Source organism: Trachemys scripta, chromosome 2 (assembly GCF_013100865.1).
Source record: "Trachemys scripta elegans isolate TJP31775 chromosome 2, CAS_Tse_1.0, whole genome shotgun sequence".
Taxonomy (NCBI): Eukaryota; Metazoa; Chordata; order Testudines; family Emydidae; genus Trachemys; species Trachemys scripta.
Window position 1 is genome coordinate 22,426,661 of NC_048299.1, and position 144,179 is coordinate 22,570,839.

General features: G+C 42.5%; 3 protein-coding genes across 5 annotated transcripts in view; 1 reads left to right on the plus strand and 2 right to left on the minus strand.

Moving 5' to 3' along the window:
• Positions 1-740, minus strand: part of IDI1 (isopentenyl-diphosphate delta isomerase 1) — a 25,110-nt gene extending 24,370 nt beyond the window's left edge. The window contains exon 1 of the mRNA XM_034760055.1: positions 696-740. The gene's annotated coding sequence lies outside the window, so the exon portion shown is untranslated. The remainder of the gene's footprint in view (positions 1-695) is intronic.
• A 14,780-nt stretch (positions 741-15,520) lies between these two features.
• Positions 15,521-72,505, plus strand: WDR37 (WD repeat domain 37). 3 transcript variants are annotated; one of them, XM_034760057.1, is made up of 14 exons: positions 15,521-15,615; positions 18,853-19,030; positions 24,755-24,851; positions 28,503-28,598; positions 28,761-28,825; positions 34,282-34,417; positions 36,064-36,135; positions 38,268-38,312; positions 41,105-41,181; positions 47,303-47,540; positions 48,115-48,256; positions 65,997-66,131; positions 66,494-66,608; positions 70,111-72,505. In XM_034760057.1, exons 2-14 carry the CDS (start codon positions 18,893-18,895, stop codon positions 70,240-70,242), a joined length of 1,488 nt encoding a protein of 495 aa, XP_034615948.1. In that variant the 5' UTR covers positions 15,521-15,615; positions 18,853-18,892; the 3' UTR covers positions 70,243-72,505. The 3 variants fall into 3 exon arrangements, with proteins under 3 accessions (XP_034615948.1, XP_034615947.1, XP_034615949.1); XM_034760056.1 differs by lacking the exon at positions 15,521-15,615 and adding an exon at positions 15,814-15,912; XM_034760058.1 differs by lacking the exon at positions 15,521-15,615 and adding an exon at positions 20,031-20,179 and having other exon boundaries at positions 18,895-19,030.
• Positions 72,506-141,871: 69,366 nt separating this feature from the next.
• ADARB2 (adenosine deaminase RNA specific B2 (inactive)) overlaps positions 141,872-144,179 on the minus strand; it is a 421,252-nt gene continuing 418,944 nt past the window's right edge. Inside the window, exon 10 of the mRNA XM_034760060.1 lies at positions 141,872-144,179. This exon is cut by the window's right edge and continues 1,578 nt beyond it. The gene's annotated coding sequence lies outside the window, so the exon portion shown is untranslated.

Sequence of the window (144,179 nt, forward strand, 5' to 3'; positions counted from 1 at the left end):
GGGGTTTGGGAGGGAGTTTGGGGATAGGATGGGGTGCAGGGGTGAGGGCTGTGGGTCTGAGGATGAGGGGTTCATGATGCAGGAGGGGGCTCAGGGATGGAGCAGAGGATTAGGGTGCAGGGGGATGAGGGTTGGGTCTGAGGATGAGGGGTTCATGATGCAGGAGGGGGCTCCGGGCTGGGGCAGAGAATTAGGGTGCGGAGGGATGAGGGTTGGGGCTAAGGATGAGGGGTTTCGGGTGTTGGAGAGGCTCAGGGCTAGGGTGGAAGGGCAGGGTAAGAGCAGCCTACCTTGCCATTAGTGGATGGGGGGCACTAGGACCCTGGGGCAGCAGACAGCAGTTGCTGCCAGGAGGGCGTAGGAATGTGCTACTCTGGCAGCACAAGCAGGCACGGGAGAGGGGCACGCTGCTTTCTTTCAGCCAGGGACGGGGCGGGGGATGACCTGCGAGGGGGGACACGCGCAGAGGGGGGGTGGCAGGTGGAGGCCGGGGCCCACTCCAGGCAGGGCTGGGAGAGAGATCCAGCTCCAAATATTGCTGGAGCAGGGCCCCCGGCCCTGGATATTGCTGGAGCTCGGGCACCACAAAAGAATATAACCTGCCGCCCTCCCACCCCATATTCACACCCCCACCCCCAGACAGGCCCATCCAACCCTCCCCCTGCTCCCTGATTGCCCCCTGGGACTCCTCTTACCATGCCCATGCTGGTCAGATGCTGGCTCCACATGTAGGCAAAACATGCTGCCGTTGGGGCTGTTTGTGTCATTACACTGGGCTGCAGGCAGTAGGGGGGGAGCAGGGGAGGGGCTGTGGCTGCTGGAGGCCAATGGGAGCGGCTCAATCAGGCCCAGACGCCCAATCAGCCGCGCCGCACTCTGCATGTAAGGGAGGGTGGAAGGGGAGGGGGGAAAATCCCGGACCTTTTAACCTTGTTACCAATTCCTCCCAGACAGCTATTTAAAGACGCAAAAGCCAGACATATCTGGGGAAATATGGACGGATGGTAACCCTACCATGTGGGCTAGTGGCACTGGGAGGTTTTAGGTGAGAAATTGCTTTCAACAAGGATTTTAGCCAGTTAAAAATTAAGTTTAGACTTGAAGAAGCGTGTTACACCTTTTTGTTTTATAAGTAACCTGTTGTTCTTATCCTTGCTCACTATCTCTTAAATCTTAATCTCTGTTAATAAACTTACATTTATTTTCACTGTAATTAGTTTACAGAGTTGTGCTCTTGTGAAGGACCTGATCCTGATTTGTATTAATCAAGCTGTGTACACACTGTCCTTTGGGGACAGCTTACCTGGTAATCACCACATGAGTGTCCAGTGACAGGGGCTAGATACTGCAAGGAGTGCTCTGGTATTCATGTGTACTTAGGACTAGCTTGCACAGAGAGGGTGAGGAAGTCAGTAGCTGTGGCACCAAAGGATGTTGGTTTCAGGGAGCAGAAGCACAGCAGGCACAGACAATATTGTTTCACACTAAGGACAGCTAGTGGTGAGTTACTTCACAACTCTGAGTTCCCTTTTAAAGAATCACAGCTATTTAAACAGGAAAGGTGGTGACTAGAAGGTTGGCAGGTTATGGTCTTAGGTTACAGGGGACTCATCTGACTGGGCCCTGGGGGCTTTGTTTGATGACTCTAAGGTTGGGAGCTGTGAACCAGAGTCTTGAGGTAAGGGCCTTATGAACTTTAAGACTGTTCCTTCCCTGAGATCTTCTTAAAGGAAACATATTAGTTCTGTTTGTTTTTTAGCTTCCCCTTCCTTGAACTGTTAACACCTGGCATCCCAAACTATGTTTGTGCAGTTTACCCAGGAATGGAAATTCGTTCATATCACACCATCACCATAACACAGCCTGTCAAGTGGCAAAGCTGAACGGGCAGTTAAATTGCCAAGACTCTACTAAAGAAAGCTGAAAAAAACAAAGAAATTTTATGGCAGGCCATTCTTGAATGGAGTAACACGCCCACAGAATAATTTAATAACAATCTGGTACACAGCTCGATTTCAAGCTGCACATATATCCTGGTTCCTATTACCTCCGCATTACTACAAAGAGTAGTGGTGGAAGGAGCAACAGACAAAAAGGAAGAGAGACATGCAAAGGCCAAAGCCTACAAAGCTAAGCTAAGACCTTCCAGAATTACAGCTGGGAGACCCTTTTAGGATCACATTATTTCCTCAGAACAAATCATGCCCTTTGGAAGCAAGCTATGCTTGTTGAACAGATAAATCCTCATTTATATAATGTAGCTATGCATCGGCATGTATTGCACTGAAGTCACAAACAAATACGTTTCCCCATGACCCTGCCAGCAGGTAGGGGATCTTGGGGGACAACTACTGCACTGGTGGGGGGCCGGGGTGAAGGTGAGGTATGGGAGAACTGGACAAGTATTTGCTCGCTGACACACGCCGAATCTTATTCTCATTGAGCAGTGTCTCAATGAGCAGGACAATGTGTGGTTGACCTTCTGGGGCTGTGGGTATGGGGCTGTATTTCCAGGGTGTGGGATTAAGCAGTTCGGGTTCGTGGGGAGCACTGGTACCAGATAGGGTGACAAGCAGTGCCTCGAGTACGGCTTCGGCCAGTTTGAAACGCCGTAACTCCTTGACGCCGAGGAGGGGCATGGGCCCCACTAGGGCCCGAAATGTTACTGGTGTGTGGTTTATGTATGCATGCACCTTTACTTCTGGGCAGGGCTCTGTGCTATTGAGGCCTTGCACGTAGATAGTGTGTCCTGTGAGGGTGTGGGGGACGTGAGGGGGAATAATGGACACCTGTGCCCCCATGTCCAGCAAAAAGGGGATGACAAGACCCTTGTCAAAAACTAGCGGATAATAGGGGCGGGGGTCCCCTGGCTGGGTGCTGGCCACCGCCAAGCACCCGGCCGTTATCCGTGTTTTGGCTGGGAAGATTCTAGTCGCTCTTCCCATCCCAGAGCTATGGCCAAGGTTTTTTGCTGCTCACTGTTGAGCTTACGTACAACATCCTTAGTGAGGCCTTTATGCAACAAGAATCCAAAAATTTTCCGTTCTACGAATGAACGCTCCGGGTGCTGGGATCTGGGCTGTGGGCTGGTGTGTGGTGGGTGGGAACTAATGGGTAGGGCTTGGGCTGAAGGCCACTTCACCCTCTTGAAGGCCTCATAGAGCCGCCCAATGGGGCGTCCAGCATACCCCCTTAGCCACAGAACTGTTCCGGTGTCAGGGGTGGTACTGTTATCCATGGCTAAGTCAATGGCAGCTTCATTTATGGGTATTTCAGTGGGGTCAACAACATGCCGGAAGGCATTAACCTGGTTAATCTGAGCCTGAGTTAGTCCTAGAGGGTGTTGGGCAGGGGACCATAGCATGATGGACCCCCCCTGCGATGGCACATTTTAGGGAAGAGAGGTCCTTGACACTTCCTTTGGGGACTTGGATTGAAGGTGTTGGGGTCCACTAGGCATAGCTACCAGGTAACTCGGGAGAGTGGAAGGCCAAAAGTGCCGATGAAGCTCTTTTGCTCTGGGTCTGTGAACCACAGTGACTCCATCTTGGGAACTCTCACCTACTTCTATGCTAACTGCTTACATGCTCTGAAGCAGGCTGAAGCAGAAATGTATTGGTCAGCGTTTCTAGCAGATGGCTGCAGTTTCACTCACACTAGCAGAAATAATAGAGATAAGGAGGAGGGAAAGGAGGGGTAGTTAGTTTGCAGATGTCTAACTCAAGGTCGCAAAGACTGGGAAAGTTTTCTCACAAGTTTATGTAGAGCTTATTGTAACTGTGTCTAGAAGGGAGGGGTAAGGGGGAACAGCCAGACAAAGAGATGTATGTAAACAGTTTGGAGTATAAAAGGTAAAATTTGTTTGTATTTGTTGCACTGGATTTGAGTCATGCTGGTCTCCTAGTGCCATTTCAGAGCTCTGAAATTAATTTGGCTTGCTTTCTCCCCTCGGTGTCTTTATTGGTGCCAAGCACACCGGGCGACGGACCATTGTTGTCCCCTCGAGCCCTTTAGGGCGGGCAACAAAGGGATTGCTGTAAATGGAGGAGGGCCAGGGCTGGGGCAGTTAGGGGCCATGCGGTGTTAGATATTACCGGGCTCCCTGAAAGACCCCGGGACCAGCTACTGGTTCTGGCTAGTACTATGCCCTCTTCCCTATCCACTAGCTCCTGTCCATGTTCCAGGGCCAACCGGCCTAGCCACAGTAATGGCGGCTCATTGACTCCCCTAGAGATGTCTGAGATGAACTCCTTCATCTCTGCTTTGGAGCGGGGCCGGAATTCTGTGATCTGTGTGGAGTTGCCCTGACCATCAACCTTTATTCGGCTGATAGATATAGGCAGGGCCTCACTGGAGGTCACAGTGGGTTGGAGTGTATGGGCTTGGGCATCTGGTGGGGGGGAGGGTAGGGTGGGGTATAGCGGGGTTTTTTCGAGGGGGAGGGGGCCTCTGGGTGTACTTATGGGGGTGGGTGTTCGGGGGTTTCATTGGGACTGGGCTGGCTAGTGGTAGGTGGTGGCGGCCCTTCCTGGCTGGGCTGGCTAATGGCCTCCTTGGCCGAGGTCGTTAGGGCCCCATGTAAAATGGTTACTTTATCAAGGGCCTGGGCCAGTATTTCATAGGCAACTGTGGCCACCTTTTGGGGTTTGTATACATCAGGCCACAGTTTCTTGGGCTTCCGAACCCCTTCTAGCTTCTGTACCAGGTCCGTTAGTATTCGGTGGGCGGGGAACCCCTGTAAAATTCAGGGTTCAGGGGTGAGTTTAGATGGGGTCCCCCCGCAGGCTTTCATGACCTTCCCCACCTCCCTCCAGAGGCGGGTAGGATCTGAATCTGCGGCTGGCTCTCCTGCCTTAGTGCAGGTTAGCCGGAGGCTGGAATCAGCGGGGCTGGCCCTGAATGTGGGGTGACAAGTTAAAAGGCACCCCACATCAGTGAGCCCCAGGTGGGTAGTGTACACCCTGGAGCTCTGGCCATTGCCAATCGTGCAGGCCCACTCTAGGGCCCCAGGCTGCTGTTTACTTTGCAACGAGTGGTGCTGCCGGTGGTTAGTTTGATTCTCATCTGTCCCAGAGGTCTTGTCCTCCTTCCAGGGGAGGCAGCAATTGTTACCCCAAGATCTTATTCGTGACGCCATGACCCTGCCAGCAAGTAGGGGATCTTGGGGGACAACTACTGCACTGGTGGGGTGCAAAATAAACTTTATCAAGAAAATACAAAAACAGGGAAAATTCAATAGTGAGGGGTATGGAGTCTGTTAAGGAAGACAATTGGGGAGGGGTTTCTTTTAGTAAATAGGATAGGGGGGTTCAATGGTGGGGTACAATACAGTGGGGTACAATACAGTTGGTAACCAATTAACACTGAAGTATAAATGTAACAGGTAGCTAACAATTTCTATGTAAAGAGCAAGTCACAGCAGCATATAACCAACTAACAGTTATGGGTAAAATATGTTAACTAACCAACAACTTTAGGTAAAAAATGTGTCACAGTGGTGTAAATGTAAAATGTGAGGTGTGTTAGAGAGAAAAGGGGTAACCAATGGGGTTTTATGCTAGACTTCAGTAGTACAATTGCGGTTTGGCAGCAGTAGGAGCGGGGTGAGCATGTGGGGGGAGGGATTAAAAGAGAGAGAGAGAGGAAGAAAGTGGTAGAGGAATGAGGTTGGGGGATGGGGAAGAGGAGCACGTGGTGGAGGGAGATTTAAACTCAGGGAGACACAGAGCGCAGACAGGCTGCAAGTTTAAACAGCAGAGAGACAATTATACAGAACTCAGCAAAATCTTATCTATTATTTAACTTAACCAAGACTACACAAATTAGCAAGTAACAAAACACAATGCAACAATTCTTTAAGCCTAACTTACAGAGTACAACGCAAGCAATTTTCTAAACCTAACTTAATCACAACTATGCAAAATGAAATTACAATTTATCTAGACTAAAGGCTAAATCTAACCTAATGGGTGCACCTTATACTAGGGGTAGTTCCAGAGGGCAGAGTGGGGTGTACCCCAGGACACAGCTTCAAGGGGGTGTGTGGGGGTGTTTAACTAGTGGTGGCTGCAAGCAGGCTTATTTCTAGCAGCAAAGGCGCTGCGGAGCTAGAAGCAGATTACAGATACAGACCAAGGAGTTAGCATGGGTCTGCCTGCTGACCCTGCCAGCAGCTAGAACAAGGGGAGTGTGCAAGAGGTTTTTCCTTACCAATCCCCAAAGCAGCAGCAGGAACAGCAGTTTCAGCATCAGAGGACGCAGAGAGGACTCGATTCGCTTACAATAATCAGGAGATCTCCAGGCACAAATTTGTTGTTCGTGGGAGGGGAATTTAAAAACGGGGGTATGCTCAAAAACAAATGAGAGCGAGGAGGGGGCCCCCCAAAGACCCCTAGCTGATCAGACCAGGTGGCAAAGCAAGGACCTTCTCCGGGGGTCTGATCAGAAAATGTCTGGTTTTAAGGGCAAACTCAGGCAGTTTCCCGCCAGTAACTTTGATTGGTTCCCCTTAATCCAGGGGAGGAGAGAAGGCAGGGAAACTGCAGGTAGGCACAGGACATGTCTGGGCAAGTTCTGAGTCACAGGTATGACTCATATGCTCAGCTATGTGGCCACTTTAGGTCTTGCATACCTGAGCAGAGCACCCTACACCGAGCCGGGTCCGAATAAAGAAGCTAGACAAAGGAGCGAAAAAGCCCCCCCCTCTCTGAACAGAGCAATGGCTCCAGTCAGTCTGCACAAGCCATTTCCATGAGCAGGGCCAGGCTGTGACTTTGGTCAGTTCCGTGGCCGGGGGAGGGAGGGCGGCCACTCAGCACAAACGGAAAGGAATCCAGCAGGGGGACAGCTGTAACAGACAACCCACTATAAATACAAGACAAAAATATGTCCTTGGAGGACGGTGAAATATGCACTCTGCTGACACTTGATCAGCAGGACACGGAAGGGAATACAGGCTAACAAGCAACTGACAGACTCTCAAAACACCACACCACCCAAAGAACCAAATGCAAGGCAGTCTTTTATCATCACAAGACTCGCACTGTTTCTAATATTCAACCACCTGTAAGATGTAGACAAGACCTTGTATGATACTAAGGTGTGAAAGAACAAACCTCCCAAATCCAGAGGAAAATATCTTAGTTGCCAAGCAAGTTAAGAGTTAATCAAAAGAAACCCCCCCACTAATGTTAAATTGTATGATGAGATAGATTTTAAGGGAAAGCAACAGACTATTAACTATTTAAGGAGGTTATGGTATTTGTTTAATTTTGCTATCTCAAATGTGGTAAAGGGGATGTTACAATAGAGAGTACCCCTTGTTGAGAAGCTGTAGTCTGATAATATGCTTATGTGTAGGAACCTAGAGAACACTAGTTTGAGGAAGTGCTTGACGAGAAAGGACTGTACATGCGGAAGAAGGAATAAAGCCTGAAAGTTGCATTGTCTTGGCCCTCTCTCTTCCAATGCTTGAACACTGAACAGAGGGGGCTTTGCCTTCTTCCTTTAGCAGGTTTTAAGAACTGGAGCCCAGGAGATGCAGCTCTCCCTCCAGATCCTCTTCTTAGTTTCCTAAGTCCAAAGCCAAGCTACTCCGCAGTGTTAGATGTGGCCATTCGGGAAAAGGGAAAGGAGGGAGTGTCTGCTTTGCCACCTGGTGGCTGAGGCTGAGAAGCAGTAATAGCTGCAGTTCTGCTCCCTAGCAGCTTCTACAGGATATCCCCTCTCTGGCTCCCAGGTCCCCAAGTACCACAGGGATGGTTGTTACATCCTTTGTCCTCCTCTTATTGCTATAGGGCCTGATTCTGCTTCCATTTACAAATCCTGCATCGTCCTGTTGCTATAGTTCCATAGGAGAGATAGAACACTCTCTAGGCCCCTGCCACAGGACTAAGAGTATTGACTCAGAGGGGGAGGGATGCACCACATGTCTCCAAAGCCTCCACCAAATATGGAATCTTGTGGTCTGCTTTTTAATTCCTGGATCAATCATTATGCAGGTGGAAATATTTGGGGTGAAGGGGTTATCACGGTGTATGGAGTGGCTCACAACTGAGAGTGCCAACCTCAAGGCAGACTGTCAGAAAACAGGTCAGACAGACACCCCAAACTGGTGGTGTGGTCTATAATTAAATTTCCCAAACCACTAACAAATGTGAACTCCTGGATCACTATACCAATCTTACCACCGAGTCAGAGACAGTCCCCTTAGACTCCCCAGACTCTTACCACCCAGACAAACTGGACTTTGTGATAAGAGGTCACTTATACCAAAAATCACATCATATCAGGTTGCTCCCAGTTCCAAGAGAACAGTCACTTACCCCAGATCAATTGGTACTCTAGATCTTATACCAAAGACAATGCTGGTAGCCAATTCTATAGTAAACTAACTAAAGGTTTATTAGCTAAGAAGTGAGAGTTATTGAGGTTAAAATAGGTAAAATATATGCACAGGTGAGTGACAGTCTATAATTCTCAATGGTTGCAGAGATGTAGTAATCTGCTAGTTTTCCAAAAGTCTCTCAGGGCCACCCAGAATAATTCCGGAGATTTCCATCTTCTTGTTTAGCTGTTCTGCCTTCTTAGAATCCAAACAGTCCAGAGATGCAGGATCTTTCCTTGAACCCATACTTATAGCTTCTTCTCACAGAAAACAGCTGTTTCACTACCCACGTGGGCTTTTCCTTTGATGACGGAGTGTGAGGAACGCATTTTGAGTCTTTGACCTCCAATCATCACACACAATGACCACTTGTTTTGAAATTAGCACTTTTCTGTTACAGTTCTTCAGTTGCATTTCACAAGGCTTCTTTCTTGTTTGATGGGTTATTTAGTTAAAGGGGTATTCACAATGTAAATGTTTGCTATTACATTATAATAGGATACAGGTAAGTGAAAACAATGCAAGCAACTTCACTTAGTTTTCATGAAGTTTAAACACAAATGCACTCTTATACATTTAACAATTTCTTTGATCTATGCTAATACAAAAGTGAATTGAACTGGGGCTTCGGCCTGAGCTGGCACCTGGTCTGCCAGCATCACAGGGATAATTATAGTATGGTGGTGACTGGGGTAATTGGAGTAGGGTAAGAGAGTCAGGAGTCAAACTGAAAAATGAAGTGATGGGATTCTATTCATGCTTCACTTTGCATGCTCCCTTTCCTGGGGATCTTGTTGTCTATGCAGTCTCCATTTTTCCTCATATCTTCTTGAAAGGCTGTATCCCCATTTACCCTGTAAGGTCTGAGGCTGTTTTCTTTAGTAAGCAGAAGCCACATTAGGACAGCAGCAGTCATGAGTTAAGAAGCAGAAATCTAAATTGCATCAAAACAATGCACTATTGGGCTATTAAGAAGGTGCCCCTCCTAATAGTGTCCACCATCACCAGAAAAAGAAACAGATCTTAAGATGTATAAGGAAAACTTTATTTAATAGCATTCTGTCTGGCAAGGAATCACTTATCAACAGTTGTGATTGTTGTTGCCGGCCCAGAGGGCCCGAGGGGGGCAACAGGGTTCGTTGCCCGGTGTGCGCCGCACCAATAGACACACCAGGGTGGAGAAGCAAACCAAATTTATTCAAGAGCTCTGAATAGGCACTAGGAGACCAGCATGTCTCAAATCAAGCGCAGCAAATACAAGCAGGTTTCCCATTTTATATTCCAAGCTGTTTGTGTGCAAGCCTTTGTTCTGTTTTTCCTTACCCCTCCCTTCCCGACAACGTTTACAGCAGGCAGTACATTGTGGCATGTGAGAAAAGTTCTCGTCCGCATGCTTATCTTTGGCCTTGTAGGTCCATGCATACGCAGTCTTCCCCACTCTTATCACTACATTTGCTAGTGTGAGTGAAACTGCAGCTGTCTGCTAGAAAAGCTGACTGTTACATATTCTGCTTTTAGGCTGGTTAGCATGTAGGTAGGTTAAAGTTCACAAGATGGAGTTACTGTGGCTCACTTAGACCCAGAGCAGGGAGGTTTCATTGGCACTTATGGCCTTCCACCCCTCCGAGTTACCTGGTAGCTATGCCTAGTGACGCCAACATTGTGAAATATATACTTTATTGTTTTTTCTTTTATGGTCCCTACTTCTCTATTGTTTATCTGTGTGGTTTCTGATTATTTGATTGTTTCTGTCTGTTGCATAACTAATTTTGCACGATTAAAATTAATTAAGGTGGTGTGGTCTGAATGGGTTAAAAATTGTTTTGTAATGGGCTAAGATTGGTGAAAAACACTGTTTTGTACTTAGTTTAAAATGATTAGTTAAGGTATAGCTAAGCAGGACTCAAATTTAACTATATAAACTGGGGTCCAAAAGGAAGTTCTTTGCAACCTAACTCCAGGACACAGCCTAAGATCCGAGTTGCCAGATCTCAACACATGCCAGTCACATGTGTGTCAGAGTGGGGATTCAGCCTGGGCAAAGTCTATACTGCATTTTACCCTAAATGCCTGATCCCTAGTCTCAGTTAATGCAGCGTTTGCCCAGGCTGCTGGTATCACCTGTGTTGGGCGCTACACTGTGATTTTTTTTTAACGTATTGTTACAAAACCTAATAATTAAAAAAACACGTTTAAATATATTTAGGCAGTACTTAAACTGTTAAAACATTATGTATGATGTAGTCTCATTTTCATGTATCAGGGGGTAGCCGTGTTAGTCTGTATCTACAAAAACAACAAAGAGTCTGGTGGCACCTTAAAGACTAACAGATTTATTTGGGCATAAGCTTTCGTGAGTAAAAACCTCACTTCTTCGGATGCATCCGAAGAAGTGAGGTTTTTACTCACGAAAGCTTATGCCCAAATAAATCTGTTAGTCTTTAAGGTGCCACCAGACTCTTTGTTGTTTTTGTAGATACAGACTAACACGGCTACCCCCTGATACNATTGACTTGCTGGGAGACCTTGAACAAGTCAATATACCTCTCTGTGCCTCATTTTCCCATCTGACACTTACCTCCTTTACAAAGCACTTTGAGATCTACCGATGAACAGAATATTTCTATATTATTACAACAATCCTAGGATTCTGTCATTTTTACACTTTGGCAAGCTATGCAAGTATTACCATGTGAATAAAAAGAAGAACAGGAGTACTTGTGGCACCTTAGAGACTAACAAATTTATTAGAGCATAAGCTTTCGTGGACTACAGCCCACTTGTCCATGAAAGCTTATGCTCTAATAAATTTGTTAGTCTCTAAGGTGCCACAAGTACTCCTGTTCTTCTTTTTATTCACATGGTAATACTTGCATAGCTTGCCAAAGTGTAAAAATGACAGAATCCTAGGATTGTTGTAATAATATAGAAATATTCTGTTCATCGGTAGATCTCAAAGTGCTTTGTAAAGGAGGTAAGTGTCAGATGGGAAAATGAGGCACAGAGAGGTATATTGACTTGTTCAAGGTCTCCCAGCAAGTCAATGGCAGAGCTGGGAGTAGCCCCAGTAAGGTGCTCTATCCACTAGGCCATCTTCTCAAGCATTTGTCAGGAGAGACTCACAGTATGTTAGGGGTTCTTCCAGGAACCATTGGTCATTGTTGTCTATTCCTGATTCATTGACAGATGCTACATTATGTGGTGTTGAGTCTACAGTCTTTTCATAATTTAAAGAGCAGAGCTCAGTTTGGATGTTCTCTGGGTTATGTTTGACCAGTTTTAGGGTTTCACTTAATGTTTGAAGTTGGGAGGATTGGGCATTGAAGTCTTTGTGTGTGCCATTTGAATAATGTTTGAGTTTTTGTGATGCATAGTGGATATGTTAGAGCACTTACAAATGCTTTGAGACAAGGTGTTGTATAAATGTTGGATTATTCTTGCTAGTACTTGAGTGAGTTTACTGAGAAGTATTAACCCTTGGAGAGTCCTTGCTATGTGTTTTTTGTTAACTCTTTAACCAATAAAGCACAGTAATCCAATAGCCAAGTAATGTACATAAGAGGTTTATTGCTGTTAGAGATTAGTCTATTTAAAAAAAATAAATCTTAATAGCATAATAGCAATTTAGCTACTGAGGGTTTTCAACACCCAGATACACCTCTGCCTCGATATAACACTGTCCTCGGGAGCCAAAAAATGTTACCGCATTATAGGTGAAACCATGTTATATCGAACTTGCTTTAACCCACCGGCGTGTGCAGCCCTGCCCCTCCGGAGCACTGCTTTACTGCATTATATCCGAATTCGTGTTATATCGGGTCGTGTTATATTGGGTTAGAGGTGTACTATTTATCCAGTACTTAACACAGTGAGGTCCTGGCCCATGAATGAGATGCCTAAGTTCTATCCAATAAGAATAATAACTCTTAAAATACTCATAGCCTTTGTAGTCACCTGGATTCCTCATTGCTGCTTGATGATCAAATAGCTGTAGCCATAAAAAAAAGAAGCCCTTTTCCGTTTGATTTACAAGAAGACTGCACCCTACTGTTAGATTTGCATTGTGATGCATGAATTTGAGACATCCAGAATTGTTTGGAGGGAGGTAGTTTGTATCTTTCTAAGAAATTAAAATCTGTTGAAATAGCATAGAGGCCACTTAAACATATCTTACTGGAATATCAGGTAACGATTCACTGAAGAAATGTTGTTCCTTCAAAACTCTTGGATAAAGCTATGAGGTCACTGTGAAAATGTCATTAATATGAACTAGTGTGCTGTTGGATAGCCAGTGTTGTACCTAGAGAGGTGAGCTTTATTTCCAGGGCTCTGGAGCGCGGAGCAGCAGGTTTTTGCTGGAGCGGAGCCGGAGCACAGCGCCAAAGCCCTATATTCTGTCAGTTAAATTGAAGCAATAAAGATGTGCTATGAATTTGTCTACTGGGTAGATTTAGAGATTTGTCCACCTTCAGTATATCAAAATTTTACATTTTCTAGGTCTAGCTGTTGTCAGAGGCTAGATATTGCACTGTGAGGCCATATTTAAGAAAAAAAAAAGCCTTCAACACTTCTTTATTGCTATTCCAGGTGAAAAATAATCCCTTGAGAGAGAATAAATTCATACATTTAAAAGGATGGTGTCACTTTGCTTTACAGTGGGAGGCACTGAGTCGGTATCATGTCAGGTAGAGCATTAGACTGAATCTCAGGAGACCTACGTTCAATTCCTAGCGCAGTCATAGACTTGCTGTGTGTGAGACCTTGGGCAAATAATTTAATCTACCGTTTGTGTCAGTTCTCTATCTGTGAAATAGGGATAATAAGTCCTTGCCTTCCATATAATTATGAAGCACTTGGATACTATGATGATGAGATCCACATAATTGTTATTGGATGATAAATATATGCTTCCTATTTCAGATAGGCTAATGAAAGTTGGAGCCCTGAGATGGGTCTGGGGCAGTATTTACTACCTGTTCAGCACATGGGAATGGGGTCTGGGCTTTTCACCAGTACACTGCACTTGCACTTCACGGGTGGGTTCTCTTCCTGTCTTTCACATTGGCCTTTGTCTAGTTGGCTGAGTCCTCTGGCTAGAAGCTGCCTAGTTAACTTTTCAAGCCATGGCATTTATAAAATTTATAACAGAGTCATTTGTCAGCTGGCCTAATGGGAAGTTCACAGTTACCATCCCTGGAGAGGTTCCTTTCTCCTTTATGACCCTTCTAAAAGTAACCGAACGCTGAAAAAATGTAGTAGGTTGATATAGCAAGTAAATATGTTGTCACAATAGCTACTGAGAGTTTACACTATCACTGTCAGGGTTTTAAAGAAAACTGCAATGTTAGTTATGCCATAATTAAATGTATGGATTGTGTATGTAATGTTGAAATTGTCATTGCCTGCGTTGCAGTCTATAATTTTGTTTTCTAAATTATAATATGCTACAATGTATGTTGAAACTAAATTAGTCTTGTAATAAGTGTCAAGTAGATTAAATATTTGATCACCCTTACAATGATTATCCTTAGCTTTAGCTTTGCTACTATAATATCTGATATGGCATAATGTTTAAATTTGTATTTATTTAGAAGAAACAACTATTCTTTTATCCTAAAAAGCCAGTTGGCCTGACTTTCAAATCTGCTGCATGCTTGGAACTCCCACTGAATTCATGGGAGCTGTGAGTGCTCAGTGTCCCTGAAAATAGTGTTCACAGAGTACCTCAAAATGGAAGCATTTTGTTCCTTCTAATTCCTAGAGCTATATGGACACTGAGAACATAGCTGCATAAGCTAGGAATTAAATTAAAAACTTTTGTTAATTTCAAAATCCGTCACATATAATGAAAGGCTTGCCAAAAGTAATTAATCACTCTTATTTTCAAACATGACCTGTGGGAAAACAATGACTTAAGTGTTTGACATCAACATATTTCATGGGACTTTATTTTAGCAATTATCCTCCTGTTCAACAGTAATAAGGAACTTTCAGATCTACTTTATTATGCACTGCACACTAAAATAGCTAGTTATTATTCTGAAACTTAAAGTTTGATAGGGAAATATTCAAAAGTACTTAAGGGATATAGGAGCAAAAGGTAATGGGACTATTAAGTTCCTTATTTGCTTTTGAAAATTTTCCTCTAAAGTATTCAATATCAAAATAGACAGAATTAACAAAATTGAGCAGGGAATGAGGAAAATGAACTTGGTTCTTAGGTAAAAGAGATCTTGCTGCAAACTCTTAACATTCTCCCTGACCTCCTCCCCGTTTTTTCCTCAACTCTTACGTTGTTTTGAATTAACAAAAAAGGAGATGCAGTGCTTTAGTCATTCCATCTGCACTCTGACACTTCCTACAACGGATTTCCTCTCTGGCTTGCAGCAACAAGCTTGCCCTTTGCATTCTTTCCTTTCATTACACAACTTGTTCAACTCCTGAAAAATGAACAACAGAGAAGAAAAATGCAAGCAGAGTAGGTTGATTGTTGCAGTGAGTTACTTTCTGAAAAGAATGAAAGTCTAATTTTAGTTTGCACCTTCATTTGAATTAGTGATTGCTGCCTCATCATCATAGTCCAATAAAGCACAACAGTAATTTGTTACACGAATCTATTCCAACTCTAACAAAATACTATAATTGAGTCAATATATGGTAATTTTCAGTACAGAAAGGTAGGGAATAGTGCTTTACTTCCTCACATTTTAAAATATTTATTAGTCATATCAAAAAGGATAATTGAAATATATGAATAATATGGCATTGTAAGAATAGGTGATTATTCACAACATAGGCTGTTCTCTAGAGTACATCATTTGTCCCTACTTGTGCTGATTGGTAGCAAATAAGTTTGATGCACATCTTTATTATGTCAAGGCTTTGACTAATCACTATGGGAGAAAATATTATCCAGGCATTTATTATAACACTTGAACTGTCCCAAGCTTTTCGACAGAATGAGTATAGATAATTATTGTGCTGATTTTATAATACATGTGTATTAGCACTCAAACAGCATTCTAGCTGCATTTGAAACAATATTGCATTATTAGATCCCGCTGCTGTTTTCAACAGATTGTTTATTCTCGATCAGCTGCCCCCCTTTTACACTAAGAATTAGCTTTGAGAAGTTCCATTTGTTTTGGGATCAGGGTTCAGGAGGCAAGTGGATCATTGACCCATGCTGGCTTTTCAGCCAGGTAGCTCTATCAGCAGAGGAGAGATGGGTATGGCTGTTTTCAAATCCTTGATCAGCAGGAAAAAAAAGCCAATATACTTGACTAATCAGACTAACTATATAACATGACAATTTTAAGTCTTTCTCCTTGTTTGGGTCAAATATGGTGCTTAGTATTGACGTGTGGTTGTTGTTTTTTTTTTTTTTTTTTAAAGTCTGGCATGTTTTAGTTACTAAAGAGTTCAAGCTAAAGATGTGAAAGACTTCGGTTTATGTGCTGTTTTACTAATCAATATTTAATATGGTTTTCATAGGATATGTAACATGACACTGATACTCTGGACAGGTAACTTTAATTGTTTGAAAGCATTACTTAATAGGGGGCATCCAGGTAACTGCCAGTAATGAGCACCTTTATTGTTTTATGCTGTAGGATCATATTGCCAAAGATCTTTTTTGTGAAGCCTACACCAAAGAAAATATAGTTTATATTGTGATCACACATTTACCTTTTTGACTAAAAAATCATTTTTACAACTTTGAAAATGTTTTCATATTTAAAACATTTAAAGGGATACTGTCAACTTAGCTAATTCAAACAGTCAATTGTTTAAACATCTTAAACCAACACATACTATTTAAATTTAAAAAAAATCCTTAATTATCGGGGTTTTTGTTGTTGTGCTTTGCTTCTTTACTCAAGGTTTTTATGGTGGGCACGGGAGCAACAACTCTGAATGTACTTACGCCGGTCTCTTCTATTTCCCCTTCCCTCCCTCTCTATGCACATGCTTGCCTGCTGCCTCTTCAATGTCAGCTTTGCTGCTGCTGTACTAGTAAACACCTTCATGCAAGGGCTGGGGAAGAGTGTGCATGTGAACTGTCTCCAGAGTAGTGCATGAGTCTTGTGGTTGTGCTGGAGCATGAGAAAGAGAGTGTGCAACTGATCGTCAGTGAAAGTGTTAAAATGCTATCAAGTGGACAAAATAAACTGAAATAGAGAAATATTTTCCTCTAATCTTTCAGTTATTGTAATATTAGGTATAACAGTAGGTACACATTTTTCAGAGAAATGATTTTTTTCTCCCAGTTGACTGTGTCAAGTTATTAGTCTGTTTTTTTCAATGTGAAAACTATTGGGGGAAAGAAGTCTAGAAAGGACTGTTGTGAAGCAGTCTGTAAAGACCTATCAAAGTGAAATACCCTGGCAACACAATGGCAGATGAAAATTAATAAGCCAAGGGGGTGCACATTGAAGGGAATAGTGTAACCTCAGTGCTACTATCTAGGCATCCTTGTTGATCAAGGACAATGACTTGAAGTGAAACATTTAAAACTGATGAAAATAAATTGTTGGGTGTATCTTAACATCAATCCTATTTTTATATGTAACTAAGTTTCCTTTTATGTGATAAATAAAAAAGGAAACTTGGGTGAAATGAGAAATATCCTACACAAAAATACAGTTGTCTCCTTCCTCCATGCATCCCAATGATTTTGTGAACCTGGTTGTGACTAGTTTCTTCTAATAAACTACAGACAAAAGAGAGTGAGGCGGCAATATGAAGTACACAGAGAGACTTAGTGGAAGCATTTTAGTGATGCCAAGATCCTGTTGTAGCCTGAGTTTTATTTTAGATTCATTGTGGGTTTGGTACTGGAAGACAATTTAGTGGGACTCCTAGAACTGAGATGATGCATCAAGGGGCCCAAAACGTCTAAAAAAAAAAATTTTTGTATTTTAAGTAAGAAGAGTGTGAGTGTGTGTGTGTGTGTGTGTGAGAGAGAGAGAGCGCATTCAAGCCTTAACTAACAGTTGGAGTCCATCAGATTTTTTTTTTAACTACAGCCCGCTTTTTACACTGTTTTTTTTTAATATATATATACACATATAAAAAAATCAGAGCAAATTGAAGGACATTGACTACTTAGCCCATAATACTTTTCAGTAAGTTACTTTTGTCATTGGCTGAATATCTGATAATGCAGGATTTAAAAATGCTGAAAACCAAATGAGTTAACATGTAATCTTGTAAAGAGTGTGACGGTGCTCATTCCTAGCTTGCTCACGCTTTAGTATTTTGGCAGATCTTTAAACTGGAGATGGCAATGGACTTGATTTAATTTTTCTTCTGATTAACTTCTTTAGGAAGTTCAGTTAATAGCTCAGCCTTAATAGCTGTGCCAACTCTGCTCTCCTTTTGCTCTGCAGACTACTGCAGCTATTCTTTGGGTTGTGATTACTTTTTCACAAATCATTAAGGCTGGAGAATGAATAATGTTTTCAGTTACCTCAATGTTACATTATCAACAAAGTTTTAAATCAGTGAGAACTTAAGATATTTGAATTGCTTTATAGTAAAACTGAGATTGCATGAAATTAAATGTTTTGAAACTGATACTGAAACCAGTTTTAAAACAACTGTTATAATTCCTGGTTTTTTTTTCAAAATTAAACTAAATTTTTGACAACAAAGTATATATTCTCCAATAGTTTATGCAATAAATAATTTGATTTTCTTAAATTGAGAAACACCGTGGGTCATGCATAGTAAATTTAGCTGAAGAGATACTGTCAGGTATATAACTTGGCTTTTGTTTAAACAGCCTTACGAAACCTAATATTTATAGAAATTAAATGAAATTGACTATAAACAAATGTGAAATTGACAAGGCTAGTTTCTCTATATAAGCTGAGTGAATGTTGGAAAAACTAGATTTTCAAATTTTTCAACCTTATTTTAAATTACTAGCATTAGAGGTAAAAAGCAAGCACGCTAATGGAATTGTGTAGACTAACAAACAGTGGTTTTATATATTTGTAACCTGACAGTGTCCCTCAATTATCAAGTCCCTGTACTTTCATTTTCCAGCTGGGTTTTAACTTTGCATGTGTTTCAGTGAAATACAATATGAATATTGGCTGTTTCCTGGAAGCATTTTGGAGCTATCTCTAGATTTTAATTTGGAAAGTGGTTAGTAATGACAAGATAGTGAAATTATTGTTTTCATTTTGCGGAGGGTTAGTAATGAATGAAAAAGTGCAGTGTAATGTGATTCCATTCCCTACTTCTAATTATTCAGATGCATATATTTAAACTTTTAAAAATTAGTTACTTAAATTACAGCTGTAACTTTAATAGAAATCAGTCCCTTCTGGAAGGGCTTAATGAAATCTAAAACAAAACTAGAATTCAATAGACCTAAATGTTTCCATTCCAATAAATACTTTTTATTGTGGCCTGTTTATGTAGAGCAAATTGTAATGCTTAATACTTGTCCTTAGTTTATCATAGGCGCCTCAGTGAAGTTATTTCCTTGAAGTAATGCCCACAGAAAGTGGAAGTTGTGCAACTGCTCGGCAAGCAAAGCAGAAGCGCAAATCACACAGTCTTTCTATACGAAGAACCAACAGTTCTGAGCAAGAAAGGACGGGATTGCAAAGAGAGATGTTGGAAGGGCAGGTAAACTAACAGATTGATATTCAAGAACTAATTTCTTAAAACTCTTTACAAATAAATAATGGGACTGTCTTATTTCTTTGTGTACAGAAAAATAAGTACAGACTTAACTCATGAAGAATATCTAGTTAAACTGGAACTTTAAGTGGACGATGTTAATGGAAAAACTTTACAAATTATGCTGTAATACCCTGCCATAAAATAAATGCCCCTAAGTACATAGCCTAGCCACATTTATTGGGAAACTGGTTTTAACAGTCAAGCCATGTTAAAAACTGTGTGTACAAATCATGCTCAAGTATAAATGAGATCATTGTGCACTTCCTTTAGGGCAGGGAATGGCAAATCCAGGATTCTTGTGTAACCTTCATTTACCTGCCCAGAGCTCTGATAACAGATACAAACTTGACTCCATTTTAACTTGAAGTGATTTTGAATGCTTTAGTAACACACTTGCAATACAAATGTAGAGTTTGTAAGGAAATGAGGTGGGAAGAACATAATGCAAGTAAGTTCCAAACTGCCATTAACTTCATGTACTGGGCAATATGGACTTGGCAAAGAATATCAAACTTCTAATTGGATTGTCCAGGAGAGATGACTGAAATATTAAAAACAAGATATCAGAAAAAGAAGTCTGAACTTCTTTGTAGTCACAAATCTTCAAAGGAAAAATAGGTCTAACTGTGTGAGGCTCTCTGAAAAGTTACACTCTCTGAGGAGACAAAGGTATATTGCTTCATTTTGCTAGACAGAAGCAAAAATCCTTGTAACATTATGGGCTTGATTACTCATTTAGAGTTGGTAACGAGCTTTTTCTAAGTTTTGGGTTAGTTTGTAACTTATAAAGAAACCTGTACTGTGTTTAACTTTATAGTTAGTCTGTATTTTTTCAGCTCATTATATAAAACATCCATTTTTGTGTGTCTCATTTTCTGAAGTACTGAGTAGGTAATGTCCTTTTTGAGACTATTTTCTTATCTTCCTTCCTGACGTAAACAAGCAGTGATAAGGGACAGCTGAGATACTGGCCTAGCAGAAAGGGCACATTGGATTATTTTGGATTACTCGAGGCATTGGTCTAAAAGCAACCAGGACAACAAGGGCAAAGCTTGAGAGGTTAAGAGCTGCTGACATTTTTACTTTTATATGGTAAATATTAAAAAAAATTAAAGATGGGTAGTTTTGTTTAATATCAAAGAATACAAACAGTTAGCAGGCTGTTAAGCTAAGGGTATGCCTACACAACAATGTAAGCATAGGGTTAGTGGAACTTGAGTTAGCTGACCTGTATCAGGGAACCCTGGGCTTGAGCATCTACATTACATTTTAACCCTACGTTAAGGATTTTCTGACCTGTACTAAGGCTCTTTCTTTAGTTGTAGGCTCCTGGTAAACTTGCTAAACTCTGCTGACAAGCACGTGTGTGTGATACTGTCTAATAGCTGGTCTACATACACACCTTTAATTAAATCTGTTTCATAAAACAGATTATTTCACATCAAGTCTGTGTGTGGAAACTTGTATTTCAGAGTAAAAGTGGTTCAAGTCATTTTTAGCTAACTTGCACTAAAGGTAACTAAATTAATTTAAATTCACATCTTTTGTTTCAGTACAAGTTTGTAGACCACATTTGATTTGTCTCCTTTCTTTAACAGTTGTTCTTGTCTATCCCCAGTCCTGTCTTGTCATAGATTGTGCTGGGACATTAAATTGTTGGGTTTTTTTGTTTGTACAAAACCAAATTAGTTTTTGAGGCTAGAGGTTGATTAAAGGTGGCATGTATATTGGGTCATCTAGTCAATCCCCTTGGTATCCTGATTAGATGAAATTTTATTATTTTATTAAAATATATGGTAACTTGTTCCATTGCTGAAATTTATTCTCCTCTCCCCACCAACCCCCCAAATTTCTAACCTAGATTTTCCTTTCTGTGGTGTTTCTCCAGTATTACTTGCTCTGTCTTCAGTGATTGCTGACTGTAGTGACTTCACTTCTTGGTTGCGTGCACTTCCCCACTAGGTGAAGTAAGCTGTTGTTGCCTCTGGAGAAGCCTTTTATCCTCAGCCTAAGCATTCAGATGAAAGGCTTTCTCCTTAACAGCCTTTGAAGCAACTGACAGTGCAGCCTGTTGGTAGTGCCCTTTTCCCTGTTGGTTGATAGGTTCTGACCTAAATTTTACAGTGCTCCTATTTTATTGTCCGCTTCACAACAGAAGTTGGGACTACACTCACTTGCTTTTGTTGCCTGGTTCTGTTTTCCTTTTACCTGATACAGTCTGCTCAGTGTGCTCTTTGTAGCTGCTTAAACTAGGAAATAGAAGCAGAGGTTTGAAATTTAAATGATTAAAAATTTGGATTTTGCCTCTTCACTTTTCTTTTTATAAAAAGTTTTGTGATGAATCCCATTCTGAAGTTTGCAAATTGAAACGTGAGTCTGGAAGTTAGTTAATATTCTCGATGTAATTGTGGATATGTTGCATGTATTGCATATCTTAACCTAAGCTCATCCAGGTGTGCATAGCGTGGACCAGTAGGTGAGTTAATGTTAGATTATTTTCAGTTTTCAGCCTTAACATTGCATTAACATAGGATTATGTGGATTTAAGAGATGCTGTCACTTGGTGGTCTTTATCCTATTTATAACATGTCCTGTTAGTTCCCATTTTTCCAGAGACATCACCATTTGGCGTGTCTGATAAATCTATCTTTGGAGAAACTTAAGTTTGCTTACTTTTTACTGGCAATTGGAACACCTAGGCAGGCGATTGTGGTTTAAGGGCTCAGAGTTTTGAGCTATGCAAATTATTTCCCATCTGCTTAAAACACCCACAGGAATTACTAAATTTGCTTCTTTATATCTTGTGAGTGTAATAATTCTCACTTTAGTGAAAACTTCTCTAAAATAAAACATACAGCTGTCAAACTGAAAATGTAACACACAATTAATAGCTCACCTTCAGTTATTGTGTAATATCAACAACAGAAGAAAGGAAAGAGAAATGTCTCAGCCATAGTGCAAGGATGTTTTACAGTTAGAGACATAATGAATTGCAAAACTGTATATTTGAGTCTAGGTCACTGATTTGCATAATCATGGTGTATAGCTGTTTTTCACTCTGTTCTGGCTATTCATAATCCTCCTTCTCTAGTACACTTTGTATTTAGCAGTTCTAAGTAGTTTGTCTTCAACAGGCAGTTGCTTCAGCTTCACTGCATCTAAAGAGATTCCAGCATGTATGAGAGAAGATTAAAACAAAAAATGTCCTGTAAAACTGATGAAAGTGAAATGATATCTTTTAAAGAAGCTAAATCCTTTTGATTCATTACCTACTTTCTTCTGTTTTATTCACCATCCTCTCAATAAGGCAGCCAAAGGGCTTGGTAGCAGAATTTATTTGTATTATGAACAGCATACAGAAATCCCACTGCTCAAACAGAGTGTGAGAAAATTGCTTGTCCCAAAGACATTACTATCTAAATACATAACACGTAGAGTGGGAGAAAAGTACTCTGTATCCCCATGTTGCAGATGGGCCAATGAAACAACAAGAGATTTGCCCAAGGTCAATACAGGAATTCTGTGGCAGAGCTTAGAATTGAACCTAGATCATTTAAGTCCCTGTCCAGTGCTTTTACCACAAGAACACCCTTCCTCTCTTGAATAACTGTCATATTTGTGTATACAGGGGAGTATCCCAGCTCATCTATTTGAATTCAGTTCTGAATACAGCGTAAAGAAATGTTGCATTTACTATGGAGAGAAGAGCCTTGATGATCTGTAGGGAGGGAAGGAGATTATTAGAAATAATGAGATGAAAAGAGAGAGGAGATGGAGATGGATGATGGGTGACCAGAATAGTTAACTGTTCAAAAAGAATGTTTTTTTTTTTTTTTTTTTTTTTTTTTAATTTGGCAACCCATTTTGTTTTATATATATTTAATTTGATACTTTTAGTACAATTGGAAAGTGCTTCCTGTTCTAGGTAATAATCACATCTTAAGCTAATAAACTCTTCAACTTTTTTAATTCATTTTTTGTACTTCCAAGGTATGACTACTTCATAAACTGGAAACACCTTAAACTATATAATATAACATGCACACTTTTAATTTATAAAACCATTTACCCAGGAAAAAACAAGCAGCATCTTGGTATAAATTGCCCTCTAGCAGAAAATTAGAAATTCATTTAACCCGGCAAGTTTGATATTTATCCTTTACAGCAAAAGAGCATGAAAATTAAGCCATTATTACATATGTGTAAAATACAGCCCAAGAGTTTTCCTGCTTGTGTTTTACATTTCAAATTCCAGTTTTCCTCTGTACTGGAGAATGAGAGAACTGCTGAGATTGATTTAAGAGATTGAAATTGGTGCTGTAGTTTCCCTTTTCCAAGGGGAGGTTTAGTCAAATTGTTTATACTTTTGAGTTGTTTGTTGAAACCTGATTAACTGAAGACTCCAGATTACTAGGTGAAAAAGCTCTTTCTGAAAGCGTAAACATCTCCTCCCCTTTAAGTTAGGTCTGGGAAGCTACACTTAGGTTTCAGTGCCACTTACACGGTAATGAGGTGGAGTAGGAAGAAATGAGCAGAGACGTGGTAGGCGGGGGATAGCTGTGCAAAATCTTGAAGCTGAGAATGAGGAAATTTTGATGTTGAAGCTGAAAGGAGACTAGTAGAAGACATGAGAGGGAGTGGTGTTTAGCTATGGCATTTTGCATAAACTTGAGCAGAGCAAGAGGGGCTGTAGTAGTCAGTGTAGGAAGCAAGAATTTTCGCCATGGAGGTGTGGATGACTGAGATTTTGAGATGTCAGGAAATCAGATGTGACTTGCTTACAGCCTGTGTGTAGGGAGAGACCTGAATAGAATCACAAGTTGAAAACTTGAGTAATTTGGAGGATGGTGATATCAAATCTTGTAGACGAGAGGAAAATGGAGTCCAGTTTTCAGCTACACTGTGTTTGGGCTGGTGCAGAAACATTACATGCTAGATTGGCTCTATTCCTATTCCCTTTCTTTCAGTTCAACTTGAAAGTTTATCTTGGACAAAGAAAATAAACTCCCTTCTCTTCAATTTAATTTCCAGTTTTCCAGTTTTCATAATGCTGCATTATTTGGAGTGCCAGTACTGCTGGAGAATGTTTTGTTAAAAGCAAACTTTCCTTTGGAATTTAGATTAAAAAAAAATCTCATGCAGCCAGGAGGGTGTGAGTTGACAGCAGTTGAACTTGTGATTCCAAGAAGTCTTGGGGTTTCAGGCTTTTAATTATTACAGCTAGAATTACTTGAAGAATTTAATGTTTTTACTTTTGCCCGTGTATCTGCTTAAAAATGTAATAAGAAATTAAAATATATGGTGGTGTAAGTTATAAAACTTCATAGGTTTTGAATAGCTTTATAAATACCAGTTAAAAATCTCAGGTCACCACAATGAAGTACCATATTTTGTTTTACTCTTCAGCATCAGACTAAGTGAAAATATAAGCATGCTACAGTAGAAAAATAATGTAAATGATAGACTGATGTTTTTGCATTGCAAGCTTGCTGCTCTGCTAACAAACTAATGTTCAGAAATGATTTTATTAAAACTAATGTCTTTGGTCCTCAGCAACGCAACATTCATATTATATCATAACTTCAATATTTACAGAATTAACTGCTGATAGTTTTTTAAAAACTAAACTTAAAACTTGGTATCAGTGTTAACATTTTTCCCCTCTAGGATACTAAACTTCCTTCATCTGTTCGGAATACACTTTTGGAGCTTTTTGGGCAAATAGAGCGAGAGTTTGAAAACCTTTATATTGAAAATTTGGAATGTGAGTATGATTTTCTTATAACTTGAAAACAACTATGTGGAATTAGATTATAGTAGGATTCATTGTGATCATAAAATACTCTGTATGCTAGAAAGTAATGTACCCTTATTTAGGACGTTTCAAATGGCCCAAAATCATAATCCTAAATTGGAGTCGGCCCCTTTTCTGAAAAAGTGCCTTGGGATCTTTCCCCAAGGAGTTAGGACTCCTGTTGTGTCTTACCTGAAAGAGAGAACTCTGGCAGCGTTGTGCTCCTTAGCACCATACTGGGGAATTGTTTCAGTATTGACTCAGAAGGGAAACCTGCCATCTCCCATATCAGCAGTACAGCTTCCTGCATGACATAGGTGTTCTTAGAGGTCTCCAATCAAGGTATTAATTGGGCCTAACCCTGATTAGGTTGTGAGATGAGATAGGATTATAGTTCTAGTATGTCTACAGGCCATTATTTTTTGTTAGTATGGGCTACTTTAGTAAAGAGAATTCACAATACATATACACCGCTACCTCGATATAATGCGACCCGATTTAACACGAATTCGGATATAATGCGGTGAAGCAGTGCTTGGTGGGGGCGGGGCTGCGCACTCCAGTGGATCAAAGCAAGTTCAATATAACACGGTTTCACTTATAACACAGTAAGATTTTTTGGCTCCCGAGGACAGTGTTATATTGAGATAGAGGTGTATTAGCATTATGCAATACCTGAGGTTTCCTGATTAGTTAGTATATTATACACAAAAAAACATTAAAAGAACATTGTTGCAAAGCCAAGCACTCAAAACTTGGGAAATGCCTAGGGTCTTGTTGAAAAAAAGTATGTGATCATATAATTTAAGTGCATCATAATGCATATACACAAGGGCTCAAATTAAGGTTGCACAGCATGCCTTAATTCTGATATTTCCTTACTTTTGATTGTTCAACTCTGCAGCCTTAAAGTTCTTTGAACAGTGTGTGTATAATTTCTTGGTATTTTTAAAAAGCAAACCGTAAAAAAAAATTCTGGCATCTAGTAGACATCCACATCATTCATTAGCAGGGTTGGAACCTTTAGAGCCCCCATACACACCTTTGTAATTAGGAGTAACTGGTAGCAATAGTAGATTGCCATCCTCTGTGCGAATTAGCACTAGAGGAGAATATGGGACATGTTGCCAGTGGGTTTTGCAGGTATTTGCTGACGACAGAGGAATGATGAGACCAGGTTGTCTTGGGTTCCATTCCAGACTCTGGAGGGGACTGTGCTCTCCCATCTTTTCCCCCACAGTATGACCCCTTCTGTCCCATTCCCTCCACTCCAGTCTGTCCCTGTTCCAGTTCTCTCTTTCCCACCCTGGCTCGGTGTCTCAATTCCATTCTACTCATCTAGCTAGTCCCACTTTCCACTCCTCAGGCTTCTCATCCCAATCCCAGTCTCCTTGCCCAGTCATTCCCAGCTCCTTATCTCCAGCCGTTGTGCCTAGCCATTCGCAGTTTCCCCTCTCAGCTCTTCATCCGGTCTCTGTCCCCGCCCTGGCCTACCATTACGTCCCATGCATGTTCCCCATCCCAAAGCTCCCTGTCTAATTTCAGTGTCCGTCCCATCCCCCCCATATACACACACTCCTGCACTCACTATCAGTCTCTCCCCAGTTACTTATTAGATATGTCTCCTCTTCCACCTACTGGCTCCCAGTCCTACTCTCCTTGTCCAGCCAGTCCCTCCTCCCTTTCCCCCTGGGCTCCTTGTGCCAATTTTACTGAACCAACAGGTCTGCTTTGTCTCCCTCTACATTCAAATCAACCAGCTTCCTCCTCCATGCTGCTACCTGCTTATAAAAAAAATTTATAGTACAAATGGTGAGTGTGGGTAGTTTAGAGAAGTAATGGTAAAAGTACATTGTGCAGTACTGTATGCACACAGTATCAGAGGTGATGTTGAGATTCTCATTCATGTTGTGAACATAGTTTTTTATGCTTACATGCAAAAACTACTTTTGTATTACAGTAAATGTTTATGGAACACTTGAATGAAACACATTAAATGTATAGTACAAACATCGAATTCTTCTTTTAAAAATAAGTTAACCTTAATTAAGATACTTCTAGGAATAAAATGCATTACTGCTGGGAGAATTCTGTGCCAAAAAATTAAAAATTCTGCGCACAATATTTTAAAGTTCTGCGTATTTTATTTGTCAAAATAACACAATACAATCACACTAGTTTCAATTATTTTTGGTCATTTATTTCAAAATACCTGTCAGTGAGTATGTTTGTAACAATACAGACAACAAAGGTTCAGGAAATGTTTTTTGACAAATTCCTTACTAGGCATATTAATACAGAACTCTGAGTAATAATTCATTTAAACTACAATACAGAACAGTATTTCCTGCACTCCATGAAGCAGTGCAAAGGCTGGGGGGAGTCAGGGGTAACGGAGGAGCTGAGGGAGAGGGAAGTAAATTGTTGGGAAGGAGCCTGGGTGTGAACTTGGAGGGTTGTTTGGTATGGGTGGGGAAAAGTATGGAACAGGTTTTTTGTGGGGACAGGGAGGGATGGGGGAAGCTCCCTAACAATGCAGATCCTGGCTGACACCTAGCCTCTCCCATTCTGTCCCCAAGTGTCCTTGCACACCAAATGACTCTCCATCCCAGTCAGACACCCACATCTTCCATCCCCATATGGCCCTGCTCCCCTGTCCCCATGTGTCTCTTTGCCCCCACACAGCCATTTCCTCGTCCCTATGTGTCCCTGAACCTCCTTCCCCATCACCCTGTGGACCTGCACCTCCACTCCCATTCAGCCCCTGTCCCAGTCTGTCCTCCCCCACTAGCCCTTATGAGCCCCTGTCTGACCCCCCCCCACACCAGCACCCCCATGCTGTCTGTCTCTCCATAGCCCCTGTCTCCTGACCTGTGAAGAAGGCTCTGCAGGCTCTTTCTCTTCCCTAGCTGGCTGGGAGCTGCTGTGTTCTAGCACCACAGTGCCCTATGATGGGCAAAAGGTGGAACTGCAGGAACATTTTGGCAGAAGCTTTTTTGAGCAAACAATTTAAAATATGGCTCATTAATTATGCGCATACACAGTAGCTCAGAATTCTCCCAGGAGTAATGAGTGTTCTTGTTTAATCTTATTAGCTTCAATATGCTGTTGCCCTACTGTATCTTTTTGATTTTCAGCAATGCACTAACTTCAAATGAATAGCATACAGAAGGAAAAACTCTGCTTTATAACTTAATAGAACCTAGAAATGACTTGCTAATTGTGGATGAAATAACTGCTATGAGGCCACAGACTTCCATTCACTTCCTGAATTTCCATTTTTTGAATGGAGTTAGTTTGATGCATGGGTTCTACATTCATTACAGGTATTGTCCTGTTAATGTTCAGTCACATCTGCTAGCAAACTGTAATGAGAAGTGATGAGACTGTTTGGCAAAGTTTCCTTGGAACCGGGGCCAAGGTTTATCTTTGGTTGGGAAGTTCAGCATGACATTTTGTCTTTGTTTAGAACATGCAGACTGCTTTTATAAGATAATAAACTACTTTTGTGACTCATAACATAAAATAGATGACTTAATACCACGAAATTCCTTAGAGTACAGTATTTTAATTATGTGCTTTTAATTGCGTATTTATATTAACTTTTTTTGCTACTTTTAGTACGTCGAGAGATCGATACACTTAATGAGCGCTTAGCAGTTGAAGGACAGACAGTTGACGGAGCTGAACTGAGCAAAGGACAACTGAAAACAAAAGGTAAGATAAATATTAACAAACATTAGGTTTTCTGTAGCTTGCTTTTCCTACGTAGCTTAACAAAATTTACAATTTCGTTAAAGGGAATTAATACCATTGCACAAATAAGTTAACAAACCTGTTACCCGAAATATTTTCCTTTGAACTTATTTGTCTCAACAGCCAGTCATAGTACCAGTCAGCTTTCACAGAAATTGAAGACCACTTACAAGGCATCTACCAGCAAGGTATGTGACAAACTAAACCTCTCCTTAATGCTCATGTGTACTTATGAGACTAATGTGGCTGTTTTTACATTATAATGTATTGTGTGTTAAGCAGTATAGTTCCATTTCTAAATAAACATGCCTAGTAAAGAATAGTATCTATCTTGGATTCAGCAATTATCCCTCACTACAGAAGTGCTGTACTAAACTTCTGTAAGATACGATTTTTAAGAAGGCTAATAGAAATTGGAGTATGGGGGAAGGGATTTTATGGCAATGTAAACTACAAAAGAGTTATTGTATTTTCATGTTGAAAATACAAAATTAAATAAGTTTTGACTCTGAGGACTTCTTTGGGAATGACCTCTAAAACTATCCTTCGAAGGCCTTGCAATTGAATTGGTTTAAACTGGTTGATTGTCTATGTAGTGTGGTTTTGAGCTTTGTCCTAACAGGTTGTCTATTCTTGAGCTTCAAGTATATGATAATGGATAGGTTCCCAACCTCTCCATCATGCTCCTTTCCAACTGGCAGATAGGCACCCCTTCTTGTACTATCTCTCTGCACAGTTGCCACAGTCTTCCCATTTATGTCCAGACTTCGACATTTCTCTCCATTTTTGGTCTTATTTTTCTGTGTTTGTCTATCTTGTGTGTTTTTATCTACCCGTCTTTTCTCCCTCCCATTCCCAAACCACTAGGTGTCTACACACTGCTCTTTTTTCGCTTGGTGTGAGGGTCATTCATTGGTAACTTCCTGGGGAAGGGCAGCAGAGGTGTTTGCAATGAAAAATGGTGCCTGACCTTGTAGATTAAATACATGAACTGTTCCCATGATTAGCTGCATTATGTGCTGCTGTGGGAGTAGAGAGGCATTGTGGGAGGTTTTTACAGCACCATTTACTACTCTACTTGTTAGTGTGGGAGCATGGATACAGTATGGTGAAGCATTGAAGCATACTGTCAGACCCTTGAATTGGTCTGACAATCGCAAAGGCCTGCCAACAAGCTGGGAAAACGTTAGTATAAGAAAGTAAATGCTAAAAATTAACACACTGCTAATTTTTTGGATGATTCAAAGTTAACATTTTGTATATAAGCTAGATAAATAAAAAGTATAATGATGCACTGGGCTGACTTTAAAGTCTGTATTTAATGTGCATGGATTTCTTTAGACAAAATTCATATACGGGGGGAAAGAGGATAAGAATGGGATATTGTTTTTTTTTTCTTATTCTTTAGTTCAACCTAACAAGATTGTTCACTTACTCTCTGAAGACTTTTATATAGTTCCTATTGTCGTGGATCAGTGTGCATGCACTGATGTGATGAGAATATACCCCCATTTTTTGTAATGCATAAATTGCAAATTCTTTAACTAGGCTAGTTAAAATATGGGCAACATAAGATTAGTTGTACAGCTATTTTGTAGTCACAGAATAGTATTTTTCATTTTGATGAATATGCAGAAATTACTGTTTGTAAAGCAGGTATTGAATACTTATCTTCTCTTAATTGCTTGCAATGTAGCACTCAAATTCTTTCCTAGGCAAAGCAGGTGGATCTCGCAACTTCTACGTGGGAAGCTGGGAAATATGGGGTGGAGACTCATGGGTAACTGCTTTGCTTCCCAGTGTGCCAGTATGCATGTACAGCTAAGTAGTGGCGAATGGTGGAACATGCAGAATCTCATAATTTTTCATGGGTATCATATCTGTCAACTGTGCCATGTCAGAAGACTTTACATTCTTCATTGTTACTCATTTACTGCTTTTACTTGTAGATAAAAAACAATGAATCAGAAGAGTAAAAAAGACTGCAGAGCAGGTAGCATCTCTTCCCACTGCGTTCTGCAGAGTTTAACCTCTGCAGTTGGTGGGAGTATGCTCATTTTGAACAGTCACTTTTTTGAGTGGGAAGGTAGTCACTCTTTGGCTTCTGTAAAACAAAGAAACTATAATGTGCTTAGAGACAGAAGTTCAAGAAAGATATACATAATAATATCTGGTTAAGAAAATAAAACTTCTCTTGCACTCAAACTCCATAGGAAAATCTGCCAAAATGCTGTAGGATAGCAAGTGCATGGCTAAGTCACAGGGAATGGAGCCTCAATTTTCCACTTTGAGTGTCAGACTGCTGTATTGTGCTTCACTGATCAGGTTCTTCAGTCTTCTTTCTACTTGATGCTGTAGTGTAGTTAAATGCCATTTTGACATTCGCCTTTCAAAACGGAAATAACTTGTAACTGGTTTACTATTAAGACGTCAATACAAGATCAAGAAGGTGAGAGTGAGCAGTTCTATGAAAGAAGACTTTATCTAAAATATCTTAAATAGCAAGGGGTAGGGCATATTTTTAATAGGTAAATCCCAAATTAATATCTACATAAGGTATATTTGAAAGTTTTCTCCTGTGTAAAGTCCTTTTTTAATCGATTCAGTGGTATTTGAATAACTTTTGCTTCCTATTTGCACTGTAGTTCTTGAAGGTGGAAGAAGTAGTAAAATATTCCAGTAAATAAAACCACCTGTGTTTGAAGTAGGAGAAAGCAAAGGAAAACAGATTTGGTTTATCTCTCCTGTAAAGATAATATCTGGTACAGAATTCTTATTCCTGAGTTTTAGCTCCTCAGTGTGGCACAGTAAAAACTGCCCAGGCTTTAAAAGATTTTTATCACTTGGTCTTGGGTGTGAATCAACCATCAGTGGTGGCCACACACCAATCTGACACAGGCACAGCTACTGTGTTCGAACAGTACAGTAAATTCTTAATTGATGGTCGTGGGGCGCTGGGAAGGCTCATTCCAGAAAACTAAGACAATCCCCAAAGAACTCATGCATAGAAAAAATCATGACTCAAAATCAGAAACCACAAACTTAGAATTCTAACATAAACACCACCTGAAACAAACCCATCAAATCTGTGGGAAGTGCCAAATGGTTTTCAGAGAAGCAGAATTAAAAGGTAAATAACTAGCTCTTCCTTATTGGCACCATTTTTTACAGAATTCTTTGTCTTGAAGAGTAAGTAATTTAAGGATTTTTCTAACAGAAACATGTAGCAATGACTACTAAAAAGGGCTTTAAAAATGAAGGCAAATGCCAGATGCTCAAAGTATGGTGTGTCTAAGTACATGGCTTGACAAGCCTGCCTTGTTGAAGCTCTTTTCCAGAGAGACTTTAATGACAATGGGAAGAAAATGCATAAGAACTTAAACTGACAGAATCTTTTTCCAAAACTGAAGATAAAATTGCTTTGCCTAGGTTACTTTGTAATGACATTTTCAAGAGGGGAGTGTAGGCTCAAGAGCCAAAAGGTGTGTGTGTGTATATTTAACTTTGAAATTTGATAAACAGTTGAGAGGTATGTTAGTCCTCTTTCTGTAACTGACTTCTACTATTCTGCTTTGCATACATGGCTCCATTTTGTTTTAAGGAGTATATTAAATCTGAAAGCTGCATTTTAAGATTGTCTTGAAGGTTTTATGATTAATTCTGCAGTATGGTTAAACTACTAATCTCTACCTTGTTTTGTGAGGATTAACCTGTTTCCTTTTAAATGCATCTTTAAGTGATTGTTACTTCTGTTGATTTGAAGCTGTTCTGTTAACAATTTAATTTTGACTTTATAGAGGATTTCATCATTAGAAGACAGACATGCAAAAAAACTTGGAATATTTTAATTTTCAATATTCTTCCAGGCTTTTTCTGTTTTTATGACTTCTCTTTTTCCTGGAACAATTTCACTTTGTTTTAATCACGTGATATTTGAATGCCATGTCTGCCTAGCTCAGTCATCACAGATTAATAGAATTTCATTCTTAGGCTAGGTCTACACTACCCGCCTGAATCGGCGGGTAGAAATCGACCTCTCGGGGATCGATTTATCGCGTCCCATCGGGACGCGACAATCGATCCCCTAATCGACGCTCTTACTCCACCAGCGGAGGTGGGAGTAAGCGCCGTCGACAGGAAGCCGCGGAGGTTGATTTTGCCGTGGTCCTCACAGCGGGGTAAGTCGGCTGCGATATGTCGAATTCAGCTACGCTATTCACGTAGCTGAATTTGCATATCTTAAATCGACTCCCCCCTTGTAGTGTAGATGTAGCCTTAGTAATATTTTTCCTGAGTAAAACCTCTGATAGAGGAATTTCTTTGTAGCTGAAATGTAGAATTAATTATTTAAGATCCTATTTGCTTTTAAGTCCAGACATTTTAGGGTTTGAATTAACCAGTGTCTGACTACATAACTTAAAATATCTGTTCATAATTATACTTCTGTTAAGAATTTTTTCAGGATGTATCATTTATAGAGTTTGTATCCAACTTTGGGGTGCCATCTTCCTCATAGTACACTCGTTAAATGAGCCCCAAAGCTTGTGAAAATGAAGTAGTACCTACAGCATAGATGAGCAAAGCTTGTTTTTATCCCCTTTGTATTGGTGGATTTTCTGTTTATACATTCTTAGTTTCAGCATGTCTCTGGAAGTCTGTCATGTTCCGGCAAGGCAAATTGTATTTCTATCTTGCTTTCTCTTCTTTATATACTCTACTTCCCTTTGATCTGGAATTTATCCAATTCAGATACCCTAATATGGATGGGTCACCATTGTTTTCAGCGTTCCTGCACTAATATAATTATTTATTTTCCTGTAAGATGGGTATATTTCCCCTAGGTTCTGTTATCTGCTTTCTTGTTCTGTTAGTGCTTCTCTAAATACTAATTTTGATTTAATAAAAAGTTGTTCATAACAGCACTGAATCTAAGGGAATGTGACCAGCAAGTGGCTCAGATATAACTTCTGATTTTTTGACACTTTTGTGAAAAAATGCTTCATTATCATGCAAATAGAACTGCCTGCATATGCTTCCTGGTTAATTCTTATATACTGCAAAATGTTAAAGATTTAAAGCTAATTGAATTTTTGTTGCAATTTTGAAGAAAAAAAGTGGCTCAACATTTTTGGATTTTTTTTTTACACATTTTTGGCAGCTCTACATATTGTATGGAAACAAATTTCCCCAGACTTATATAATACAATACAGTTCACATCAGACAGCAAAATACAAGCTATCCTCAGACCCTCAGGCACATAACCATTTGTGGGGAGGGGAAGGGAAATTCCTTTTAGCCAAGGACCTCCTACCAAACTGAATGGAAAGTGTAGACATTGGGCCAAATTCTGCTCTGTGGTATCTGTGCAATCTCATTGTATTGCATTATTCTAACCCAGGACAAAATGTGTCCCATTGTCTTTATAAGAAAACATCTAGTGCATATGCTTCGAAAGACTTATTTTTCTGCAGTTAAAGGTCAAGAAACTCTTGAAAAATAATGAACTATAAGAAAAGTGAGAGCTGATTATAAAAATCTTATCTATTTATGTTAACAAAGGCTGTGCATACTGCCTTTTTGGGGGTGATTAATAATTATGTGCAGATTGATAGGAAAAATAAATTGTTCTTTCTGCTGTTATAGATTGTATCCAGTTTCAAAACTACAACATCAAGGGCAATCTGTCAACTGGTGAAGGAGTATGTTGGCCACAGGGATGGTATTTGGGATGTCAGTGTCACGAAAACTCAGCCAGTGGTGTTGGGGACAGCATCTGCTGGTAATGTTTTTTGTTTTAACTCCGGTATCTCTCACAAAATGTTTGTGTTAGATTCAGTAAGAAGTGTAATTAAATTTAAAGCATAAGTGAAAGCTTAGTTGCATTCTATATATGAGAATGTCTTCATGGGTCTTTTATGTTAGATCTTAATTTAATTGTATTTGTTTGGCTAACAGTCCGTTCAAGTAGTTTATATACTTACCCTGATAACAGAATTATATTAAGGAGGTTCAGCATCTTAAACTCTCTAAACAAAATGAAATGGATTTATCTGAAATTCTGTTTAGCCTGGGCATATGTGGGAAAGTTCAAGCATCCTAGTTGGGTGTTAGCCGTCAACCCTGTGTTAGCGGTGATCCACTTACAATTTAATGGCTATTCAGTGTGCTAAAAGGAATGCATTTAGTATCGTTTAGGGAGATCCTTTTTTTCCCCACTCAAAAGTCCTATAAGGTGGTTTTGGGTTGTTGTTAACTTTGAGGGTACTCACATGGGATACCACAATTGAGGGAGATGACTTATTGTTAACTGTGTACATATAGCCTGTGTCTGGTTTTGTGTATGTTAATGAGCCCTTTGGGAAGCAGTATCATTAATATAGTGATGACAGTTCTCTTCTTTGTTCCTGTGCGATCCAGAGGTGCAGTAGTGATTGCTTCCATACATTTAATTGTATGGTGTCTGAGCCGTACAACTGAAAGTAATCCCTGGCTTTTGATGCTACTTAAGCATCTAGTAACAGCTGAAGGATCTGTAAGGATCACAGATTGAGGACCTTATTAATACATATTCTTCCTCAGTTGAGAGGCAGATACTACAGCCATCAGTTCACACTTAAATATTTTTTGGCAGCACTAGCATCCCTTCCATATGAGCCCCTATCTTGGAGGGGCACTGAGAAAGTAAAGCTTTGTTACTTCTCGGCTGGATAATATGTTCTAATTGGTGCTACCTTAGAGAGTAGATCAGCATGTGGAGACGCTTAGTGGTCTTCAGTGTATGGAGCTTATGTGCACCACAGACTGAACTGGCTATTGCTTCTAGGTACAAATGAGTTGTTTTAATTTACAAAGCCCTGTGTGTTTTAGGTCCTCATTGAACTTAGAAACATCCTTTCTCCTTTTGTTGCATCTCCGCAACAGATCAGCATGGATGCTCTTTACTTGCAATCTGAGGACTCCTATCTGTTGAAAGGCCTTCTTGAGTGAATGAAGGAAACACTCTTGTGGGTTCCGTTTAAGTTGACTTATTTTTTCCCCATAACTTCAGTTGTGCAGTGTTTTTAATGGCATAAAAACATCCTAAAATTGATGGGTACATAGTTGCATTCATCTTTTTCTAAGTAATAGAATACAACTTCTAGAAGTAGATCATGCCTGTTAAAACTCATCTCAAAGTAACTTGATTTAAAGTAGCAGTTTCCTGTTAAATTTTATAATTGACACTAACCATTTCAAGTTGCAGTGAATGGAAACTTTGAAAATACAATGCCGCTTTCCTTTAAGTACTTAGTCAATTGAAGCTTATTTTATTTGTCGTGCTAGCAATTACACTTTTCACTGTAAGACTTGTATAATAGTAGTTGAAAAATAAAATTTTGCATATGCTTGAAATGCTTACACATGCTTCTGTTTTAATCTTTATAGACCATACTGCCTTGCTGTGGAGTATAGAAACAGGAAAGTGCCTTGTCAAATATGTAGGTCATGTTGGATCAGGTAAGAGCATCTGAGGTGCTTGGAGTGGTGTGTGTGTGTGTGTGTATGTATGTATACGTATACACGTTAATCTTTCTATAATGGCTTCCATTATAAAGGTTCCCAACTCTTGTTAGAAAACTCCATTGTAAAGGTTTCAGAGTGGTACCCATGTTATTCTGTATCAGCAAAAACAATGAAGAGTCCTTGTGGCACCTTAGAGACTTGCACATTTATTTGGGATAAGCTTTCATGGGCTAGAACCCACTTCATCAGATACATGAAGTGAAAAATACAGGAGCAGGTATAAATACATGAAAAGATGGGGGTTGCTTTACCAAGCGTGAGGTCAGTCTAACGAGATAAATCAATTAACAGCAGCATACCAAGGGAGGAAAAATAACTTTTGAAGTGGTAAGAGAGTGGCCCATTACAGACAGTTGACAAGAAGGTGTGAGTAACAGTAGGGAGAAATTAGTATTGAGGAAATTAAGTTTAGGTTTTATAATGACCCAACCACTCCATCTTTATTCAGGCCTCATCTGATGGTATCCAGTTTGCAAATTAATTCCAGTTCTGCAGCTTCATGTTGAAGTCTGTTTTTTAAGTTTTTTTTGGTTGAAAAATTGCCACTTTTAGGACTGTTGTTGAGTGACCAGAGAGATTGAAGTCTTCTACTGGTTTTTGAATGTTGTGATTCCTGATATCAGATTTGTGTCCATTATATTCTTTTGCGTAGAAACTATCCGGTTTGGCATGCATGCATACATACATAAATTTATTTAGTTTATATGCAGAACACTTAAACATAATGAAAGTCCTAAATTATCATGTTAATACAATTCTCATTGACTTTTTTATCTTTGTGTATAAACTAGTCTACGTAGGTTTATGTGGCTAATAGTTTTAGAATCATAGAATTGTAGGACTGTAAGGGACCTCGAGAGGTGGTCTAGTCCAATCCCCTGCACTCAAGGCAGGATTAAGTATTATCTAGATAATTCCTGACAGGTGTCTGTCTAACTTGCTCTTAAAAATCTCCAATGACGAAGATTCCACAACCTCCCTAAGCAATTTATTCCAGTGTTTAACCACCTGGACAATTAACAAACTGTTATGTGCTCCCCTCAGTCTTCTCCAGACTAAACAAACCCCTTCCCTCATGTGTTCTAGACATTTAATCATTTTTGTTCCTCTTCTCTGGACTTTCTCGAATTTTTCTACATCTTTCCTGAAATGTGGCACCCAGAACTGGACACAATACTCACAGTTGAGGCCTAATCAGCACAGAGTAGAGCAGAAGAATTATTTCTTGTGTCTTGCTTATAACACTTCTGCTAATACATCCCAGAATGTTTTTTTTTAATTTTTTTGTATTTTTATTTTTTTGCAAGTGTTACACCGTTGACTCATATTTAGCTTGATTCTCTCTGACCCCAAGATCCCTTTCCACTGTATTCCTTCCTAGTCAGTCATTTCCTATTTTGTGTGTGTGCAACTGATTGTTCTCTCCTAAGTGGAATACTTTGCATTGTCGTTATTGAATTTCATCCTATTTACTTCAGACCATTTCTCCAGTTTGTCTAGATCATTTTGAATTTTAATCCTATCCTTCAAATCACTTGCAACCCCTCCCAGCTTGGTAACATCCACAAACTTTGTAAATGTTCTCTCTATGCCATAATCTAAATAATTGATGAAGATATTGAACAGAACCGGATCCCACTTGATATGTCCTTCCAGCTTGACTGTGAGCCAGTGATAAATACTCTGAAGGAATGGTTTTCCAACCAGTTATGCACCCACCTTATAGTAGTTCCATCTAGCTTGTATTTCCCTAATTTCTATATAAGAAGGTCATGCAAGACAATATTAAAAACCTTTCAAAAGTCAAGATATATACATCCACCGTTTCTCCCCATCCACAACGCTTGTTACCATGTCAAAGAAAGCTGTTAGATTGGTTTGACGTGATTTGTTCTTGACAAATCCGTGCTGACTGTTACTTATCACCTTATTATCTTATCACAAGCCTTCAGGATAAAATTTGACTCTTCACTACTTTACAAATGTTTTTACTATTTAAGCTGACTTCTTTTCTAAAAGATTTTTTCCCGTAACTTTGGCCTAAAATTTGGTTTTGTTTTACGCAGTAAATTCTATAAAGTTCCATCCAACGGAGCAAGTAGCTCTTACAGGTATGTAGAATTTTTGTTTCATACATTGTGTTTGTCATAAGAAAGTAAAAACAAACCACTCTTTTTACTGTAACACTGTGTGTCAGCTCTTGCTGAGTAGCAGATATTTTTGATGTTATCCCCACCTTTCCCTCTCCAATTCCCTACGATTTATTAACTCATTCTAATTTAATACGCTTTTGGTGCAGAGATCATGTCTTTTCTGATTTGGGAAATATCTAGTAGTCCTTAGTGTGCAGATGGGAATAATAAATATCACATTGCCATTTTACATTTTTATTTTCTATTCTAATTTTCTTCAAATAAAGAAAAAACTAATGATACTTTTTAATATTAATGAAGCAACTATAGACTTCAAAAGGCAATAATGGAAGGATATTCTCTGTATAGTGGCTGATGCATGTTATGAGTGTGACAACTTTCTCATTGGCCATAACATCATCAGTACAGCGTTGTGTTCAAATCTGGAGGATGTGGTTAATCCTATGGTTCATATGATTCAGCGATAAGGTGTTAGATTTAGGATTCAGGAGACTGAGATTCAGTTGCCTATTTTGCTACAGGCTGCCTGTGTGACCTCTGGGGAAAGTTACTTAATATCTCTGTGCCTTACTTCCCCATAGGTAAATGGGCATAATGGAACTTCCCTACTAAACAGGGGTGATGAGAAAAAATGTTTTCAAGATTGGGAGTCATACAAGGGTTCTGGGGACCATATACATATCTATGAAAGTGAATATTTCTTCCCAGCCAATCTTGCGGTGGTTTTTCTCTAGCATTTATACTTGACTCTGCTCAAGTTTAGAGTTACATAATAGCAAGGACCATACCAAAATCACAGGTCCATTTAGGTCAATTTCACGGGCATAGAATTTTAAAAATGGTAAATTTCATGATTTCAGATGTTTAAATCTGAAATTTCAATGTTGTAGCTGTAGCAGTCCTGAACCAAAACTGCGTTCTGTGGGGGGGATTCGCAAGGTTTATGTAGGGGGGGGGTCGCAGTATTGCCACTCTTACGTCTGTGCTGCTGCTGGCGGTAGCGCTGCCTTCAGTGTTGAGCGGCTGGAGAGTGGTGGCTGGTGGCTTCAAAGCCCAGCTCTGAAGGCAGTGCTGCTGCCAGCAGCAGCGCAGAAGTAAGGGTGACATGGTATGGTATTGCCACCCTTACTTCTGCGCTGCTGCTGGTGGCGGCCCCCCTACAATAACCTTGCGATTCCTCTCTCCCCTCCCCCCCAGTAGCCCCTTTTTGGGATGGGACCCCCTCCCAGGTCTCCCCCATGAAAATCTGTATAGTATAGGACATCAGATTTCATGGGAGAGACAAGATTTCATGGTCTGTGACATGTTTTTCACGGCCAAGAGTTTGGTAGAGCCCTAGTAATAGCAGTAAGGTTGAAATATTGTTGCAATTATAAACCTCATTTTCCTTTCTCCAAAAGCCAAAGCCGAGTTTTCTCTGTTTAATCTGAAGTTGCTCAAACAAGCCACTTTTGAGATATGGGATGCTGAAAAATGGCAAAGTTCTTAACCTCTACACCAGTGGTTCTCAAACTTTTCTACTGGTGACCCCTTTCACATAGCAAGCCTCTGAGTGCGACCCCCCCCCACAAATTAAAAACACTTTTTAATATATTTAACATCATTTTAAATGCTGGAGGCAAAGCAGGGTTTAGGGTGGAGGCTGACAGCTCGCGACCCCCCATGTAATAATCTCGTGACCGCCTGAGGGGTCCTGACCACCAGTTTGAGAACCCCTGTTCTACGTTGTCCTCTAGTGTGAAGTGAATTTATAACTGAAAAAAATAAACCCAGAATGCTGAAGGTAGGAAACTATCAAATAAAGTTTTAACACCAACCTTGATTGTGCTCTTGTTTCTACCAATCCTCCTCCTTCTAGCATTTCAGTGTAGGGCCACAAATCCTCATTAAAACATGCCAGAGAATACTCCTCATCTAGATCTACCAACCACATGTGCTGGAGATTCCACTATGAGCCAGAAGCCATCTCACTTCATACTTTCTCATAGGGGCAGTAACAGAGACCAGCCTGTACCTTTTTCCTAATTACATAGATGGGCAGCAGATCCCACAATATCCTGTGCACCTTTACATGAACTTGAAATCCTCATGGAATGTACCTTGTATAGGCCACGGGTGTGGGAGAGTTATCGTTGTGCAAAGACAGGCTATTGTTTCTAATTCACATATGCTATCGAGATTTAGGTTTCCTTTTTGCAGCAACCGGTAGGTCTGTAGCCTTACAGAATTTGATGCTACATTGAGCTACTCAAGGTAGAAACATATTTGTTGGTTTGGATTCTACTTAGGATCAGACTTAATGTTTGTGTCTGATAAAAATCCTTGGATGACAATGAGAAAGAAGAGGGGGAGAAAATTCCTTTTTATTTCCTAAAACATTAAGGACACAACATCAGTTGTTTTACTAATATAAAATCCATATTTAAATTTGCTAGTAACATCTTAGTGTTTTGGAACAGAAGACTAATAAAATGTTGGAAGCATACGCTATTTTCAATGGTATGCTTTCCCTAAAAGAAAGTGAATATTTTCATTTTAGGAGTAATTAAGTTGGATTACTTCTCCCCTTTCGCGTAATGAATCATGTTCTCAGCAAACTGTCAAGCCTGAGAAACAACCATTTATGCTGAGTCTTACCAAAATTTGTTAGAAAAAAAGTGTTGTTCATGCAGCATAGCCAAAATGTGAAAACAAAACATTTTCTTTATTGTGTTTATGGAAATATACTTATTCAGTTTATTTCTGTGCAGCATCTGGAGACCAGACGGCTCACATTTGGAGATATATGGTACAGTTGCCCATGCCTCAGCCAACATCAGACTGCAATGTAAGCAATAAACTTACACAAACTAAAAATTGATCCTAGGGCAACTTCATCCAATTTAGGTGGTATGATTACATGTAGAAGTGTAATAGACACTTTTATTTAAAGGGATATTTTCAACTCAAATTTGGCCCAAATGTTACATTTTTGTAAAAAGACAATTATAAAACTCTGTGATCAATAGATTAATTTCTATGGCCTTCCTTTAGTGCAGGTGTAGGCAAGAAGCGGTGTGCCGAGTCTTCATTTATTCTCTTTAGTTTAAGGTTTCGCGTGCCGGTAATATATGTTAACGTTTTTTAGAAGGTCTCTCTCTATAAGTCTATATTATATAACTAAACTATTGTTGTATGTAAAGTAAACAAGGTTTTCAAAATGTTTAAGAAGCTTCATTTAAAATTAAATTAAAAGGCTGATCTTACGCGGCCAGCCTGCTCAGCCCACTGCCAGGCTGGGGTTCTGTTCACCTAGGCCTGCAGTGGGCTGAGCAGGGCGACTGGAGGTCAGGGCAGAGGGCTGGGGGTGTGTGTGGGGGTGCAGGGCAGAAGGCTGGGTGTTGGGGGGACTTGAGGTCAGGGCAGAGGGCTGGGGAGGCGTGGGGGGTGCAGGGTAGAAGGCTGGGGGTATGGGGTGCAGGGCAGAAGGCTGAGTGTGTGTGGGGAGGTCAGGGCAGAAGGCTGGGTGGGGTGGGGTGCAGGGCAGAGGGCTGGGGTGCTCGGCTCGTGAGGGTGCTCCCAGCTGCTCAGGGCAGGGGTCTGGAAGGGATATGCCCTGTTCTACCCCCTTCCCCCAGGTCCGTCCCTACCTCTCTCTGCCTGCTCTATGGAGCAGTGAGCACGCTGCCTCTCTTCCCCCTCCCCCTCGCAAGGGCCATCCCGGCAGGGAGAGGGAGGAGAAGGGGCAGAGGGGCCGGAATGCACCAAGCTGTGGGAAAGAGCGGGGGAGTAGGGAAATTTGGCTGCCGCAGGACCAAGCTTCCCTCCTCCCCCAGCGTGGCGCTTTCCGGCCCCTCCGCCCCCTCCTCCTCTCACCAGCAGGCAGCGTGCCATTCAGAATCGGCTCGCGTGCCGTGTTTGGCACGTGTGCCGTAGGTTGCCGACCCCTGCTTTAGTGTTTCCAAGCCGTATATTGCAGCACTGAATCTGAAAGTGCAACTGATTTCATTGATTTTTTTTCCAAATGAAGAGAATTGCATAATTAAACAGAATAGTGACAAGTAAAATTTTGCCTTGTAATCCAAAATATAATTGTTAATAAAGTTGTATAAAATACGATTAAAGTTGAGTGCACCTCTAACCACTTTGTAAAAAAAAATTGTGTAGGCACAATGGTAGGTTGTTCATGGGTCACATATGTATCAGTCTTAACTAGCATGAATAATGAACTGGTATTCAGGATTTAGCTTTATCTTGTATCCATTCATCAATATTTAGACTGAATTCAGTAGAAGTTCACTAATTTGTACTAATAACAGCGAAACCTATTATGGATTACTAAACTTTCTGAATTAATCCCTGATCCTGCAAATGCTTAAATACATCCATCCATGGGACTATTCACAAATGTAAAATTACTCACATTTAGTGAGTCTTACAGTATCTGGGCTTCCGTAAGTCCCAAATTCAGCAAAGCACTTATGTATGGGCTTCAAAGAGTCTTAACTTTAAAACACATGTCTAAGGCCTTGGCTACACTTACCAGCTAGTTCGACGGCTGGAAATCGAAGTTCTGGGTTCGACTTATCGCGTCTAGTCTGGACGCGATAAGTCGAACCCGGAAGTGCTTGCCGTCGACTGCGGTACTCCAGCTCGGCGAGAGGAGTACCGCGGAGTCGACGGGGGAGCCTGCCTGCCGCGTGTGGACCAAGGTAAGTTCGAACTAAGGTACTTCGACTTCAGCTACGTTATTCACGTAGCTGAAGTTGCGTACCTTAGTTCGAATTGGGGGGGGTAGTGTAGACCAAGCCTAAGTGTGTGCTTAAGTTCTTTTCTGAATTGGGGCCTTAGAGAGCAAATATAATAAGGATAATGCTTCTATGTATTTCATTATTTTATTAAGTATAGATCAGTTTTAGTCTGTTTTTTATTTTAAAACATTATACAGATGTACTATAGCACATTTTCTAAAAGTAGTGTAATATTAGTAATTATGGTCTCACTTCAGTCTTTTGCTATTAAATCTTTGCCAAGAACTAGGGAGAGACTGTCAGTTATTTATATAGTTATATAACAGACATCTGCTAACTTAATTTTGCTAATCCACAAAGCTGCTGTGTTCTACTGTACAGATTCTGGTGCAGTGTTTTATTTGAACTGCCAGATAGACAAAATCTAATGAGACTAAGCTCCATCAGTGTATTTGAATGTGCTATACATGTTGGGTATGTCTACACAGCAGAGTAAAACCCATGCCAGCTGACTCGGGCTGTGGGGCTGTTTAACTGCTGTGCAGACTTGCAGGCCTGGGCTGGAGCCTGGGCTCTGGGACCCTGCAAGGTGGGTGGATCCCAGAGCTCAGGCTCCAGCCAAGTGCAGAAGTCTACACAGCAATGAAATAGCCTTGCAGCCTGAGCCCCGTGAGTCTGGGTCAGCCATGGGTTTTTCTTGGCTGTGTGGACATTTCCTTTTAGCCTGAAATGTACCAGCTACCACCCTAGAAACCCTAGTTTTTTGTTGCATGTATAACTTAAGGTATGGTCTTCCATTGTATGCGGTATCTTCACCCACCTTTCTGGTCTATGGTACTAGTGTATCTGGATTTCAGGCCCACTCTGATATCTGCGACCTATGTGTAGGGTAGGTTAGATGGTGTACAGGTTAATGTCCAGTCTGTCCTTGGAGCCTAGGGTATGTAGGAATTGTCAGTGTGATAATGGCACAGTAGGCTTTCTGATTTGTGAGACTAGTCTGTTTTAACTCTGATTCTCATGCACTTGTGCTGCAGTGTTTTGGTTACAAAAACTGTAAAGGAATGTTTCATTCCAACAGTTTCTTTGACATGTTTAAAATTTCAGTGTAAACGCTTCTAAAGGTATTTAAAACCTTATTAATAACTGAAATTTGGGGCCCAAAGTGCTAGTGTTTTATTGATTTTTAACCACATAACCTTTTATCAATCCCTCTAACTTTATCAAACCAAATACTCCTACTTACAAAATAAAGCTGTGTAAAAGTATGTTTAAACTGGATATTTTGCTAGTGGATTTCTGTGCAAAGAATCCTATACCCTAGTTCCAGAAATTAGGGGCAAAACATAATAGTGAGCTAATATGTGACTTAGTCAAGTAATGAGTGAATATGCAGTTAAAACTGTCAGTATTTCTATTGTAACCTTCCATTTTTAGTTGTCTGAATGCCGGCCATTTCAGATAATTTCTCACTGATTTGTCATGGCAAATATAAATTCTCTTTCAAGTTTGCAAGGATCTATTTTAGATTTTCAGAGAGAGAGCCCCTTTGAGTTTAGTTAGTGGCAAAGGTTGGGTGGAAGCTTTTACCAAACTCAAGGTGAAAATTTTAATTATATATGGTGGTTTACTTTTTTTGACACTTTTCGTTTTCCAAGAGCTATACAAATGCTCCTCCTAGCACCCAAATCTGTTAGGAAAGTAGTATTTTCATTTTGCAGATGAAAAAACTAAGGGGATGTCTACACTGTGAAGGCTATACCAGAATAGCTACAGTGCCATAGCTATGCTGGTATAACCCTGTAGTGTAGACACAGCCTCCACTGACAGGAAGAGTTTTTTTTTCTATCACTGCTGGAACATCTCATCCCTGGGCAATGGCAGCTAGACTTAATGGAAGCATTCTTCCATTTACCTGTTTGTGTCTATACTGGGAGTTAGGTTGGCATAGGTACATCGCTCAGGGATGTGGATTTTTCACATCCCTGGCCTATGTAGCTATGTTGACCTAAATTTTAAGTGTAGACCAGGCCTCTGGCACGGAGGTTGATTTGCCCAGGGCCAAAAAGGGAATTATTGTCAGAATGAAGTATAGAATTTTAGCGTTTCTAGCTCCCAGTCTCTTGCTGCATAAACTGGGCTACGCTTGTGTCAAAAGAAATGTACGTTTAGACTTACACACCCTGGCAAGACCTTCTGATATAGTAATTAATGTAAACTTGTAATTACTTAACATAAACTACAAGTAAAACTAGATGCTTTGATAGCCTCTTACAGGTCTTCCTCTGTGTAAGGTGCTTGCTAGATAAGAATAGATGTGGTACAGTACTAATTTTAAATTTGTAAGTCTATTTATACTTTCACTACAATGGGAAAATCTCTGTTCACAAGAGATTGGCCACTAAACAGTGTATTTAAAGATTTCAAATATTGCAGGATTTTTCTTGGTATGACCAAGATAGCAGGGAAGCATTGCGGGGGTGGGGGTGGATGACTAAGGGTAAGTAAAGGTCTGTTGAAGAGTTAAAGGAGTAATAGATTCATAGATTCCAAGGCCAGAAGGGACCATTGTGATCATCTAGTCTGGTGTCCTGTATAACACAGGCCATAAAACTTCTCAAAACAATTACTAGAGCAGATCTCCAAAACATCCAGTCTTGATTTAAAAATTGTCAGTGAAGGAGAATCCACCAGCACCTTTGTAAATTATTTCAGTGGTTCATTACTCTCACTTAAAAATTATACACGTTATTTACATCTAACTGGTATGTGTGCACCATCCATGCATTGATCCAATGTCTTGTGGCTCTCTCTCATACCTTGTTGCACTGTGTGTGCGCACATTTCATGTCTTGCTGTGTGTGTCACTAAAATTGGATGCTTTCGCTTACTCCCACCTGTCTTCCCTGCATCCCCAGCCTTTTCTGCATGGGAGACCAAACCCCAGTATGATTGTGGATGAGAACTGGGGAAGTTCAAAAATTCACAGACTGACATTTGACTTGCCCAGTGTGTGGAGGAGGAGTGGGGTGTGAGGGGGAAAAGAGTGTCTGGTGTTTGATCTCAGCTCATTATAAGGCTCAGGATTCTGAATCTCTCTGACCTCCCAGATCTTGGGGGTGTTGGTAACTCGGTAGGAAGATGCTGGGGTGTTTCTATTGGGGGGCTGCCTGGGAATGTGGTTTGGTCCTGGGTGCTATCGAGTCCTGTTCCGTTATGTGGTGGGATTTGTCAGCAAAAATGTAAGTAAAATGAGAGAGACTTAGATTTGGTCCCCAGGAAGCTGCTTGGCATGCTTTGGAGTCCGGAGGATGAAGAGACTCGATGGGGGGCGAGGGGACCCCCAAAGCTCAGCCCTCTGGGGAGAAACTGCAGTTGAGGAGGAGGCACCACCACCATGTGCAATCCAAGTCAGAGGAATCCTGGGGATGTAGCCACCAGGCTGATCAGGAGCCCAGCCAGCCCTGGTGGAAGTGCTTGGCCCTTGCCTTCCTCCTGCAACCACAGACCCCCAGGAAAGGAGGCTCAGCATTGCCTGGTGCTGGAGGATACAGGGGGGATCTGGTTTGTAGCTGGGATAAGGCGCAGGAGTTGCTGTGGGATGGGAAGCGGAGCAGTTGCTTGTGTCGGGGAGGCTCTGGGATCCTAAACACCAGCTGCAGACAGGCCACGTGGAGTAAGAAATGCGGAGGAGCAAGGTCTATGGTGACTGTGACCTGATGCCTCCTCCTAGACCCCTTTCTGCCTCCACATCCTTCCGTCTCCTGACTTTGCCCCTTACACCTCTCTGTGACTCTACACATACTTGACTTCAACCCCTCTGCTTCCCCGTACATTCCCTCAGTAATACTGTAAATGCTATTTACCCTAATTATTTAGTGCTTAATCATAATATACAGCTCAGTGTCATCTGAGAGATGCATAAGTTCTAGAGAAATATAGTAGGCTACCACTTGGTAATGCACCCTACAAAGGCTTTGCTGGAACAACTATACTGGTATAGTTCTACTAACAGAGCCCCTTAGTGGAGATGCAGCTTATGCCAGCGAAAGGAATACTATACAGTTAAATCATCTCCCCTATGTATAGCTGTCTGTGTATTGTTGTTGGGTTTTTTGCTGGTATTGCTATGTCAGGAGAGCGTTGTGTGTGTTTGAAGTACAACTTCCCATTAATAAATAGAAGAATTGTTCATATTTATACTTTTGTGATTAACAGCAAATGTCTGGGGAAGATGAAATTGAGTTTTCAGATAAAGATGAACCTGATGGAGATGGAGATGGTTCCAGTGACTGTCCCACTATCCGAGCTCCTTTAACCTCCCTGAAAAGCCATCAAGGAGTAGTCATAGCAGCTGACTGGCTGGTTGGAGGGAAGCAAGCTGTAACAGCTTCCTGGGATAGGACAGCAAATCTGTATGATGTGGAGACATCTGAACTTGTCCATTCACTAACAGGTATCTCTTTGCTTATATGAAAGCTTTTTAAGATTGCTGGTTTGTTTTTTAGTAATGATCACTCTTTCCAGGCATCACAATCTTCTGGGTGAGTAATGTGTCTTTTGGGGGCAGGAAGAGACTTAAACATAAAGCTTAAGCTTCAAGGAGGAGCATAAATATTACATCACTATTTATGTATGATATTCATTGAATGCCATGAACATGTAATTATTCTCCTTTGAGCATGTGTTAAAATGTATAAAATTGAGCAATTGTTTTTGAAACTTAGTGCAGCAGTTTTTCTTAGTACTTCTTAACAGTTTCATTTTTCATACCTGTGCTACTTCAGGTAGCAGTAATATATGACTACTTAATGGTCAGATGAAATGACTATTCATTAAATTGTAACTTTCAAATACAGCTCTAAATGTCTACCACAGCAGTAACATTACTAATTACTATTACCAGACCAATTACTGTTTTTTACTGTTTTTGCAAAAATTGTGTCTGATCAACATTTCATTCCAAATGTTTGTGGAAATGAAAAGTCTTGCGTTTTCGTTACCTTATATGTTCTCATCTGTGGTTGTAGGGCATGACCAAGAGCTAACCCATTGTTGTACACATCCCACTCAACGTCTTGTGGTGACATCATCACGTGATACAACCTTCCGTCTGTGGGATTTCAGAGATCCTTCTATCCATTCTGTGAATGTCTTTCAGGGCCACACAGAGTAAGTGACAGTTGCTTCACAGGTTTTTTACATATTTAGAAGGGATGAATGTATTGAGTTGTTAAACTGTACCAAAAGATTCCTGTACTTTTTGTGATATTAAGACCATCTTTGTGTTAGTTTAGGAAACTTTTCCTTTCACAGAAACCCTTTAATACTGTCCTGCAAATGTAATACTGTGGCATTTAAATACTAAAAAAGCAATAATTGCACTTGCTGTGTTGTTGCTTACACAATAAGTCTCTTTTTAATTAGGCATCTTTAATAAGTAGTTCATACTCTTTACATTTAAATTTATTGTAAATTCTTGTTTAAGCAGTGCTGTGTGTAGTTTAGGAACACTGCTGTAAAATATTAAGAGAAATTTCCCGTCCCTTATTTGTTGTAATCTTAACAGTGAAATAAAGGTGACTTGTACAGAACCAAGAAAACAAATTAAAGACAACATTTTAAGTTTCTATACTCCTTTTTCATTTTGCAGTCATTTTTAACTTCACAGTTTATGCTTACAAATTAGAAGCATGCAAATATTTCAGACATTGTTTCATTTATCAAAAATGACTGATATGTTTTAACACCTTTTTGATGAGTTTTGGGATTTGATGCTGATCTGCTGGCTTCTACTGACGATAAGCAGAAGTAGCTGTATGAGTCTCTGAATATGGTGGCGAAACATACCCTTTTTTGAAGTAAAACAATGATGAGGGAGGTGAGGAAAGCAGAAGGCAAACGTTCTAAATATCTTATCCAAATTAGAAAGTGGTATAGATTTAAAAGCCCTTGCTGTTTGCGAAGTTTGAAAGCAAAGCTTGACTACCAGAAGGTGTGCGTGTATGGGGGGAGGGTTTCCCAAAAGTTGAGCACTGACTTCAATAGGAGTTTTCTTTTATTCTCAATTAGATATTTCCATGTTGCTTAATAATTTGAAATTTTGCTATATCAATAGTTTTTGTAAGTGCCCACCTCCTTGTTCCAAACTCAGGTACACTATCTCAAGAATGTGACTTCCAAACTCTGATGGGTGCCAGTGTATCACAGGTAGCCATTTACTGATCTGTTTTTTCCTTACAGTAGAGTAGACCTAACCATGGCCTGAGGGCTGGAACTGGTCTGTGGCCTTGTTAATGGTGGTTTATACATAAGAGGAAATAGGTTTTGTGCTGCTCATACTCCTTCCCCCTGTGCTTTAATACTCACAGGTTATACATACAGAGCACAGAGGGAAGAAATGTGATTTGAAAATTAATGCTTTCATGATGTCAAATGGCATGGATTTTGAGAGGCTGGAAAAAATGAAAAGGATAGAAGATTGAAGATGAAAAATTACCATCTGAACTATTGCAGATTGTGGTGGGGGCTATGTTTTTAACACTAGAGACAATTTTTGACCATTCTTTGGTCACTCTTCCTTCAGCTTCAACTACCACTCCTGTCTCCATTTGTCTCCTCTTTTTTGTGTCTCATTCTTTTGCATATTTGTCACCTTTAGAGTCCTGCATCAGAGTTTGGTCAGCATTATCTTACTGATTTGATATAGCACTTTCTCTCCTGCCAATACTGAATTTAAAAAACTCTTACTTTACTGTATATCAGTTATATTTTTATCTACTTTATTTTTGGTACCTTTTATGTCAAAAGAATGCTTTTGCAGCCTTAGATCCTAGAGATGCTTACAATTCATACTTTGTGGAAGAGATGATGCTTTGCTCTAAGCAGGATATTATACCTGAGAGATATCCTAAGCTTGCTTGCAAGAGGAAAGCTCCGTAGTTCATAGATGACATACTTCTGGTCCATGTGTCTGTTTTTATGTGCTGCACATAAGTCCCACAATGTGCTAGCACAGCTGGGTATGCTCTGCTCCCATTATGTAGTATGAGAGCAGTTCTTTTGCATTCTGGAATGAGGTATAACAGAAGGAATCGATGCAGGTGTAAGTAATCCCATTATAGCACTGAGTATTTTATTAGGCTCACACATTAAAAGGAATAGTGCATTTGTCATGGTGACAGGGCTAGCTGCACCTCTGTCCCCCTTGTGATCTCTCAGTGTAGCCCATCAGGTGTTGGGCCTCTTGTGTCTTTACCTATCCAGGTTTGGAATTTTGCAGTTCTCCCACTAGTAGCCCACGTCATGGCCTGGAGTACTTGTGTATCCACTGTTATCACCCAGGAGTCGGAGTTAGGCACCTGTGATTCTTCCCTTTGGAAGTCTTGACCAGTGATATATAGTGACCATAAGCTTTCTTACATCAGAAGTACTGTTTGTTTAGCAGTAGGAACAAATCTTTTAGAGAAAAAGGATTTTCAGTCTGCTTGTATGTCTGTCTTACTTAAAGTCTTAGTAGTCCTTGATGGTAATCTAGGTAGGCTTAACTTCTTCTTCATCCCCAATAGTTCCCTTTGTGTAGCTGGTTCCATTGAACAACTACAGGCTCTCTTGAGAGAGTGTCACTTTAAATTCTGGGAGTGGGTAGTTTTTGTGTCAGTTGATGGGTGGGTGACTGGAGCAATCTCCTTTTTCCCTGCGTGTATTCCAGAATTTTTTTCCCTAAGATGCTATTCACACAACATTTTCAAGAACTGTCATGCTATTTATAGGTTGATCAATTTGGGAATATGTAACCTATTTTTATCTAAAAGATCCAAGGGAACATACAAGTACTTTTTAAGAATTGATTGTGTATGTATATAAAAGTAGCGTGGGTGATGTAGATTGCGAGGAATAGATAGTATTCATGTAAATGATTTAATTTGCCACTTTTGTGTGTTTCTTCCTGAAGTCACAGATGTTATTCCCACTTGTTTTGGTTGAGATTCAAAACTACTGTTGGATCCTGTTGGTACACGGATCAGAAATAAATTTTCCTTCCCCCATCAGAAGAAATGTTTTTTCAGTCATTTTTATCTTAAAGTGGGAGTAAAACTTTGCACTTCCTGTTCAGGTGGGGCCTAGCATCTGCTTGGTCATCTTAATCAGTAGGAGATTAAATGTGAATTTCTGTAAGATTATAATTCAGAGGTATTCTGAATACCCTTCTTACCTATGCCATGTAGAGTGTTCATCACAGAGCCCTACAGTTAAATACTTGCAATATTTTGTTCAAACTGCTTTCAGATCATCTTCCAACAGATGGCACCATAATCCTTTATTAAATGCTGAAAATGTTCCATGACAATACTTGGGCACTCAGCCTCCAGAAGAGTCCCAAATTTAGGAAAAGAGAAAACAAACCAGAATGAGATTCTCCTCAAACATCCATTGCTTTAGCCGCTTAGGGCTGACACTACAGTTTCTCTGTTTTAGATAGGTTTATGCATCAAGCAGCTGCTTGTTTAAAAAAATTGGAAAGATGTATGAGGGAGGGAATCTAAACTAGATGTTACCATAAACAGCTTTTTTTCCAGCACAATATTAAAACTCAAAATGTAACATGGTTTAAAAGTACAGTCTCTCTGTCCCCATTGAAGGAAAACAGTCTTTAAAATCACTTGTGTTCAAAGTGTAATGTCACATGATTTTTGTTCGAGCATCTTTAAAATCATAAATTGCAGCTAAGTCTTTCAAGTTGAACACTGAATTATTATAATGCACATGTGCTAAGCTAATTCTAGAGCATGTTACATTTTTATAAAAGCACTCTACATTAAAAATACTTCTTGAATTTTTGCACTCTCTCTCTCTCTCTCTCTCTCTTAAAAGGGTAACATAATGAAAAATTAGACTACCATTCATGTTTGATCCATGTAAACCAGACGTAATTAAGAGAAATCAGTAGGTGCGATTCTCAAAAGTAACTAAATCAGACTTCCAGACTTGATATCCTAGGCACATGATAAAATGCTAGTCTTACTTCCGAAGAATGCATCTGTTTTGGTGAGGAGTTCCAGTGGTTAGTTACCTTCACAGTTTAAAAATTTGCACTTTATTTCTGGTCTGAATTTGTCTAGCTTCAGCATCCAGCCATTGCATTTTGTCTGCTAGATTGAATAGCCCTCTACTATCAAATTTCTGTTCTCTATGTAGCTAGTTACAAACTGATCAAGTCATCTCTTAACCTTCTCTTTATTAAACTAAACAGATTGAGCTTCTTGAGTCTTTCACTATAAGGCATTTTTTCCGGTCCTTAAATCTGTCTCACGGCTCTTCTCTATGGTATAAGGGGCACCGCCGGCTCCCTCTTTCTCTGTTCTTGCGAACTTTGAAATGCTGTAAAATAGTTATATAGTTAGTAATTTCTTAGTTATCCTTAGTAGTAGTTCTTGAATTCTTTGTTAATCCCGGACGGGACCCAGCTGGGGGTCGGGACATGCCCCTGTCCCCAAGCTTTAAGCCCTTCGCTCGCTGCAAACAGCCTATGCCCGTCAGCGATCCACATATCAGATGCCTAAGGTGCCTAGGCAAAGGGCACATAAGTGACAAGTGCCGTATCTGCAAGTCCTGCAAACCTAGGATGAAGATGGAGCACAATATCCGTCCAAGAGCACTCCTAATGGCGTCGGCACTCGCTCCGGCACTAGAGCAGTGGTCCGACTCCACACCGAGTGTGACCTCCGTGCGTAGTGCTCCCGCAGTGCCGTCCACGAGCTGGCACCGGTCTCCCTCCATGGCTCCGCTTAAGAAGCCAAAAAAGACTGTGAGGAGAAGATCTCCTGCCTCCCGCAAGGAACAGAAAGGGCAAGGGGAGAGCCAAGACCCGTGTCGGGCAGCTCAACATTCCCTTCGGGAAGTCGGGTCCCAGCTCAAGTTGAGCGGTGCAGCCCACCCCATGCTTTGCCTGCGACTCCAGATAGCGACGCCTGAGGCCCTTCAAGCAACTCAGGAGATTCTGGCGCTCTCTACTTAAAACGTACCAAGCCTTTCTGTAAATTAACTCAACTCTTCATTGCGGCAGAGGATTTCCAATTGGATTACCTTGTGCATAAGGACCTGTTAGGACCTGGTGGGGGTTTTGCCACCAATGATTGTCCGAGACCACTCGACGAGAGCGCAGGTGTCTTCGGCGGCCTTCCTGGTGCACATCCCGATCCAGGACATCTGTAGAGCCACAACATGGTCCTTTGTTCACACATTTACGGCACGTGCCATCACTCAGGAGGCCTGGGACGACGCTGGGTTCAGCAGAGCGGTGTTGCAATCTATGCGTCCGTGAACTCATAGCCATCTCCAGGGGTACTGCTTGGGAGTCACCTAATATGGAATGGACATGATTAAGCACTCAAAGAAAAAGACAGTTACCTTTTCCGTAACTGGTGTTCTTCAAGATGTGTTGTTCATGTCCATTCCATGACTGCCTTCCTTCCCCACTGTCAGAGTTTCCGGCAAGAAGGAATTGATAATGGGTGCTGCCAGCTCCCGCCCACCATAACGCGCCATGCGGGTGCCACTCCAGAGGGCGCCAGAGCTGGTCCCCTACAGATACTGCTGAGGGAAAAACTTCCAGCACCAGTGCATGTGGCGAGCACACACCCCTAATATGGAGTGGACATGAGCAACACATCTCGAAGAACACCAGTTACGGAAAAGGTAACTTTCTTTTTCTTAATTAAAATACAGTTTCGTATCAAGTCAGAAGCCTTGAATGAGAGCTGCTGAGTGCTCTAAAATCCACATGGTGACTCAAAATCTGGAGGTATGATGGAGGGAATATTGGAGATGGAGCACTGCCTGAGCATTTGGAAGGGGAAATGGGGAGAAGGAGAATGTTGGAGGTACTGGAACTGTGCAGGGAAAAGTGGGGTGGAAGGGAGGGAAAAGACCAGTTCAGTGGGAGATGTTGGGAGCTTCAGCACTATCCTTCATAACTCCTCACTGCACCCATGCCGTGAAAGCTCTGTCCTCTTTCAAAACATGTCCCCACTGACTGCTTGTCCCTGCGCTATACCTGCCTTCTCACTCTAGCACTTCAGCCTGCAAGTTTCATTCCAGCACCAGCCTCTGTATGATGAGGGTTGAGAAGGGAGGACTAGGCTGTTTGGGACAAGTGGAGAAACAGGAAACAATACAGGAACAGTGAAGGGAATAACATACAGCCAGTGGCATTCAGTTACCTGGATAATCATCGCTATGGAGCCAGAAGTGGTGGAGAGGAAGAGCTGGGCTGTGACTGATGGGGCTATTGAGGAAAAAAAATTCTTCCTTAAACAAAGGGAATTAAATGCCAAAGAACTTTAACATAGAGTTTAAGGTTGCTCAGTAGTGTATCAAGCCCTCACAGGACTCATTCAGATATGCTCGCACCTCTGAAAACCAGGAAATAGAGTTAAGGCACATGCTACTCTACAACTCAATCTTACTCTGCCCTCTTCGAGTGATACCCCAGCATTCCAATAACACCCACACCCTTACAGATGCTATGGACTGCTTTGGGAACAGAGTACTTGAGCACTCGGACAAAGTCTAACACCTTAGCTCTAAGGCAAAACTTGGGGTTAGGTTAGGCATAGTCAACGTGAGTTGTCAGACTCACACTGAGCCTGCCTACTCCACACAAACCATGCCTTTACCCTTGACCTGAGGATTCCTGCAGAAACATTGCCTCTGCGTACCCCTCACTATGTACCAGAGACCAAAGTCATGTGTGCCACCAGACTGCTGACAATCCCTATAACAAGACTACCTCCATGTGCAGCTGCTGATGCAAACTGCAGAACTCCTCACAGAAATGAGGCATACTTGATCCTTCAAAGTACATGTGAACTCCTCATATCTGTGACAGTTCTTCCAGTCTGCTCCTACCAATTCTTCCATCATTCAGTATAGCTACCTCAAAGACAGTGCATGCAGACAAATGCTTCCGTTGTTTTACAGTCAGAGGTCAGACCTTTGAAATCATGTAATTCCCATTACCAGCTTACCTATTTTCATACTCCAGCTGCAATATTATGTAGCTGTCTGTACTCAATTCCTATCTCCGATTCCCAAAGTATCATTACAGGATCTTTAGCTCTTCAGGAGAGATTAGCTAATAAAATCACACTGGAATTGAGGAACATTCGTGAGGGAGAGAATTGTGAAAGTTTGGAACTGTCAGAAAATTGTGACCCCCTCCTCCTGTTTGACAGTATAATAATTCTCTGTGGTGGGTCTAAGCAAAAAATACCAAGCTTTATTGGAAAAGAGAAATTGTGAAACTCTGGGAGTCTCTCTTTCTGTGAAAGAGAGCCTTTAAATTTCATTTCCTCAAGAGAAATGGACTTTAAAAACCCTTATTAATGAGGGGACTGGAAACATATAAAATGAGGCAGCTTCTGATGCCTATATTTCAAAAATGAGCGTGGCTGCCTTGGAGTTATGCTTTTAGGCGTACATTGACTACAGGTTTTGGGGCTGTCTCAAAAATTTCAGCAGAAACTAGAAAACCTCCTCTTTCTTGTAGAGGACCTGCTTCTGGGGTTTGAAAGACACATGTTAATAAAGCCACCCTTTGTCAACTGGGTGCAATCATCCAACCCTTGTCTTTTTTTCAGTATTTAGAATTAAAATTGGGCCTAGTGCAGTAGTAGGAATTCAGGGGTGTCCAGAACGTCTTGCAAATAACCCTTGTTGGTTCCAGCCCCATGCTCCCAAGCAGTACCAACCCTTTGTTCATGAAAGGTTATAGAACAGGTAAGCAATCAGTTTCTGACCTGGAGGATAATCAACCTTCTACCATCATTGGCCCTAATCTTTGGAGACCTGTGGGTGCTAAATATTTTTGAGGGATACTGAATCAGCATCTGGGAAAGCCCAACAATTTTCTCCCACCAAGCTCATGTGAGTACAGTTCTATCTGGAATATCAAATGATGGAAAAATCCATTCCGTTCTTGCAAAAAAATGTCTAATCCATGCTACCTACAAAGTGTTGTGTATTTTTCCAGCTACTTTCTGATACCAAAAGTCCAATATCACCCATCCTGGATATTGGAGACTTCAGCCAGTATTTGCTCAATGAAAATTTCCAAATGAATGTGTCTAAAATGTAATTCCTAACCTTGCTGGAAATATCTGCTGGTTATGTGCTTTTGAATGAAGTTCACCTCTGTGCAGAGGACCTGGACAAGGCCTATGCACAAATGAAACATTGCAAAGTCAGATTTAAGTTGACATCAATACAACTGGTTAAAGTGTGTCTACTTCTCGAGGTTATTCCCACTCCTCCACTCTGCTAGTGATGCTAGCATTGAGGCTTTGTTCTTCATTTCTCCTTCATCTGTGACTGCGTAGTTACTTACTGTCCCTGTGCATGGAATGCCCTCCTGGACTGGTTTGCCAGACTACTTTCTCATATAACCTCATTAAGACCCTCTCTGTTAATGCAGTATCCATAAGAAATTGGTCAAGTGTTCGTATATGTAACTTTTCTTTTTTCTTAAAACGTTTGGTTTCATGTTCTGTTCAAACCCCTAATTAATACCTGTATGATCCTATTATTGTAACCCTTTGTCTTTCCTCCTTCGTTTTGTTTGTTTTTGTTACTCTGCTTCACAACTCATCTGTAAATGGATTAAGTGTTCTGGACAGGGACCATGTATTTTTGTCTGTATTGTAAAGAACTTGGCACACTTTTTTGAGCACTGAAAATAAGTTCTTAGCCCTGAACCCTGAATCTTCTAGAGTCAGATTTTCCATGTACACTTTCAGGGTCCTAAACTTGTACATATAAATTCTAAATGTTCATTCACAGATTAGACATATGCATGTGCAGATGACAACGTGCAGTGATGCTAACTTACGACAACTGCAAATTGCAAAACAGCAGTATCAAGTTGTCTATACACTGTATATTTAGCAGTATGGTTTTGACTCTTGCCAAATTTAGGGTGTCTCCCCGATAGCTTCCTGACATTTCTGGATAGTATAGCCAACATATCTTGGATGTCTCTAGTGCAGTATTGAGAGTTGTGGTATCTTACTGGTTCTTGCACATTCTTCCCATGCACTTGTGTAAAAATAATTTCCAAGCTTGTTTACCTAGTTTTTATGGCCTTTTTAGAGTCCTCTGTGGAGATGTTGAGTCTTTATATTGGGTTCTAATACAGTATGTGCTCTGGAATATCATTTTCCTACTGCTTTCTGACAAGAATTACTACAAGTATTTGACATATTCCCTATGTGCTCACCCTTCCCCATCTTCTCTGTAAAGTTGGGCCATAATAGTTTCTTTAGTTTTTCGTTGCAACTGCAATAAAAAGAAACTGACAGTTGAGACAGTTACTGCCCATTAAGCCTCACCAGCAGGTGGGCTAAAGACTCTATTTGTACCAGTTTTGACAATATTTATAAGTGGACCAACATTTTGGCATTTGATAAGATTTTAAATTGATTTAGGATATTTGAGATACACATGAATGGAAAAGATCATACATTTCCTCCCCTGTCAGTAAATGGACACATTTCTCTCCTTTCATTTCGTTTCATTTCGTTTCAGCTGACTTGGAATAACTCCAATGAAGGAAAATAAAAAATTGTCATCACTTTTGCTGTAATAGTACAACACATTTTGGTTTGTAAACCAAACTAATTTGAAATTAATAATTAATGCTTACAGTGGGAAATTACTGTTGTCACCAAACTAATGGGGAAAATATTAAAATGTAAACTTAGCAAATTATTTCAGATTTATAATTTGAGATGTATAGATTTATAATTAGAATTTAAATTGTCTAACTGTACTTTCTCTACTTTTAAATAATGAAATATGTAATGTTGGTTTTTACTGGGCACATTACACTGAATTTTTAACTAGACATTTTCTTACATCGTTATGTCTGTCCAGAGAGCATAATCAAATAAATAATCTCAGTGCTTTCATAGTCATTTTCTATAATAGTGGTGTACAGCATTTGTTATAATTGCATTAAAATTAGGTATATGGAGGAGTTGTTACAGGAAATCTCCTTTATGTTCTAAATAATTATTTCGTATCTTATTGCTATACTATAGAATAACCAGTAATGCATACTATCTGAATTAGAATAAGAATCAATCATGCTAGAAACACCATTGAAAGAGAGCCTTTTTTGTGACTCTAGAAAATGAGCCAAGAAATGCTAATAACATAAGAACAGCCATACTGGGTCAAACCAAAGGTCCATCTAGTCCAGTATCCTGTCTTCTGTCAGTGGCCAATGCCAGGTGCCCCAGAGGGAATGAATAGAACAGGTAATCATCAATGATCCATCCCCTGTCACCCATTCCCAGCTTCTAGCAAACAGAGGCTAGGGACACCATCCCTGCCCATCCTGGCTAATAGCCACTGATGGGCCTATCCTCCATGAACTTACCTTTTTTTTTTTTTTTTTTTTTTTTTTTTTTTTTTTTTTTTTTTTTTTTGGAAGGGTTGCAATTGTGTGGTTACTTTAAAAACGTGTTCATGACAGGAATAAAATGAGATGGGTTCCTTGCCTTGATTGGCTTACAGTTTACTAACAGGACATGTAAAGGGGCAGTAACACATCAGGGATGTACTACTGGGGTGACAAAACAGTGGGGAAATAAGTGACAAAGGAGGAAGTTTAGGATATTTTGGGAGTATAACTATTGGGTTGTATTCAAACTGTCATCACCTAGCCTTTAATTTATGATGGTCAGATAGGGAGTGCTCGGCCGATGGTTAATGGTAGATGTGCACTGGCTTTTTTACTTTTTAAATAGTTTTTTGTTGTCCTGTGCTGGAGCTGCTATTAGAAAAAAAAATTACTTCCAGCTTGGCTAGAAGGGTTCTAGTCTAAATTTATCTAGAGAATAAGTGCAATGAGAAATACTTCTTTTTATCTAAGAGAAAATGTTTTTTTTTTTTTTTTTTTCAACTGTCATGTTTCTAGGTTTTATAACTTGTACTTTATATAAACATGGTAATATCTTTTATTGGACAAACTTCTCTTAGTGAGAAAGACAAGCTTTCAAGCCACACAGAGCTCTTCTTCAGGTCTGGGGAAAGTAAGCAAGAGAAGACCTCTGTGTAAGCTCGAAAGCTTGTCTCTCATCAGCACAAAATGGTCCAATAAAAGATACTACCTCACCCACCTTGTCTCCCTAATATCCTGGGACCGACTGACTGTAACTATACTGCATTTGTATAAAAATAACACTTCTGAGTAGTTATTTATTAAATAGCAATAAATCAGTTAATCACGATGTCCAGATTGTCTGTCTTTGTCTTTGTAAGTCCAATTGCAGAAGGAAACTCAACTGGCTGGCCTGAACGAAACCCTAGTACCTGGTCATAACTTCTCACAAAATATTTAGTCTTCAAGACCATACAGGCATCTTCCTCGATATGAAAAGCTGTATTATTGTTATATGTTTAATACTTTCTAAAATAGTGTGTACTGCAAATAAAGGAAACGATAGTGTTAATTTTTTTTGATATGGTGCCAAAAAGCATACTGTATCAGCATTTCATGGTCCAACATTTTCAACATCATTTTTTTTCCTGTGTGTGAAATTTCAGCAGATTGTTATGCAAAATAGTTTTGTGTCTCTGTGTGACTGGGGAGACAGCTGTTAGTCCTAATGAGGAGTGCTAGCATCACAGTATTTCCGTTGATTGAGACCCACGGAGGGAGCAGAATGTTCCAGATCAGGCAGTGGTGTGTGGTGAGAAAGTGCCACGCTGTCAGCTGGAAGTATATGCTCGGCTGCTCGCTACGACAAGATAAATGAGTTTTGCTGGGGTTTGGCAGAGTCTGAAGCTTTCCTGGAGAACAGTAGTAGCACACCAAACTCCCTGTGGGACCCACAGTTTAAGGTGTCATAAGACGACTGCCTCTTTGCCAGTTTTTTGTCCTACAATGCCTGTCATCCTTTTGAGTTATTAAAAACCTAATGTCTTTTAGCATTCCATTAACACGGGGTCTAATGATCTTTTGTTGATGCGTTTTATTAATTTAGCCAAGGGGATGTTAACTACAGTTTTAACTTGGTTAGAACCACTTAAAGGCCAGTAATAACAGAAAAAGTGAAGTTACTTAATCTCTTCCTTTTTTCTTTACATTAATATTTTGTATTCAGTGCAGCTAAATCTTGATTTTTTTTTTTAATTTTTATTTTTTACTTCTAGGTCTCCAAATCTTCAGTGCTAACACATTAACTGGCTGCTTCAGCAAACCCCCTGAGTTCAAGTTCTGTTTTAGTTTGTAACTGAAAAACATTGGCTTTTGTTGTTCCTATTTTGTCTAAATTAAAGAACCTTACAGTTTGATGTGATTTTTACCAGTCTCATATCAAAAAAAGCCCCAAATTGGAATAGTAGGAAGTTTCAAATGAGCTATGATTTGAATTGTATGAGAACAGCGCAGCATCGGCCCACACTCTTAAGCCAATGGTATTATTTGTACCCATTTCTGAATTTAATTTACAAGTAATTTAAATGTTTCACTGAATGCGTTCCACCTTAAAGAAACTTAGGCTTTGTTCCTAGTAAACTTGTTTATCTAGCAGTAGTTTAAGCGCTGATAATTTACTGCTTGTTGTCTGTCTGCAGGGAGGTGGTGGCAACTGCAGCTTCTCTGGGTATGTCTACATTGCATGTAGACTACTACTGGGGCTGGCCCATGCTGTTTAATTGCACTCTAGATGTTCAGGCTTGGGCTGGAGCCTGGACTCTGGGACCCTCCGTTAAACAGCCCCTTAGCCCGAGCCTCACAAGCCCAAGTCAGCTGGTATGGGCCCACTACATGTGTCTGAAACGTACTCTCTTTGCCTCTCCATTGAAGAGATCCAGGAGGGGAACGGTTCATGTGGTGGAGGGGGAAAAAATCTCATTGAGTGGCTTTTGGGGAAACCTTATGACAAACTTACTACTGAGGAGTCTCTTGGTTGCATAAAGAGCTAGTGTAGCTGTGACGTTGTGCAGTCTATATGGTTTTATAAAAAACTTGATAAGTCAATATAATGTAACTGAGATAGTTTTAGAGAAAATACGGTAATAAGTGAATGTAAGTAACTGGGATATGCCTCATGCAAAAGGTCTCTTGTAAGGTATCATTCCAAAGCTTATAATCTACTGAATGTGATCATCTGATTTGTATAAATGTACCACTCTTGTATCTAAAACTAGAAATATAAAATGTAACTCTGAGGGCCTATTGTAATTGTGTAAAGTGTGGACCATTAATGATGGTTTGGAATCTTGATGACTCCCATTGTCTGCAGATGGCTGTATTTACCTGTGAGTCTTTCTGTATATGTGTGTGCTGGCAAGTGAGTAATGAAGTCTTGCAGTGACATGTGATCATGTCACCTGAACTGGAATCCATCTTTAACCTGGTGCTTTTCCAGTGAGGGGGGGTGGAAACCCAGAGAGACAAAGAGTTCCCGCCTTATGCAAAAGATATATAAAGGGGGGAAGAGAACAGAGAAGGGAAGAAGCCATCATGAAGAATCCCCTAGCTACCACCTGAGCTGCAACAAGAGCTGTACCAGGGGAAAGAATTGTGCCCAGGCCTGGAAGGTGTCCAGTCTGAGAAAAACTTACTGAAACATCTCTGAGGGTGAGATTATCTGTATTTAGTTTGATTAGGCATAGATTTGCGCATTTTATTTTATTTTGCTTGGTGACTTACTTTGTTCTGTCTGTTACTACCTTGAACCACTTAAATCCTACTGTCTGTATTTAATAAAATCGCTTTTTATTTAGTAATTTACTCAGAGTATGTATTAATACCTGGGGGAGCAAACAACTGTGCATATCTCTCTATCAGTGTTATAGAGGGCGAACAATTTATGAGTTTGCCCTGCATAAACTTTAAACTTTATGCAGGGTAAAACGGATTTATCTGGGTTTAGACCCCATTGGGAGTTGGGCATCTGAGTGCTAAAGACAAGCACGCTACTGCAAGCTGTTTTCAGGTAAACTTGCAGCTTTGGGACAAGTGATTCAGACCCTGGGTCTGTGTCTGGAGCCAGACGGGAGTGTCTGGCTCAGCAAGACAGGGTGCTGGAGTCCTGAGCTGGCAGGGAAAACAGAAGCAGGGGTAGTCTTTGCACATCGGGTGGCAGCTCCCAAGGGGGTTTCTGTGATCCAACCCGTCACAGTTAGCATCGTACAGAAACCATATATTTGTAGTTATACTTTGGAGGAAAGATTTTCTACTTGTTTAACTCTGTTGCATGGTATGAAAAAGACATGTACCATATAAAACTCTCTAGCCCAATAGTGAAGTAATTTTACCATGAAAGGGTATTCATCCCAGTCATCTAGGGCACCTATTACTTTGCTGTCCAAGGGCTCCATCTTGCTCTTGTCAGTGGGAGCCAGATTGTGTCTTCGGTATTTGTGACCCCAAAGTACTGTGTAGGTGCATAGATGCCGCTATTTTTGTGCTGGGGAGCATGGAGTTCTAAAGATTAGGTTGTGAACACCTTTGATTCATGCTGTGTAAATTTCCCTGGATAGCTTAGTTGCACTCTAATAGTGCATTAAGAAACTTTGTATCATTAATACAGTGGAGTTGAGTCCTAATTAGAGTTTAATTTGATGTCAATTTAAATTAAGAGGGCTTGCGTAAACTGGTCCGTTGTGACCTGGATAGTGCTAATCTCAATCAGTAGTCTGAATAGACATGAAATCAAATTCTCACAGTACACCAGAAATGACAGGAACAACTGACATCTTAAATTAAAATTACTAAATTCCAAAAAATTGATGTGCCTGACCTCAGCTACAGGATAGGTCATTAAATCACATCCATGGAAACTGAGCTGAGAAGCATACTTTAATAATTTAGGAGAGGGATGAAAATGCCTTGAGCACATTGGATAGGTGGAAACTAGCCAACAAATTTTTAGTTGAGAATTCGTGTATGTATTAATGAAATAAAATTGAAGAAATAGGCCAAAACCCCTGAGATCTGTCATTTCAAGTTTAACAACTAAATGTGTATTCCTTTATGGTCACTTTTCATAACATTATCATCCTCCATTAGCGTTCAGCAATATATTAGACATTCTGTATTTACCTTTCTTGGCAACATTGTTCTTCCTTTAAGGGGTGTGTGTGTGTGTGTGTGTGTGAATATATGCATATATATTTTGTTATCATATCACAGATTTAGGTATAATGGGTCAGATCCTAAGTATCAGTAAATGACTGGGTCCAGTATGATCATTTACCATTTCTTTTGCTATATGATTATAAAGCAAGTGGAGAAAACTAATGACTGATGTCAAATCTTCTAGTAGTATCTGAAATGTGTCTATATACCATTACACTTACATGTGTGTACAATAAAATCTAAAAATATTTTAAACTAAAACATTTTCTAACATCATCTGACGTCTCTAAAGTAGCTTAATTTTCTTCCTGATGTGGACAATACAAATGACTAAAGCAGTACAAAAATTCAGTTTGACAGGAAAAATATAGAAACTTGGGTCTTGGGAGATTAAAATGTTCTCAGTTTACCTTTAAATGTAGTATTCATTCCATTTTAATGACTACTTTAGTACTTTATCTTCTGGAAAGCTTGACTGCAGAGGTCTTCATTAGAGATGTTATGATTTGATAACTAAAATTAGAGCTGGAAGATTGGGCAAGTTGGTAGAAACTATAGTAATATATGGAGATATACCTATCTCCTAGAGCTGGAAGGGAGCCTGAAAGGTTATCAAGTCCAGTCCCCTGCCTTCACTAGCAGGACCAAGTACTGATTTTTCCCCAGATCCCTAAGTGGCCCCCTCAAGGATTGAACTCACAACCCCTGGGTTTAGCAGGCCAATGCTCAAACCACTGAGCTATCCCTCCCCCCTAAAGAACAGAATTATCAAATGTCAAAGGAACAACGTGCTATGGCAGGTAATTAGTATAATGGCAAATGAGGGTGAGGCCGGAGAATCTTGCCTACATGCTCGGGGTTTTACTGATCGCCATATTTGGGGTCGGGAAGGAATTTTCCTCCAGGGTAGATTGGCAGAAGCCCTGGAGGTTTTTCGCCTTCCTCCGCAGCATGGGGCAGGGATCGATGGCAGGAGGATTCTCTGCTAATTGAAGTCTCTAAGCCACAGGATTTGGGGACTTCAACAGCAGAGTCAAGGGAAAGGGTAGGGACGGCTTTGTGGCCTGCATCATGCGGGAGTCAGACCAGATGATCATAATGGTCCCTTCTGACCTTACAGTCTTGAGTCTATGAGATAAACATGATTTATTGGGGGGAAAAGTTCAACACAGTTTTTGTATAAGGAGAAGTCATGCCTCACCAGTCTATTAGAATTCTGTGAGGTGTCAACAAGCAAATGGATAAGGGTGATCCAATTGATGTAGCATACTCAGATTTTCAACCACCCTTTGACAAGATTCCCACCAATGGCTTTTAAGGAAACTAGGCAGTCATGGAGTAAGACAGAAGGTCCGTTTATGGATCAGGAACTAGTTAAAAGATAGGAAACGAAAGATAGCTTTCAAGAGAGAGAGGTGAACAGGAGGGTCCTCTGTACTGGGACCTGTGCTGTTCAGTGTATTCATAAATTATTTGGAAAGGGGAGTGAAAAGTGAAGTGGCAAAGTTTGCAAATAAAAAAATTATTCAAGATCATGAAGTCCAAAGCTGACTGAAGAATTACAGGGGGATCTTACAAAACTGGGTGACTGGGCAACAAAATGGCAGATGAAATTCAACAGTGATAAGTGCAAAGTAATGCACATTGGAGAAAATAATCTCAACTGCACATATATACACATGGGCTCTAAATTAGCTTTTACCACTGAGGAAAGAGATATTGGAGTCACCATGGACAGTTCTCTGAAAACTTCAGCTCAGTTCGCAGCACCAGTCAAAAAAGCTAACAGTGTTAGGAACCATTAGGAAAGGGATAAGATAGAAAATATCATAATACCACTATATAAATCACAGTGCCCCCCACCAGGATATAGTAGAATTGGAAAAGGTTCAGAGAAGGGCAAGAAAGTTGATCAAGGGCATGGAATGGTCTCTGTACAAGGAGAGACTAAAAGTATTAGGGTTGTTCAGTTTAAAAAAGAGACAAGGGTGGACAGGGACATATGTTAAAGGTCTATAGAATCATGAATGGTGTGGAAAGAATGAATAGAGAAGTGTTATTTACCCTCTCTCACAATACAAAAACCAGGAGTCACCTGATGAAACTAGTAGGCAGCAGGTTTAATACAAACGAGGAAATATTTTTTTCATACAACATATAATTAACCCGTGGAACTCGTTGTGATGGCCAAAAGCATAACTGATTTCAAAAAAGAGTTAGATAAGTTCATGGAGGGTAGGTCCATCGATGGGTATTAGCTAAGAGGGTCAGGGATGCAACCTTGTGGTTGGGTGACCCCAAATCTCTGACTGCCAGAAACTGCAAGGGGAGGATGGGGTAGATCACTCCAAAATTTCTACTTAAGCTCTGGGACTGACCCACTGTTCGAGACAGGATACTGGACTAGATGAACCATTGGTCTCACCTGTATGGCAGTTCTTATGACCAGTTAGTTTCTCTAGTCTATCTGTACCAGTGGAACATTTTCTTCTACAATTTTTTTTCCCTAGTGCTTTGTCCAATCTAACTTTATGTCCCATGTGACTTGGCTTCCCTGATTTCCACTGACAGTTTATTCAAAGTCTCATGTCTCTCACTTGAAGACTTTCTTAAGTTTTAGTCACTTTGGTTTAAAATTATCTATTGCAAATTACACATTTAAGAGAACATAAGAACAGTTAACAGAAGAACTTGAAATCAAGGTTCCTTAACTCTTCCTGAAGCTTTGATTATTATTCTTTTTTACTCCCAATTGTTTAGCACCGTGACATCAGCTGTTTTCACAGTGGGTGACAATGTTGTTTCGGGTAGTGATGACCGTACTGTAAAAGTCTGGGACTTGAAAAATATGAGATCTCCTATTGCTACTATCCGTACAGACTCTGCAGTGAACAGGTAAACAATCAATTGAGTTAACCTTAAAAGTTTTCAGTTTAAAATGTATTGAACCTGAACTAAAATTCAATGATCAAGAGTGAAAACAAAGCTTGGGTTGGATTTGTAAAAAGCCTTCTTAAAAAGTAGATCATTTTGCTTTCCTGGAATTTCTGGTGGTAATTGTGCATCCATGTGCATGTGCCATAGATGATCAGGCTTATTCCAAGAAAAAAAACTTAGCTGTAATATACTCATTATACTGTTAAATTTAATAGTAAATATTCAACCACATCACTGTCCATGAACTCAGACTTGTACTGTCAAGTCCTATTTGTCAGTCTCAGTTTTGTACATAACCTACTTTTATCTTTTCTGTGCAGGATTAATGTAAGTGTTGGCCAAAGAATCATTGCCCTTCCACATGACAACCGTCAGGTTAGATTATTCGACATGTCAGGAGTGCGATTAGCACGGCTCCCTCGCAGTAACAGACAGGTAGCTGAATTTCTGGACTGAAAATGTTATCAGTTACTGAAAATTAGCATTTAATACAAAACATTTTGAGTTTTCTAAATTTGGGTAAATCTCCTTGCAAGCTTTGGAACAGATAAATTAATATATTGTAATTTTTTATTTTTTTTACTGAATCCACAAAATATGTATGATGTATATCTTCAGTTTAGCTGGTTTCACCTTGACTTCTCTGTGCTGAAGTGTTTCTGATTTTTTTCAATGTTATAAATGAAGTGAAGAATGCTTAAATACCACTTGAAGTCTAAATGTAGAGCATATCTTAGAACATGGATCTGCTCTGAGAAATGACTGACTACATAACATCTTGAAGTTCCAGGTCTCTCAGTGATTGCTTATTAAATTTGTTTAGTTTACAAGTAAAAAAAATGTTGCTGTCCATCCTGCAAACTGAAGTTTTTGATAGTGATATTTTTTTCCCATGCTTGTGCTAGTATCCATTTTGTACTTGGGACTTGGCAATAGAGTTGGTGTGTAGGTTAAAAAAAAAAACAACAACATTTTTCTCTCCTTTTGTCTAGGGGCTGTAGTGTTAACTTGAATAATGTAGTAAAAACAGTCATGAAAAATTTAACTAGTATGACTGATAATAGACACAAAATAGATCTGAGTAGTAAGGTGCCACTTTTTTATAGTCACTTGTTCTAATAATAGCTACCATTTAAAATTAGAGTAAACTTGCTTAATACTGCAATTCTATAGCATCTTTCAAGCATTCCATAGGACCTTAAAGCATGTTACAAACTCTGCATCTCACAACATTCCTGCAAGGTACATGTATAGAAATCACATCACTTGCCACTGAAATGCAGCCAACTCTGGGCGTGGAATGCAACAGCTGTAAAACAGTGCTGCACAGTTTAAAAGAAGGGTTTTAAGAATAGCTTAACCATAAGCAACAGGGAAGGGAGTATTGAAGTGTCAGTATTTTGGTTTGGTTTTTTGATGCTTCAGCCCACAGTAATGATCCTTGTGATTTGAGGGATGACAAGGATTCTGTTTGGGACTGCTTGCTAATTGATTTGAGGGGTAGCTGTTGTGAGACCTTATTTTTCTCCAACAATGAGACTAATATGATTCCACAATAGTATTAGCCCTTCTTGGTTAAGAGCATGAATGATCAGAAACCAAAGCCATATCGCTCGTGAGTGCAGAGCCATTGGAATGTCACTGAACAGGCTGTTGTTATTTTTCTTACAGAAAGTAACTTTTGTTAATACTTTTTTAAAAAAAACAAAAGTAGATTAAGACTTCTGGGTTGAGCAAGATTAGTAATTAGGTAGGACCCAGGGTGCTGGTGATTCAGTTGGTGATACTCTTTCATATAAGCCAGTATTACCAGTGCCCCAGCATGGTTTTAAGGGATACTGTCTTGCTGAAGAACTTACCTTTCAGGTGAGACCAAAGGATCCCTATTAGGATACATCTACACAGCAAAAAAAAAAAACCCAATAACCATGGCAGTCTCTCTCAGCCTGGGTCAGCTGACTTGGGCGCATTCTACAGGACTAAATTTAGAAGTGTAGACATTCAGGCTTGGACTGGAGTGCAGGCTTTGATACCCAGTGAGAGTGGAACGGTCTCCAGCCTGAGCCCAAACATCTCCACTGCTATTTTTAGCACTGTAGAGCAAGCCCGAATCAGTTAATCTGGGCTCTGTGACGCTCTGTCACAGGGTTTTGTTGTTGGGTAGACACACTCCTAGGGGACTGTTTGAGAGGGAAGTGGTGTTGGTCAGTTTCTGTCTTGTATTTGGTATAACTAAAAAACATTTTGCAATATACCATTAATCCTGTTTTTAATTCTAAAATGTATCAGGAAAGCAATTCAAGCAGATCGCAGCAAAGCAGTTCAACCAAGGATGTAATACTTAAATTGAGGATTTTCATGCTACTTGATAGATATTTAAGATTATAGAAATGCGGTGGGGATTGGAAGTTTTTCATAGTTTCATGCTCTTGCTGTTAAATTTGTAGATACATTTTTACAGGGAATAAGTAAAAGGAACAAAGTCCTTCAGAACTCTTGCTGTTCTGGAGAAACCATATTTACAAATCTCTGAAATTATTTCTCTGTAGGATGTAGATTTTTCTAGACTGTAAATGCTCCTTTAGGTTAGTAGTACTTTAGTAGCAGCAGCACAGATCTGTTCAGTCATAGTAAAATTATTGTGAAACTTTCTGGAGAAAGTTATTTATGTCCAAGGCCTGCTTTTCTAAACAAAGTTATTTTCTTTCATGATATTCCGAGAGATCCACATCAGACTTCATAGCTAAGGTTCCGTGTTTGTCACAGAAGTCACGGATTCTGTGACTTCTGCAGCAGCCTGTGTGGCTGGCTTGGGAGCTGTCTGAGCAGCTCGCGCAGCCCCTGGGCCAGGTGCACAGACTGCTGCTGGGGAAGTCTCAGCCCCTGGCCCCCCAGCTCAACGCTGGGGATTGGGGTGTGGGGCAATGCTTACCTGGTGGAGGGGCTCCCCGGAAGGGCGACAAGAACTCCTCTCCCTCAGCTCCTAGCTCCACATGCTGCCTCTGCCCGCAGGTGCCGCCCCCGCAGCTCCCATTGTCCGCAGTTCTCAGCCAATGGGAGCTGCAGAACTGGGGTTTAGGGAGGAGCAGAGGCAGCACATGGAGCTAGGAGTTGAACGTTGCTGCATCCCAGGAGCTGGATAGGGAACCTGTCCCAGCACCCATGGTGCCCCCACCGGGCCACGGCCCCCCAGCACTCATGGGGTGGCCCCTGGAACACCCCATCCAGTACCCGCGGTGCCCCCAGGGTGGCCCCCCCCATCCCGCAAAGTTTTAGTCAGGGGTATATAGTAAAAGTCATGGACGGATACAGGCCGTGAATTTTTGTTTACTGCCTGTGAACTGTCCATGACTTTTACTAAAAATACCCATGACTAAAACATAGACTAAAACGAGGAGTCTGGTGGCACCTTAAAGACTAATAGATTATTTGGGCATAAGCTTTCGTGGGTAAAAAACCTCACTTCTTCAGATGCCACCGGACTCCTTGTTGTTTGTGGATACAGACTAACACGGTTTGATACTTGACACCATTCATGGCATATAAACTTTCATTTTACAAACTAACTTGTTCTTGAACAGGGACCATTGACTTACATTTTTTTTGTGCTCTAAAACTTGCCAAATGTACTTCATTATATTTGAGAGCTATTTTTTTTCTGATAAAAGTATGCATGGCAAGAGAGTGACTGAGACTTTTTAATAAAAATTAAAAACATTTTATGTTCTTTTAAACACTCGAGCTCAAGATACTGGCAGGTTTATCCTGGTGTGACTTTTTAGATAATATAAAAAAATCTATTTGAATAGGTTTATTTGGTAAATGAAAACAGATACTTGTATCAGTTCATCATGAATTAGTATAGTGAATAGGTTGCTAATTTAAAACCTCTTTCTTGTCTAATGTAATACTAATTTATTTATTTAAATTGTAATAGGGCCATAGAAGAATGGTTTGCTGTTCAGCTTGGAGTGAAGACCATCCAATATGTAACCTATTTACCTGTGGGTTTGATCGTCAGGCGATTGGCTGGAACATCAACATCCCTGCATTGTTACAGGAAAAATGAGATGCTGGAAGAATTTTTGCTTTTGTTGCCATGGACTTGTAAACTTTTGTTGTTGATGCAGACTCTTCTGAATATTAGTCTGCCTTCATTGTAAAAGTTCTCCCTTAAAAGGAGCGCTTTGCAAATGTTGTTGTTACCACATCGTGCACCATTTGCATGTAATGTACAGAAAATGTGACTTTTTTAAAAATTAGTTTGTCTTGTGTATGAACTTTTATATCTTAGCATCCACTGGTCAGTTGAAAGGAGTTCACTGTTCTATAGAGCACATACATAAGTGTTCGTAAGCTATTCAGCATTTGCTAGATGAACATTAGGGCATTACATTTGTGACTTTAATGTGAAATTTATATACTTATTGTGAAGAATAGATAATAGTCTACTGCATTTTCCATAATTTTACATATCTGCCTCGTGTTAAAAGGAATCTGCAGGGCTGAACTTCAAGAAGTGTGAATTTCAGTAATAGTATCATGGTAAACATTTTCTTGTTTGCATCTGTCTGAAGTATGATTTTTAGTGCTGCAATGTAGTGTAACTTCAACTCCAATTTTATTCTAGTTACTGGAGAAATAACATGGATTTGAGAGAGAAAAAGCAAGCAAACTCTTACAGTGTGCACAGAATGCTACATTAAAACATTCAGGATGTTTTTGCACATTTCTCTTGAAAAAGAACAAGAAAATGTTCATTCTGCCCTTCATGCATAAAGCTCATTCCAATCTTATAGCATTTCACACTAGCGAAAATCCAGAATATTATGATTCTAATCACTGAAATCTATTCAAGCAAATTTTAAAGCACTTTAGTTTATAGCTATTGTTATAAACCATTTATGAATGTGAGTTGACTTATATAGGAAGGATTTGACACTTTTTGGTTACCTACCCAGAAAGGAAATTTTTTGTTTTTACACCTTCAATGAACATATTTTTAAATGGATTCATTTCCCTAGTTTTATTTTGAGCCAGCATTATGTAGTAAATGAGTGCTACCTCAAAAAATGAATTTCGGTCAGGATAGGTTGAGTCTTTCCGTAACCTTGAAAAAGTGCTTTTGGTCTGTGTCTGAAATACTGTCTTTAAGATGAAGAAAGACAATTATGCCAAATATGGTTTTTAAGATGATTAATACTTAAGGCTAATGGGGCAATACCACAGATAAACATCACGTGTCATCTTTGTTCTTGCAGCTCTAACTAGGGCTGCTGCAGTCCCTTCTCCATTCCAGAGGGAATAATTCTGTAGTTTTTCCCTCCTTACTCCCAAGTGATCTTACACTGGCTTTGCTCCTCACTGTCTTTAGCCTTGTTGTACTGGCATTGTGTTGAGTTATTGCCAGCTGTTGCTCAAATAAGCAAATGCATGTGGCAGCTGACATTTTCAGAAGGAAGAGGAAGGCTGCTTCAGACAGACCTTTTAGCGGCCTCTAACTGTCTGACATATCACAGCATAAGATGAAAGATCAAAGTAATTAGATGGTGTCTTTTTATATAGTAGGATGTTTAAAGTTGATTACCATAAGATCTTAAGTATTATGATCTTTTAATTACATTCTTATGATTATATGAAACAATAGCTGAGCTGGAGTCCTCTACAGCACTGTTTAGATTGAAGTTGAGAGGCTGATTTGTTAACCATATCTTTCATTCATTAGTATATGAACGCAAAGAGGTGGAATAGGAGGGGAGAATAAGTGCACCATTAAGTAATTATTAAAAAATTTGGGTCCTAACAGTAAGCTGAAGCATAAAACAATGAAAGGATAAGAAGGGGTGAGACACACTATAAGAGAATGTATGTGGTGACTTCATAGAGCAGAATGTCTTCAAATAGCTTAATTTTTTTTCAGAACACTGGTTTGTCTGAGTTTCAGTATATATTAGACCGTGAGTCTTTCATAATTGCCACACTTCTATACCTGCTAGTGAAAGGTTCAGGTGATCAGCTGTAGGCTTTAACTGCTGGTATCAGAAGACTTTTATTTAAAGGACAGTGTCACAGTATCTACGGTAATTGTCAAGTAGTTTTTTGTTTCTAACAATTTGGAAGATTAAATTTAAACTCTCATCAGATTTTTTTTACTCTCTAGGGCATACACACTGGGTTGGTGTTGGGCTACAGACATGTTTTTTTACAAACAAGACTAAAACATCTTTTTGTTAGAGAGGAGGGAAAAGAAACATAAGCATGGATGCAGTCTGGATACTTAAAAAAAAAAAAAAAAAAAAATCTACACTTTTGCCATGTGCACCTCCTGCTAATAGAATCAGAGCAATTCCAGTTTGCTCCATATCTAGTATCCTGAGCAATGATTAACCATTTCATTTGCATGGACTTGACAAACTTAAGTTGGAGGAAAGGTTAATAGTGTGATCCTACTATCCTAAACTGTATTTAATATATACATATGTAACACAGGGCCATTGGATTATATGCAGTTTAATTGTCATTGCGTCCAGTGGCTCCTGGCCCTTATATCACCAGAGGGATCAACCTCCGACCTCAGAAAGGAGTATACACTAACTTATTTTCTCTGGGGATGGAGTGGAGGAACCAAGCAAGGTGCTAGAGACAGGTTCTCAGGAGCAGACTAATTCTTAATCAGTTGAATGACTGTACCATCTTTTAACTTTTATATATTCTACTACTTGGATGTAATATTGAGGCCATAAATTTCCCCTTCCAGTAAGGCAAAGATTGGTGGTGGACAATGTTACACTGACTGAACATGTGTAAGCATTTCAGTTTTGGCCATGCATGGAATCAGGAGTGTTGTAAAGAGAGAATCAATGCTGAACTAATTATATCCAACATTTCATAAAATGGAGGAAAGTTGCTATATTTTCATTATTGATGCAGAACTTCACTTGGATGCATCACTGGACAAACACAAAGATATTTTGCGTCAGGAAGGGGGGGGTTCCCCATAAGCAGTGCAAATTGGTTTTCACAGACTCAAATTCTGTACATACTTTAGAGTGAAAATAATTTGGTGTGAAACATCTTATTTGTTGTCTAAGTCTGTGAAAGCCAATTTCTTTTGGGGAAAAAAATCCTGAATTTATAAATATGTGAAACTACTTGTTTTTATTGACTTGTATTCTGCTGATTGTTTTTAGATGTTTAGCGTTTTCTTCATTACAGTTTGAAAATGCATTAAATCATTCAACAGAGTTTTGTAACTTGCTGTTCATAAACTCTGTCCTTTAGTATTGCTATTACCTTAGTATTTCAGCCCTAAGGGAAAGCAATCAAATGATTCCCCCCCACCTAGGGCCGATGGGGGGTGGGGGGAGCCAGTACAAATTACTGGGGCCCAGCAGTCCGGAAGGGGGCCCGGCTTCTCTGGCTCCCCCCCCCCCCCGTCAGCCCTGTTTAGCCCGTCCACCCTTGCTGGGGGGCCCAAAAAACTTTTTTCACCGGGGCCCGAACCCGCTCTCAGTGGCCCTGCCCCCACCACCATAATTTTCAACCCTGATCCCTTTCTTCTCCTCTGGTTCAGTTTCCAAGGCAATGGCAGGCAGATTGCTGCTGTCCCTGAAAATATGACTTCTGTGTTGTAATTTGCTATGCTCACAGTTCAATATGGATTTAAAAAGGGCTCAAATGTCTTATTTCAATTTTTTCCCAATTCCGTATAAGCAAATCTTTAATTGCATCTTGTTGCACAGGTTATAAACGCCCTCCATGTGACTTTTTAAAAAAAGTTGTATAAAATTGATTTTCGTGCTTAAAGACACTAGTTAAAACGGATACAGTACAATTTTATTTTCTGTGTAGCACTCCTCTGAGTATCACTATAGAGATGGAAAGAAATCACTGATATCACTTACAATAAACTGAAATCAAGATTGTGATCTTGTAGATTAGAACATCTATGTAAAAATGAAGAATTACAATTGCTATGGAAACTCCTTGCAGAATTCAAATCAGTCCTAAAATGTTCATGTAGAGTTGTCAGTATCATGTAACCATTCCACATTGTTCTTGTCTGGTACCACAAGCTAAGCAGGGTCACGTCTAGCAAGCAATAGGATGCAAAACCTTCTAGGAGGAAATCCTAGAATACGTATGGGTTCTGAGCTCGGGATACAATAGGTGGCACTATTCTGACTTTCTGAACTAGTGGTGTTAATCGGTGTTGCTGGATCCCCCAGGCAACTGGAAGGAGGATCTTGACTGATTTGAATGCAGAGCGGGCAAGAGCCAGACCCAAGCAGGGGACGGGAGTAGATTGGGAGATGGACCCTATGGAAAGGGGAGTTACTGGGACAAGGAGCCTGGGGGATGGGGCAGAGTGGGGAAGGAAACTGACTGGGAGTTGGTGGGGGAGGGGGACTGGAACTGGCTGGGCAAGAAAAGTGGACTAAACCAGAGATGAGGGAGGAGGAGAGCCAGGATATGGTGAGATGACTGGGAGTATTGTGGGGGCGGGGGGCATTGAATTTGGATGAGGAGCACTGGGAGAAAAATTTGGACTGTGAACCAATCGGGCGTGGAGAAATGTCATTGTGGGAGGGGACTGGAGAGACAGATTGCTAGAGGAACTGGGGAAAGGAGGGATCTCTGCCTGGGTGAGGAGACTAGGGATGTAGAGCTTAGGGCTGTGGGAAAACGGAATGATTGGGCAAGGGGAGTAGGAGTGGCAGGGAGACTGGGAAGAGGTATCTGGAGGGATGAGACTAGGACTTGCTGGGCAAGAAGATGGGAACTGGGATGAGAAGCCTGAGAAGTGGAAACATGGAGTGGCTAGGTGAGGAGAATGGGACTTGGATGTGGAGCCCAGGGTGGGAAAGAAACAGAATTGGGACAAGTTGGGGGCAGAATGGGTCTTGATTGAAGAAAACAAGTGGAGGTCGGTACCTGCTACAGCATGCTTCTCAAGCCTGGAATGGAACCCAATCTTCTTGAAATCTAAACTTTTTAATCATGCCGATGAACCACGTAGGTGTCTGTAATGTGTCATGATAGGATTTCTATGTTTTCAATTGCTTGTTTAAAAACCTAGGCAGCTATGCACACTAAACTAAGCTGAAAGAACATTAAGGTTGCAGAGTCAAGAACTTAACAGTTGGGAAATGCCAGAATTAAGACTGCATGTGAAACATTAATTTGGTCCTCTTGTTTGTATTATTTAGAGTAGAGTTAGCCAACAAGTTTCTGCTGGAATATTTTTCTGCTGGAAAATGCCAGTCCCTCCAAATATTCTGTGAGAACTTGCTGGTTTCAAATAATTTTGTTTAGAAAAAAAATCAAAATGAAGCATTTTGATAAAGTCAAAACAGAATGTTCCTGATCAGATTGAAACATTTTGATTTTTCATTTTGAAACTTTATATTTTCTATATTTTATAAAAATATTAATATATAAACATTGTCAAGGGTCTAAATCTAAACAACACATTTCAGTTGCACCAAAATGTTGTTTTAATTCTGTGGGCCTCCAGAATTCTGCTGTTTCCTAGTGTCTGAGTGATTTTGCAACTTTGAGGTTCTTTTAATATAGTTTGTTGTTGTTTGTTGTTGTGTGTAGTATTACTTAGGTCTTGATATTTCTGTGCAAACATCTACGGTCAGTAATGATGTCATTTACATGTAGAGCCGGAGTAGACTTTAAATTCAGTATCCTTAATTCCAGGTTTGATTGGTTTTCGTTTTAAAAAAAATTCCCTACAATTTCATTTGGGTATATTCAATTTCTATCTTCAAGTGTTGTGTAGTGCTGCTAAGCCTAGTCAAACAGATGGTGCTTTCACCATCAGAAGTGTCAGCATGGCAGTAGTAGGTAGCGATTCTGGATATAAAAGATCTTGTGAAAATCAGCAATTCTCTTGGAACAGTATCCTTCCTAAAGATGCAAGCAATAGTTACATTGAAATGCCTTCAGTTAGGGTGCACACACTAGCAGTTTTTAGACTAGGTATCTTTGCTTCTTACTCAGCTGGCAGGAGCAAATTAAATTGGTTGAAGGAGATGCCATTTCACCCACTCCTTTCCACAACCCAAAAGCATGGGGCTTGTCAGCACACTTAAGTTATGCAGTTTAAATAGAGATTTTAAGCCAGTTTAATTAAATCTGCAAAAGGCTATGCAAACACTCTCTTACTTTGGTTTAAATTATGCTTATTGTATTTAGCGTACTAATCAGGGAGTCTTTAAGCTAAACCAAAGTAAGGATATGTCTATACTAGAAACACTACAGTGGCCCAGCTGCAGATGCGTCGCTCTAGTGTTGACACTGACTAGAGCGATGGAAATGATTCTTCCACCACTGTAATAAATCCATCTCTCTGAGAGATGGTAGCCAGGTGGATGGAAGAATTCTTTCTTCCAGCTAGCAGCATCTGCATGGGAGCTTAGGTTGGTTATACCTTGCACAGGGTGTGATGTTTTTCACAGCCCTGAGCAATGTATTTAAACTACGTAACTCTAGTATAGAGCAGCTCTGAGAGTGTCCACATATTTAAGTTACAGTAAATCAGTGCAGCTCTCGGAAGGACAAAGTCCTCGCTACAACTTTTCACTTGGCAGATTTTAGCACCCACTTCAAAAGCCCTCTGAAGTCAATGAAAAGACTCCCATTGACTTTTGTGGGCTTTTGATAACACCCTAACAAGTCTTTTTACAGATTAGAATACATATGTACAGATAGTAGGGCTGTCAAGCGATTAAAAAAAATTAATCGTGATTAATTGCATGATTAAAAATAATCACGCTTTTAAACAATAGGATATCATTTATTTAAGTATTTTTGGATGTTTTCTTCATTTTCAAATATTTATTTCAATTATAACACAATACAAAGTGTACAATGCTCACTTTATTTTTTATTACAAATATTTGCACTATAAAAAACAAAAGAAATAGTATATTTCAATTAATCTAATACAATTAATGTAGTGCAATCTCTTTATCAGGAAAGATGAACTTACAAATGTGGAATTATGTACAAAAATAACTGCATTCCAAAATAAAACAATGTAAAACTTTAGAGCCTACAAGTCCACTCAGTCCTACTTCAGCCAATTGCTCAGACAAACAAGTTTGGTTACAATTTGCAGGAGATAATGCTGCCCACTTCTTGTTGGCAATGTCACCTGAAAGTGAGAACAGAGGTTCTCATGGTACTGTTGTAGGTGTCGCAAGATATTTAGATGCCAGATGCACTAAAGATTCATATGTCACTTCATGCTTCAACCATCATTCCGGAGGACATGCGTCCATGCTGATAGTGGGTTCTGCTTAATAACGATCCAAAGCAGAGCAGATCAACACATGTTCATTTTCATCATCTGACTCAGATGCCACCAGCAAAAGGTTGATATATATTGGTGGTTTGGGTTCTGTCAGGGCCATCCCTAGCTATTCTGGGGCCCTATGTAGCCCCCCCCCCCCACAGTGTGGGGGAGGGCCAGGCCTCTCTGGAGGGCTGGCTTGGGGGGCAATGGGGAACCACTCCCCAGTGGCGTAGCTGGGGCCAGGTCACTGCACTTCCTGCTGCCGGTGAGTGCGGGCCCGGCCCTGCTTTAGTCCTCAGGGGAGTAGGGCCATGGCTGGGGTGGAGCAGGGCTGGGAAGAGGCAGGGCTGTGGTGGAGCAGGGGCAGGGACTTTGAGGAGAGAGTGGAGTGGGGGTGCGGGGTTGGGGCGGACCAGGGGCTGGAGCAGCAAATTTGGTGCCCAAAATTTCCTGGTGCCCTATGCAGCTGCATACTTTGCATATGGGTAGGGATGGCCCTGGATTCTGTAGTTTCCGCATCTGAGTGTTGATCTTTTAAGACATCTGAAAACATGCTGCACACCTCGTCCTTCTCAGATTTTGGAAGGCACTTCAGATTCTTAAACCTTGGGTCGAGTGCTGTATCTGTCCTTAGAAATCTCACATTGGTACCGTTTTTGCATTTTGTCAAGTCTGCACTGAAAGTGTTCTTAAGAGAAACAACATGTGCTAGGTCATCATCTGAGACCATTATAAAACATGAAATATATGGCAGAATGTGGGTAAACCAGAATAGGAGACACAATTCTCCCACAAGTAATTCAGCCACAAAGTTAGTTAATATTCTTTTTTTTTTTTAATGATCATCATCAGCATGGAAGCATGTCCTCTGGAATGGTGGCCAAAGAATGAAGGGGCATATGAATGTTTAGCATATATGCCACGTAAATACTTTGACATACCAGTACAAAAGTGCCATGTGAATGCCTGTTCTCACTTTCAGGTGACATTGTAAATAGGAAGCAGTCAGCAGTATCTCCTGTAAATGTAAACAAACTTGTTTGAGTGATTGGCTGAACAAGAAGTAGGACTGAGTGGACTTGTAGGCGCTAAAGTTTTATACTGTTTTGTTTTTGAGTACAGTTATGTAATAAAAAAAAATCTACATTTGTGAGTTGCACTTTCACCATAAAGAGATTGCACTACAGTACTTGTGTGAGGTGAATAGAAAAATACTATTTCTTTTGTTTGCCATTTTTACAGGGCAAATATTTGTAATAAAAATAATGTAAAGTGAGCACTGTACACTTTGTAGTCTGTGTTGTAATAGAAATCAATATCTTTGAAAATGTAGAAAAAAATCCAAAAATATTTAATAAATTTCAATTGGTATTCTATTGTTTAAAAGTGCAATTAATTTTTTTATTCATGGTCCTTAGTGGAGGAAGGTAAAAAGGTGGCTAGGACCTCCTTGCAGGCCTCCCTAGACATAGCGGACTCAGCCGCCAGAACACTAGCATCTGGAATAGCCATGTGACGCGCCTCCTGGCTCCAGGTTTCAGGGTTACTGCCAGAACTGCAGCAGACCCTGCAGGATCTGCCGTTTGAGGGACAGGGATTGTTCTCGGACAAGACGGACTCTCATTTGCAGAGCCTCAAGAACCATCATGCGCTCCCTGGGGATGCATGTCCCAGGACCCCAGTGCAGGCCCTTTAGGCCCCAGCCACAAAGGTTCTACCCTCCCCCTCATCCAAGACAGGACTTCCCCAGAAGGCGGGGACGAGGTGGTAGACGGAGGTCGACTGGCCCCCAACCGGGTCAGAACCAAGGCCTTCCTAGATCACCTTCAGGCCCTAGGCAAAAATGTTGAAGGTGTGCTAGAGGACAGCGTACTAGCCACTACCCAGGATCCATTTCCTTTATTTCAGGATCGCCTCTCCCGTTTCCACTGTGCTTGGTCCCTTATAAACCTCGGACCGTTGGGTCCTTCGCACGGTGGAGAGGGGATACACTCTCCAGTTTTCTTCATCCCCTCTCCCCTCCCTGTCCCTCTTCAGGGACCCTTCTCACGAGCATCTCCTTATCCAGGAGGTTTTTGGGCTCCTCTCTATGGGGGCCATAGAGGAGGTTCCATCGGAGTTAAGGGGCAGGGGGTTTTACTCCTGCTACTTCCTGATCCCCAAAGCAAAAGGGAGTCTGTGACCCATTTTAGATTTACACAGACTCAACAAATTCATAGTAAAGTTGAAGATCTGCATGGTCTCCTTGGGGACCATCATCCCTTCCCTGGATCCTGGGGACTGGTACGCCGCCCTCGACATGAAGGACGCATATTTTCATATAGCAATCTATCCCCCGCACAGGCGCTTCCTGCGGTTTGTAGTAAACAAGGTGCACTACCAATTTGCCATCCTTCCCTTCGGCTTGTCTGTGGCTCCGAGAGTCTTCACCAAATGTATGGCTGTCGTGGCAGCATACCTTCGTCGTCAAAGGATACAGGTGTTTCCGTATCTAGACGACTGGCTGGTGCGCGGCCACACCAGAAAGCAGGTTCACGTTCAGATAATACTACGAACATTCCACGAGTTAGGCATTCTGCTCAACGAAGAAAAGTCCACTCTGGAGCCAACCCAGAGAATAGAATTTATCGGGGCAGTCTTAGACTCCACACTCGCCAGAACTCTTCTAACATATGCTCAGTTACACGCCATCACAAACATCATCCACGGACTCCAGGTCTTCCTGATCACCATGATAAGGATGTGTCTTGGCCTGTTGGGACACATGGCCTCTTGCACTTATGGCATGCCAGACTTCGGCTTTGCCCACTTCAGGCCTGGGTATCATCAGTGTACCGTCCTTATCGGGACAACCTGAGCATGGTGGTCATGGTTCCAAACTCAGTTTTGACCTCTTTCAACTGGTGGCTGGATCACAAGGCGGTTTGTGCAGGAGTGCCATTCCACGCCCCACAACCCTCCCTGCACCTGGTCACAGACGCTTCATCTCTAGGTTGGGGCGCTCATCTCGGGGAACACCATAACTAGGGCCTGTGGACCGCATCCCAAGTGGCTCTGCACATCAATGTTCGAGAGCTGATGGCGGTGCGCCTAGCCTGTCAAGCATTTGTTGGTCTCCTATATGGCCGTTGCGTGTCAGTCCTCACAGACAACACCATGGCCATGTTCTACATCAACAAGCAAGGAGGAACTCAGTCGTCTCTCCTATGCCAAGAGGCCATTCGCCTGTGGGAGTTCTGCATTGCCCACTCAATACATCTAATGTCATCGTTCCTCCCTGGAGTCCAGAACACTCTAGCAGACCATCTCAGCAGATCCTTCCAGACACATGAGTGGTCGATTCGCCCGGACATCATCCATTCCATCCTCCAGAGGTGGGGATTTCCCCAGATCGACCTGTTCGCCTCATGAGCCAACAGGAAGTGCCACGTGTTCTGCTCCCTCCAAGGGCGATCTCCGGGCTCCCTGTCAGACACTTTCCTCCTATCGTGGAGAGACCAGCTGTTCTACGCTTTCCTTCCATTCCCACTGGTCCACAAGGTACTGCTCAAGCTACACAGAGACAAGGCACGTATGATTCTAGTCGCTCCAGCTTGGCCAAGACAGCGCTGGTACATCACGCTTCTGGAGCTATCGGTACAAACTCTGATCACGCTTCCCTTGTGCCCAGACTTGATCTCTCAGGACCACGGCCAACTCTGTCACCCCGACCTGCAATCACTCCACCTTATGGCGTGGATGCTCCATGGGTGAAGCGGGCAGAGCTGCGATGCTCACATCCTGTGCAACAGATTCTGCTGGGAAGTAGGAAGCCCTCTACACGGACCACTTACTTAGCCAAGTGGAAGCATTTCTCCTGTTGGTGCGAGCAGCGAGCCACGCCCCCCTTGCAGGTGTCAATTCCACTTATACTTGAGTATCTCCTATGCCTAAAACAGCAGGGCTTGCTGATATCTTCGGTCAGGGTTCACCTGGCCGCTATATCGGCATTCCACCCAGGAGAACACGCTTCCTCGGTCTTCTCTAACCCGATGGTCGTCAGATTCCTCAAGGGCTTAGACCGTCTATACCCACAGCAACGTCAACCGGTTCTGGCGTGGGATCTTAACCTGTTTCTCTCCAAGCTCACAGGGCCCCCGTTCAAGCCATTGGCTACCTGCTCACCCCTTTACCTATCTTGGAAGACAGCCTTCCTTGTAGCCATCACTTCAGCAAGGCATGTTTCTGAAATCAGGGTGCTCACGTCTGAGCCTCCATATACAGTCTTCCATAAAGACAAGGTGCAGCTTCACCCCCACCCTGCCTTTCTTCCCAAAGTGATATCAGCTTTTCATGTGAATCAGGATATATTTCTCCCGGTCTTCCATCCTAAGCCCCACGCCATGCACCAAGACCAGCGTATGCACTTCTTGGACATACGCAGGGCCCTTGCTTTCTATATTGAGCGTACGAAGCCGTTTAGGAAGACGACGCAACTCTTCATTGCAGTGGCCGACCGGATGAAAGGCTTACTAGTCTCCTCGCAATGTCTCTCCTCTTGGATCACGTCCTGCATTCGTGCTTGCTACGACCTGGCCGGTGCCCCGAAGCCGCGCCTCACAGCCCACTCCATGAGGGCCCAAGCATCCTCAACTGCCTTCTTGGCTCAGGTTCCGATCCAGGACATTTGTAGAGCAGCGGTGTGGTCATCGGTCCGCTCACTATGCGCTGGTACAGTAGTCCAGAGACGATGCTGCATTCGGGTCAGCGTTTTTGCACACGGCAATGTCTCACTCCGATCCCACCGCCTAGGTAAGGCTTGGTAGTCACCTAATTGGAATTGATATGAGCAAGCACTTGAAGAAGAAAAAACGGTTACTCAGCTTTGTAACTGTTGTTCTTCGAGATGTGTTGCTCATATCCATTCCAAACCCACCCCCCTTCCCCACTGTCGGACTAGCCAGCAGGAAGGAACTGAGGGGGCGCTGGGTCGGCTGAGGTATATATCCAGCACCATGAAGGCACCACTCCAGGGGGCTCCACAGCCGACCCACCAGCTGTTGCTAGGGTAGAAAATTCTCCGACGATCGTGCACGCAGCGCGCGCACACCTAATTGGAATGGATATGAGCAACACATCTCGAAGATGTTACAAAGGTGAGGAACTGTTTTTTCTGCGATATGTATGTCACTATGGGTGCTCCTTTACCTTCCCCACATCTCCACTTCAGAGATTCCTCTATGGGATTTGGGGTAAAGAAGGAAATGAGGGTGGTTCACCCGCACAGCTCTATAAAGCCTTGGTTCAGGACATGAGGATATATAGGGCTCTTGCGCTGGCCAAATGGGCATTGCTAGTGAATTTCACTGATCGAAGGTGCATGTGCATGTGAAGTGGAGCATAGGGATACACATCTCAAAGTACTACAGTTACTGCACAGGGTGAGTATTCTCTCCTTCTTCCTGCAGGTGAAGTGGTATAACCCAAATCTAAATGATATTTTTGACTTCTGTAATACAAGGCCATAACCCCTTTTAAAAACAGATTTCTGGGCTAGTACAAGTATGGTCAGAAAAGCTCATAGTTATGTGTCTCGTGTGTCTCCAGGCTTGATTTAAGGAGCTCCTGTTACCTAAAACCTAGCAGGGAAATGTATTGTTTCAGACAGACTGTATTCTGTGGCTGGAAGGAGAGTATTATTGAGTGAGCATGTCTACAAGATTGCAGCTTGAAAACATAAAATCATTTATCTTACATGACATAAAATGTGAATGACTAAGGAGAATTCTGAAAGGCCAGTCACCAAACAAGACAAGCTGTAGAATGAGCACTGAAGACTACCGCTGAGCAGGAAAGCACCTGGTGAAGATGGCATTCCCAATGATAACATGAAAGATAAAGAGAGTCAATAACAGAACTGTTCACAGATTTTACTACAGACAAAAAAGATTGTCCAGGATGCCTGAAATAACATTGTAATACTTCATGGAAAAGGTGAGTTCAGAAATGGTTTCAGTCACCTTTACAATTTTCCATGTTTTCCAGAATGTAATGTGCTTGTTGCAATAATGGACTTTAATCGAGCAAGTGGATGTACATTTGAGTAGGACATAACAATCGGCTGTTTCCATATATCAGCTGCTGGATAGCTGAAAGGTAAGTTGTGGTGTGACGTTCTAAGGCAGCATTTCCCCAAACTGGGGCTCCCGACTTAAAAGGGGGGGGGTTGCAAGGCTCGTGTGTGTGTTGGGGGGAGGGGGTTTGCAAAAACACAAAAAATATTGCCTGAGGGAGGGGAAGCTGGAGCAGCACAGAAGTAGGGGTGCTGATACCATGAGCATGCTCCTATCAGTATATACAGTAATTTGCTATCACTTTTTGGGGGAGTGAGGGGTTGTCATCACAGCCTGAAATATTTTCAAAGGGGGGCCCATAAAAAGTTTGAGAACCCCTGTTCTAACGAATTAACTGCCTTTGAGGTAATTGCTTTGATGGGGTGGGAAAGAGTTTGGTACTATATGCTCTGCAGGAACAAGGTATAGATTAAACTTGCATGCAGTTGCCAAGGAACAACTTCCTTGCTGAAAGTATGTATAAAAATAGACATCTATAGAGAGGAACACTACAGGCATCTCTCCAAGCTGTTCAAGCCTTGTCCAGAAAATACCTTCCTGGAAACACAGAGAGCAGCTGAGCAGTCATAGTTTTCGATGGAGCAGACAGAGGGTCTCGACCATGAATGCCAATGGCTATAATTGAAACTCAATCATAATATGTACACAAGAGAGAGATGGAGCCACATAGATAGGGATAATGTGGAAGAATATACCTTGGACAGCTGCTCAGGTCAAATAGAAGCCAGATGGAAGAAATCAAGAGGAAAGAGATTGAACTCCCTAGGAGGTTCTCTTTATGGCAGACTGAGGGAAGAAACAGTCTCTGAGAAGTCATCTATGGAGTTGATGATGCATGTTCATCCCAGGACTTCTATTGACTGAGCATTTTTCTCTTTTAAGAGAGAGGGAATACTTGAGGATTGTTAAGAATATATGCACATTAACTCTCATATCTATCAGACCTAGTCTGCTTTACAAACGTAATACCTACATGGTATTTATCCCCATTTAAAACTTCTTATCTCTGTGCACAGCATTTCAGTCCTATCTTGTTCTAACCATGTGCATTATTTCACATATTACCACTTTTAGATCTAGGATCACCTTTGTTCTCTTCTAAGCACAATAGATTTTCTGAGTTCCTTATCCCCTAAATATAGGGTCTTAGTGAGTGTGTGTGTGTTTGTGTGTGTGTGTGCGCGCGCGCATGTGCCTGCATGTGTGTGCGCATATCTATATGTTTGAATATAAGTATGTAGTGTATGTGTAAGGGTTTACTTTTAACATTGATTTATTCCGTCGAACCAAATTTGGTATTGAAAAATATCTGGGCAAACTATTAAAAAAACAAACAAACCTTTGTTATGTTGAAAGATGTAAACTACACCGTTTTACAGATTAGGCTATAAATAGAGTTTGCGGGGGGATGTTTTTTCCCATCCCATGAACATTTTTGAGATAACGAAAACTTTTCCCTAACATAAAAAAAAAAAAAAAAAAAAAAATCCAAAAAAAAAAAAAAAAAAAAAAAAAAAATCAGTGGAAAATTGCTTTTAATTGATTTTTTTAAAAATATTTTGTTTTGAGGCGCATCTTTTATGTAACCTTTTTTAGATCTAAATGTACTAATATTTTGAAACAAAGTTGTTTCAATATGAAAAAACTGAAATTTTCAGGCTCCAAATGTTGAAACATTTTTGACATTTTCAAAACTTTTTTTTTTTTTTTTTTTTTTTTTAAATTTCAAGTTGAAAAATTCATCAAACCTGACTCTGTAGTGAACAGTTTTGGTTTCAACAAACTGGTGTTTTTTGGTGAAAAAACAGTTTGTTGAAAAATTCCCCAACCAGCCCTACCTATAGTGTACCCAGTGCAACCTTCATGCATGGACAACAAGGAGTCTGTTTTTGACATTTTTTTTGTTGAAGAATTTCCATTTTTAGGTCTGTTATTGAGTGACCAGAGAGACTGAAGTGTTCATGTGCCAGCAATGCCCCTCTGCCATGTACATTGGCCAAACCAGACAGACTCTATGCAAAAGAATAAATGGATACAAATCTGACATCAGGAATCGTAACATTCAAAAACCAGTCAGAGAACACTTCAATCTTTCTGGTCACTCAATAACAGACCTAAAGGTGGAAATTCTTAAAAAAACAAACAAAAAAACCAAACAAACAAACAAAAAAAAAACAACAACCACACCTTCAAAAACAGACTCCAACATGCAACTGGAGAACTGGAATTAATTTGCAAACTGGACACCATCAGATTAGGCCTGAATAAAGATTGGGAGCGGTTGGGTCATTACAAAACCTAAACCTATTTTCCCCAATACTAATTTCCCCCTACTGTTACTCACACCTTCTTGTCATCTGTCTGAAATGGACCACTCTCATTACCACCTCAAAAGTTATCTTTCCTCCCTTGGTATCCTGCTGTTAAGTGAATTGTCTCGTTAGACTGACCTCACACTTGGTAAGGCAACTCCCATCCTTTCATGCTCCTTTATTTTCCACTTCATGCATCTCATGAAGTGGGCTGTAGCCCATGAAAGCTTATGTCCAAATAAAGTTGTTAGTCTCTAAGGTGCCACAAGGACTCCTAATTTTTTTTTGGCTGATACAGTCTAAGACAGATACCACTCTGAAACCTGTCTTCATGCAAGGGAGTCTTTGGCTAGCTAGTGGAAAAGGGGTGTTGCGTTTTTAAGGGCTCCCTTGCAACAGGGAGCAGAAGGGGAAAATTTACAGGAAGGGACAGGAAACAGTTGGGGTCAGATCAGGAGAAAGTCACTGCACAGCCCTTCATTCTGTTGAGACCTAATGAAACCACATCCACTGCCCCATCTTCCTTCCAGAGTGGCCAGACAGTACATTAGATGAATACAACGCTGAAAGCACCAAAGCCTTGATCCTACACTCAGGGTATGTCTACACTACGAAATTAGGTGGAATTTATAGAAGCCAGTTGTCAAGGCTGTATCCCCACTTTGAATTTTAGGGTACAAATGTAGGGGCCTGCATGAAAACTTCTAAGCTTAACTACCAGCTTAGCTCTGGTCTGCTGCCACCATCCCAAGGCTAATTCCCTTCCCTGGGAAGCCTTGAGAAACCTTTCACCAATTCCCTGGTGAATACAGATCCAAACCCCTTGGATCTTAAAACAAGGAGAAATTAACCATTCCCCTCCTTCCTCCCACCAACTCCTGGTGAATACAGATCCAACCCCCTTGGATCTAAAAACAAGGAGAAATTAACCATTCCCCTCCTTCCTCCCACCAACTCCTGGTGAATACAGATCCAACCCCCTTGGATCTAAAAACAAGGAAAAACCAATCAGGTTCTTAAAAAGAAGGCTTTTAATTAAAGAAAAAGGTAAAAATCATCTCTGTAAAATCAGTATGGAAAATAACTTCACAGGGTAATCAAACTTAAAGAGCTCAGAGGACTCCCCTCTAGTCTTAGGTTCAAAGTACAGCAAACAAAGATAAACACTTTAGTAAAAGGTACATTTACAAGTTGAGAAAACAAAGTAAAACTAAGATGCCTTGCCTGGCTTTTTACTTACAAGTTTGAAATAGGAGAGACTTGTTTAGAAAGATGTGGAGAACCTGGATTGATATCTGGTCCCTCTCAGTCCCAAGAGCGAATGCACAACCCAAACAAAGAGCACAAACAAAAGCGCCTCCCCCCACCCCCAAGATTTGAAAGTATCTTGTCCCCTTATTGGCCCTTTGGGTCAGATGCCAGTCAGGTTACCTGAGCTTCTTAACCCTTTACAGGGAAAAGGATTTTGGAGTCTCTGGCCAGGAGGGATTTTATAGTACTGGACAGCTGTTACCCTTCCCTTTATAGTTATGACACCAGTTTTATAGATATCGGTTTTATACAGTCGATTGTGTGTGTCCCCACATAAAATTCTCTAAGTGCATGAAGTCGGCGTACCGTGTCCACAGTACCGAGGCTAGCGTCGACTTCCGGAGCGTTGCACTGTGAGTAGCTATCCCACAGTTCCCGCAGTCTCCGCCACCCATTGGAATTCTGGGTTGAGATCCCAATGCCTGATGATGCAAAACAGTGTCGCGGGGGGTTCTGGGTACATGTCATCAGGCCCCTCCCCCTCCGTCAGAGCAACGGCAGACAATCGATTCACGCCTTTTTACCTGGGTTACCTGTGCAGACAACATACCACGGCAAGCATGGAGCCCGCTCAGCTCAGCTTACTGTCACCATATGTCATCTGGGTGCCGGCAGACATGGTACTGCATTGCTACACAGCAGCAGCCCCTTGCCTTTTGGCAGTAGATGGTGTATTACGACTGGTATCCGTCATCGTCGTATTCCAGTTCGATCAGAGGCACCTGGGCAGACATGCTTTGTCTCCTGGAGACTCAGTCCTGCCGGCAGTCCTATTGAACTGTCTTGACGATGATGGCTAGCAGTCGTAGTACAGTATCTTCTGCCAAGCACCCAGAAGATGCCGAGGGCTATCAGTCATGCTGCACCGTCTGCTGCCAGCTTACATTTTTATGTAAAAAATAGATGGACCAGATTTGTTCTGTATTCATTTGCTCCCCCCTCCCTCCATGAAATCAACGGCCTGCTAAACCCAGGGTTTTGAGTTCAATCTTTGGGGGGGCCATTCTGTGTGACAGTTATTTGTGTTTCTCCCTGATGCACAGCCACCTTTGTTGATTTTAATTCCCTGTACCTGTACGCCATGTCGTCAGTCACCCCTCCCTCCTTCCGTCAGTTTCGCACCTTTTTTCAGACCAGACGCCATAGCACTGGGATCATGGAGCCCCCTCAGTTCACCGCAGCAATTATGAGTATCATGAACACCACGCGCATTGTCCTGGAGTATATGCAGAGCCAGGACGTACCAAAGCAAAACCAGGACCAGCCAAGGAGGCGATTGCAGCACGGCAACGAGAGTGATGAGGAAATTGACATGGACGTAGACCTCTCACAAAGTACGGGCCCCAGCAATGTGCAAATCATGGTGTTACTGGGGCAGGTTCATGGCGTGGAATGCCGATTCTGGGCCTGGGAAACAAGCACAGACTGGTGGGACCGCATCATGCTGCAGGTGTGGGACGATTCCCAGTGGCTGCGAAACTTTCGCATGCGTAAGGGCACTTTCATGGAACTTTGACTTGCTTTCCCCTGCCCAGAATACCAGGAAGCGCCAGAATACCAGGATGAGAGCAGCCCTCACAGTTGAGAAGTGAGTGGCGATAGCCCTGTGGAAGCTTGCAACGCCAGACAGCTACCGGTCAGTCGGGAATCAATTTGGAGTGGGCAAATCTACCGTGGGGGCTGCTGTGATCCAAGTTGCCAGGGCAATCAAAGACCTGGTGATATCAAGGGTAGTGACTCTGGGAAAGTGCAGGTCATGGTGGATGGCTTTGCTGCAATGGGATTCCCAAACTGTGGTGGGGCCATAGATGGAACTCATATCCCTATCTTGGAAGCGGAGCACCAAGCTACCGACTACATAAACTGCAAGGGGTACTTTTCAATGCTGCTGCAAGCCCTGGTGGATCACAAGGGACGTTTCACCAACATCAACGTGGGATGGACGGGAAAGGTACATGATGCTCGCGTCTTCAGGCACTCTGCTCTGTTTCGAAAGCTGGAGGAAGGGACTTTCTTCCCGGACCAGAAAATAACCGTTGGGGATGTTGAAATGTATTGCAGTAGCATCTAGGAGCCACAGCCATGGACCAGGATCCCATGGTGCTGTACAAATACACACAAAAAAGATTGTTTCTGCCCCAGAGAGCTTACAAGCTAAGTATAAAACAAGAGTCGACAGGTGAATACAGACAGGCAGGGAACCACAACTAAACAATGAGTATGTGTATAACTCTGAGCATACGAATGGTATGCGTCATGCTTAAAGTTATGCATGTGCTTAAGTATCTTACTTAATTGGGGTCTTAAATCTCAATGTGTAGCCCCAAACCTACAAACTCTTCCAATGTATGTAGTCCTATTGTCTTCTACAGGACTCCTCGTGAGTGTAAAGTTAATCATGTAAGTGTTTGCAGGATTCTGAACTATTGTTTTTGATTTTGGGTCTTAAGGCACAACTACAAATACAGAGATGCAATGTCCTTGTGATGTAACTTTTTTTCTGCTTAGTCATTTAAAAAGAAAGATCATAACTACTGTGAGATCCCCACAGAAGAGATTTTCCTCCCAGCGGCATCTGCCTGCCTCAAAATAGCATGAGAGGGAGACAAATGAAAAGCCACTTGCATAAACAAGCTAGGATCAAACTTTCCCCACAACTATTCTTTAGAGAATTGAGGTGATATAATACGAGGATTATCTCTGTCAGCACCCTCCCTCAATCTTATTATTGAAATATTGGAGGCCAGGGACTTATTTTCCAGGGCCTCCAGACTGCCTCACATTGAAGCATCGTGTTGTATTGATATACTCAATAACATTTAGAGCTATTTAAATCCAGCTTAATTTGATCTTGATCCTCAATTAATATGCTTTTGATTTTTTTGCCCACCTGTTCTCCTGAAGTTTACAACTTTTGAATCTTAGGAGAAATGGTGTCTAGCTTTTGATCCATTTTTTTTTTATTAAGCTGATATCAAGTGTTTAAAATTATCTCCTCCCCAGCAGGCACTACAGAACAAATGGCCTTCTAAAATAACCAATCCTGCTGACAAATGTCTTTTAGATATAAACAAGGGCAAAGTACAAACATAGACCCCCCCTCCACCGTGCAAGATGCAAATCCAAGTGACTTAAATGGAGCTTCCTGTAGGAAGAAGTGTCCAGTCCTGTGGTTAGGGTGACCAGATCACTGACAGGAAATATCGGAATTCGGGGGAGGGAGAGGGGGCCAATGGGGGAAGGAAGGGGTGGAGTCAGGGGTGTGGGGGGGTGAGAGCCCTCCAGGGAGGGCAAAATTGCTTGTTTGTCCAGTGTCCTGACCGCACATTGGTTGGGACGCGGGACAGTCCCGATAAAATCGGGACGTCTGGTCACCCTACCTGTGGTTCAGCTTGCAGGATCAATCAAATAGTCAATTTTCAATTGACAAAACATACTGGGTAATGTTCACATTCAAACTATTTAGTAAAAGCCATTGAATAATTTTTTCCACGAGCACATTTGGTAGGTTATCCTCTAAATTCTACAGCTGGTGTAGAGGCAGCATGGTCTAGTGGTTAGGGCAGTGATTGACTCTAAGGATGCTTTAATTCTAGTCCTGACTCTGCCATTGATTTGCTGTCTCTCCTTGGTCATTTCACTTCCCCTCTTTATGTATGGTTCCCCGTATCTTTTGTTCTGTCTCTTTATAGTGTAAGCTGTTTGGGGCAAGGAGAGTCTCTTATTGTGTGTCTAGACAGTGCCTAGTACAATGGGTCTATAATATATTTGTCTTTTAAATTGCCAAATGTATTTGAAAGATATTGTGAAACAAAACTTGAATATTGTTCAATTAGCGCTCACTGCGAATATTCACAGGTCAAAAATTGTACAGTTTGGATAGCTACAAAAGTTACATATTGCTTTCCTTTCATGACTGGATGTGTATTTAACTAAGCCACACACCATAAACAACCCATTTTACAATTAAACATAGTGTTTTAAATGGGCTTTCAATAAACATTAAAGCGTTTGTGTGTAAAAATTGACTTTCTGTGAGTATTCTCTCTAGACAATGATGAGTGCTGGAATGTTCTTGGAGAGTGAATGTGATGGAGGTTGTGTATGTAGTTATTATGGAAAACTTGTTTCATTATCGCTCAGCTTTAGTACTTCTGGGAAAACATGGCCAATTTGGAAGCACAGTTTCCAAAGCTGCTTTGGGAAATTGGTTCTGATTGTCCACGTTCTGATTGGTGGGTTGGGCCTTTTTGTGCGGTTATCCCTGTGACAGACGGAGGGCATAACAAGATCTAATGGCTGAGAGTTAGCAAAATTCAAACATGAAAGCAGGTACACATTGTTATGGTAGCAGCTTACAAGGGAGCTGGTAAATACTTGGAGCCTTTAAATCAGGATGGGATGTCTTTCTAATAGGTGTGCTCTAGTTCAGCCATAAGTTATTGGGCTTGATGCAGGAATTACTGGGGGAAATTCTGTGGCCTATGTTATGTAGGAGGTCAAAGTAGATGATCTTAATGATCTCTTCAGGCCTTAGTCTATGACAGAGGTTCTCAAACTGTGGTCCACGAGTTCCATTCAGGTGGTCGGCAGATAGTTCCCTCTAAGGTGCGCGCCTGGGCGGCCACACACAAGAATGAAGGGCCACCCACCTAATTAGTAGAGCTGTGCAGGCCTGGCTCCACTAATTAGGTGCCTGGACCCTGGAGAAGAAGACGCACATGTAAGGTGAGGTGGTGGCTTTGGGGGGAATAGGAGGTAGGTGGGAAGGGACAGTGGGGTGAGAAGGGGTGGGGGGAATTTGGGACATGCAGGGCTGCGGTGGCAAGAGAAAGAGGTGACTTTCCGCAGCTCCAGGGCTGTGGCTGCCGGGGAGAGACAGCACTCCTTCCAAGCCCCAGCTCGGGGGCTGCCATGGTGGGGGAGAGAGGGCACATCCATCGCATTAGAAAGGTAAGCCTACTGATACTAATGGTTGTGTGCTTTTATTTTTAGAACAAAAAAAGTTCATTATTAAGTTTTTTTTAAATAGCGCTTTTATCCAAAGCGCTTTACAATAGTTAGCTAACGGTACAAATAACATTTGGAAAGATCATTAAGTGGTCCACCGAGACCCTCAGTAATTTTCAAGTGGTCTGTGGAAAAAAAAAAAAGTTTGAGAACCACTGGTATGAATATGTCTAATTCACCCATGAAACAGGCATATCACTGGTCTTGTCGTAGTTGCAAAAGAGTATTAATTGACCCCCATTCAGAAGCCATGATGTTCTGCAAGCCGTTTGCCTGTGAATTTCCAGTTGGCATCAGTGGCCGCTTTGGGCAGGATCTGGCTCTGGAACTGCTATAATATCTCCTGTCTTTTTCTTCCTCTTTCTGCCATCAGCTTTCTTCCTCTCCCTCATCTGCCTCTGTCCCCACTTCTAATTAGTTTCTAATACCACAATGTGAGTCCATCGGCCATTGAGCCCCACATGTACCTGTGGGTAAAAGGGGAAGTGGGGAGGCACAAACGCTATGAGGCTACGCCAGCCTGAGGCTAGAGCAACAGCAAAGGAGCACCTTAGATGTTGCTCTGTGGTTTTGATGTATTCCTCCCTAGCACCCTTCCTTGTGGTCACATCCTGGTCTGTAAGGATCATCAAGAGGAATTTTTTTCTTTCACTTTGTTTGTGTGTCTGAGTCTTTCTAAAATGTCAGTAGAATATGATTATTCTTCTTACAGCAGGGAAAAGAGATTGCTGCGTAATCAGATTTTGTGACTCAAAGGTGCAATATTTTAATTGACTGCTTCGTAACTGGTGCCTGTGAACAGAAAGATTTGAAGTTTCTTACTAGACAAATGATGCACCAATCATTGCAATAAATAATTAGTGGGCCTGATTCCGAGAGCGCTTGAGCTCTGTTGTGACAATGGGCCTACAAATTTACCTGAACTGTGAGCTCAACTGTAAAAGGTATGTAAAAGTTAGTAAGATGTTACAATAACCTATAACAACAAAGACTGATGGGAAAAGGTACGAAAGGGAGACAGAATAACTGAATTAGTCTAAACAAAAAGGCCAAGTTGATACGAGTCAAGGATTGTGTTGAAATTTTGAAATTATGCTTGTTAAAAACAAGAGAGCCGGAAGTTAATGAGCCAAAATTGGTATGGTGGATATTAGGCCTAATTTGAGGACAAAATAATGAGGGGCTGGGCTGTTCCACTCATCACTCCCTTTGTGGGTCCTTAAAAGAAAGAACAAAAAGGACAATAGATGGAAAGCACAGACAGAGGCTCCCGGAGTGAGCTTCACCATCATGACTGCCACTCCCCCTGGGGCCTTCACCATCCGGATCCTGATCCCGAGTAGAATAGGCCAGAAAGAAAGGGGCTCTGATGACATTGTCAACCCTCCCGGCTTTCGCTGAATCCCAAATACCACCTGGGATGATAGTTATTACCATCTTTGATACCACCCCAGAGACTGTCAAACAACAGGGGATTTTCCTTCTACAAACTTGCTCCAGCTAAAGGGGAAGAAGGAACAAGAGATGTTAAAATAAAAACCCCATGTAATACTTTGAATTTCAAATGCTTTAACTCTTTCCCCCTCTTTTCTGTGTCTTTAACAGAAGGTTAAAAGGATCTTTAATGGTGTGTTTGCCATGGTGCTATGCAGGCAAAGGTCTCTGTAGTCCAAGCCCCGGTCCTTGTTTAACGCCGTTTAATGTTGGACAGTGTCTGGGTTATGTTAACACCATCTGCCCATTTATTCCATCTGAATTAATACAACAGCTCCCTAATTCAAGGAAAGCTGCGGCCCCAAAACCACGCAAGATCAGGCCTTAATTTTTCAGTCACGCAGGATTTTCTCTTTTCAGATCTAGCTATTTATATTCTTCTATTTGAGAGGCCCTGTTCTATATGAACTTTAAACCCAAACTACATGACATTTTACTGCCAGAGGCAGGGCAGAGTGACGGGCGCAGTGGAGGATAGCTGGTTCTCTCAGTGCATTATTAACGCCCAGAGCACTTGCTACTATCACTTACTTAATCTCGGCTTGACCAGCAGTGCCTGGAACTGAATCTCAGCCTTCAGAGCACTTTGATTCACTTGCTTGCTATTCAGTAATTTGGAGCTAGGAAATGGTATTAACTCACTCAATAGCAGTTATTTATATACATATATAAAAGCGTCCTAGAAATCTTTCACATTTTACAACATTCTCACTATGATCATTGAGGCTAGCAATACATGCAAACATACCTGCTATTGCTCAGTCCCCATCCCCTCCCATTTGTCACTAGATTTAACTGTTGTATCTTGTCAGCATTCTAGATTATGCTCACTCTGGAGCACAGACTGCACTGTTCAAATGAATAGAACATAGCACAAAAAATCCCTGATACCCGATTGGGGCCCTCAGGTGTGACTTCAATGTAAACAATTAGAATGTGTGATCTTTTAATGCATAATATTCACTAAATATGTTCTCTCTGTTTTGTGCTGGGACATGCCATCAACTTCTGGGAGCTGTGGCCAACCAGACTTTTAGCGACCTGGTCAGCTGTGCAGACGAGTCGCCAGGGTCCCTTTTTGACTGGCCGTTCTGGTCAAAAATTGGATGCCTAGCAACCCTGGTCAGGGAGGCTTAGTAATCAGACTGTACTCATTGCAGGATCAGGGCCTGGGTGAATATGTTGAGATTTACATGCAATTCCTAATGTGGTCCTGCTTCCTGGCACATGGATGCCGCACAGATAATACATTGGATGCCTAGCACAATGCTATCAAGATACTGGCTCAACATTTCCTTTCATCAGTGAAATGCTCTAAATACTTAGGCCTTGAGTCTCCTCCTATCCCACCAGTTTTACTCTGGAGTAATTCCATCATCTTTTGAGAGTAAAGTTAGATTCTTTTCCTATTTTATTGGGGAAGTGGAAGAAGTTTTCTTCGTCAGGAATTTTCCTTCAGGAAAACAATCTCAGTTCTTGTCCATATACTCTCCAGTCCTTAAAAAGGGGATGGGGGGAGGAATTCACTTTTTTTCCCCCCTTAAGGAATAGAATCTGCTTATGTTTAAAAAAAATTAAATGTGCAAATCCTGATGACACAGTGCTAAGGAGTTGCACCATTCAATAAATGATACTAACTACTTAATTTTGAATATTTTTCTAGACATTATTCCTAGCTAACCAATGTCTGAGAGATTCATCAGCAGCAGGCTTCAGGGAAGCTTCAAGGAGCCTTAAGGAAGAGTGAATTAAGCATTTTGACTTTGTGGGACCCAGGTTTAAGTGTGACTTGTATCAGAATGTGGTGGTCTCAGTCTGCTGCTACTGGGTGCTTATCTCATGACACCAGTGGAGGATTTGGCACAACTAATAGTCTCCTCTCTGGAATAGCAAGATTGCTGGCAGGCCTGTACTGTGAAGTTTACACAACATCTGCTGCCTGTGCTGTGCTTGTCTGTATAGCCAGTGAACCATCAGGCCCTCACATCTGGGTGTGCTTCTATTAATCTAATTTGCCCCAACCCCCTAAAGAGTTAGATTACAGATTCATTAGAAAATACTAGAGTTGGCCCAAATTGGAACTCCAATTCAGAACACCCTTAAGTCCTGGGGCATTTCATAGATGGACCCTAACTTCATGTCTAGAAAATTCTTTTATCAGCTGTGTGTCATACATGCCTCCATCCCGCAGCTGTGTCATAATAACTGCATTCCACTGCTTGGCTTTTCTGTTTATATTTCATCCTCCTTCTGTTTCTGGAAGGGGCTTGAAAATAGCTGTCACATTGATCAACATGACAAACTCCTTAGTTTTGCTATAGACAGACATGTTGGTCTCTGCTGTTTTGTGGTATGCTTCCTCAGATCTCGGAGTTCATATGGGTTTTTTCTGGTCTCCAAAAAGCTTCTTGTGTCGAGTGATAGTGCATTTTGTGGGGAATTTGAGTACACAGCAATGTGTCGTTAGTTATAAATACCACTAGAGGGCAGGCCAAGATACATGGAAAAGTGTTTTTATAAAACTATGTACATTTGGTTTATTTGAAGCGCAATCTAAAATATGTTGATCTATAATTTATGTGCCCGGAAGGCATTGTAAGGTAATATAATTGGTCTGCCAAGGCAATGGTGGTGTTTGCTTTGAAATATGCCTACCAACAAACTATCTTAAAATAAGTATGAATGTGCCATATTTTTTGATGCACTGTTTTTTTTTTTTTTTTAAATAATTCTGTGGGCTCACCTGATCCTCTTTCATTAACCTTTTCCATGCAATATTTAGGAAAAAAACAGACTCTAAAAATAACAGTCACTTCTTGTTTTAAAGACATAAGAACTTTTCACTTTGCAAAACGGTCTCATAGAATTAATACCCTTTAAGAAAGTGCCTCAACATTGGAAGAAAAAACATTAGATGTCATTTCTGCTAGAGTCAAAATCTGTAGGTTTCCGTTGTGAGCTGTTTTCTTTTTTAGCATGCTTGTTTAGTCAGGATTGTACACAGCAAATGTGTTCCTGAATGAATGCCCATATGTGAATCCTTCTGGAGAATAAAATGTCTCCTAGATATCCTTTCAGCAGTCAATATCTGCAGTTAAGTGAACAGCAACAATAAATTAGTGCATTTAGTAAGAAGCAGTGGGTTTTAAGTTGCTACAATAAATATTGGATACCCAGACACGCACAGAACTGATCCAAAGTCCATTTAAGTCAATAGACTCCTAGTGACTTCAATGAGCTTTGGCTGAGCCACCATAGAGCAGTGTTTTTAGGGTCATTGTTTCTTGGTGCTGCTTCTGAGTATTAATATGGGTCCTTGTGACTAGACACAAGATCTAAACTTCCTTTTTAAATTATATAAATTATTAGAGAGACAAGGTGGGTGAGGTAATATATTTTATTGGACCAACTTCTGTGGGTGGAAGGGACAAGCTTTTGAGCTTTACAGGGCTCTCCTTCAGGTCTAGCTAAACAAGGTGGGACAGATTGTTAAGCATAAGGGGTTGTAGGAGACAACTTAACATGAAGTGGGCTGTTAACACCTCTACAGTTGTAGGACAAATGGTAGGCAGCAGGGCATAGACACTGACTTTTATTTTTCCACGTACGTATGTACGTGTGTGTGTGTGTGTGTGTGTGTGTGTGCGCGCGCTCCATCCATGCTCCACCCTGAGACCCCTGCCCTCACTCCACCTCTTCCTGTCCCTGCTCCGCCCCCTCCTGAGGCCCTGGCCTTGCTCCGCCTCTTCCTGACCCCACTCCAACCCCTCCGCCAAGGCCCCTGCCTACCCCTCTCCGCCCTCCCCCAAGCACCTCCCCCAGCTGCCGAACACCTGTGGAGTTGGCGCCTAAGCAGCAGGGTGTTACAAGTTGTTGCAGTGGGCCATAAAAGCGGTCTCTCTGCTGGACACTAAAAACCATGGATTTAACAGAATTCTGAATTTAAGTTCTCAGGATCATCTTTTGAAGATGTTGTGCAGGTTTCCTTTAACAACAAGGATTAAGAGGTCAGATATGGAGTGATTGCTTTAAGAAAAGTGTTTGCCCATAGGTGATAAGGTGTTTGCCGTTTATCATTTTTCTGTATGAGCTCATTCAAGAGTGTAGTGATTGTCTGGTTTTACCCCGTTGTTGTGGGGACATTGGCTACACCAGATGAGATATTGTGATGGGCATGGGTAGGACTCATGGATCTTGAAAGGTGTGTTGTGGGGCTACAACAGCACTGCAAACAATTTTTAAATCATTTTAAATTATTGAGACTAGGTGGGTCGGGTAATATCTTTCATTGGATCAGCTTCTGTGGGGGAGAAAGGCAAGCTTTCGAGTTCCTCCACATAGGTCATCTTCAGGTCTGGGAAAGGTAATCAGAGTTTCACAGCTAAAGTCAAGATGGAACAGGTTGTTAAGCATAAGGAGTTAACACATGTTGCAAGAGACCCTTCTAAATAAAGTGGGCAGTTAACACCTCTGCAGTCATAGGACAAAGGAGGGTGAGTGGGTCATATCCTGGGACCAGCATGGATACAATTCTGCAACCAATATTTTGCAATGCCAACACTGCAAACAATATTTTCAATTACTGTAAGTCAATACTATATTTCCACCCAGCTAGATGTGGTGTTTAATCAAAATTCCACTCCTACTTTATTTGGCCACAGATGAATTGGGGATAATTTTTTTCTCAGGACTGTTAGAAGGTTGTTTTCTGGGAGCTAGTTCCATCATACTTTGTTCCCATTTGACAAAGATGACGACTTTGGCACAGACAGAGGTCAATGACTTGCTCAAGGTCACACAACGAAACAAAGGAAGAGCCTGACTCAGAACTCCTGACTCCATCTCATGCTTAGTCATAGAAGGCTTTGTCAATTTATTAGTTTTTCACCCAGTTAAATATAATTACTGTACTTTAAGAAGCCGATAATTTATTTTCCAATTTAGTTTGGTGTGAAAATGTAACAATGAAATGTGTGTCAATGCAGTTTGAGGTGCTGAAAATGAATTCCATGAATACAGTGGATTTAGGCTAAATTCTGCCTCCTGATCTGTGAGGTGAATCTTTGATAACCAGCTACTATGAAGTACATGTAGGGCTGAAATATGCAACTGGTGGTCAGTGGAACTCTCCCATTCCAAACCATATTTAATAAGTTAGATCTGTCACTTTTCTGCTGTCGAAGTAATTCATCTCCAAAAAATTGTGTGGGGTTTGCCAACTGGGTCATGTTTAGCACTACTAACCTTGATTTTTCTGTCTAGACAGAAGACAGGGCTCTCCTAATTCAAATTAATTTTAAATCACTTCTTCCAGGAGGCTCCAGAACAGGTATGATCTTTTATTAAATAAAAACCACAATAGTGTGTTCTCTACCCCTGTATTTCCCAGTGCATCCTGTCTTCTGGTGACCTGATGAAAACCAACTGGACAAAAATGTCCTGACCTGCATAGAGGGGCCTTGCATAAAGCGAGAGGACAGGCTCAGCATGAAGTTCCACAGATGAGTTCCCTGGACCAAGAAGGCCCTAGTCCTGGTCCCATACAGATGGATAGCAAGGACTCACCTGTCAACTGCTTTGAGGAAAACAGTGGCTCAGCTAACTCAGATCTAGATTGTATACTATTAGCAAGCCCATACATGGAGTCTGTTTAATCAGAGACATGGGTTTGAACCAAAATGCCAGATCAAACATGCTTAATCTCTGGGGAAGTGTGGATCCAAATGTGAACTTTGTGTATCAGCCCCAGAAGCTGGCTGGTCCCTCTGTGCAGATGATGCACACAATTCACAGGGCTATGGCTAGAATTGCCAGGATACCCTGGGTCAGAGCAGTTCCAAGGCTATGCCCCTTCCCCTTCTGTAGCAAGAATGAGTTATGTTACCCAAGAGCAAAATTCATCCTGTGCAGCTGGCCCATCCAATGCCTATGCACTGCTGGTATCCCATGTAAACCCTCAAGACAGGGAGCACTTTAGCAATGCCTCATCCTTGTATGGGCCCTCTGCAGAGGGTGAATTCACCCTATGAGTACACATTCAGAGTTCCAGTTTTATCTCTTACCCTGTTTTGGCAGTTCTCTTGTTTTGTTCATCTACAGTGAGATTCGCTTCACTGCAGCAGAAGGCCCTTTGAACCAGCGTGGACCTTGCCCGGCGTCTCTTTTTGAAACATGGAGATACTCACAAAAGTGATTGTCAGTCTGATTTCTAAAACTGCACTTGTAAAAGCCATGGGTAGGTGGGGAAACATCACACACTATGTGATGAGAACATATCTTTTAACAGACAATATTACATTTCTTAGCTGATCAGTGTCCCAATAAGGCACTTCCTTCTGAATTAGGAGAAAAGAGTGGCACCTCAAAACCTTGTTTTGGTTAGCTAAAGACTACACACTGTAACTAAAAGAAAGCTGCTGGAACAATACACAAACATGTTTGATACCTAAGGCACTGGTATCCTCAGCTGACTCTAAGAGTTCATTAAACCTTGCCCTGTAAACCTATGGACCAATTTTGTCTCATGCTGTCTACTCTGCCAAGTTTTTACTCTATAATTCCCCAAACAGGATAAGTTCCTAAACATTCAGCCAGAAGCAGTAGCAGCAGCTGAGCATAACCAACAGAGTTTCCACTACTTAACTCATTGCCATGCCCCTAGCATACTCCAAATCCTGATTTTTAAAACCGATCCATTATAATCAATGCAGCAGCATGATGGATGGCGTGTGTCCCTACAAGTGCCTTTTCATTGGACATTTACTCTATGCCGGAGGGCATTCCGGAGGTTAAGCATTCAGATACCCTCAGGTTAGTAGGTCGGTTTTAACAGGCTCATTGCTTGACTAGAGTTTAATCTTGCTAGTTCAGCACTGTCTGTGCATGAAACCCTACATTCTTATCTATACTTATCAGTAATAACTCTATATGCATGAACACCCATGTACACACAGGCACAGATGTGGTTTTATATAAACATACTGTAACTTTAGTGCCCTTGTGGCCAAGATAGAGTCTGCTCTGCAGGCAGCTCTGGCCAAGAGAAGGCACACGCAGGAACGCAGCAGGGAAAGTCTCTTCCACCCCAGGTGCACCTGTTCCAAAGCCCCCAGAGTGGACACACACCGGCAGAGTACAACGAATATTTATTCACAGAAATATTTATTCAGAGGGATGAGAGGGGAAAAACAACAGGGGGAAATATAAGGGGTAAAACAGGGTTACATTCAATACAAGGCCCCACAGGCCCAGTGGTACCAGAGTCTAAAAGGGCGGACGCCAAGCAATGTGTCTGTGCTCAGAGTGCAGGAGTCCTGGGCAGAGTTCCAGTCCAGTAGTGAATCTTGGGTGCTCCTGGTCGTTTTCAGTGCCAGTAAACTTTCCCCAATAAACCCCTCTGGTGCCCTCTTCTGCCGCTCTCTGCAAAGCCACACAGAGTGACCACCTCCCCACTTAACTAGTTGACAGCCTCCGTCCTTATTCCCAACACAGTCACAAGCCCCAGTACTTGTGGCCCCATGAGCTCTGGTTTGTCCTTCTTGGGTGATTCCTTCCTGGCACAGTGCTCTTCCTGACTCCAGTCCTGGGGTGTCCCCGATTAGTCGCTCTATCCTTCCCAGGCTTCAGGCACGTAGGCCTTGGATCCCTAGCGGGAGACCCAGGGCTCCCATTGGTCAGGAGCATCTCCATCATCCAGCCCACAGGACCCCATGGGGTGGAACAAGTTTCCCATGAGACAACTTGCCCCCCATGGCACCCCAGAGATCTGTAGGTCACTGGGTTCTCCCAAATGATCATACGTTAGCACACACCTGGGCTTCTCTTCCCTGGAGGAACATCTAGGCTGGCTGTCGGGAATTGACTGAGGTGACACCACAGAACATGGAGGGCGTCTGGGTGTAAAGTGGCTATATTGCAGTACAGGGTTCTCTGCCTGCACTGTATCTTCCTCATCAGGCTCTTGGGGCATCCTCACAGCCTCGGACAGTGGGGCCTCTGGAATGCTCAGTGTGGGTTCTTCTCCTCCACCATCTCTTTGTGCAATGACAAGAGGATCCATTATGGTCAGAGCCTCCCAAACAGGATGTTTGCCAAACTCCACTTCATCCTCACTGTTCGAGGAGCTGGGCGTTCGCAGAGACTGGGTATATCTCTGTCATTGGGACCATGTCCGACTTGCAGAGCTGGGAGGCTTAGAATCTGTGGAAACATCCTCACAGGGAAACAATACTTGTCCCACAGGCAACAGATAATTCCAGGGAAGAGTTTTGGTGGGGCTGTGACTGCCTTCCAATGTATGCGATATACTGGTAGATCCCCCAGTTCTTCCTCTGTAATGTTGGGGTGTGACTCCCACTGATCTGCAATTCTTTGTTTTCCCTGTAATCCGAGAGTTCAGGCCAAAACTCGATCACCAATCTGAAGGTCCTGTTGCCTCACTCGCCGACCATATCCAGATTTATTCTTTTGATTCTGGTGACCAGCTGCTTGCATCACTATCCGATATGCCTCCTTCAGTTGATCTCTTAGGCGGGTCACATACCCCAAATACGTTTCCGGGAGTGCCCCATCTGAAGACACTATGAAACAGAGATCGATTGGCAACCAGGCTTCTTGACCGAACATTAGCATGTATGGTGTATACCCAGTTGCATCATGTTGAGTGTAGTTATAGGCATATACCAAATGCTCCATATGCTGGCTCCAGTATTTCTTCTGCTGAGGCTCCAGGGTTCCCAGCATGGTGAGGAGTTTATGGTTGACTTGCTCTGGCAGTGGATCCCCTTGTGGATAAGGGGTGGTGTGTGATTTTTTTTTTGATCCCCATGATCTTGCAAAATTCTTTTATTAACCGACTTTCAAAATCCCGGCCCTGGTCTGAGTGTAGTTTCTCCACCAACCCATAGTGAATGAAGGATCTTGGCAACTGTGGAAGCTTTCTGATCTTTGGTGGGATAAGCCTGGGTGTAACGAGTATGATCAGTGACCACCAAGATATTTGCAGTACCCCGGCAATCAGGCACTAATGACAGAAAGTCCATAAAGACAAGCTCCATGGGTGCCGAATTTGTGATGCTGACAAGAGGAGCTGCCTACTTAGGCAGAGTCTTTCATCAGATACATCTGGTGCAGGTGTGAATATGGTGGGCGATGTCACCCCCCCATCCAGGGCCAATAGAATCTTGTCTTAATTAGGGCCTCCAATCGCTCTACTTTCAGATGCCCCATTTGATTGTGTCAGGCCTCTAACACACCTTGCCAGTACTTCTGTGGTAGTACCAATTGCTTTGGGTGAGGCCTCTGGGGATGCTTCTGTCCTCGTTAAAGTTGCCCATCCTGAACCAATAGATGGTCCCATTTCTTTAGCAAAAGGGCCTCCTCTGGGTAACTCAGTCAGTGTAGCTCTCCAACATCTAGCCACCCTCCTTCCACGACCTGAGTACCTTCCTCACTCATGGCAGAGGAGTTTGGATTTAGTCCGTATTGTACTCTGTCTGCAAGAGCTGCTGCCTAGATGGAGGCTCAAGCAGAAGAGGAGAATGATGGCAAACAAAGGAGTCTGACCAGCAACCACAGATGGATTTTAGTTTATTTCTTCTGTTTTCTTTCCTTTTCAGTGATTCCTTTTTTTTTTTTTTTTTCAATCCATGTTTTCTTGCCTGTCAGTTTATTGGTGGTAAGTGGTTTCATGAAGGAGAGTTGCTCTAATTAAACTGGAAAACAAAACAAAAAACAAACAAACAAACAAAAAAACTCAGTCAGATAGCCTTGGCGTCCTTTCCTATTTCCAATGCATAAGGGATGTCTTTCATCCGTGGATCACCTCGTTGGGCATGCTCCACTTCTCAATCCTTTAGCTGAGTGTCCTGTACTCTAGTAAAATTTGAATAGACTATGGGTATTGCTTCTGGTGGTGCCCACAGACAGTCAATCGCTCGTTCTCCATTGGCTGTCGATTTTTCCTCTACACTGGATACCTGTTAGCATAAAGCTCTCAATTCAGGGGTCCCCATGTTCTGCATGGATGTCTGACAGAAGATGCACTTGTGTAAGGAGAACTTGAGGCCAGCCTCTTCTAAACGATCCAGGACTTTGCACAGCCGAGTATCATGTTCTTCTAACGTGTGCCCGAACACCACAATGTCATCCAGGTACATCAGACACACTAGCAGGTGCATGTCCCCTACCATCCGCTCTGTGAGTCACTGAAACGTGTACGGAGCCCAAGACACTCCCTGGGGCATGCGATCAAATTGGTAAAACCCCAAGATGAACGCTGTCTTCTCCCAGTCCTCTGGTGCTATAGGTACTTGATAGTATCCACTGCGGAGATCAAGGACAGAGAACCAGGGGCTGCCATTCAGGCTATCCAAGGCATCATCCACCAGGGACATTGTGTATTGGTCAGGGATTTTCTGCTGGTTCAGAGTGCGATAGTTGACGCACATGTGCACCTTTCCACTTCTTTTTCGTACTACAATGATTGGTGATGCGTAGGGGCTCCTGGATTCCTCAATGATACCTGCTTGATCCGGTTCCTGTAGGTGCTGCCTGACATCTTCGATATCAATGGGTGCTAATCATCTTGACCGCTCTCGAAAAGGCCGAACATCCTTCATTCAGATATGGTGCTCCATATTATGCACGCACCCAACATCCCACTCGTGCATAGAGAAAACAGCCTTCCTCTTGACTAACTTCTCACACAGGCGGTCCTTCCACTCTGCAGGAAGTGGGGAATCCCCAAACTGGAAACTATCCCTCCCAAAAGGTCTAGCTTTGGTCTCCTCTTGGGATGGGAGGGCCCCTCACTCACTGGTATGCGGCTTTACATAAAGCGTGCATTGGCAGCTTCTGCAAATAGTTGTTCCCTGCCATCTCACGGCACTTCTGCACCAATCTCTGGACCAGGTTTGCATTTGTCCCTAGGATTTAAGGTGTATACTTTCTACCCTTTGGATCTGGGCAGACCAGCGCCAATGTTTCTATTTCCTGGGTTACCCCTGAAATGTCTTTTGGAAACTGGACATTCAACAGGATATATCCCCGATAAGGACAGGAGTCACAGCCAATTCCCCAGATTGTCAGGCCGGATAAGGGACGCAAGGGTAAATGCTGCAGGTGTTCTCGGTAGTAAGATTAATAAAGTATGGTGACCTGTGATCTGATGTCCAGCAATGCCTCACACAATCATCCTTCTATACAAATGGGTACTACATGCTGGGGTCCTACCAGCTCATCTGGGTAACCCCGGTTTGTGGTTTTTGCTGAGGAGCCTTGGAACTTCAGGGTCTTGGGTTGCTCCTTCCCCAAGCCCCGTTGGCATTTTTCTGAAGCTCCCTAATGGTTTGCTGCAATCTCTGAGATTCCCTTGCATGGTCTGTCTTGTTTTGGCAGTCCAAGGCATAGTGCCCATCTTTCCCACAGTTGTAACAGAAACCTTCTCACAGGGTATCACCCCTCCTGTTACTCTCCCCTCTTAAGGATGGCACAGTATGTCCCTGAGCCTTCATCATGGCCACTTCTCAAGTCAAATCTCTCAGCGCCGCTGCCACTGATGGGGCCTCTTCAATCTCTCTGAGTACTGTGCTGGTGTGACTTCCTGCCATCTTTGGCTGCACCACTGTATCCACTTGCAACAATCGCTCCTCTTCTTCACATATTTCTAGAACGAGATTGTGGAATAGGGGTGGGTTTTGGGCCCACTCCCTGAGCTGCAGTCACCACAACATCAACCCATTTTGTCGGGTGCCCCAAAGGACCTGGTCCAACCTAGCAGAATCAGTATGCTTGGTGGAGATTCATTCCTTCTGCACTACCTGCTGTTGCAAATCCTCTAGTCTCCTGATGAAATCTGACAACTATTCATGGGGCTCCTGATAGGTATGGCGGAAACGATATTACAGGTCTTCACCACTATCAGTAGCATGATAGACACTCTCAAGAGCGGCTAAATAGTCTTGCACCGTTACAGTTGGTTGTGAGTCTTTCAGGGCTCAGACAATTCGCATGGCAGGTCCCCTCAGACTCTCAAGCTCGCATTTCTGCTTTTCAGCATCAGAGCATTCCCACTCTTGGACAAGGGGCACTGCAAAATCCCTCCTGGTCTCATAATCATCCTCCCTTGAGGGTACGGGTGTCACCCCCGAGAAAGAACACAGCTGCTTGTATGGTGCACTTTCATATGCCGGCTTCAATGCATCTTTGAGGGTGTTCCCCAGCTTTTTGGCCCATTCCACCAGGCTGGGTGCTGCAGGTGTTGGAGCCCCTCCTAATGCCAAAATTAATTCTTTTTGTGTCCACTTCTCATCCACAATCAGAGCTTGCAGTTTCTGCGCTAATGAATCCACCTCCAGTGACATGGGAACACTAGTAGGGGACTGCTCTGGCCCCAGAATTGTCCAGGGGTACCTCCTACTTGCACCTCTTTGGGCACTTTATCAAGATCTGCTTCCTTGGAGCGAGTACATAGTGCTACCATGCCCTTCACTTCGCAGTTGTAAATATGGGTGTGGACCTTCACTTTCCCCAGTATTTCCACTGCATCTAGGCTCTCCTCAATTTCATTGGTTCCCTCTCTGCTGGGAACCCCACCACCAGTACAGCTTTGGTTATTGAGATTCTTGCCCCTTGGCACAGGTCTTCTACTTATCACCTCTCCTTTTTTTTTTTTTTTACTGAGAAGAAAGTCACTCAGGTGTTCCTTTGCTCTGTGAAGGAGCATGCAGGGTGTGTGATGTAGGTGTGTGTGTGTGTACTGCAAGTCCTTGTATGGGCCACCAAGTGTAACTTTACCACCCTCCTGGCCAAGATGGAGTCTGCTCTGTAGGCAGCTCTGGCCAAGAGAAGGCACATGCAGGTATGCAGCAGGGAAAGTCCCTTCTACCCCCCTAGGGCGAACACACACACACACACCGGAAGAGTACAATGACCATAGAAAAGGGAAATATTTATTCACAGAAGGATGAGAGGGGAAAAACAACCGGGGGAACTATAGGAGGAGCAGGGGGAAATATAGGAGGAGCAGTGAAACATTCAACACAAGGCCCCACAGGCCCAATGGTACCACAGTCAGAAAGGGTAGGCACCAAGCAATGTGTCTGCACACAGAGTTCAAGAGTCCTGGGTAAAGTTCCAGTCCAGGGGTGAGTCTTGGGCATAGGCGCTGGAGCACCCATGGAGAAAAATTAGTAGGTGCTTAGCACCCACAGCAGCCAAGCTCTTCCCTCTCCCCTCTGCCCCTCAGTGCCTCTCCCCTGCCAGCGGCCCCACTGATCACTCCTCCCCCTCCCTCCCAGCACCTCCCGCCCATTGCAAACAGCTGTTTTGCGGCATGCAGGTTGGCACCGGGAGGGTGGAGGAGGAATGGGGATGCAGTGTGCTCAGGGGCAGTGCAGGGGCGCGGGTTTGGGGGAAGAGTGGAGTGGGGGTGGGACCTGGGCGGAGGTGTAGGACAAGCACTCCCGGGTAGAGGAGAAGTTGGTGCCTATGGTCTTGGGTCTCCTGGTCGTCTTTAGCGCCAGTAAACTTTCCCCAACAAACCCCTCCGGTGCCCTCTTCTGCTGCTCTCTGCAAACCACACACACTGACCACCTCCCCACTTAACTAGCTACAACCTCCCTCCTTATTCCCAATGGAAAGTCACAAGTCCCAGAACTCATAACCCCATACAGCGCTGGGCAGCCGTGATACTGGGTTCAGCTCTGGTTTGTGCTTCTCGGGCGATTCCTCCCTGGCGCAGTGCTCCTCCTGGTTCCTGTCTTGAGGCGTCCCCGATTGGCCGCTCTGTCCTTCCCAGGCTTCGGGCAGATTCTTGGCTGCTTCACTCTGGGAGAGCCTGATTGCTGCAGCCCTTCTATCTGGAGCTCCAGACAAACACTCTGTACCTCTCCCCTCTCTCTTTGCTCCCTCTCCCTCCAACAGCATTTCTTCCTTCTTGAACAATCCACACTTCCCTCTTCAGAAAAAAGATTTAAAGGGCCATGTTCTCTGAACCCCAAGGGGATTACAATACACAGTGTACTTATGTACAAAGTTCTGAGTGGCTTATGCAAGTTAACTCCAGTGAGTGAGGGGTAACCGGGGAATGCTGATATTTATGAAACTACAAAGCTAAATATAGAGATACCCTCGCTATGTGTATGAATGAATGTGTGTGTGTGAGGGGGGCATGTGCAGGGGTAGCTCTATGTATTTTGCTGCCCCAAGCACGGCACTCAGGCAGCCTTCGGTGGCATGCCTGCGGGAGGTCTGCCGGTCCCGCGCTTTCGGCGTACCCGCTGCCAAAACCGCGGGACCAGTGGACCTCCCACAGGCATACCACTGAAGGCAGCCTGACTGTCGCCCTCATGGTGACCGGCACGCCGCCCCCTGCGGCTTGCCGCCCCAGGCATGTGCTTGCTGCACTGGTGCCTGGAGCCGCCCCTGGGCATGTGCACCCCATATATATATTAAAATATACACAGATATAAAAATGGTGGCATGGAAACCAATAAAGTAACACTGGTGTTCCCAGCACATAAGGAAGTAGAGAATCAGGCTCTGAATATATGTTATTTCCCTTTTCCCACCCTTCAGAACCTGCTGTTCTTTTTAGACTGTGAGCTCTTTGGAAACAGGGATTACATCTCCCTCTGTGTTTATGCAGCATTTACCACAGCTGAGCCCCAGTCTGGATGGCAGCCTCTGTACACGACCAGCCATAAATATTCATTAACAGTGTCCCACCCCTTGCCAGCATGTAGTCTAGGTGTGCCTTTTACATGACAGAACACTGTTTTCGGAATGTTTGAGAAAGTTTTAAATACATTAATTGAGGCTATGTTTTGTATCCCACCTCCCCCGGCAAGCCAGGGTCCAACTGTGCAAAGCTCCAAGGGCGAGAAAAATTAAAACTAATAAGTGAGAAACAAATTATTGTAAATTGCCTTTCTGTACCTAAAAATGTCACAACTGTAATGTCTGATTGCTTGGGCCCTTGCTGGTCCCCACTGGGAGGCTGTGAATCTTCCTTGCCCACTGGGTTGAAGCTTCTGTTTCTGGCTCTGCTGGGTGCCAAGATGATGGATTTTAAGCTGTGACATGACATGTTTATGTACAGAAAAGCTGTTACTGGAACAGGACGGGATCTTGCTCTTTCTGGGTCTCAGGCAAGGATAATATGGGGTGGGGGGGGGGAGCTGTTGCAAGGTGGGTAGCCCTTTAAAGGGAGAAGAATGCCAGCCCCACCTGTGACAGAGCCACCCCTTTGAGACTGCAGAGCCACCCCAGGCCATGAGGGGGTGCTCTGATGGGGTGGCCCTGTTACTTTTCTCCCTCAGGTCTCCTTAAAAACTCCACACAGTCCGAAGTATTCAAAAACAAGATTCCCTTCTGGGACCCAATTTATATAGTCCTTATACTGGTCCCAGTGGCTCTCCAATTGCCCTCATCTAGTTCCACCTGGGCTGACAACACAGTCTTTCAAAACAAATGGAATTTACAACAACATTTTCTTACTAATCCTTCCTCCAGAGCTTGGAGGCCACGTCACATCATGAGGCAGCTTCCTTCCCCTGCGAGAGTCTCCTGGGCTATCTCAGGGTCTCCTGCAGGGGCCTTCTTGATCTGCACAGCCATCTGCCACCATCTCCTGTTTCTCCCCAGGTCTCTTCCTTATCTACCCCAGAGGCCTGACCAGGTCACATGACCCCTCGGGCATAGGACTTTCCTCATTTTCCCCAACCTTAGGAGTAGAGCTGTCACAGGTGTAGCTGAGCCCCATCTCCCTATAAAGGGCCAGCCACGGAATGATAAAGGCAAATTCACGTTGAGGGGCAGGAGGAAACATTTCTCCGTCAGGCTGATTTTAAAGATGGGTGGCTGTTTGCAGCTGCCCAAGTTTTGCAATATGTGAGAATCAGTCAAGGGCAGTAGCATAGCTATGGAGGGAGCCGGGGGAGCAGCCGCTCCCCCACTGAGCACAAGTGGAGCCTTGTCAATTTCCTGGCGCCTTTGTAATCACCTGGGGGAGTGATTAAAAAAAGTGCTGCGGTGCTTTTATTTTACTCACCCGGCGGCGTTCCGGGTCTTCGGCGGCAATTCAACGGCGGGAGAAGGGCTCTCCGCCAAAGACCCAGAGTGCCGCCGCCGGGTGAGTAAAAGCGCCGCAGCAGGTGGTGCCCTTTTTTTTTTTTTTTTATTGCTCCCCCTGTTCTCTCCACCTGGCTACGCTACTGGTCAAGGGGCTGTGGTCATGTGGGTGTGATAAATTTCATTATTGCATACATGCCTCATAGCTCTAGAGCTTGTGGCAGATTCTCTATCACTGGCAATTTTAAAATCAAGATTGGATGTGTTTCCAACAGAGATGCTATCATTCAAACAGGAATTAATTCGCAGAAGTCCTATGTCCTGTGTTTATAATGGAAGTCAGACTAGATTATGACAATGGCTTAAGCACACAATTAAGTCTCATTGACTTCAATGGGACTTAAGCACATGCTTACAGTTAAACGTGTTCAAGATTCTTGAATATGGATGCCTTCCTGAACTGGGAACAAAACGATCACTTGATTCAACTAAGATGACTAGGATAAACACAGATAATTATGGGTTTGATGCTGCTCCCATTCAAGACAATGCCAAACTCCCAGTGATTCAATGGTGCCTTTCTAAATACGCACACAACTTCATATGAATCACTAAACGTGTATGAAACGTCTGCCTGCACCTTCAGTATTGTGTATTCTTCAGTATTTCACAATAGTTACACTCATACTGGTGCATATTTTCAGTGTATTTCAAATAACTGGAATAATTACACACATAATTCTAGTAACTGGTTAATACAGATTAGATGTTTCTAAAAAGTAACAATGATAAGACTTTCAGTAATTATGGGGAATGGAAGTAAAACTTGAAGAAATGTATAGGCATAGTACCTTTATACTGATGATTTTTACTTTTGATTGATAGCAAGAACATGCAGTTATTGCAGATGAGTAATAATATTGAAATATGCAGTGTTCCAGGTAGTATTTTAACCTTTCTATTTTTTTGGTGACAGATCAGACTAAGTTTAATGCAAAGTCTTGATATACATTATAAAAATATTAAAGATGATCTGTAAAGGTTTAGTGTGAATTTCTAGTATTTTTTTCAATATATTTTATTTATTTCAAACTGAATTGCTGCAAAACAGCTCAACTAATGGGACTTGTCACTACAATTATCTGAAAACATTCTTTTTTCACTGTTTAGCTCTCAACCATATAGCTCTGTCTCTGGTATGACGTCCCAGGGAGAGACATGATAAGTATAATGGTACTCTGTAGAGCAGGGGTCCTGAAACTGTGTGGCGTGCCCCCCTACAGGGATGCGAAGGAACGTTCGGTGGAGGGGAGGACCTGCAGCGGGGCCTGGGCCAGTTCCCATGGTGGGGCAGGGAGGGAGAGCCACACAGCCACGCTCTGCCCCCAGCTCTTCTCCGGCCGTGGCCCCGGCTCCCAGTCCAGCTGCGATTCTGCATCCAGCTGCAGCCCTGACTGCTGGCTCTGACTGCAGCCTGTTTATGGTTCCGCTCCTGGCCCCAGCCCCCACACCCTCCAGCCCTCTTGCAAATATTTTCTTTTACAGTAGAACCTCAGAGTTGCGAACACCAGAGTTATGAACTCACTAGTCAACAGCACACATTATTTGGGAACTGGAAGTATGCAATCAGGCAACAGCAGAGCCCCCCCCCCCCCAATAAAAAAATAAAGGCAAATACACTATAATACTGTGTTAAACATAAACTACTAAAAAATAAAGGGAAAGTTTTAAAAAAAAGATTTGACAAGGTAAGGAAACTGTTTCTGTGCTTGTTTAATTTAAATTAACCTGCATTTAATAGCAGCATTTTTCTTCTGCATAGTAAAGTTTCAAAGCTGTATTAAGTATCAGGAGGTAGCCATGTTAGTCTGTATCCACTAAAACAACAAGGAGTCCGGTGGCACCTTAAAGACTAACAGATTTATTTGGGCATAAGCTTTCGTGGGTAAAAACCTCACTTCTTCAGATGCTGTATTAAGTCAATGTTTAGTTGTAAACTTTTGAAAGAACAACCATAATGTTTTGTTCAGAGTTATGAACATTTCAGAGTTGCGAACAACCTCCATTCCTGAGGTGTTTGTAACTCCGAGGTTCTACTGTAACTGCTTGGTCAATTCTACTTGGCAGCCAGCATGACCAGACCCTTGAAAATATACAGATTGCAATAAGCGATTCACATTATTATTATTATTATTATTATTAATAAACATTTTATTGTGCTAGTACCTAGACGACTTCCTGGTGGCAACAAATGGTATTGTAGCCTGCCATTAAAGAGCCATGGTTCAGAGACTGAACACTACCCAACAGCTCCAAATGACAAACTGCCCTGGTTCCCAGCGGAGGAGGGCTGGGCATAGATCCATATGGGCCCTATCAAATTCTGCTCCTAAATAGTCCAGAGACTAGCTGCTGCTCCTTTTCTTTCCAGGAGCTGAACATCCATTCCTGCATCTTCAGCCCTTCTAGGCCCCATGGCTTGAGAGGGGGCAAGCAAATAGGTTATTTTACTGAAGTATCAATAAGAATTGCATTAAGGGCTCAAGAACGCAGTGCTAGAACATTGGTAAGATCTCCCTGCTGCAGGCATGACTGCTGTCACCTCCTGCACTCTATGCCAAAGTACTGGACAAATGATATTCCAGTTTGTGGTTGTTCTCCTGGTTTTACAGGGGTTTTGTGTTTTTTGGCTTTCTAGGCCCTTTGTTTGTTTCAGTCATCAGTATTTGGATGTTTTAAAATCCTTTTGTGGGCTCATTAGCTTTGCTTTCAGGCGCTGAATTGCTTAAGCAAGCAAAAAACAAAATAAGACTTAAACAGTTTCAGGGAATAGAATTTTACTGTGGCTCATTGGGGTTAGATATATTCTGTGCTTATACTTCCTCCTAAACCTGCTTCCCCTTGTTGTAATTGTCTTTTCCACTGTGAATCCTTCAGGTCACTTGTATGATGCTGGCGGATTCCAAAAGACAATTGCCATTTTCTTGCGTCTGGTGGCTTTTCTGCATTTGAGAGTTTTTGAGAAGGGGGGGAGGGGAAATTAGAGGTACGCCCAGGTCTTGAGAAGTGCTCTGATGAAATCATGCTTCTCTCTCATCCCAAGGAATCTCTTTAGTCGTCTTCTTATGGACTGTAATACTGCCATAGCTTTTAGCACTCATTACTCGGCTTCAGAGTCTCAAAACCAGCTGCCTGGGGTACAGCTGTAATTTCACCGCTTATCCCCTTGCTTGGCTGTCTGGAGTGATCTTGCACTGTCATTGCTGCTGGTTTTAATCAGGCTGGAAATCCAAGGCATTTAATGGTGAGCCATGTAAGCGTCTCTAGAGACTCTTTTCTTTTATTAAATACAGCTTTTCTGCACATATAGGGCTGCTGAAAGGAGCTGGCTGAAAGCCCTGGCAAGTCAAGTCCTCTCTTTGCGTTCAGTACAGGCAGTGACAGTGTGGGCTTCACCCTTGATCTATAGGCGTTGCCCTTCCCACACTTGCCTCTTCACCTTCTTCTACGCAGTCCCCTAGACCCAGGAAGCCCCTTCCTAACCCCATCTGTCATAATTAAGTCCCTCTGGAAACTCAGTATTGCAAGGAGGCTTTATAATCTATGGCCATGTGTGATGGTTCTCAGGTCTGAGAGTCACCTTGTTACGGCTTTCAGCAGGAGGGAGTCTTGCTTGTCCTTTCAGCTACTCAAGCACTCTGCTCCAGGCTATCCCTGCCCTGTCTTTGCCTTACAGATTAACAAGTGTTTCTTCCCAGTCCCCAAGTCCTCTTGAAGCATTCCCCTGTAACACCCAGCCCCTGACACTCTCTACTCTCAGAAATCCCACATCCTAGGCTCTGCCCCCGATGGAGCAGTGTGCCTCCATTTTACCTTGAACCACTGCTTCTATATAACATGCAGCCCTTGTAATGAAGCAAAAGAAGGTTTATTTAAGAAAGAATGGGGATTCCACTAGAGACAAGAGAGCGTGATGGAAACAAAATACAAGACAAAATCATTAAATGCCCACTCGGGCCTACACTTTATTAATGTTATGTTTTCTAGCTAGTAAAGTAGGTTTCCTTCCCAAAGTTCAGTGTTGCAGAGTTGGTTGGCTTCACAGGAACTACTGTTACATGAAAAACACCCCCACGCAACAAGATGTCTTCTCAGTGACTCTCCCCACTCTGTGTTACATTGAATCTGTCTTTTGTCTTTATTCATAGACTGAGAGTGATCCCCTGTCTGTTAAAATGGTCTTTTATACCTCCAAGTGGTTTTGATTGTTTGTGCTTGTCTGTGATGATTTTCCTTTGCCTGCTTTGTGAGGGGCAATGGTAGCCGGTTGAGCCTTGCACCACATCACCGGCTGACCAGGGAGGAGTGGTAACTCCCTCCTGCATGAACAGGTTCTCACCAAGTAATATTAGGGCTTGTCTACATGTACAGTGTTGCAGTGGCACAGCTGCACCACTGCAGCACATCTGGTGAAGACGCTCTGTACTGATGGAAGAGAGCTTTCCTATCGGCATAATAAAACCACCTCCATGAGCAACATAAGCTATGTTGGTAGGCGAAGCTCTCTGGCTAACATAGCACTGTCTACACCAGCACTTACGTCAGTGTAATTTATGTCGCTCAGGGTGGTGGTTTATTCACAATGGTGAATGACATAAGTTATGTCGACATAAGCTGTAGTGTAGATAGAGCCTTACTCTCTTGTGAATCCTTTTAATCTTAAAACAGTAAGGGCATAAACTTCAATATAATTACATTATTCCTTAAATATCACCCATACACGAATCACACCGTATTTATGAACATTGATAAGTTGCAAGTTTTCGATAGTGACCTTACATGTTACCCTTTATGGACAAATACCACTAAGCAATGGATTTGATGTAGTGAGTTTGTCAGATGAAAGTTGTTTGTAAAGAACAGGGGACCGTTAGCTAAGGGGCCTAAGTGTCACTCCATGTATTAAACACTCTCCACCCATCTGACCCAGCTTAGCCCTCAAAACACATGTATCATGCACCCAAACAATGGTAGCTTCTTGCCTCCACTTCTCCCCCTTTCTGAGCTGTTGCTTCCTCCTTTGTTGTCTTGTCTTAACTGAAACAGCATTGCCAACCACAAAAGTCCCAAAATCACAAATCAGCCCCCCAAAAAATCAGGAGATTGCCCCCAAAATCATGGAATATATATATATACACTTTTATTTTTTTCTTATTTAAGCTCCCTCTGCCCCTCCCCACAAGGTATGTTTGTGAAGCAATAACAGTCCTGCTACCTCTCCCAAATTTGTAGCAATAAGGTGATTTATCTCTCAGTGGAGGTCCCAATTTAGATCAAATTATAAAGATTTGAATAAAATGTTGCCCTCATGGTGTGGCGCTTCCAGCTTCTTTCCAAACCCCAACATGCCAATTAATTAATTTTGTGTCTCCCCCCTCTCCCAGCTCCACATCTGCCCATCCCCCAGTTCAGGAATTAATTATTGCTCTCCATCAATTCTGCTCCCCGTGCTCCACATCTGCCCCTTCCCCTCAGTGCACTTCTGCTTCTCCTGCAGCTCCAGGGGCTCTTCACCCCTCCCTCATCCCAGGACTCCTGCTGTAGGGATGGAGGAGTGAGGAGCAGACTGGACTCACTTTTCACATGCCGGGGGGTGGGGGAGAGGTAGCAGAGCTCTGGGCTCTTTCTGCTCCCTTAGGTGAAAATGGTAGTAGCTACTCTCTTTCTCTCCCCTCCCCCATACCCAAAAATTCCTCTGGCTCCTGAGGGGAGGGGAAGAGTTCTGCCTGCTTCCTGCAGAAGTCCTGATTGGCTGCTTTTCCTCATGAGGTGGGAAAGTGGGGGAAGGAAGCCAATCAGAGGGGAATTTCCCATCCAGCCATCCAGATACACCATGGCTGCAGGAGTAAGCACTGGGAGGGGGAGTTCTATATAGGTTCTTATATCTGGCTCATTGCTGTAGTATATGAGCACCTTCCAATAGTGCCTTAAGCAACTTCACTAACATCTGTCACATGTTTGTTCGCTCATCCTCTCCCCAAGGGAGAAGTGTGTGCCATGGAGCGTCTTGTTATGTTTTTTGGTATTTTTATATATATACATTACATTTGTTGCTGAGTATTTACGTTAGAGAAGCCAAGGTCAAAGAAATGCACCTTGCACTTGGAGCTGATAGTTGTTACCAGATTTGCCCAATACTTTGGGGTACACTCATTTATGAGGGTTACTCTTCTGGTGGGGGCAGTTCTGAAATTCTATCAATGTACTGCTTGTGTCACTTGTGTTGTCATGTGGAGCTCTACTTCTCCTTTCTCCAAGTTCCCTCCCAATGGCGCTATGCTGCAGAACCAGAAGCAGATGAACACGCACATTAACAGAGCGCGTCTGAGAGGACAGGGTTAATCAGCACTCCCAAGCTGACCCCAAATATGTCCCTGGACTCAGTAGGCTGGGTCGAGCAGCACTTCCAAGCTGTCACCCTCATATGCCCTAGGTTCAGCATGTTCCTATCCCCACTTTCATGTTACAATTGTTCTGATAGTAACCCACTTGATGAGCAAACCCCACTGGATTTTTGGGCGCTTCAGGGATCTTTAGCTTATGTATGAGGAACGTTGCTGCAGAGTGAATAGGGAAGCCAAAAAACCACCCACGAGGTGCGGTGGGGGGAGGAGAGAGAGAAAGAGAGAGAGAGTGAGAAAGAAAAGGAACCAGCTTAACCATGAAAGTTATTTATTGCCAGGTAATAATCATACAAGGGGAGACAACAAACAAAACAGTCATAATATTAAATCTAACTTAAATTTGATTATAAAAGTCAGGTTTAGAAAACTCTAACTGATCACACAAGTCAGGGCCAGAAGGCTATACCTAGAGAGAGAGAGAGCTGGGTTCTCACCACTCTGTGAAGCTTGAATTGATTGGGGTTCCCAGGTGGTAGTGGTAGCTGAGGGTCCAGAGTGCTGGAGAGAGGCAGAGCCCCCAGCATGATCAGCCAGGAGAAGATGAAGTCCCAATGGAACTGGTGCATATTTTGGATCCAAGAATCAGAGCACTTACTTGAGCATGGGTAGGGTTTTTTGCAGGAAAAGAACAATAGTTCAAGGAAGAACACTAGATTTGTTTATGGGTAAACTGGTGTCTCAAGGAAGTATACCAAAGTTGTTTTGTTCAGGCTAGACTATAGGAACGGATTATTCCTGGCTACGGGTGGTGTTCCTTCGAGGGAGCTCACAATGCAATTAGGCAGCTTCAGTATTTTACAAACCAATAAGGATTTATTACTAGAATTGGTCTGATGACTACTGAACTGGGTGTGTGCAGGTATGGGTTCATTAACATCTGGAGTAGAGATTCCCCATCATGCAGTGCTTCCCTGCTTTTCTGGTCCCAGAGTTCAGTGCGGTTCTTGCCTTGGAATCTCTGTTCTCCATTCTGTATGCTAATAGAGATGCCTCCCTGTCCCATCTTTGATGGAAATGAGGCTAGGGGAGTTTCCTTAATCCTGTCACGCTTGTCCAGAGGGGTTTAGGTGCATCTCCCACCGCCTTTTCATGGCTTTTTGTAAGTCTTTCTTCTGATCGGCTTTGGTTCAAGCAGAGGTGGGGGATGGGGAAAGGTCTTTTGTGAGGCAGACAGGCTGGGTACTGTGCCCTGGTTCCCCAAGAACACAGAGCTGATAGGTAACATAGTGGGGAAGTATGTGATGGTCCTTCATCTTGGGACCAGCCCCTGAGAAAGTTCCATCTTCTGCACAGATGAGCATAGGCGCCGACTCCGTGGGTGCTCCGGGGCTGGAGCACCCATGGGGAAAAATTGCTGGGTGCTTAGCACCCACCGGCAGCTCCCCGCCCCGCACCCCCGTCCCAGCTCACCTCCGCCTCCATTTCCACTCTACCTCCGCCTCCTGCCCTGGGCAAACCGCGTGCCCCCCTGGCTCCCAGCGCTTGCGCTGCGAAACAGCTGATTTGTGCGGCAAGTGCTGGGAGGGATGGGGGAGGAGGGAGAACATGGCATGCTCGGGGAAGAGGTGGGGCCGGGGTGGGGATTTGGGGAAGGGGTCCAATAGGGGCAGGGAGGGGGCGGAGTTGGGGCGGGGACTTTGGGGAAGGGGTTGGAATGAGGGCAGGGCAGGGAAAGGGTGGAGTCGGGGCGGGGCCAGGGGCGCCGGGGAAAATTGGCGCCTGTGCAGATGAGTTCTACTCTTAGGGTAGAGAGTTCCATTGTGTCACAGTGATGCTGTCAGCCACAGTCTTTCCTTGGTGGTGTAGGAAGCCTTTGGATATCCTGAGTTCAAGCCATGCAGTACCATGGAGCATCACTGCCTCCATGAAGCCTTCAGATGGTAACCCACTGAAGCAAATATGGTGCCCCTACACATTTAAAATATAAAATAAAACTGAGGCTCTCAGACAGGGCCTTCATCTCCCAGTGCATGCTGGATCTAATTTGTGCTTTCAAGTCTATTTAGTTTATAATTTCCTTGCCCCATAGCTTCTTTTTCCTGTACAGGATCGAACATGCTTTTGTGCTTCATAAACAGTGCATTTGGTACCTGCACTGGTGAGTGTTGGTCACTCCTGCCTAAAGGGGTAACATGGGCTTGAATTGCTAATGATTTGGGGCAGTCATTCATCCCTTTTGTGCATCACCACTGCTTCATCATAGAATCATAGAATGATTGTGTCTGTTTAGCGGTAGCCTACTCTCTGCAGGCTCAGCCTGGAGAAGCAACAAGAGCTACTCTCTCTGGAGAAAATGCAGACGATCTTTCAGCCATAACCACATGTAGCAATAGTGCTGGTGTTTTAAATTGGGGTGATGATATCTTGACAAGTGGTTTGGAGAAACACAACACAAGCACTAATGGAGGCTTTAATAACATGACAGGATTTCTAGGGAATATCTTTATTTCTTCTGGTTTTATTCTTTCTGAGAATAATCAGACCATGACATAAGACTCAGTTTAAGAACCAAAAAGCTGAGTTGAAGATAAAAAATGGTTTATAGAAAGTGTTTTGAAAGATTGGAGAGCTGCCAGTTCATCTTGATTGGAAATGAGTTATGTACTGTGACGCTGATGTGCCTTAAGTCTTTATTAGCTATGCTACTTTGCACTTAAAGTACTATTTCAATCTGGGATTTCAAAGCACTTTGAGGATAACAGGAAGGGTAAATATTGTTGCCCTTCTGCTGAATGATAGTAGATGTCGGAGGCTTGCAGGTCAGCTTCCCAGTGGAAAAGATATCAGTGATGTGGAGTCTGCATATAGTCCAGACGTAACTTGTTTTATTCACCTGTATACAACAGTTCTGGAACAGCAGTGGTCAAACTGAATGCAGGCAATCTGTTTTTTTCTGTATCAGAGGGGTAGCTGTGTTAGTCTGTATCCACAAAAACGTGGAGTCTGGTGCCACCTTAAAGACTAACAGATTTATTTGGGCATAAGCTTTCGTGGGTAAAAACCCCACTTCTTCACTATAGGTGCCACCGGACTCCTCACTGGTTTTGTTTTTTTTCTGGAATCTCAGCCCAGTTCCCAGGGAACAACTCTGCCTCAAAGACTGAACCTAGTCTGAGACCAATACAGAGAACAAATTCTCCTGCTGCTTGCACTGCTCACTGTACTAGAACCTTGCTTAACCAAACTAATGACACCCCACAGCAAATGTCCCCAAGGCTGAACATTTGCTTGTATTCTAAGAAAAAGAACCTAAATGACTATGTGTAGCAGGCTGTCATAACAAAATTATTCTCTCCACTTACAGATGGGGAAATTAAGAGACAAAGAAAGTTAAAGACTTGCCCAAGGTCATACAGCAAGTTAGTGGCAGAGGCAGGTAGTGAATCCAGGACTCTTGGTTCTCAGCCTGGTGACCTGGCCACACTGCCTGTCTCCTTTATATTGCTGAGACCCTGTCTGATGTTGTTAGTTAGGCAAAGCTCCCACTCCTACTAACCTAGGGCAGGTCTACACTACTGCTTAAGCCAATCTAATTTACGTGGCTTGGGGTGTGAAAAAGACACCCCTCTGAGTGACACAAATTATAGTGACCTAAACGCTGTCCACACCGTGCTATGTTGGCGGGAGATGTTCTCCCGCTGACATAGCTTCCGCCTCTCACAGAGATGGAGTGATTATGCTGATGGGAGAGCGCTCTCCCGTCAGCATAGAGTGTCTTCACCAGATGATGTAGTGCAGGGATCGGCAACCTTTGGCCCACGGCCTGCCAGGATAAGCCCCTAGGCGGGCTGGGCCAGTTTGTTTACCTGCTGTGTCCACAGGGTTCGATCGATTGCAGCTCCCACTGGCTGCGATTCACTGTCCCAGGCCAATGGGGGCTGCGGGGAAGTGGCACCAGCACATCCCTTGGCCCGCGTCACTTCCCGCAGCCCCCATTGGCCTGGAGTGGCGAACCATGGCCAGTGAGAGCTGTGATCAGCCGAACCTGCGGACACGACAGGTAAACAAACCGTCCCAGCCCGCCACGTGCCAAAGGTTGCCAATCCCTGATGTAGTGCTTCTAGTGTAGACCTGCCCTTAATAAAAGCTGCAGTACCGAACCTTAGTGTCCATGTTTTTCTTGTGTTTGGAGTAAAGGCAATAAAGAGACAGAGGTGAGCTAGGAAAATATCTGCTTTATTAAGATGCTTAATTTTAACTGAGTTTCAATTCAAACTACATGAGTAGCCTGAGGCTGTATTTCACACTGGCTCTGAGAAACGCCAATTCTTCCCCTACAGAACATTCAATAACAAAACGCTTAACAAACGTAACGTCACCAGAACCACTCTCATGGTCTAATCACTGATCCTGAGAATGAGACACTATCACCTAGTAACTTAGGGCTGGTCTACACTGGGGGGGGGAATCGATCTAAGATACGCAACTTCAGCTACGTGAATAGCGTAGCTGAAATCAAAGTATCTTAGTTCGATTTACCTGGGGTCCACACAGCGCGGGATCGATGGCCATGGCTCCCCCATCGACTCCGCTACCGCCGCTCGCTCCAGTGGAGTTTCAGAATCGATGGGCAGTGCGTTCGGGGATCGATATATCGCGTCTTAACGAGACGCGATATATCAATCCCCAATAAATTGATCGCTACCTGCCGATACGGCGGGTAGTCTGGACGTACCCTAAGTTCAGACTAACCCTTTTGTGGTTGCCATAATACTATGTGTATGTGTACCACAGCCCCTCTACATGGTATGATCGGAACTGCTCATGTGTGTGTCATAAGCCCTATACTACTAACAACTAGCAGAGATTCTCCTTTAGCTAAAGTCATAGTGGCCTGTGCTATTGAAGCAGGAGGACCTGGGTTCTTTCAGCTGTTGATGTGACGTGCTGAGTGTCTGTGGTGTGTAGTATAGTAACAATTAAGTTCTAACAAAAACAACGAGGAGTCCTTGTGGCAGCTTAGAGACTAACAAATTTATTTGGGCATAAGCTTTCATGGGCTAAAACCCACTTCATCAGATGCATGGAGTGAAAAATATAGTAGGCAGGTATATATATTACAGCACATGAAAAGATGGGAGTTACCTTACCAAGTGGGGGGTCAGTGCTAACGAGGCCAATTCAGATAGGGTGGATGTAGCCTATTCCCAACAGTTGACAACAGGGGGTGAATATCAACAGAGGGAAAATTATTTTTTGTAGCGACCAAGTTCTCCCAGTCTTTATTCAGGCCCAATTTGATGGTGTCAAGTTTGCAGATTAATTCCAGTTCTGCAGTTTCTCTTTGAAGTCTGTTTTTGAACCTGCCTACTGTATTTTCCACTTTATGCATCGGATGAAGTGGGTTTTAGCCCACGAAAGCTTATGCCCAAATAAATTTGTTAGTCTCTAAGGTGCCACGAGGACTCCTCGTTGTTTTTGCTGATACAGACTAACACGGCTACCCTTCTAAATTAAGTTCTAGGTGATCTTGGACTGGTGCCAGTATACAGTGCACTTTTACACAGTAAAGAATTAAGGTCCCAGACTATATGACACCTCAGTTCCCACCATTAGCGCTAACAACATGCCAGTAGTGCTGTTGATATGGTCAGGCTAAGCCGGGCCACACTGAGGGATTCTTCATTTTGAGACAAGATGAGGCCCTTTGTTGGAGTTCACTGTATCATATAGTTGCCTTGGATGCGTAGCATTTAGAGACAGAGGCTTAACAAAAGTCTGCCTGAGGACAATGAGATTGTGTGCTTCATTACTGTCTTTTGTATTTAAATGGCCAGTGGGGCAATTAACATAGGGCTCATTACACAAGAATTTCAATAGTTTTCTCCGCTTATTCATCATAATATTTCCTCTGAGAATACCAGAAGCTGTGATTAAATACGGGAGTAATTCATGTAGTTTTTCTATTGATGTTTTCATCACCTTTTTTTTTAGGGGGGGGTCTAATTGTTTTTGACACTCCCTTTCTGTTGTATTTGTGGCACATATGCGCAGCCCTTTGCATGTGAATGCCTGCTCATTGACTTCTCCTGGCGGTTATTCCCTGCTGGCTCCACAAACAAGCCCCAATCAGAATGATCAGTGCAATAGCATTAATGATCTAGGTGAGTAGCACTGTGTTATAAGATCCACAATAGGCTCAATGAACTATATGCTACAGTCACCCTGATCCTGCATTGTGTAGTGCAAGGGTAGAGTAAGCCACTGGGCTGCAGCCTGCAGATAGGTGCAGCAGTCTGCCTGTGCACAGTGAGCTGCAGGATTGAGGTCTAAGAAGTCTGTTCATCAGTGAGACCAAGTGGCGGAAGGACTGGTGAATAATGCAGGAGATCTAGGGTATATCCTCACCTCTGGCACTGATCTGGAAGATTTTGGGTAACTCACTTCGTGTCTCTGTGCCTCATTACCCCCATTTTATAAGTGGGGAAAAATAATACCGACTTCCTTTGCCCTTAAAATCTGTGGATGAAACCTATGCAAACTAGGCATCATTAGTATCCCGCCAGTTTGCAGGAATGTGTGCATATCTTCTGAGTACCACTGTTTGAGTAGACCAGGTAGGGGGAGAAATGTGGGAGGTCAAAAAAAGAAAAAGGGGGGGGAAAAAAAAGGAAATTTCCACACATTTAAAAAAGCTTTTTGAAAATGCGAGCAGCTTGATGGTCAAAAACGGGGGAAAGGTAAACAAATGTGTCAAAAAATTTCTTAATATTTTATTTTGAATAAAATTTTTAACCTTTTGTTAAAATTTCAAAATTTGACCAGTGCTATGTTTGAGGGACAGGATGAACACGCTGTCCTTTGACCATTCACCCTTGATTTTTAAGAGTCACAATGAGCTTTAGGGTAAAATTTTCAAAAGCTTTGACTTTTAATGGGAGTTAGGAGCCTAACTCAGTTAGAGACTTTTGAAAATGTTAGTCCTTGCTTCCAAGTGCTGAATTCCTGCTTTGAAACTGTACAGGTCACTTGTGCTAAAATTCGGGAAACTATAGGGGTTTACAAACATACCACCCCCCCTCCCAAAACGTCATCTGAGCATTCACAAATGGAACATAGGTGGACTATAAGAATGCCATAAATACCACAGGAGTAAAGTTTGCCCATTTACTGATGAGTACGTTAGCAAATCTGTTTTCTCATGATTTGAGTAGCTCTATTGCTGGTACTTGCTGCTTATTCAAAGAGTAGATGAAGAGAAGGTCTGGACATCCACAGTTCAGACCTGGAGGAGGAACCATTTGAGAAGATAATTTCATCTGTGTTCATTCTATCATATTGCTAGCAGAGGAAGCTAATTCACCTAATTGTGCTAAATGCCTGGTGATTTGGAGACGGGAACCTAATTATCTTCATCAGATTGATTTCATTTTGGTTACTGCACAGCTATTAGTGGAATGACAATAAATTTTGGTCTCTTTGATCAGGACTGAAGTTTAACCAACATTCCTAAAGTCGTTAATGTTTTATGCCTCCCCCAGGCTAATGATTTGATTACAGTGCAAATGTACTGTAGCCAAACACTTCATCTATACATTATAGGTGATGGATAGTGGATGACAAAAAACTGGTTGCAACTAGAGACACTGGTCTGCAATCCTGTGAAATTACAATAGTCCTTGGAATTCAGGGAGAGGACATATATTTAGAGGCTTTATTTTGACTGCACACTGGCCATGTAAGATTAGCAGCATCCAGGTGAGTGAAGTCCAGAAGCTCTATCAGCTTGGTCATTCCTTTCCTTGGCTCACCTGGGAGAGCAGTAGCTTATGGGTGGGGGGTCATGGTTCATGCCATGCATATGATGCACAGTGAGTCTGACTACATGATACCTTTGGTTTAACCCTGTCCTATCTGATAACCATGATTTCACAAAGGCACCAACAATCTGTTCAGTGAGTTCTATCATAATGTGACGAGAAGTAACAAAGCATAAAAATTTGTAATGACCAGCATTACAAATGGCTACTGTTGAAATGTTCCTCCATACAATGTCCCATCATTGCCATCCATCTCTGTTAATCAACTTGTTTTTATTAGTCTCTTGGGTGTTACCTTGGTGGATGATGTCATCAGTGTTTGCCATTTCTTTTCTCCCCAACACTGCACTTCTGGGCAGACCTGCGGTGCTGGAAGACAAGTTCTTGATGTCCTGTGGATTTGTTCTCACAAATTCCATCCTGTAAAAGGAGTAGACGCAGTCTAATGCACCAGAAGAAAATAAGTAGGACCAAGGTCCACAAGTGTGAGCCACCTTTCTTCATAGGTGACTGAAATGTAGGATATTTGTAGCTGATCCCTTTTATTGCTCTGGTACAGTGGTTGTCAACTGCTTTCATACTGTGATCCTGTGTTACAACAGAAACAAGTTTCAAGTCCCTCCCCCCACCTAGCCATAAAGAGAGGGAGTGCTGAAACTTGCTTGTAAGCCCAGGTTGAAAACTGATGCTCTAGAAGAAAGATTAATTCCCCTCCTCCACCCACAAGGCCCCCGCCACTATGGGGAAAATACTTTCCGAACTCCAATGCAATGATCAGTTCAACCGTGTGCATGTAAGCAAGACACATCAACCCTAGTTAAGCATCTAATGCTATTTATTACTTGCAATGCTGGTGATGTCCATGTAATCATGGCTTTTAAAAAAACGTAATATGATTGATACGTTTCAGCCTGTACCTCTGGGGAGGAAGAATTCTACATAACGATCACACTCTGTAGGGAAGAAAGAGGGTCTAGGTGAATAACAAATGGATATTCTTCAATATTTTTTTGCCCATCACAGTTGTTGGTTGCTGTTACTTGTAATGTTCTTGCTTGCTTGTGTGTCATCTCTTCACCTAAGAAATAAACGAGTGAGAGAGGAAGTTTGGTCCAGTTGTTTGCACACACAGAGTTGGGAGACTTGGGATCAATGAACTGCTCTGACGCATACCTCCTGTCCGACTTTTGGTAAGTCACTAAGTGTGAGGGAGCACAGGTCTCAAACCTGGGTCAGCCTGGGTGGTGGGTATATTAGGCCAGGGGAGGCTAAGCCTCCCCTAATCATAGAAGATTAGGTTGGAAGAGACCTCAGGAGGTCATCTAGTCCAACCCCCTGCTCAAAGCAGCACCAACCCCAATTAAGCCAAGCCCTGGACTTGCCCATGCTCTGCCCTCTCCCCCAAGCCAGTGGGAGCTCAGTTCCAGCTGGAGGCCAGCGGCCTGGCACAGGGGCTGATGTAGGGGCTGGTGGCCCATTGGTGAGGCCGGCGCTGGGGGTGGCTGGCGGCCTGGTGCTGGTGCTGGCGCTGAGGGCAGCTGGTGGCCCGGGATGGTTTGGCTGGGGCTCCTCCAGCCATGGGAGGGGGGGCGCTAAGGGTTCCAGCGGATGGGGGCTGGTAGGGGTGGGGCCTTGGGCAGAAGGGGCAGGGCTGCATGGTTAGCCTCCCCATAGGGGGGGCTCACGCACGCCCATTTGCATTAGGAAGTCTCTTGACAGTCCTCTGACCACAGCCACCACTGGGCAAGTTGCTGGTGAACCCTAACCCACCATAGGCACTGCCCACAAATCTCCCAATTGGAGTAGACATCTTCCCTCTTCAGTTGGCTCAGACTCACTATTTAAGCCAGAAGAAGGCACAGGACATTGTCTGAGCAAATTAGGGGATTTCTTGGATGGTTGCTATATCAGACCCCACCTTCTCACCTGACTCTTGAGCCCTGCCTTGCTCCTGATTCCTACCATGGGCAGCGGGGATAATAGGCCTGGGGAGGCCGGATCCCCAGTTGTGGGGTTTTGGGGGGAAGTTTTTGATTTATTATGTCCATGCAGGTTCTGGCATGGCTGAGGAGGCAGTATGTACTATTCAGCTTCCTGGGTTCATCAGTTATCTGCCTGGAGTCCAGGGAGATTACTGAGGAACCCAGGAACCTGAGTAGCAAGTAGCGCCTCCTCAGCCACCCTAGAACCTGCATGGGGCATAGCAAAAGCTTCATCAGGACCAGAGAGATGCTTTTCCATGGGCAACTTTGGGTCCGGGGAGGGGAGGCATGGAGTGGCTGCAGCTGGCCCAGGACTCCTCCGGACGAGTGTGTGGGAGGGTGTTCAGGGCTGACTCTGGGCAGGGGGGGTGGGTCTCAGGGCTCTGGCCATGGGAAGTCATGGGACAGGACTCCGGCTGTGGGAGGTACAGGGGGTCTCGGGGCTCTGGCCGTTGGGGGGAGAGGGGCGCAGGCAGAAGGGGCGGAGCCGGAGCTAGCCTCCCCCAAGGGGAGTCCATCCGCCGCCCATGATTCCTACTCTCCTGTCCTATTCCTGCCTTGTTCTAGATCCCTGCTGCCATGCCCCACCCCTGGCTACTACTCTGACTCCAACCCCTTGTCTTGATCCCTGGCTTTGACTCCAACTCTGACCCCCAACTCTGGTTCCTGTCTCCTGACCATCACTGCTCTGACTACTTGGTCTGACCACCTATGTCCTGGTCTACAACACTAAAGTACAAAGATATTTAAGTGCCTAACTCCCATGGATTTCATAAAATCTAAGTGCCTAAATGCCTTTGAGGAACTGGGCTTAGTCTTTCAGTGTCTCAGTTCAGTGCCATCATGGGGGATGTTATGATGATAAATACATTAGAGACTGTGAAGTGCTCAGATATGATAGTAATGGGGTGATATATTTACTTTTGAGATTAAGACAGGGAGTCAGTATTACTGGAGTTAGGACCAGTAACTAAAAAAATTGCATCACAGCTGACAATCAGCATTTTTCAAGAGCTAACTGTTTACACATTGACTCATAGACTCATAGACTTTAAGGTCAGAAGGGACCATTATGATCATCTGGTCTGACCCCCTGCGTGCTGCAGGCCATAAAACCGTCCCTACCCCTTCCCTGGACTCTGCTGTTGAAGTCCCCAATCCTGTTTTAAGTGACTTCAATCAGCAGAGACCCTCCTGCTAGAGATCCCTGCCCCATGCTGCGGAGGAAGGCGAAAAACCTCCAGAGGCTCAGCCAATCTGCCCTGGAGGAAAATTCCTTCCCGACCCCAAATATGGCGATCAGTAAGACCCCGAGCATATAGGCAAGAATCTCCAGCCTGACCCCTGTCAGTCATTATACTATTTACCTACCATTGCTTGGTTTTCCTTGACTACTATGTTTTACCATTAAACCATTCCCTCCATAAACTTATCTAACTTAATCTTAAAACCAGACAGGTCTGTCGCCCCCACCGTTTCTCTCGGAAGGCCGTTCCAATATTTCACCCCTCTGACGGTCAGAAACCTTCGTCTAATTTCAAGCCTGAACTTCCCCACGGCCAGTTTATATCCATTCGTTCTCGTATCCACATTAGTACTGAGCTGGAATAATTCTTCTCCCTCCCTTGTATTAATCCCTCTAATATATTTAAAGATAGCAATCATATCCCCCCTCAGCCTTCGCTTTGTCAGACTAAACAACCAAAGCTCCTCTAGTCTCTTTTCATACGACAGGTTTTCCATTCCTCTGATCATCCTAGTGGCCCTTCTCTGCACCCGTTCCAGTTTGAGTTCATCTTTTTTAAACATGGGAGACCAGAACTGCACACAGTACTCCAAATGAGGTCTCACCAGCGCCTTGTACAACGGAAGCAGGACCTCCTTATCCCTACTAGATATACCTCGCCTAATGCATCCCAAGACAGCATTGGCTTTTTTCACCGCCACGTCGCATTGTCGACTCATAGTCATCCTGCGGTCTACAAGGACCCCTAGGTCCTTCTCCTCTTCCGTTACTTCTAACCAATGCGTCCCCATTTTGTAACTAAAATTGTTATTAGTCATCCCGAAATGCATCACCTTACACTTTTCACTATTAAATTTCATCCTATTTCTGATACTCCAATTCACAAGCTCATTCAAGTCTCCCTGCAGGATATCCCTATCCTCTTCTGAATTTACAACACCTCCCACCTTCGTATCATCCGCAAACTTTATCAGCCCACTCCTGCAATCGGTTCCGAGGTCAGTTATAAATAGATTAAATAAAATGGGTCCCAAAACCGAACCTTGAGGCACTCCACTAGTAACCTCCCTCCAACCTGACAGTTCACCCTTTAATACGACCCGCTGCATTCTCCCCATTAACCAATTCCTTATCCACCTCTGGATTTTCATATCGATCCCCATGTTTTTCAGTTTAACCAATAATTCCTCATGGGGTACAGTATCAAACGCTTTACTGAAATCCAGGTATATTAGGTCCACCGCATTTCCCTTATCTAATAAATCCGTTACATTGAGATAAACAGTACTCCACATTATTTGTGATAGCACCATCTAGTGACTGAAGGTCCAATACTTTTATTTTATTTTATAGAAGGAGAGGAAGACTGAGAAATGTATGCCCCACCTCTAACATGTTAATCCCTCCCCAGTACAAATATAGTCAGAATATCTGATTTGCAGGAGCTGACACACATCATGGCCCCCAAACTGCCAGTCATTGTGCATGCAGCCAGTGGGGAACTGCATGAGCATAACTTACTGAAGGATCAGGGCCCTTGTGCATGCTTCCCCAAAGGAATACGGATATTTAGAGAACTCTTAGTGTCAGAAAGAAAGACTGAGCAGAATCTGGATCAACTGCTTGAAGTCAAAGGTATGGTAGGCTTCTTGCCACTATAAAAATCCACTTGCTCAGAGGGCTACTTTCTTGACTCTGTCCAGGAAAATTTTTACAGAGCACAAGACATAGCACTGTAGTGAGCAAAAGGTGAGGACCGTGAAGGTGAAGGAGATGATGATGAACTTCCAGGAACAGCTGGCAATTAATTTCAGCAATCAAGATTTTCACATGCTGGCATGTATACACAGATCACATCATCTTGAAGTCTGGGCTCGTCTCTGCACACTGATTGGAATTCCCAGCATTGATGCTTTTAAGTGTGTTAAATTCCATCTGACATTTTCCCTTATTTTGAGACATGATGATGTGGTGCTTTAAAAATAATAATATAAAAAGGGCAGTGTAACTGTTTGCAGCTCAAGCATTTATAACAAATTATGGTTTTCTTAAAATGCTAAAGTGTTCCACGCTCTTCTATGAAAAATGACTATTTAGAGACTAATACAGAAGGATGATCTTAGGAAAGAAGTGTGTAGTCCTAGAAGATAGAAGCAGATAAGCTATCAATTTCAGAGTGAACTTCAGTGATGTAAAACAAATTCACAGAATCATGCAAATAGAGCTGGAAAAAAACTGCTAGATTTTTCTAGAACATAAGATCAGTCTTACTGGGTCAGACCAATGGTCCATCTGGCCCAGTATCCTCTCTTCGGACAATGACCAATGCCAGATACTTCAGAGGGAATGAACAGAACAGGGCAATTATTGAGTGATCTGTCCTCTGTTGTCCATACCCAGCTTCAGGCAGTTAGAGGTTTAGGACTCCCAGAGCATAGGGTTGCATCCCTGACCAGCTTGGCTAATAGCCATTGATGGACCTATCCTCCATGAATTCATCTAATTCTTGTTTGAACCCAGTTATACTTTTGGCCTTCACAACATCCCCTGACAACAAGTTCCACAGCTTCTTGATTGTGTGATGAAGTACTTCCTTTTGTTTTTTTAAACCTGCTGCTTATTAATATCATTGGGTGACCCCTGGTTTTTGTGTTATGTGAAGGGGTAAATAACACTTCCTTATTTACTTTCTCCACACCAGTCATGGTTGTATAGACCTCTATCATATCCCTCCTTAGTCGTCTCTTTTCCAAGCTGCGTAGTCCCAGTCTTATTAATCTCTCCTCATATGGAAGCAGTTCCACCCGCTAATTGTATTTGTTGAATTTCTCTATACCGTTTACAATTCTGATATATCTTTTTTGTAATGGGGTGACCAGAACTCCATGCAGTATTCAAAGGGTGGGCATACTATGGATTTATATAGCGGCATTATGAGTCTGTTAGCCTTTTTGACTGCTGCTGCACATTGATCGGATGGAGCACTGTCCACAATGACTCCAAGATCTCTTTTATGAGTGATAACAGCTAATTTAAACCCCATCATTTTGTATGCATACTTGGGATTTTGTTTTCCAGTGTGCATTACTTTGCACTTACCAACACTGAATTTCATCTGCCATTTTGTTGCCCACTCACCCAATTTTGTGAGATCCCTTTGTAACTCTTCGCAGGCAGCTTTAGACTTAACTATCTTGAGTAATTTTATATCTTCTGCCAATTTTGCCACCTCACTACTTACCCCTTTTCTATATCATTTATGAATATGTTGAACAGCACTGATCCCAGTACAGAGACCTGGGAGGAGGATCCCTATTTACCTCTCTTCATTCTGAAAACTGACCATTTATTCCTACCCTTTGTTTTCTGTCTTTTGACTAGTTACTGATCCATAAAAGGATCTTCCCTCTTATCCCATGGCCGCTTACTTTGCTTTAGTGTCTTTGGTGAGGGCCCTTGTCAAAGGCTTTCTGAAAGTCCAAGTACACAGTACCCAGTAGATCACCCTTGTCCACATGTTTGTTGACTCCCCTCAAAGAATTCTAATAGATTATTGAGGCAAAAGCCTTTACAAAAGCCATGTTGACTCTTCCCCAACAAATCATATACATCTATGTGTCTGATAATTCTGTACTTTACTATAGTTTCAACCAATTTGCCTGGTACTCGAGTTAGGCTCACCGTCTTGTAATTGCCAGGATGGCTTCTAGAGTCTTTTTAAAAATTTGGTGTCACATTAGCTATTCTCCAGTCACCTTGCACAGAAACTGATTTAAGCGATAGGTTACATATCACAACTAGTCCTGCAATTTCATATTTGAGTTCCTTCAGAACTCTTGGGTGAATACCAGCTGGACCTGGTGACTTATTACTGTTTAATTTATCAATTTGTTCCAATACCTACTCTATTGAAACCACAATCTGGGACAGTTCCTCAGTTTTGTCACCTAAAAAGAATGGCTCAGGTCTGGGACTCTCCCTCACATCCTACCAATCAAAGAATTCATTTAGTTTTTCCATAATGGCCTTATCTTCTTCGAGTGCTCCTTTAACACCTTGATCATTCAGTGACCCCACTGATTGGTAGGCTTCCTGCTCCTGATGTACTTACATTTTTCTCTACTGTTAGTTTTTGTGCCTTTTGCTAGTTGCTCTTCAAAGTCTTTTTTGGCCTACCTAATTATACTTCTACACTTGACTTGTCAGAGTTTATGATCCTTTCTATTTTCCTCAGTAGGATTTGACTTCCAATTTTTAAAGAGTGCCTTTTTGCCTCCAACTGTTTCTTTTACTCTATTTAGCCATGGGGGCACTTTCTTGGTCCTCTTACTATGTTTTTTTAATTTGGGGTATACATTTAATTTGAGCCTCTTATGATGTTTTTAAAAAGTTTCCATGTAACTTGAAGGCATTTCATTCTTGTGACTGTACCTTTTAATTTCCTTTTAACTAGCTTCCTCATTTTTGTGTAGTTCCTCTTTCTGAAGTTAAACGCTGCGGTGGTGGGCTTCTTTGGAATTTTCCCTCCCACAAGGATGTTATATTCACCAGTTGGATCAGATCCTGTGCTCCACTTAGGCCTAAATCAAGAATTGTCTCTCCTATTGTGGGTTCCAGGACTAGCTGCTCCAAGAAGCAGTCATTAATGATGTCTATTTACAGTTAATGGTGTCCATTAACAGATAATACCTAATACATTTAAAAGTTTTCTATCTGTAATTAATCTGGCACTTACAGTACACAGTGTTTGTATCCATTGATGTCAAAGATGGTAAACTTTAGATGGAGGAAAAAAGAGGCTCATACGAATTGCCTGCGGTCATATAAGAAGTGTGTGGAAGTGTCGGATTAGAACACAGGACTCCTGATTCCCTTTCTTTAGTTACAAGACTATCCATCCTTCCTCTCAATTTATATTTAGTTCAGCATAATGAAAAATGGCATGTAGGAAGTAGGCAGCAAACTATGCCAAGAGATCAAAGCCTCATACCAAGCAGAGATATTTCAAACAACCATATTCACAAATAAACCCAATTCTCCTATTGACAGGAACATATTAGATGCAACTGCTTATATCTCAGCACGGATCAGAAGACATCACTGAGCTATAATTCTGCTAAAATAGCCAGATTGAAATCCCATTCTGATACATGAATAAAGGAAACAATTTCTCTCTCTGTTAATGTGCCTGAGATGAATACTTTACAGGCTGCTGATGGGCTGTGACGTGTCGATTTCCAGCTCCTCCTGAGGTGTTAGCATCTCTCATTCTGCAAATGGTCCTCGCTCTCATCACAGGAGGTATTTAGACTTATGAAGAAGATTTTTCAAGTAAGGGAGATCATGCAACAGGGAATAGTGCCGTTATTGGGAGCTATCTGTATGCCTCAGCCACGTAGTGAGGCGTGAGAAATAAGGAAAGCTCACAATTGCAGGCCCTGTCATGCATTTCCCCAGTTTTATAGGTAGTTTCTTTTCTTATTAATTTGGAGGGTTGAGAGAACAACATAGTCTGAACACAGACGTCAGTCTCAGGAAGTCTTGGGTTATTATCCTATCTCGGACAATGGTGGCCTTAAATACATCACTGCGCTGCTGTAAAATGGGGGCAGTGAAGCACATGGTTGTTGGTCGTATTAATTAGTTAATGTCCTGGTAAAGTGCTAAGTCCCAGATTCAGTTAAGCATGTTCTTAAGTTCTTTGCTGAAGAGGGATGGGCTGCTCACTGCCTAAGGATACCCACAAATCTATAGTGTAAACCAACTTCCATTTAAAATATTAGTTCATTTAAATCAATTTAAAATAAACAAAACATTGGCTAGCTATGGCTGCGAGGCCTTTGATGTCTTTACTGCTCCAGGGTAAAATTCTGTTCTCAGAGCTGCACGCAGAGCTTGACTCTGCTAGTTTGCGTCCCCTTCAGGTGCAGAGGACCCAATGGGCGTGTAGGGAGAGCAGGAAATCAGACTTGTGCTCTGCCCTCCAGATCTCCAGACAGGAATTTGCCCTGAAACCTGCAGCTTCAACACAGCCCCAGCCATTCATTGTCTCCTGAATGCAAAGCCTTTTGAAGTAGTCGCAGCTCAGACTGAACAGCCCAAAGAGAAAGAGGCAGCAATTTGCAACCATCCATTTGTATTCTAGTCACAGATCAGGAGTGTTGCTTGTCAGCTGTATTGGGTTTTAAAAAACCACAACCTTAAGCCTATAATTTCTTTCTGCGGTTCAGGGCAGCTTCAGCTACAGCCATGGCTGTTTTACTGGCTCAGGCTGATGCTGCCAATTTTAGGGAAGATGTTGAAGGTGGCTAAGGCATGCAGATTTTAAAGACCAATAGGTCTGTCCTGCTTTATCCCTTGTAGGAATAATAGCCATACGTTGCCCTGACATAGTGCCTTTCATCTGATGCTCTCTAAGAGCTCTACATATATTAACCAAAGACTGACCACGTCTCTGTAGGGTATTTATTATGGCAATTTTGCAGATAGGTACAATTATACATGAAGGGCCAGCTTAAGGCTGCAGCTATGTAGGCCCATGCTTAGGGCCCTAATTCCTCGAGTCATGTGAATGCATCAAAATATTTTAAATTAAAAAACAAACAACATTTGTAGTTCTCATGATCATGAAGAAAAGTTTGAAAGCGCACCTGGAATGTAGCCTGTGCAGTGATAGTAATATGGAGATGTATCTATCTCCTAGAACTGGAAGGGACCCTGAAAGGTCACCAAGTCCAGCCCCCTGCCTTCACTAGCAGGACCAAGTACTGATTTTGCCCCAGATCCCTAAGTGGCCCCCTCAAGGATTGAACTCACAACCCCTGAGTTTAGCAGGCCAATGCTCAAACTACTGAGCTATCCCTCCCTCAATTCTCTACCTGAATGTGCAGAGAGCCTGAAGCAATAGACCAAAGGGAGAAGAACTGTTCCATGTATCCTCGTGGGGTGTTACTTGTTGTGTCGTAACTGATTAGGAGCTTCTGGAATGAATCATTGTGACACTCTCTTCCTCAGAATAGCACCCTCCATATTCACCACTGTGCTATGATTATGATATGTGTTTGTACAGTGCATGCCTTGTGAGGTATCATTTTAAAAGTCTTGATCTGTTGAACATGAATATCCTATTGTGTTGTATGTACCCCTTGCTGCTGCCCCTCTTGACAGAGAGAGGGTGCCACTGCCCCAGCTGGCCTTTCTGGGACAGAATGGGACCTCCTCTGTCACATGTCCTGGTGGGGCCAGGAATATGAGGGTAGGGATCAGGGGGCATGTCATGGCATGCCTAGGGCCCCATATTGTCTTACTCAGGCTTTGGGGACATGATAGTCACATAGTGAGCAAATAACAGCCAAATCAGTCATAGTATCCAAGGGTCTGACTGATCATTGTCCTGGACCTTGTGCACTCACTGGTTCCTGGCAACGTGTGTGCAAAGAGCTGCCATTCTGAGTTGGTAGCATTTTACACCCAGTGGCTTTGCACTGATGCAAATGACAATGCAACACACAGGGCCATGGTGGATTGAACTCAAGGATTTCTGAGGCCTACTCCCCCGCTCTTGCTACAAGCCAGCACTACCTCTCTGACTGACAGTTGCATAGACTAGAACCTATGTTAGCCATTTCCAGGCATGTCTAGTTTACAGATTCCCATAACGCCTCATACTCAGTCGGGGTTGAAAGGCAGCTTAATGTGATAGTATTTTATGAGGGTACTGTCTGCTTCACAAGCTAGTGAAGTAATATGTTGTGCCTGGAGTCCAGTCTTGGGGAATGGGTCTGTTTTGGAGCAGAACAAGAACTGGAGATTTTCACTGCAAAGATGTTTCACTACAGTATTTTCATGTTACACCTTCGAACCTAAAGTGATTGTGCAGTGAAGGCTGTATAACCCTATGAGCCTGGTGGTGTCTAAACTGGAACAGCTCCCTGGCAGGGTTTAGATGCCTCATTGATAGAAGAAACAGGGAAAGCTTCAGGAACCAGGACTGCTGCAGAACTGCTGAGCTTTACAAGACCAGGGAGCCACCAGGACAAGGGATCCTGGAGTTTTTTATAAGCAGCCCAGGTGTCCCCTCTTCCGTGTCTGAAGCTAAGTCTCCCTCCGGGGAATGACAGCCAACAATGAGTATTGAGAAAAAAATCACGAATACCAAACTAAACGGTGCTGCAGGAGTTCAGGAGCTATTGTAAATCTCCTTGGTAGGAGGTGAGGGGAACTGCAGAACTGCTGCATTTTAGCTGTTTTCTGTTTTGGTTTATTGTTCCTCAACCAATTGTTTTATATTTGTCTATGTTAAGCTGCAGCTATATGCCAATTCCAGCAGAGGATCCTAAAAAGAACCTAATGCTCCGTGTGTGATCAAGCACTATGTCAGCGCCTCTCATTGTGACACTGAAGAGCTCTTGCTGTTGGCCTTAATCTTACAGCTCTCTGCTAGGGAAATTTGGGACAATTTATTGTAAGGGCTGATGTTGGGACGAAAGTTTGGATACAGTAGAGATCTTTTAAAATGAGAGGGTGTAGCTCAAACAGAAGGGATGGGTCTGTTGCAGGAATTATGGAGTAAGGTTCATTGGAGTCAGAATAGATTATCATAGTGGTCCCTTCGGGCCCTGACGTATATGAATCTCTTGCACTGGTAACTGAACAACTCTTATTGCACTAATTTAAAATGGCCAGACGCTAGGACAACAAAAAGTGACTTGAAGTTTGAAGCATGTGTAAATTCTGGCACCGCTGGCCAAATCCCATAAACACCGAAAAGCGTCACCATCCTCATGTTATTTCACAGATTAATCTTTACCCTAGAGATGATATGAGGCCGCTCTGATGCTCAATGGTACAGTTTGAAATCGTGAGACATTCTGTGAAAATGCAAGTATGATGAAGTAAACAATCTTTTTCATGTAGCCTAAACAAACATCATGAGCTGGATTCTGCTTTGTTACACTTGGGTGACTGCTTTGGAGGGGGTACCCACATAAGGTCAAACTCTGCTCTGTTACCTCGGAGGTTGCACGAGGTAACAGAACAGAGTTTGACCGTATGTGGTTAGTCCCCTTCAGAGCAGTGTGCTGGAACTCTTCTATTTTGCTGCCACACTGGAATATGCAGAGACCTGTTACTATCCCGGAGTAAAGTAGGGGGTGAAAATTTCAGTGTCAGCAATAAGTAGACTATTTAGAAACCCGAAAATAGTTAAATAAATACCTTACTAAAAAGTGTCTGAATTTTTGCAGCATATCCCCAAAGTAACAGTAAAGGGCTCTAATATATTCACTGTTAATAGAGAGTTAAAGAGTTGTTGGTTCAGCTAAGGAAAAAATAGTGCTGACCCACAGTAATCAAATTCAAATGCCAAGGCTAATGTGGTAGATAGTTGTTTTGCCTCTGGCAACATGGACTCCACCTCTATTTTCCTGAGTCAGTGCAGCTGCATCAGGGCCAAGAATTGCTTGTTGTGCAAGAGCTATGGGTTCAACGTGAAATGATGTGTCTCAGTTATAAAGGTGAAAGTGCATCTGGTGAAAGCAGATCAGCTGTGCAGGGTAGAGTCACTAAGGCTGTTGTTATTGTAAGAAAAAAAAATCCTTGCAGCCATTAGCACTTGAAGCCCTCCTGTCGACATAGCTTTGTCTACCACGGGGGCTAGGTAGGTACAACTGCATCACTCAGGGGTATGGATTTTTCGAATGCCTGAGCGATGTAGTTATACTGGTGTAAGTTTGTAGTGTAGACCTGGCACCCGTTACAGCAGGTAGCACTGGCTGAGTCTCAGCTCCAGACATAGGTGCCGACTCAGTGGGTGCTCTCGGGCTGGAGCACCTATGGAAAAAGCCCAGCCACTTACCAATGAGCTGGTCAGCAGAGAGTGGGAGGCACTGGGGAAGGGGGCGGAGCAGGGGCAGGAAGAGGCAGAGTGAGGGGCGGGACCTCGAGGCAGAGCACCCACCCAGAAAAATGAGAGTTGGCACCTGTGGCTCCAGCCCTTCAGTTTTGACCACTATTCATATGATTTATAAGCTTGTATCTCTGTCTGTTTTGGCCACCCTGGGTATAATAAATGTATCTGACTACTTACGTGGGGCTCCTCACCATAGCGTCCGAGCACCCTTTCTGGGCTGGGGGAGGGGGCAGGGAGGGGTGCTAGATTATTACAGATGCAAAGTACATTTGTTCTGGTGAAAAGGCAAAACTCTAAAGAATGTGACCATTTTCTCATAGGGGATAGGCCAGTTTTAAATGGCCTAATGGAAGTAATTCAGTCTTGAGTTGATAAAATAGAACATAAACTACACCAGCGAGGGATGAAATTACCAGGAAAGCCAGACTGAACAGAGCATTTGAGCAGAATGATTTCACTGACAAAAAGTCAGCGATTATTAATCCTCTTTCTCCAAGGCCACATTATTTAGCTCATAACCCTTGGAGTTGTGTGTGTGCATGTGTGGATTGCAGGTGTTTTGTGGGGTTTCAGCAGAAACACTGTTGGCCCTTTAGAGAGCTGACTTTTCCGTAGCTTCAGCTGGCTTTCCAGCCAAACTAGTGTAGCCATGCTCAAGTTGAAACCAACCAAAGTAATCAGGGTTAAGGGCTCCAAAGTAGACACAGAAATAATGAATCAAAAGGTTTAAAAAGCTCTTATGCTGCCATTTTATTCTTCAATGCCCAATCATGCCTATCAAGACTTAACTGCAGCAGAAGGACTTATTTATTTTATTTGAGAAACAGGCACTTCACTGAGGCCCTCTATTAAGACAATATATCAAATTACTCATGTTTTATGCTGTTGTTTTCCCCCAAGATACAGTTGGAAAAAACTTCAGCTGTGCTTGATAACGCTGTGGTGCATGCCTGTAATGTTTTAGCTGCCATTCTACTCTTTCTCCTTTAAACTTAATGAGATTAACCCCAGACTCAGTGATTGCTTTGCAGTTGTTTTCAGCAGCCAAATCATGTCACCGCAGCTGCCATGGATGTAGCAGGGCCTGAACAGCTACTTTAGCACGGAACCTGCCTAAAATGAACATGGTTGGAGCAAAACTGCTTACAGTGGAATAATGGACCCTGTAGATTGTTGCAATGAATTGCTGTATGCAGCTTGCTATTCTGGTGAGAGTGGAGCTATTGTTTAGAAGGCCTGGTCTACACATAGATTTTTGCACCCATTTAACTATTTTGCTTAGGGTGTGTGTGAGGTGTGTGTGTGTGTTTTTTTTTTAATTGTGACCTAAAAAGCCCTTCATTGCCAACTGCCAAAGGGGTCACTGTTCTATAACAGCAACTCTCATCAGGCCTGACACATTCACTACACCGCACACATTGCTGTTATACTATTTATTTATAAAGACTGTTGTGTAATATAGCAAATAAAAGCTTACATCATACTGTGCACTGTAAGCATTGTGAGATGTATGTAGCGGTGTCATGCGAGAAGTAGTGTGTATGTATGAAAGTATGATTAAACTTGGTAACGAGGCAGGACTGATAACCAAGTTTATGTTAGACAAAGGAATGTTGATTTACCTATTTGCCTAGGCCTCTGAGGTAAGTGAAGCAGGGTAAGCCTAAAACAATGGGAATCATAAGTGCCAACTCCGTAGGTGCTCGGGGGCTGGAGCACCCATGGTGAAAAAATGGTGGGTGCTGAACACCCCCGGCAGCCCTCCTATCAGCTCCTCCCCCACTCCTCCCCAGTGCCTCCTGCCCACCAACCAGCGGGCCCCATGGATCAGTGCCTCCCCCTCCCTCCCAGCACCTCCTGCCCGCTGCTAACAGCTGTTTCGCAGCGTGCGGGGGGAGGAGTGAGGATGTGGTGTGCTTAGGTAGGGGGGCCGAATTGGGTGGGAAGAGGCGGGGGTGGGCCTTAAGGGAAGGGGTGGAGTGGGGATGGGGCCTGGGACAGAGCCAGGGGTTGAACACCCCCTGGTGCTTTGGAAAGTTGGCCCCTGTGATGGGAATTACAGTTGCATCTGAGGTAAGCACGACAAACAAGTTAACAGGAAGATAAGAAAGCAGCTTACTGGAGAACAAGCAGGAGGGGAGAAGACCTTTATCTGGGGGTACATAAGAATGGCCATACTGGGTCAGATGAATGGTCCATCTAGCCAAGTATCCTGTCTTCCAACAGTGGCCAATGCCAGGTGCTTCAGAGGGAATGAACAGAACAGGTAATCATCAAGTGATCCATCCCTTGTCATCCACTCCCAGCTTCTGGCAAACAGAGGATAGGAAAACTTCAGAGCATGGTTTTGCATCCCTGCCCATCCTGGCTAATCGGTTCATAGAGGCCAGGTCCATCAATGGCTATCTAGTTCTTTTAAGAACTCTGTTATAGTCTTGGCTTCACAACATCCTCTGGCAAAGAGTTCCAAAGGTTGACTTAGTGCTGTGTGAAGAAATACTTCCTTTGGTTTGTTTTAAAACTGCTACCCATTAATTTAATTTGGTGACCCCTAGTTCTTGTGTTATGAGGAGTAAATAACACTTCCTTATTTACTTCCTCCACACCAGCCATGATTTTAATAGACCTCTATCCTATCCCCCCTTAGCTGTCTCTTTTCCAAGATGGAAAAGCCCCAGTCTTATTAATCTCTTCTCATATAGAACCAGTTCCCTACCACTAATAATTTTTATTGCCCTTTTCTGTACCTTTTCCAATTCCAGTATATCTTTTTTGAGATTGGGATGACCAGACGGATACATTTCAAAGGTTTACTGGACTGTAAGAAGGGAGGAAAAGAACCCTTTGATGGTCCATTAATGAAGGAGCAGAAAGGTCAGCACTTTCATAGAATCATAGAATATCAGGGTTGGAAAGGACCTCAGGAGGTCATCTAGTCCAACCCCCTACTCAAAGCAGGACCAATTCTCAACTAAATCATCCCAACCAGGACTTTGTCAAGCCTGACCTTAAAAACCTCTAAGGAAGGAGATTCCACCACCTCCCTAGGTAACCCATTCCAGTGCTTCACCACCCTCCTAGTGAAAAAGTTTTTCCTAATATCCAACCTAAACCTCCCCCACTGCAACTTGAGACCATTACTCCTTGTTCTGTCTTGTTGCATCAATGAAAGCTGGATCCTGGCCCTGGGAGCTGGTGACACTGAGAGGTTGCTGCAGGAAAGACAAAGATTTTAGCCTGCTAAAGTTATGTTTAGTCTCTTAGCAGCATGTTATGTTTTTGTTTTGTTTCCATTGTCCTAGTGTAATATCTTTGTTAATAAATGCCTTTTTCTTTTATCATAAGTAGAGCTCAATACTGTAATATTGAGCAAAGTGTGAATTCTTAGTTAAATCAAACAAGCAGGTGTGTGCACTGTCTCTTTGGAGATAGCAAACTTGGTAATTTCTGTGAGTGACTGGTAACAGTCGCTGGCTGTTTCAGGCAAATGCTCTTCCAGAGTTCATCAGAACTGGGGTACACCAAGTGTTACCTTCAAGGCAAAGTAAAGACTGGCAAAGTACTGAGAAGTTTGTCGGGGTGGCTAACAGACTGGTGTGACAGGGAACTGTCAGCCAATTAGCCCCAGCAAATCTCTCTCTTGCTGAGGCAGCGGAGCTTAGATAGTGACCTATGGTTTTGGACACCCTGAGAAAGTGTCACAACCAACACAACACCTAGTATGGATGCAGTTATAACTTTATGAAAGGCCGTTTTACCAGCATAGCTTATTCCACTTCCTATATGGGAATAAGCTTTTATCGGTACAAGCACTTTGATACCGGTATAACTGCATGCACAATATGGGTGTGGTAAGCCTTTAACTATACCGGTACAGTTAAAACAGTGCAACTTTTCTATGTAGACAAGACCTGCTAACTACTGAGAAGCTGGACTCTTTCGTTACTCAGGCAAAACTCTGACTCCAGTGGGAGTTTTGCCTGAGTTAGGAGTTTGGACTTGACCCTCAGTGACTTGGTACTGTGGAGAAAACCTGACTCTGAAAGTGTTCCACTGTAGCCGTCATTTCTACCTACATGCCCCAAAGCACAGTTATACCACCAGCAAAATCCTGGCTTAAAAAGCAAGATGCTTTTGTGGGAAAGGATGCAAAAGTGTCTGAAATCACTAGCCTCTGGGGAATTTTGTCTTTCTGTGAATCAAAAAATGACCCTCTGCCTCCTCCAAGTTTTGCATGAGGGGAAATCACTCCTTGCACTTCTTTATATGTTAGATTTCACGCTTGTACTAAAAGAACAAGATGAAGAACGTCTCTCTGGACAATTTTCACTGTTTCTTACAATCCCATTCAGACCTAGCTACTCTGGCAACGGACAATTTAAACATCTTTATAGGTGAACAAGATAGTTAAGTCTGTGGACAAAGTAAAAATTTTATAATGCAGATACTTAAAACAATAGCCCCAGTTGTAATCTGGAATGGTCAAAATTAGAGATTGGTCCAGTTCATCCTTCTCCCAGTGCAAGACCATTCCCATCACTTTTAGAACAGAATCCAAATACATCCAGGACGGATAATCTTCTCTCAATACAACCATTTAGCTCCCATGAAGCACTGTAATTGGGCATGTCAAAGGGAGAATATATTGACTATTGAATAAATAAAGAGAATACGATTTCTAGCCCATAGTGAAAAATAAACAAACAAACAATGAAGAAACAATTTTACTCGGTATTTTATTCACTTAACAGAAACATTCACTTATCAGGTATCACTGAAGTGCAATTTACAGAACTTAGCAGCAAATTCACATATGTAAATTCAGATTTATTTTCTTTTGTTGTCTTTTTTTTTACAAATATTACAAATTTACATCCATTAGTACAGTATTGCCATTCACTCATGCGTGTTATGTACATAATCGTCACTTAAGAATTACTATTGAGAAAGTTTTCCTTTGCTTCAGGAAATGCTGCATGTTGGTAATTTGTGCTGCTGGGATGTGGTACACACCGTATTGATGCATATAATGAGGAACGGTAGACAGCTTGGGCCAGATTCAACCCTGGCGTAAGCAGCTGCGACTCCACTACCTTCAATGGACCTATCATATGCCTACCTATAACAGGATTCAAGCTCGGTCCTCACTGCCTCGATTAGGTCTGGCAATCGAATCCAGGATTTTTAAAATTTATTTGTTGAAACAAAGGCTAGATCAGTCCACCCCGCCTGTCTTATCATCCTTAAAATAACTAGATCCTTCAGTTTGTGGTCATGTTAGCTCTGACACCAGACCCTGCAGCCCTTATGCATCCATAAGGTTGGAAACGTGCTGGGGCTGAACCCAGGTGGTTTAAGAAGGAGCCTTGATGTCTCTCATGTGGCTAGGTTGGGTTAACGTAGAGAGACCCAGTAGTTTAAGAAGGAGTTCCCAGTACCCTTCATGAGGAGGGGGTCAGTTTAAATGACAGAGCCCCAGTATTCTTCATGCTGGGGAGGTCAGACTCAACAGAACTGGGCCCTTTCAAATGTTGGCGGCCGGATTTCAACCCTGCTAGTGCACTGACTCCATTGTGCAAATGTGCTCAGCTCAGAGTAAGGATGGGGGGAGCTTGGAGGGCAATTCTATCTCAGGATGCTAGAATTCTTCCCTGAGCTCCCTGGGCCTCCGGGGGCTATATACCTTCAAGGGGTGCTGCATGCTCCCATCTACACACTAGCTCCATGCCATGCTGAGGCAGGGCCATGGCCCCATCCCCATTGGAGTGGATTGGGCCCTTGGGACTAAAGGAGGGAACAGACCCTATGTTTCATCAAGTGCACCCTTTGTTGTCGGGGTGTAGCCCTGGAGGAGCCCATGCATGGGGGCAAGGGGACTCCCTTTGCCCACCCTCCCCTCATTCATACCTGCTTACGGAGCAGCCACAAGCTGTGTGTGTAACTCCATACACAGACCTGTACCCTGCTACCTTCACAAAGCGGCTTCCCTCTGCACGAACACAAAGCTGGCAGGCTGTGGGCCTGATCCTGCTCTCCTTGATGTCAATGGGGACATCTTCCATCAACAGCAGAGGGAGCTAGGGCTAAAGCCAGATGGGAAGGTAACACAGGGGAATGTTTGACATTTGGAAGTGCAGATGGAATCTCCAGAAGGAGCTTAACGTTATTTTGAAACGTTAAGGGTAACCCTGGAAGGGGTCATATTAACAAAGTGGTTACCACAAAATATCTTCTTGCCCCTAACTTATCGAAACAACTTCAGGTTATTAAATATATCTACTCTAAGGTCTTTTTTGGTAGTTAATATGGAATGTATTATTTTATTGGAAAAGTTTCCATAAGGGGAGAGCTCTGCTTTATCTAATTTAAAAATTCTAATTTATCACAATAATTTTTATACAAGACACTATAGCTACATCTCGTAGTTTATAATGTAAAAATAAGATCTCATCAAAATACTGTAGCTAGTCTATTGTGGGCATCAATAAACAATGTATTTACGGTATATGGCTCTCCAAACATGATAAACGCTATACAAAGAGCATCTACCTTTATTGATAGGAACAGTTTCCTGTGTAAAGGAAATTACATGGAAAAAATATGAGCTATGTGTTTGTTTGAAAAGTAACTCATCTTGACTGTTCTGAGGAAATATCTAGACAATTATCACAAATCAGTAGCAGCATGTTATATACAGATTTAAAGAGAATCACTGGAATAAAAAGAAATGTTGTTATATACCCGCAAATCCTGTCATTTAAACAAACAAACAAACAAACAAAAAAGACAGTGTTTCTGACAGTTAGTTCTGTCGTTGGACTATGGAAGTTTAGATCTCCCATCCCTTACATTCTGATGAAGTGAAATGATACATAGATCAATAATAACAGACTCAGTCCTTCCGTTTGAAGATATGATTTAGCAGATAAAAGCTAGTCTTCGTATAATTGAAAACAATCTGCATTTCAGACTGCAAATGAATGTGTGGTCAATTTCATAAGACTATTTAGTACTTACATAGGACC

Bases quoted from the DNA above. Each gene is read 5' to 3' on its own strand.
- WDR37 (XM_034760057.1), top strand. From the start codon at position 18,893: ATGCCCACAGAAAGTGGAAGTTGTGCAACTGCTCGGCAAGCAAAGCAG. The intron at 19,031-24,754 runs GTAAACTAACAG...TTTCCCCTCTAG, and splicing joins GAGAGATGTTGGAAGGGCAG to GATACTAAACTTCCTTCATC. The intron at 24,852-28,502 runs GTGAGTATGATT...TGCTACTTTTAG, and splicing joins TTATATTGAAAATTTGGAAT to TACGTCGAGAGATCGATACA.